At 44.1% G+C, this 144,179-nt stretch overlaps 1 protein-coding gene across 1 annotated transcript; it reads right to left on the bottom strand.

The window, feature by feature from the left end:
* Positions 1–89,783: 89,783 nt before the first annotated feature.
* ufm1 (ubiquitin-fold modifier 1) lies at positions 89,784–137,219 on the bottom strand. Its single transcript, XM_070892377.1, has 6 exons — positions 137,007–137,219; positions 135,148–135,204; positions 127,109–127,166; positions 100,762–100,801; positions 99,200–99,232; positions 89,784–91,081 (listed from the first exon to the last, which is right to left on the bottom strand). Coding segments are annotated over exons 1-6 (258 nt in total). The 5' UTR covers positions 137,009–137,219; the 3' UTR covers positions 89,784–91,013.
* Between the last annotated feature and the right edge of the window lie 6,960 nt (positions 137,220–144,179).

Raw genomic sequence — 144,179 nt, 5'->3', positions numbered from 1 at the left:
AAGAGTGGGAGAGCGATAGTGATAGGGGATTCAATTGTAAGGGGAATAGATAGGCGTTTCTGTGGCCGCAACCGAGACTCCAGGATGGAATGTTGCCTCTCTGGTGCAAGGGTCAAAAATGTCTCGGAGCGGGTGCAGGACATTCTGAGAAGGGAGGGTGAACAGCCAATTGTCATGGTGCACATTGGTACCAATGATGTAGCTAAAAAAAGGGATGAGGTCCTACGAAACGAATTTAAGGAGCTAGGAGTTAAATTAAAAAGTAGGACCTCAAAAGTAGTAATCTCGGGATTGCTACCAGTGCCACGTGCTAGTCAGAGTAGGAATCGCAGGATAGCTTGAGAATGCATACTGGAAATGTATATTGAATGTATACAGACATTGAAGTTGAGAACGTGGGAAATGTATAGGGACAGTAAAAAGTTAACAAAGGATTCATGGAGGAATAGCCATAAAAATCTCAGACTGGAGACTGCAAATGTTACAATATTGACACAGCTTACAAACTAACTTCAAGGTCTTAATAGATCACACTACTAACATGAAACATTAACAGAGGAATAATGGCTCTTTGTGTAAAAACAGACCATACCGAACCACCCCACCATAGATGTCTATGTGCCTTGGAAACCGAACAAAATTATGTTCATTCTGGCCACTATGCCAGATCGAAAGAGAGAACCTGTCAAGTTTATAGATCATCTTCGAATTACCATTGCAGTTTATAATGCAGAATCAAGGGACCTGTGGGCCCTGGTACAGCAAACCCTGAGCCCAACTGAGCATGCCCGATTTCTAACTCACCCAGGACGTGCAACCCATGATGCATTGGTGGCTGCTCACCCTAACAATGCCCAGGACTGCCTAAAAGCTGTCTTTAATGCCCTCGGCACGACCCTTCAGAAGCCCATCAGTATGGCAGCAGTATTAGAAACTAAACCCAAACAAAACGAAACTGCTGACGAATTCATGGAAAGATTCATTGAAATATACGGAGGTCAATCAGGAGATAATGCCTTCAGGGCGGGAGAGGATTCACCTCAATGCTGTGCTATCCTGCTTCAGTGCCTGCCCTATTCAGTTGCTCACGCTATCCGGACAAATAATATGAATTGGGCAGATAACAGTAAAGCCCAGGTGGAAAGGGCGGTTAAATATTATTGGCAGGAAAAGAAAGGAGAGGGGGGAGGTGCACCCCCAACCCGGGTTAAGACTGAATACGTGACTAGAAAGGAAGAGCCGCCTCGGGTGGAAGGACCAAAACCCGACCCAAGGGGATACCAGATGGAACCGCAGTATTGCGTGCAGGGTTGGGTGGATAAACAGGGATACGGTTATACCAAACACCCAAATGGCCCGGGCCCTGCTAATTACGGACCGCCCTACTGTCCCCGACCTGGTATGGGAAGAGGTCAGGGCTGGGGAAGACGAGATGGATGCTTTAATTGTGGGCAAGAAGGACATTGGAGTAGAGAGTGTCCCTCCCGTCGGCACGAAAGAAGAAGAGGAGGAAGAGGAGGGGGGCAAGGGGGGAGAGGACAGGGATCTTACACTAACTTCTCCCAGAACAACCCCTTTAGCCAACCGTCCCCCGATTATTCGTATTGACTACGTAGCTTGATTGTACAGAGAACCTCCCCGGATGATGAACCGATTTGACAGTTTCCAGTCCCTAGCATGGCTAAACAAATGCGGCAGTGGTTGGGGATGATCAATTACTGCAGATCCTGGATCCCTAATGTTGCCCTGATGACTAAGCACCTCACCCCGTATACAAACAAGGAAGGCAGCTTTAAAATAAAAACCGCAGACATCCAAGCCTTTAAGGAACTAAAGACAGCCCTGCTGCAAGCTCCGGCTTTGGGCCGGCCCCTCTATGACCGGCCCTTTCAACTGTATTGTACAATCCTGAAAGACTGTGCTACCGTTGTCTTAACTCAGAAACACGGGGATAAGTATAGGCCTGTTGCCTACTACTCTTCCAAAATAGACCCCGTTGCCTTGGGGCACCCTGTACGTACTCAAATATTAACCGCCATCTACAATAGCCTTCAATCTGCTGCCAACCTTACCCTCCAGCAGGATTTTGTTGTATACACCTCTCACTCCATAGCTGCCCTCCTGGGTCAACTGCAGACTCAACACCTTACCATGGCCAGGCAAAGCAGATATGAGATCTACGTACTAAATAATCCTAAGCTGATCTTTCGGCACTGTATTGCCATTAATCCGGCCTGTTTTCTTACTGAGCCACCCCAAGATGAGGAAGAACCCAGTCATGACTGTTTATCTTTAATTCAAGAGGCCACATCGGACAGGGAAGATTTAGTTGATGTACCAATGGAGGACCCAGACTGTATTATGTATGTTGACGGAAGCTCTTCTATTGATCCAGAAGGTGCACAAATTTCAGGATACGCCATAGTAAACCAGGAGAATCAGGTCTTGGAATCTGCCGCCTTTGAAACCGCCTATTCCGCCCAACAAGCTGAACTATTCCCACAGGGGAATGAGATATCCCATAGGCAACTAGTATCTGACTTGTTGCAAGCCCTCATGCTCCCCAAGCGCATTGCCATTGTTAAATGTACCGCCCACACCACCGGAAAATCCCCGGTTGATATAGGGAACCACTGTGCTGACAAAGAGGCCAAACAGGCCTCTCGTGGACAACAAATGGTAGTGCCCAGAATGATGAGTCAGACTAAAAGTCCTGCAAAGGATAAGTTAGCCTCGGAAAAACCAATGCCAACCATCCAAGATGTCATTAAAGTACAGGAGGACGCTCCTGAAAAAGATAAATTGTTGTGGAAAAATTATGGATGTACTTATGCCAATGTTTCTAAACTCTGGACCACTCCCGCGGAACAGACTTGCATGTCTGACGAGTTGGCTCTATGGGTTATTGAATGTATACATTTTGCTACTCATTGTGGAGCAAGGACAACAAGTGACACACTTTTGGCTACTTGGTGGCACCCTAGACTCCAGGCGCTCGCCCAGAACATCAGTAGTCGTTGCCTGGTTTGCCAACAGCATAATCCAGGGAAGGGAGTCCCCTGTGATTGAGGTAAGACACCCCTACCCAAAGGTCCCTTTGAGACATTGCAGTTGGACTACATTGAGTTGCAAAGAGTTCAGTGTTACAAATATGTGTTAGTAATAGTAGATGTGTTTAGCAGATGGATTGAAGCCTACCCTACCCTGGACAATAAGGCTCAAACTGTTATTAAGGTGTTAATGAGGGAAATTGTTCCTAGATATGGTATCCCAGCTTGACTGATGACCACCTATATTCTTTCTCTGACTCAGGCTCTGTGAATAGCCCACAACCAGTTTCGAGAGGCTCACCTCGACCTCCCAGTTTTACCCGAATCGTCTCTCATGGCACCAGGGAAGTATGTCCTGATTAAGAAATGGATTCGGAAGGGATTAGAGCCACGATGGAAGGGGCCTTTTCAGGTGTTACTTACTACCCCCACTGCAGCTAAGGTTGAGGGGAAAAGTGCCTGGGATCACCTGCACCACTGCAAGCTCACCACCCTCTAACGAACCTATTTTACTGGTTATTCTAACTCCTGTTTCTGTTCCAGACTTCCTCTTCTCCATAGCTGAACAAGGCCATCGACGTCCTGATTAAAAAGTGGATCCCGAGGAGACCAGTTTGAACTTCTACCCGTAGTGATAGACAACCAGCTACACCGACGGTGACCTGAGAAGAGAGACGAGAAAACCGAACTCTTTTAATCAGCAAAATATTCGGACTATTTATCCTTGTCCATAGAGACGCTACAAGAAACATTTGGTTCCCGAGTAATAAGATGAAACTGTGTCTGTGTGCCACAGTCTGTATAATAGTGTTGATGTACAACAGGTGCGGCGCATGGGAGGGGAGACTGAGGCGAGAGCTCCATGTAAACACCTTTTTGTACATGTCTTATGTTTATGCGCAAAATGGGAACTTCTCTAGATGCTGGGTGTGTTCACATATCCCTATACATTCCAAAGGGGAAACGTGTGCCCTGATAGGATCTGAATGTTGCACTTACATTCCCGATAGTTAAGAAAACATAACCAATCTCGCTGATCACATAAGAAGGGAGGTGAAGAAGTTATCCACACCAGCAGGAGGATCTAGCTGGTTTGATTGGCTATTAGGTGGATCTTGGAGATCCTATCTAATGCATGGGGCAATTATTCTCATCATAGTAATAATTACCTGTTGCTTAATTGTTGGTTGCTTTAACCTTTGTTGTAAAGTAATGATGGCAAGCTTAGCAAACCCTCTTGTGGTCACAGGCTCCCGGGTTATGAACAAGCGAACTAAAGACCTACTCGACAATAAGGTTCAGGAAAGAGAGTGCGAACGGCTGAATGCGATACTCCTAGAATAATCCTAAGGGTTATCATGGAATGATAAAAGGGGGGAATGAGAATGCATACTGGAAATGTATATTGAATGTATACAGACATTGAAGTTGAGAACGTGGGAAATGTATAGGGACAGTAAAAAGTTAACAAAGGATTCATGGAGGAATAGCCATAAAAATCTCAGACTGGAGACTGCAAATGTTACAATATTGACACAGCTTACAAACTAACTTCAAGGTCTTAATAGATCACACAACTAACAAGAAAAATTAACAGAGGAATAATGGCTCTTTGTGTAAAAACAGACCATACCGAAGTCGGCTCATGACTGGACAAAGGGAAGGAGGGATCAAAGGGGATAGGCTGAACCAGGATGTCACTCTAGTTGTATCTTGTTATCTTGTACCGAAAATGTATAACCGTTGTGCCTTTACAATGTAACGTAATTTTGTCCGTAGGAAGTGGGTGCGCTCTATCAAGAAAGCATTCCTTCTGTCTGATAAAGTCCCAGCCGGTGTTTAAAAATAAAGCCTGCTTTGTTATAAGCAGTAACGGTATTCGACTCAGTGAATTCGCTGAACCAGATTGAGGGAAAAAAATCCACATTTAACAAGCTCAGATGAATACGTGGCTTGAGCAATGGTGCAGCAGGGAGGGATTCAAATTCCTGGGGCATTGGAAGCGGTTCTGGGGGAGGTGGGACCAGTACAAACCGGACGGTCTGCACCTAGGCAGGACCGGAACCAATGTCCTTGGGGGAGTGTTTGTTAGTACTGTTGGGAGGAATTAAACTAATATGGCAGGAGGATGGGAACCAATGCAGGGTGACAGAGGGAAACAAAATGGAGACAGGAGCAAAAGACAGAAAGGAGATGAGTAAAAGTGGAGAGCAGAGAAACTCAAGGCAAAAAACAAAAAGGGCCACTGTACAGCAAAATTCTAAAGCATCAAAGTGTAATAAATAGGCAAGCCTGAAAGCTCGGTGCCTCAATGCGAGGAGTATTCGGAACCCAGGAGAGGGCTCTGAGCTAGTTAGAGTGGGTGAGAGCTCAGATGAACAGGACGCCAAGAAAGAATGCAAAAGGCAGGAGGCAACAGAGCAGAGTAGCACTGGGGTAAGTGTAAACCACAAGGTGATAGGAAGGGACAATATGTATGAATATAAAGGGGCTGCAGGAGGGGTCAAAACTAAAAATCATGGTTTAAAAACTAGTATGAAAATACTCTACCTAAACGCACGCAGCATTCAAAATAAAGTAAATGAGTTGACGGCACAAATCATTACAAATGGGTATGATTTGGTGGCCATAACTGAAACGTGTTTGCAGGGTGGCCAAGACTGGGAATTAAACATACAGGGCTATCTGACAATTCAGAAAGATAGACAAGAAGGGAAAGGAGGTGGGGTAGCTCTGTTAATAAAGGATGATATCAGGGCAGTTGCGAGAGATGATATTGGCTCTAATGAACAAAATGTTGAATCATTGTGGGTGGAGATTAGAGATAGTAAGGGGAAAAAGTCACTGGTGGGCGTAGTTTAAAGGCCCCCAAATAATAACTTCACAGTGGGGCGGACAATAATCAAGGGAATAATGGTGAAAAAGGAACAGCAGGTAATCATGGGGGATTTTAACCTACATATCGATTGGTCAAATTCAATCGCATGGGGTAGCCTTGAGGAGGAATTCATAGAATGCATACAGGATTGTTTCTGAGAACAGAATGTTACAGAACCTATAAGGGAGCAAGCTATCTTAGATCAGGTTCTGTGTAATGAGATAGGAATAATAAACGACCTCCAAGTAAAAGATCCTCTCGGAATGAGTGATCACAGTATGGTTGAATTTGTAATACAGATTGAGGGTGAGGAAGTAGTGTCTCAAATGAGCGTACTATGGTTAAACAAAGGGGACTACAGTGGGATGAGGGCAGAGTTAGCTAAAGTAGACTGGGAACACAGACTAAACGGTGGCACAATTGAGGAACAGTGGAGGACTTTTAAGAATCTCTTTCATAGTGCTCAACAAAAATATATTCCAGTGAAAAAGAAAGGCAGTAAGAAAAGGGATAACCAGCCGTGGATAACCAAGAAAATAAAGGAGAGTATCAAATTAAAAACCAATGCGTATAAGGTGGCCAAGGTTAGTGGGAAACTAGAAGATTGGGAAAATTTTAAACAACAGCAAAGAATGACTAAGAAAGCAATAAAGAAAGGAAAGATAGATTACGAAAGTAAACTTGCGCAAAACATAAAAACAGATAGTAAAAGCTTTTACCGACATATAAAACGGAAAAGCGTGACTAAAGTAAATGTTGGTCCCTTAGAAGATGAGAAGGGGGATTTAATAATGGGAAATGTGGAAATGGCTGAGACCTTATACAATTATTTTGCTTCGGTCTTCACAGTAGAAGACACAAAAACCATGCCAAAAATTGCTGGTCATGGGAATGTGGGAAGGGAGGACCTTGAGATAATTACTATCACTAGGGGGGTCGTGCTCGACAAGCTAATGGGACTCAAGGTCGACAAGTCCCATGGTCCTGATGAAATGCATCCCAGGGTATTAAAAGAGATGGCGGAAGTTATAGCAGATGCATTCGTTATAATCTACCAAAATTCTCTGGACTCTGGGGAGGTACCAGCGGATTGGAAAGCAGCTAATGTAACGCCTCTGTTTAAAAAAGGGGGCAGACAAAAGGCAGGTAACTATAGGCCGGTTAGTTTAACATCTGTAGTGGGGAAAATGCTTGAAGCTATCAGTAAGGAAGAAATAGCGGGACATCTAGTTAGGAATAGTGCAATCAAGCAGACGCAACATGGAGTCATGAAGGGGAAATCATGTTTAACTAATTTACTGGAATTGTTTGAGGATATAACGAGCATGGTGGATTGAGGTGTACCGATGGATGTGGTGTATTTAGATTTCCAAAAGGCATTCGATAAGGTGCCACACAAAAGATTACTGCAGAAGATAAAGGTGCGCGGAGTCAGAGGAAATGTATTAGCATGGATCGAGAATTGGCTGGCTAACAGAAAGCAGAGAGTCGGGATAAATGGGTTCTTTTCGGGTTGGAAATCGGTAGTTAGTGGAGAGCCACAGGGATCGGTGCTGGGACCACAACTGTTTACAATATACATAGATGACCTGGAAGAGGAGACAGAGTGTAGTGTAACAAAATTTGCAGATGGCACAAAGATTAGTGGGAAAGCGGATCGTGTAGAGGACACAGAAGGGCTGCAAAGTGATTTAGATAGGTAAGCGAATGGGCTAAGATTTAGTAGATGGAATACAATGTCGGAAAATGTGAGGTCATCCACCTTGGAAAAAAAAACAGTAAAAGGGAATGGGGAGAAATTACAACATGCTGCAGTGCAGAGGGACCTGGGGGTCCTTGTGCATGAATCCCAAAAAGTTAGTTTGCAGGTGCAGCAGGTAATCAGGAAGGCGAATGGAATGTTGGCCTTCATTGTGAGGGATGGAGTACAAAAGCAGGGAGGTCCTGCTGCAACTGTACAGGGTATTGGTGAGGCCGCACCTGGAGTACTGCATGCAATTTTGGTCATCTTACTTAAGGAAGGATATACTAGCTTTGAAGGGTGTGCAGAGGCGATTCACTAGGCGGATTCCGGAGATGAGGGGATTACCTTATGATGATAGATTGAGTAGACTGGGTCTTTATTCGTTGGTGTTCAGAAGGATATGGGGTGATCTGAAAGAAACCTTTAAAATAATGAAAGGGATATACAAGATCGAGGCAGAGAGGTTGTTTCCACTGGTCGGGGAGACTAGAACAAGGGGGCACAGCCTCAAAATACGGGGGAGCCAATTTAAAACTGCATTGAGAAGGAATTTCTTCTCCCAGAGGGTTGTGAATCTGTGGAATGCCCTGTCCAAGGAAGCAGTTGAGGCTAGCTCATTGAATGTATTCAAATCACAGATCGATAGATTTTTAACCAATAAGGGAATGTAGGGTTATGGGGAGTGGGCGGGTAACTGGAGCTGAGTCCACGGCCAGATCAGCCATGATCTTGTTGAATGGCGGAGCAGGCTCGAGGGGCTAGATGGCCTACTCCTGTTCCTAATTCTTATGTTCTTATGTAACATACTATTTGCCTTCTTCACCGCCTGCTGTACCTGCATGCCAACTATGACACCCAGGTCTCATTGCACCTCCCCCTTTCCTAATCTGCCGCCATTCAGATAATATTCTGCCTTCATGCTTTTGCCCTGAAAGTGGATAACCTCACATTTATCCACATTATACTGCATCTGCCATGCATTTTCCCACTCACCTAACTTGTCAAAGTCACCCTGCAGCCTTTTAGCGTCCTCCTCACAGCTCACACCGCCACCCAGTTTAGTGTCATCTGCAAACTTGGAGATATTACACTCAATTCCTTCATCTAAATCATTAATGTATATTGTAAAGAGCTGGGGTCCCAGCACTGAGCCCTGCGGCATCCCACTAATCACTGCCTGCCATTCTGAAATAGACCCGTTTATCCCGACTCTCTGCTTCCTGTCTGCCAACCAGTTCTCGATCCACGTCAGTACATTACCCCCAATACCATGTGAATTGATTTTGTACACCAATCTCTTGTGCGGGATCTTGTCAAAAGCCTTTTGAAAGTCGAAATATACCACATCCACTGGTTCTCCCTTGTCCACTCTACTAGCCACATCCTCAAAAAATTGTAGAAGATTTGTCAAGCATGATTTCCCTTTCATAAATCTATGCTGATTTGAACTGATCCTGTCACTGCTTTCCAAATGCGCTGCTATTCCATCTTTAATAATTGATTCCAACATTTTCTCCACTACTGATGTCAGGCTAACCGATCTATAATTTCCCGTTTTCTCTCTCCCTCCTTTTTTAAAAAGTGGTGTTACATTAGCTACCCTCCAATCCATAGGAACTGATCCAGAGTTGATAGACTGTTGGAAAATGATCACCAATGCATCCAATATTTCTAGGGCCACTTCCTTAAGTACTCTGGGATGCAGACTATCAGATCCCAGGGATTTATCGGCCTTCAATCCCATCAATTTCCCAAACACAATTTCCTGACAAATAAGGATTTCCTTCACTTCCTCCTTCTCGCTAGACCCTCGGTCTTCTAGTATTTCCGCAAGGTTATTTGTGTCTTCCTTCGTGAAGACAGAACCAAAGTATTTGTTCAATTGTTCTGCCATTTCTTTGTTCCCCATTATAAATTCACCTGATTCTGACTGCAAGTGATCTACATTTGTCTTCACTAATCTTTTTCTCTTCACATATCTGTAGAAACTTTTGCAGTCAGTTTTTATGTTCCCAGCAAACTTCCTCTCATACTCTATTTTCCCCCTCTTAATTAAATCCTTTGTCCTCCCATGCTGAATTCTAAATTTCTCCCAGTCCTCAAGTTTGCTGCTTTTTCTGGCCAATTTATATGCCTTTTCCTTGGATTTAACACGATCCCTAATTTCCCTTGTTAGCCATGGTTGAGCCACCTTCCCGATTTTTGTTTTTACTCCAGACAGGGATGTTCAATTGCTGAAGTTCATCCATGTGATCTTTAAATGTTTGCCATTGCCTATCCACCGTCAACCCTTTAAGTATCATTCGCCAGTCTATTCTAGCCAATTCACGTCTCATATCATCGAAGTTGCCTTTCCCCAAGTTCAGGACCCTACTCTCTGAATTAACTGTGTCACTCTCCATCTTAATAAAGAATTCTACCATATTATGGTCACTCTTCCCCAAGGGGCCTCGCACAACAAGATTGCTAATTCGTCCTTTCTCATTACACATCACCCAGTCTAGGATGGGCAGCCCTCTAGTTGGTTCCTCGACATATTGATCTCGAAAACCATCCCTAATACACTCCAGGAAATCCTCCTCCATCGCATTGCTACCAGTTTGGTTAGTCCAATCTATATGTAGACTAAAGTCGTCCATGATAACTGCTGTACCTTTATTGCATGCATCCCTAATTTCTTGTTTGATGCTGTCCCCAACCTCACTACTACTGTTTGGTGGTCTCTACACAACTCTCACCAGCGTTTTCTGCCCTTTGGTATTCTGCAGCTCTACCCTTACAGATTCCACATCATCCAAGTTAATGTCCTTCCTTACTCTTTAACCAGCAACGCTACCCCACCTCCTTTTCCTTTCTGTCCATCCTTCCTGAATGTTGAATACCCCTGGATGTTGAGTTCCCAGCCTTGGTCAACCTGGAGCCATGTCTTCGTAATCGCAATTATATTATATTCGTTAATAGCTGCCTGCGCAGTTAATTCGTCCACCTTATTACGAATACTCCTTGCATTGAGGCACAGAGCCTTCAGGCTTGTCTTTGTAAGACACTTTGTCCCTTTAAAATTTTGCTGTAATGTGGCCCTTTTTGATTTTTGCCTTGCGTTTCTCTGCCCTCCACTTTTACTTTTCTTCTTTCTATCTTTTGCTTCTGCCCCCATTTTACTTCCCTCTGTCTCCCTGCATCGGTTCCCATCCCCCTGCCATGTTAGTTTAACTTCTGCCCAACAGCACTAGCAAACACTCCCCCTTGGACATTGGTTCCGGTCCTGCCCAGGTGCAGACCGTCCGGTTTGTACAGGTCCCACCTCCCCAAGAACCATTTCCAATGTCCCAGAAATTTGAATCCCTCCCTCCTGCACCACTCCTCAAGCCACGTAATCATCTTAGCTATCCTGCCATTCCTACTCTGACTCGCACGTGGCACTGGTCACAATCCTGAGATTACTACCTTTCAGGTACTACTTTTAAATTTAACTCCTAGCTCACTAAACTCAGCTTGTAGGACCTCATCCCATTTTTTGCCTACATCGTTGCTACCTATATGTAGCACAACAGCTGGCTGTTTACCCTCCCCCTCCAGAATGTGCTGCAGCCGCTCCGAGACATCCTTGACCCTTGCACCAGGGAGGCAACATACCATCCTGGAGTCTCGTTTGCGGCCGCAGAAACGCCTATCTATTCCCCTTACAGTAGAATCCCCTATCACTATAGCTCTCCCGCTCTTTTTCCTGACCTCTTGTGCAGCAGAGCTACCCTGGTGCCATGGACCTGGCTGCTGCTGTCTTCCCCTGATGAGCCATCTACCCCATCAATACCCAAGGTGGTGTATCTGTTTTGGAGGGAGTTGCCCTCCAAAACAGATATGCCCTGCACTACCTTCCTTCCACTGCTCTTCCTAATGGTCACCCATTCCCTATCTGCCTGAGTAACCTTTACGTGCAGTGTGACCAACTCACTGAATGTGCTATTCACAACATCCTCAGCATCACGGATGCTTCAGAGTGAATCCATGTGCAACTGCAGTGCTGCAATGCAGTCTGTCAGGAGCTGCAGCTGGATGCACTTCCTGCACATGTAGTTGTCAGGGACGCTTGCAGCATCCCTGTCTTCCCACATAGCACAGGAGGAGCATCACACGGGATTGCTTAATTTGGCAACAATGTCAAGGTTTCTTACTGCTAAGAACAAAAAGAAAGATAAATAAAAAGAAAACTACTCGCCACTCAACCAGCCAATCACTTACCCTCTTGGCTGTGACATCATCCTTTGATTACTTTTTACTTCTTCCTTACTTTTGACCCTGTTACATCTCCGGCTGCTCGACTGCCGCTGATCCCCAGACTCCCGCTGCGCCTTTATAGGCCGCTCTTCACTCCACCTCCAGCTGCTCGACTGCCGCTGATCCCTGAACTCCCGCTGGGCCTTTATAGGCTGCTCCTCGCTCCACCTCCGGCTGCTTGATTGTAGCTACATTGTAGCTTTAGAAAAAGCTATTCATTCACTGTCATTTCGGAAACTTTGAGGACCGAGCATTGCGTGACCGCTTTGTTTATGGGATGAAAAATGAAGCAATCAAAAGAGAGTTGTTGACTACCCCTAATTTGACTTTTGATCTAGCTTGTCAGACAGCTATGTCGATGAATATGGCTGACCAATACTCCCGAGAATTTCACACCATTTCTAGTCATCAGACAACCGAGGAGAATCGCCTGCAGGTTAAAAGTAAAAGGCAGTTGGGCCCCAAGGCCTCAGCAACTGGCCAAGGTAACAGCACATTGAAGTCGTGCTATCAGTGCCTGGGACAACACATTGCTCAAAGCTGTCCATATATGAAGGCAGAGTGTTTCTTCTGCAAGAAAACTGGGCATCTTGCGAAGTCATGCCGATTGAAGAGTAAACCAATGTTCAAGGCTAGAAGTAGAAATCACCAGAGACTGCATAGCATTGAAGAGAAGCTACAGGACGAGGAGATTCTGGAGATACACGTCATCAAGAGCATGGGGGTATCTAACAACAATTCGCGATGCATTGTCATCCAAGTAGACGTTGCAGGAACCAGGATACCCATGCAAATCAACATTGGTGCATCTGTGAGCGTAATACCAGAATCACTATATCTCGACATGTTGTGTGATTTTCCAATAGAAAAATCGAAGGTAGAGCTGCGAGGCTACTCAGGAGAGCAAATCCCTGTGGTAGGACGTATCACCGTACTAGTGAAATACAAAGATCCATTTCAGAGCTTACCTCTTTTCGTAGTGTCAGGAAACAAGCCTACCTTGGTAAGTAGAAATTGGTTGGGATCACTGAAGCTGGATTGGAATAAAATGTTTCATGTTGAAACGAGATTTGCATCAAAGGATGATATCATCAAGCAATATCCAAAAGTGTTCTGCGAAACAGGCAGTCCGGTCCAAGACTTCAAGATGAGTATCAGGGTACAGAAGAACGCTAGACCAATTTACTGCAAGCCAAATCCCGTACCAAACGCACTTAAGGAGAAAGTTGAGCAAGAGCTCAAAAGACTAGAAACTAAGAACATTATTTCTAAGATAGATCTAAGTAATTGGGCTACACCCATTGTTGTTGTACTTAAGTCAGGTGGTAAGGTAAGGTTTTGTGGTGATTATAAAGTAACCGTAAACCAGGTTCTCAAGGGTAATCTACCCAATACATTGCCAAATGTAGATGACTTGTTCACAACACTGACAGGTGGTCAGATCTTCTCAAAGTTAGATCTCACAGATGCCGACTTACAACTTGAACTAGATGAGGAGTCCAAGTCATGCTTGATTATAAATACTTATCTGGGCATATATCAATTTAATAGGCTACCATTTGGAGTATCTTCCAACCCTAAGGGGTGATGAACCAGATTTTGCAAGGCATTGAAGGGGTAGTCTGTTATTTAGATGACATACTCACTTCAGCACCAAACAGGCAAATCCATGATTACGTACTGAATGAACTGCTCAAACGGTTAGAGAAGTACAGAGTACGAGTGACTGCTCCCGTGTGAGTTATTTCAAAACTCAGTGGAGTATTTAGGCACAGAGTAGACAAAGATGGTTTACATCCAACCAAGGGAAAGCTGGAAGCAATCAGAAATGCACCCACTCCCAAGAATGTCACTGAACGTTGATCATTTTGGGGTCCATTGAACTATTATGGGAAGTTCCGTTCAAATTTGACTGCAGTATTACATCCACTAAATGAACTGTTGAAAAAACAGCTTTATTGGAAGTGGTCAGAAGAATGAGATGCAGCATTCAAAGAGTGTAAAAGCCAGTTGGTAGAGATACCATGTTAGTTCACTATGACGTATCTAAGGAGATCAAGCTAGCATGTGATGCTTTGTGTATGGAGTTGGGGCAGTAATTTCTCATGTACTACATAATGGGGAGGAAAGACCAATTGCTTTTGTTTCACGCACTCTCAGTGCCAGTGAGCGTAATTATGCGCAGATTGAAAGAAAAGCTTTGGCATTGATTTTTTGGGTCAAGAATTTCTACAAATTCTTGTATGGTTGTAAGTTTACCATCAGTATAGATCATAAGCCCCTGACAGCAATCCTCCAGTTCCAACCTTAGCTGCAGCCCGAATTCAGAAATGGGCTTTGATTTTGTCAGCATATATATATGACATGGAGTACAAATGATCAGATGATCACAGTAATGCTGATGCTGTGTCTAGGTTGCCAACCCCATCACAAGTTGCACCCAATAGGGAAGAAGTGTTCCATTTTTCATATATTGAGGAACTGCCAGTCACAGCTGAAGAGATCAGTAGAGCAACCAAACGTGACCCAGTTATGTCAAAGGCGTATGATTACACAGCAAATGGCTGGCCAAACCAGGTATCAGAGAAAGATATTCATCCATACTTTGTTCGAGGAATGAATTAACAGTGAACAAAGATTGTATCATGTGGGGTGCAAGACTAGTTATCCCAAATAAATTCAGATCCAAATTATTACGAGATATTTATGACCAGAACCTGGGCCTGTACTTGACCAAGAGTTTTGCATGCAGTTACTTATGGTGGCCAGATTTAGATAAAGATATATAGTACATCATTAGTCAGTGTACAACATGTCAATTGGTAAGCAGTACCATTACAGCCATGCAACTGGCCTCGGAGGGTGTAGCAAAGGTTAGATTTTGCTGAGCTAGAAGGACAGCAATTATTCATTGTAAGTGATAAGCATTCAAAGTGGATAGAGGTGCTTCCATTGCAGAAAATAACAAGTAAAAGGCTAGACAATTTGCAAAGATTATTTTCTTCATATGGCCTCCAGATGAGATTGCATCTGATAATGGGCCACAATTTTGTTCAGAAGAATTTACAGTTTATGAGCAGAAATGGTGTGAAACATACCAAAGTTCTACCTTACCACCCTGCTTCAAATGGTGCAGCAGAGCGCACAGTGCAGATTGTAAAACATGCCCTCATCAAGTAAATGTTGGATTCAACTCCAAAGAAATGGCAGTTGTTGGTGGACCACAAACTAGAACATTTTCTGATTACTTGTTGTAATACTCCTCATACAACTATTGATAGAACACCAGCAGAAATGTTTCTCAAACGACAGCTACGAACCAGGTTCTTGTTGTTAAAGCCAAACTTGGCACAGTCAGTAGAAGATAAACAATGAAGACAGAAAGAGAACCATGATAGAGGTAGAGTAAGAGAGAGACATGCAAAATTGAATCAGAAGGTTAGACTGAAGAACCATCACCATAAATGCTTAAAGTGGTTACCGGGAAGAGTAGTGAAGATATGTGGCCCTCGCACATATTTGGTCAAAATGTTTGATCATGGAAAGGTTAAGTTTGTTCACTCTACACTACAGCCTTTAATTAACATTTCGAGGGAATTAAAGGCTAATGCAATCACCAACGATCAAATTCATATTTGATATAAAATTAAATAAAATACCCACCTCCGAAATGTAGCTGTACAGGTCTCTCATTGCGATGAGGAATGGTGGATTGGAGAATTGTTTTCCTTTGTGTTTTTTCTACTGCAATTTTGATTCAATCCCTATCTGCCAGGACAAATTGTCTTGGAGCATGGAGATCAAATCAAATATCTCAAACAGCTGCAAATCAGAGTCAGGTTGAGGGTGGGGTGATTCGATTATTTCTGACTCAACAGATAGTCTTGTTACAAATAGAGTACAAGTAGCAAATCCTGCATCAGATGTACTAGAAACAAGTCCAAGAGAAAGTCAGAATTTAAGTCTGAGTCATAGTCAGGCAGTCAAACAGTCTGAAGTTGTAGAGAGTTCAAATGTAGATCAAGGGCATCCCTTGGAGGAAAACTCTCCTCAGGCTCAACCTAGAATGAGTCCAAGTTCGACATCAAGTTTGGAAGGTTCTGTTCAAGAGCAAAGGTATCCTCTTTTAAACCGAAAACCAGTGGTTAAGTTTGATTTGGAAATATGGCAAATTAAGTCCATATATTTTGTTATGTATAACCATGCAAGTTATGTATAATGATTATTTGTTATGATTACTTCTTCATTAAGGAGGGAGAAGTGTAATCTAGAACTCCACCTGGTGGACTAGTGCTCCACCTGTGGACTACTGTAGTAATGCAACTGCTGATGTTACAAATAAAGGATTGGAGCCATCTTGAGTGTGTGTGCTTTAGTGATGGCGTAAAGAATATATTACATAAAGGGTACAATTTTATAATTTTCAGATGACACAAAACTTGGAAGTATAGCGAACAGTGAGGGAGATAGTGATAGACCAAGAGGGCATAGACAGTCTGGTGAAGTGGATAGATTGGAGAAGCTGGGGTTGTTCTCCTTAGAGCAGATAAGATTGAGAGGAGATTTGGCAGAGATGTTCAAAATCATGAGGTTTCTGGACAGAGTAGATAGAGAGAAACTGCTCCCATTGGCCAAATGGTCGAGAACCAGAGGACACAGATTTAAGGTGATTGGCAAAAGGGCGGGAGAGTGGGATTAGCTGAGATGCTCTTGCAGAGAGCCGGCACAGGCTCGAAGGATCTTCTGTGCTGTAACCATTCTATGATTCTACGATTCTATGAAATTGTGGGAAATAATTGCCTTTATGGCCCTGAAATTCCATGGGAGTTCTCCTCGTCCTTCAACAAAATGCCAAAAGGGAGACCAGCGCAACACCCGGGGAAAAGACGTATAAGGAATTTTTAAACAATTAACACAGGTGGTTTTGCTAGTCTCTTGCCAGAGTTACAGGAAGGGAGACCATGGGAGCCCCCCGTGCAATTTCAAGGATTTGTGCGGAAATGCTCTAAACATGCGCATGATGATTTCCTCTGGTTGGCAATTCCGCAAAATTTTAATCGCATTCATAAGGAAATTTACCTGAACACATTTACAATGTCACTGATGATATTTTCCAGTGGAAAGTTTTTAATTTAAAATACTGTTGATTATCCAAATATTTCCCAAATTACACATCACAACATGCAACTTGAGTACATTTAAAGAAGTAATTCATTGTTATATTAACAGAAATAAGTTTTGAAAGTGATTTTTTTTAATACTTAAAGGTCCATCATAAAATATTTTGATGGACTTTAACACTGCATGATAGAAGGTTGAACATTTGGGTTTATAATAACTGAGGAATTTTACAAGAGAGATATGAACTAGGATTATGAAGTTACATTATTCAGTATTTACTTGTTAAATATACATAGCATGTGGTTGCATAATAAAAGTCACAACGGGATTTGTCAGGCCTGTGTGTAAAATCTCTGTTTACACCACAGCCTTTAATTAACATTTAGAGGGAATTAAAGGATAATGCAATCACTGACGATCAAATTCATATTTGATATAAAATAAAATAAAAAACCCACCTCTGCAACATAGCTGCACAGGTCTCTCACCACATTGAGGAATGGCAGATTGGAGAACTGTTTTCCTTTGCACTTTTCTGCTGCAATTTTGATTCAATCTCTATCTGCTAGGGCAGATTGTCTTGGAGCATGGAGATCAAATCAAATATCTCAAGTAGCTGTAAAACAGAGTCAGGCTGAGGGTGGGGTGACGAGATATGTACATTGAACCAAATTACTGACAACAGCTGGGAGTTTGTAAATGATCCTTGGTTGTATTTTTCTAGACATTAAACAGGTATATGACTCAATGTAAAAAGATGGAATCTGAGCTTGCTGGAACGCTATTAAATAGCTAGAAAGGTTACTGGAATGTTAAGGTAAATGTATTGGGAAAGGTTTATGTGAAGTTTGAAGGGAAAATGTTAGAATGGTTGGAAGTGAAAACAGGAGACTGTCAGGGCTGCATCTTGTTCCCTATCTTGTTTGATATTGTCTTGAGCATGTCACTGAAGACAGTGAGCCTAAAGAATATGCCATGTCTCGGTAAAAGACAATTGCGGCTATTGTGATGACTAAGGAGCTGCAGGCTGAAACAAGGGATGAGTTGAACATCAGCTTCCCAAAGACTGATTATAACTGTAGTATGAAGAAGAGTACAGAAGATGAAGGAATAATGAAGAAAATAGATATTGATTGTGAGATTGGAAATGGTGACCCAGGAGGTTTCAGGGCCGAAATTGTCCACCACCCGAAAAGAGGCGAACCTATTGTTTTCGAAGTGTTCCGGCCATCACAATGCATGGGGCGGCCAAACCGGAGAAATTCAGCAATTCAGGCGTTTTTTTGGAGTGGGGCGTAAGTGGCCTCACATGGGGGCTGAAGTGGGGGCGGACAGAGTGACCAACACTGCAAGGCATCAGCGCCGCGCTGATTTTAGTGGCAAACACTGCGCCACCAGGGAGGGTTTCGGCCGGGCCAGCGGTCTGGCACCCAAGAGGGGTTTCCAGACTGCCTGTTGGCTGCCCGGCCGAACCTACAGTCGGCCGACAAAAACAAATATCATGCCGTTGCCGGCAGCGCCACCTCCCCATTAAGGACGGCCGCACTGCCAAGTCACAGAGAGTGTACTGACAGCAAAAGCTGTTTTGGGCACAGACCGGTGGCAGCGCCACCACTGCGGGGCAATGCTGAGAAAGGGGCAATTTCTCGAGGGACAATTTTGGGAAGGGGTCAGAGTGTGCATGCTGCAGCGGGAAAATGGGTGGAGCGGTTCCCTACACCGCTCCAAACCTGAAGAAGGGCAATTTTCAAAATGGCTGCCCCTCCGCGAGACTTGACAGCCATTCCACATCGACACGTGGCTGCCGCTTTCAGACCTTATAGAAAGGTGCAATTTCGGCCCTTTCATGGCTAATAAGCGAGAAACACGGACTCGGAAGGCATCGGAAAAGTCGGTTTTCAGCGCGCAATGCGCATGTGCTAAAAATCGGCTTTTCCGATCTGTCAAATTTCTGGCTTGACAGATCCTCCATATCTTGGGAGCAAGGACATTTGCATGGGCAAGATTGCGGGATTTACGCATATGTCCTCAAAACTCTTGCATCTGATAAAAGCAGGCGCATAGCCTACTTTTACAGGCGTAAGAGTTTAAAAACATACAAAGATATAAATAAATTAAAGTATTTATGCCCAATATGTTACATTTATTTTTAACCATAATTAAAACTTTTTTAAAAAACAGCTAATTTTTTTTCTCTAAAAAACATTTCTAACAACTTTAATTTCTATTAGTGTATTTATGTGAAGTGATTTTTTTAATGTTTTATGTAGTGTTTGTGTGCTTTGGGGTGTTTCTTATTCATAGTAATAGGAGTTTCACATTTAAAAACTCCTGTTACCATGAATGAGAAAATACTTACCTGTGATGTGGTGTATTTAGATTTCCAAAAGGCATTCGATAAGGTGCCACACAAAAGGTTACTGCAGAAGATAAAGGTACGCGGAGTCAGTGGAAATGTATTAGCATGGATAGGGAATTGGCTGGCTAACAGAAAGCAGAGAGTCGGGATAAATGGGTCCTTTTCCGGTTGGAAATCAGTGGTTAGTGGTGTGCCACAGGGTTCAGTGCTGGGACCACAACTGTTTACAATATACATAGATAACCTAGAAGAGGGGACAGAGTGTAATGCAACAAAATTTGCAGATGACACTAAGATTAGTGGGAAAGCGGGTTGTGTAGAGGACTCAGAGAGGCTGCAGGGAGATTTGGATAGGTTAAGCGAATGGGCTAAGGTTTGGCAGATGGAATACAATGTCGGAAAGTGTGAGGTCATCCACCTTGGGAAAAAAAACAGTAAAAGGGAATATTATTTGAATGGGGAGAAATTACAACATGCTGTGGTGCAGAGGGACCTGGGGGTCCTTGTACATGAATCCCAAAAGGTTAGTTTGCAGGTGCAGCAGGTAATCAGGAAGGCGAATGGAATGTTGGCCTTCATTGCGAGAGGGATGGAGTACAAAAGCAGGGAGGTCTTGCTGCAACTGTATAAGGTATTGGTAAGGCCGCACCTGGAGTACTGCGTGCAGTTTTGGTCACCTTACTTAAGGAAGGATATACTAGCTTTGGAAGGGATACAGAGACGATTCACTAGGCTGATTCCAGAAATGAGGGGGTTACCTTATGATGATAGATTGAGTAGACTGGGTCTTTACTCGTTGGAGTTCAGAAGGATGAGGGGTGATCTTATAGAAACATTTAAAATCATGAAAGGGATAGACAAGATAGAGGCAGAGAGGTTGTTTCCACTGGTAGGGGAGTCTAGAACTAGGGGGCACAGCCTCAAAATACGGAGGAGCCAATTTAAAACCGAGTTGAGAAAGAATTTCTTCTCCCAGAGGGTTGTGAATCTGTGGAATTCTCTGCCCAAGGAAGCAGTTGAGGCTAGCTCATTGAATGTTTTCAAGTCAAAGATAGATAGATTTTTAACCAATAAGGGAATTAAGGGTTACGGGGAGAAGGCGGGTAAGTGGAGCTGAGTCCACGACCAGATCAGCCATGATCTTATTGAATGGCGGAGCAGGCTCGAGGGGCTAGATGGCCTACTCCTGTTCCTAATTCTTATGTTCTTATGTGATTGGGTGTCCAGGCCCACGTGACTCCTGTGGACATCCCAACATGAACGCGCTCCATTGCGCAAGAAGAGGAAGCCTCGAGTCCGGGATCTCTGGTGGGCATTCGACTAAAAGGTAGGTGCGCATCTTTTCTCTTATTTTTAGTTGAACGCCCGTGGGAAGAGGAAACAGGGATTTCTGCCCCATTATAGCGCTGATGGGGTAACTAAAAACAGGACACTGCCGCTGGAAGACATTGGTTCAGAATTTGTGGTCAGTGATGAAGCTCACTGCTGACCTCGAAGAAAGCTGCTCACAAAGATCTAGCAACCTCTGTGGCGTGAATTTCACCTCTCCCGATGTTAGTTTGAAACCTCCTAAACCCACGACCTCTACCAGCTAGAAGGACAAGATCAGCAGCCATGTGGGAGCACCATCACCTGCAAGTTCCCCATCAAGTCACACACTATTCTGACTTGGAAGTATATCAGCGTTCCTCATCGTTGCTGGGTCAAAATTCTGGGACTCACTCCCAACAGCACTGTGGGAGTACCTTCACCACAAGGACTGCAGAGTTTCAAGAAGGTGGCTTACCACCACCTTCTCCAGGGCAATTAGGGATGGGCACATCCCCAGAATGAATATTTAAAAAACAGGATGGTACAAGGTATCAAGGTGGGCCATGGTTTTTATTCTTCTAGCAATTCCGTTCTGACATAATTTGTAGCATCTTATTGCAAATATAAAAGTTTGCCAAACATTTTTTTATAAAAGTGGCATTCTCTTTAACAAACTGAGTACTTCTCTTTGTAATTCGAAAGATCATTCACCCACCTCACCTGTTCCAGTGTTTTTCTCTCACAATTTCCTCAAATGATCCTCTTGTAATGAAATTGAATGAGAAATAATTCAAGTAGTAGAGGTTTAACTCTCAGCTGGAAACATTAGTTTGATTTCCCCATTAGGTTACACTTATATTCACCTGCTACCCAAAAGAGGATTGGGCTGATTTGCTCTTTCTGTTTTTTAATTTTTATGTAATCTATATAATTCTATGTAAGGGTTCCATTTTTTAAAAACTGAATGGTATTAGTCTTATAAATTTAGGGGACGAAATTGCCCCTTTTTATAGCCTCGTTAGTGTCTCCGGGGGTGGGGGGGCTAACGGGGCACAAGACGGTTTTCACCCGGGGGAGGGGGGCGCTACCGCCTCCTGGGAAATTGCCTGGGAGGCTGCGGAGGCGCTGCCATGTCAGCTCTGCACCCCGCGGTTAACACCCCAGGCCAATGTGCAACCGGTGATGACATCATCGTCGTGTGCAGTGACCCCTCACCGCCCTGTTCCAACCCCTTAATGCCACACGGGGAAAATTGCCCCCGAGCTGTGAGGCTGGTGTGGGCGGATGTCAACGCAAGCTACACACGTCGTGAAGCTGGAGGAGATCAGCTCTCAGTGCAGTGATTAAAGGGGAGGGCGCCAGCGCCCCGGGCCGCCGTCTTTTTTTGTCGGCCAACTCTCGGGTCGGCTCGATCCTAGCGTTATTTGGGCCGCCAACATGCAGCCCGGCACTCCGTCATGGGTGCCAGGCTGCTGGCCCAGTCGCATGCTGCCTTGGTAGCTCAGCGGCCCTCCCCTTTAATCGAAGGGAAGGGACGTTGAAGCGCGTCAGTGCTGTCCGCGTAGTGCTGAATCTTTCGCCTCAGTAGCGTCCCAGGACCCATCCCCAAAGGAAGTGGAGCGCCAGCGATAGCACTCCACTTCATTTGAGGGGTGGTAAGCCCAATTCAACGGCGGGGACGGGACTTCCACACTGGGCACTAAAAGTCCCAGTCCCAGAAGATTGCTGCCCCAGTTGGGGCACGGAGCAATTTTGCACCATTAGTGTTAAACTTGCTGAACATTAAGTAACATCACATTAAAAGATAAGTAATGTATTGTTGTTTGCAGATGGAAGAACAATTTTTGAACAGTAGAGGACATTTTTAATCTTCAAATTTATTATCATTTTTTCTGAGATGCAGGTATTCTATCCAGTAATAATCAGCTGCATGTTAAAATGAATGTCAATCTGACACACTTTAAATAAGAACACACACTTTCCAGGCTTACATTGGTAACTGTGATATATTCACAGAGCACAGCACACACAGCTTCTAACATGGCAAGCAGCTCTCTCGGAAGTCTCCGGAACCTGCTGCTTCTGTTTAATTATTAACTCTGTAGTTGCAATACACAATATGTCCCCATCCACAGTGTGGCGCTACAAACATTACAAGCTTACAGACATTACACTTCTCCCTCCTTAATGAAGAAGTTATTATAACAAACATCATACATAATTTGCATGTTTATACATAACACAGGATATAGACTTTCTTTTTAACATATTTACAAATTTAACTTAACCACTTGTTTCCTGTTTCGAAGAGGATACCTTTGCTCTCGAACAAAACCTTCCAAACATGGTGTCGAATTTAAACTCATTCGAGCCTCCTCCTGAGGAACGTTTTCCTCCACGGAATTTCCTTGATTTTCATTTGAACTCACTGTAATTTCAGGCTCTTTGTTTTCCTGACTCGGACTCAGACTTACATTCTGACTTTCTCTTGGATTTGTTTCCAGTACATTAGATGTAGGATTTGCTACTGGTACATCAAAACTATCTGATGAGTCAGAAATAATTGAATCATTCCTACCTTCAACTCCTTCCATGTCTGTGGTAAAATATGATCAATATGAACAAACCTAATCTGTCCATTATCAAACATCTTTAACAAATATGTGCGAGGACCACATATCTTCACTACCCTTCCTAGTAACCACTTTAACCATTTATGGTGATGGTTCTTCACTCTCACCTTCTGGTTTAATTTCACACTTCTTTCTTTTACTCTACCTCTATCATGATTCTCTTTCTGTCTTAATTGTGTCTCTTCTACAGACTGTGCCAAATTTGGTTTTAACAACGAGAATCTGGTTCGTGGCTGTCGTTTGAGAAACAACTCTGCTGATGTTCTACCAGTTGTTGTGTGAGGAATATTATGATACATAATCAAAAAATTAGCCAATTTGTGATCCATTGACAACTGTCATTTCTTTGGATTTGGATCTAACATTTGTTTTATGAGGGCACGCTTTACAATTTGTACAGTGCGCTCTGCTGCACCATTCGAAGCAGGGTGGTACGGTAGAACCTTGGTATGTTTCACACCATTTTTGCTCATGAACTGTGCAAATTCTTTGGAACAAAATTGTGATCCATTATCCGAAACAATTTCTTCTGGGAGGCCAAATGAAGAAAATAAACTTCGCAAAATGCCTAATGTTTTACTTATTGTTATTATCCACTTGGAAACACCTCAACACACTTCGAATGGCTATCAATCACAATGAACAATTATTGTTCTTTTAACTCAGCAAAATCAATATGCAGCCTTTGCCACACCCTGAGAGGCCATTTCCATGGCTGTAATGGTACTGATGGTGATTGCTTGCTTACTGATTGACATGTCGTACACTGACTCACGATGTACTCTATATCTTTATCAAGACCTGGCTAGCATAAATAACTGTGTGCAAAATTCTTGGTCAAGCACATTCCCAGGTGCTGGTCATGGAGATCTCCTAATAATTTGGACCTGAATTTATTTGGTATAACCACTCTTGCATCCCACATGATACAATTTTTATCGACCGATAATTCATTCCTTCGAATGAAGAATGGATTAATATCTTTGTCTGTTACATGGTTTGGCCATCTATTTGCAATATAATCATACACCTTTGATATTACTGGGTCACGTTTGGTTGCTCTACGAATCTCTTCAGCTGTAACTGGCAGTTCATCAATGTATGAAAAATAAAACACTTCTTCCCTATCGGGTGTAACTTGTGGTGGAGAAGGCAAGTTAGACATTGCATCAGCATTACTGTGATCAGCTGATCATCTGTACTCAATATCATATGTATATGCTGACAAAATCAAAGCCCATCTCTGCATTTGGCTGCAGCTAATGTTGGAACTGGGGACTTTGGATGGAGGATTGCTGTTCGAGGCTTATAGTCGGTAACTATGATAAACTTATGACCATACAAGTATTTGTGAAACTTCTTGACCCCAAAAATTAATGCCAAAGCTTCCCTTTCAATCTGCGCATAATTACTCTCACTGGCACTGAGAGTGCGTGAAGCAGAAGCAATTGATCTCTCCTCCCCACTACTTGATACATGAGAGATTACTGCCCCAACTCCATACAGAGAGGCATCACATGCTAGCTTACTCTCCTTAGATATGTCATAGTGAACTAACATGGTACTCTCTACCAATTTGCTTTTACACTCCTTGAATGCTGTATTGCATTCTTTTGACCACTTCCAATGGACCTGTTTTTTCAATAGTTCATTCAGTGGATGTAATACTGTAGCCAAATTTGGTAGGAACTTCCCATAATAGTTCAAAAGACCCAAGAATGAAGTTCCGTGACATTCCTGGGAGTAGGTGCATTTCTGAATGCATCCAGCTTTCCCATGGTTGGATGTAAACCATCTTTGTCTACTCTGTACCCTAAGTACTCCACTGAGTTTTTAAATAACTCACACTTATGAGCATACACTCGTACTCTGTGCTTCTCTAGCCGTTTGAGGATTTCATTCAATATGTTATTATGAATTTGCTATTTGGTGCTGAAATTATTATGTTATGGATTGAGAACTGGTTGTCAGACAGGAAGCAAAGAGTAGGAGTAAATGGGGACTTTTCAGAATGGCAGGCAGTGACTAGTGGGGTACCGCAAGGTTCTGTGCTGGGGCCCCAGCTGTTTACACTGTACATTAATGATTTAGATGAGAGGATTAAATGTAGTATCTCCAAATTTGCGGATGACACTAAGTTGGGTGTCAGTGTGAGCGGCGAGGAGGATGCTATGAGGCTGCAGAGTGACTTGGATAGGTTAGGTGAGTGGGCAAATGCATGGCAGATGAAGTATAATGTGGATAAATGTGAAGTTATCCACTTTGGTGATAAAAACAGAGAGACAGACTATTATCTGAACGGTGACAGATTAGGAAAAGGGGAGGTGCAAAGAGACCTGGGTGTCATGGTGCATCAGTCATTGAAGGTTAGGCATGCAGGTACAGCAGGCGGTTAAGAACGCAAATGGCATGTTGGCCTTCATAGCGAGGGGATTTGAGTACAGGGGCAGGGAGGTGTTGCTACAGTTGTACAGGGCCTTGGTGAGGCCACACCTAGAGTATTGTGTACAGTTTTGGTCTCCTAACCTGAGGAAGGACATTCTTGCTATTGAGGGAGTGCAGCGAAGGTTCACCAGACTGATTCCCGGGATGGCGGGACTGACCTATCAAGAAAGACTGGATCAACTGGGCTTGTATTCACTGGAGTTCAGAAGAATGAGAGGGGACCTCATAGAAACGTTTAAAATTCTGACGGGGTTAGACAGGTTAGATGCAGGAAGAATGTTCCCAATGTTGGGGAAGTCCAGAACCAGGGGATACAGTCTAAGGATAAGGGGTAAGCCATTTAGGACCGAGATGAGGAGGAACTTCTTCACCCAGAGAGTGGTGAACCTGTGGAATTCTCTACCACAGAAAGTTGTTGAGGCCAATTCACTAAATATATTCAAAAAGGAGTTAGATGAAGTCCTTACTACTAGGGGGATCAAGGGGTATGGCGAGAAAGCAGGAATGGGGTACTGAAGTTGCATGTTCAGCCATGAACTCATTGAATGGCGGTGCAGGCTAGAAGGGCCCAATGGCCTACTCCTGCACCTATTTTCTATGTTTCTATTTCTATGTTTCTATCTAAATAACATACTACCCCTTCAATACCTTGCAAAATCTGATTCATCACCCCTTGGAATATGGCAGGGGCAGAAGACACTCCAAAAGGTAGCCTATGTTTCTATTAAATTGATATAGGCCTAGATGAGTATTTATAGTCAAACATGACTTGGACTCCTCATCTAGTTCAAGCTGTAAGTAGGCATTCGTAAGATCCAGTTTTGAGAAGATCTGACCACTTGTCAGTGTTGTGAACAAATCTTCTATATTTGGCAATGTATTGGGGACATTACCCTCTAGAACTTGGTTTACGGTTACTTTATAATCAGGACTGGAACATCGGGTCCTTCATTGAAACATCTGTGAACTCTTGTGGAAGCAAGTCATTCTCGTTCGAGTGACCGCCTATGATAATGATGCTCCTGTTGACGTGCAATTCTAACATCTCCACATCCTGTTGTTATTCTTCCATGCTATGTAGTCTCTGGGGATTTCTACTCATAGCTTTGAACGCTGAACTCATAGCTTTAAAAGCTGATTTACTCTTCAGTCGGCATGCCTTCGCAAGATGCCCAATCTTTCTGCAGAAGAAACACTCTGCCTTCACATATGGACAACTTTGAGCAATGTGTTGTCCCAGGCACCTATAGCAGGACTTCGACGCTCTGTTAGAATTTCCAGTTTCTGAGACTTTGGGCCCCCAGCGCCTTTTACTTTGAACCTGCAGGCGATTCATCTCGGTTGATTGACGACCGTAATTATTATTTAATTCTCAGGAATATTGATCAGCCATGCCCATTGACCTTGCTGTCTGACAAGCAATCTCAAAAGTCAAGTCATCCGTCGTCAATAACTTTCTTCTGATCGCATCATTTTTCACCCCACAAACAAAACAATCCTGCAATGCTCGGTTTTGAAAGTTTCCGAAATTACAGTGAATAGAAAGCTTTTTTAAAGCTACAATGTAATCACTGATACTTACATCAGTCTTTTGATTTTGTATACCGAAACGATAGCTTTGAGCAATTTCCAATGGTTTGGGGTTGTAGTGCTGCTCCAGATTCGTTAAAATTTCTTTAAGCTTTGTGTCCTTTGGCTGAGCAGGCACAAGCAGATTTACCAGAGTTTCAAACAATTCTGGTCCAGTTTCCATTAAGAAAATCGCTCTCTTACATTCCAATATTGCCTGATTCTGGACTGCATTCTCTGGAACTTCGATTATGTTATTTGCAGTGAAATACATTTCTAGCCGATCCACATACACTTTAAAACGTTCCCGATCGTTGTCTATATTCACCCAAATGTCCCATTACACCTGCGGGTGCTGCCATTTTAAATTCTGCAGTATCTAGTGTGCTGTATTTTACCTCGGATTTTGTAGCTTTTTCCAAAGACAGAGAAGCTTTCAAAGTCTCTCTGTCAGCTGGCTGAATCCTTCACCAACAAAATTTCAGCTTTAAATCATCCGAAAAATCCCATCTCGCCACCAAATGTGATATATTCACAGAGCATAAGCACACACAGCTTTCTAACATGGCAGGCAACTCTCTCGGAAGTCTTCGGAACCTGCTGCTTTTGTTTAATTATTAACTCTGTAGTTGCAGTACACAATACGTCCACATCCACAGTGTGGCGCTACAAACATTACAAGCTTACAGACATTACAGTAACAACGATCATCTCAATTAAAAACCCAATAGTGAAGGACTAAGTTACAAAATATTGCACAACAAATAGGCCATTTCAATTCCCATTTTTTTATAAAGCTTAAAAACATTATCCAAAGTTGATTTAATAATTTAGGTTATGATTGAACTGGCCATAAGTATACTATTCATTTCTTCCTTCACATATTGTGCCACAGAAAGATAGATATTTGGATGTATGTATGAAAAAAGTAATTATATTCTCCAAAGATTAAAGACAGGGAGAGAATGACAATTATGTCGATGACTACTGACTTAAGATTCTTCTATAGATAACAGGAATGGCACAATGACAGAAATTGCATCATCTTATGATTGGTGCCTGCAACAAACACCAAGGAGAAGTTTATTCCAGAGAGGCCCAAAGACCAATATAGGATGATCCTCGGCCTCCCTCTTTTGGTGCAAGAGCGCACTCATCATTTCACGCCGTTATTGGGCATCACCAAATTTAGGGCCCAGTATAACTGGCAGGTCGATTGAATTGATTGAGTCAGAGTCTATAGCCAGTCCAATATCCTCCTACCTGCCTGACGGGCTCTAGGTCCTGGTTTTGGTACACTTTGCAATAGCAGGACTTTATTGGTATAGAATGGACTAAGTTTTTTAAAAAGTACTAAAAATAACTTAGACTGCATACACAGTAACACAAAAGATTCTATGAAAAATACTCTTCTTCCTGTTTGGTTGGCCTTGCAAAAAAGCCATAATGGCTTTTTAATTAAATTATTATAGACTCGCATTGTCTTCTTTGTCACAAAATAGATATGCATTTTGAAAAATTACTTTCCAGAGACAAACATTGCATGAAGGAGTTCTGCTCTCCAGCTATAATGAATTCTGCCATTTAGATGGAAATAATTATTCTGCCTCAGCATAAAAAGCTATGAATAACTACAAAATGGTACTTCAAAATTAGATCCAATATCGTATTGTTGTTTTTGTCATATTGTTGTTCCTCATATGCTTCATTGCCTTGTTCACATCAATAAATATTTTTGGCATAAATCCTATTAATGGTAGATGTTTGTGTGGATGAATGATTCCAAGGAGCCACTGCAGAATATTAGTGCTGGGTTTTCAATGTATCCATTAATTTACAAAGAAGTTCCTTGAACGACTGTTAGAAGTTTAGGTCTGCCACAGATAACTTCCCGGGTAGAGTGACAATAATCACTCCCATGAATGGTTTGAGCATCTCATCTCATGAGCTGACTCACGCTATCGTTTATCTGCTTGTATAGTAGCAATATTTACCTGGTATGTAACAGCAGTATCCCCGTATGACCTGAACCTGGGGGCGAAATTGTTCCTTTTTGCGACGTTCCGGGGGCGCTACCGGCTCCCAGGAAATTGCCCGAGAGTTTGTGGAGGCGCTGTCACGGCCACCGCTCAAACGGGGATGATGTCATTGGTGTGTGTGGCGACCCCTTTCCGTCCCACAGAGGATATTGCTCCACGGCCCACGAGGCTGGCGTGAGCGGGTATGAGCACCAGCTTCGCGGGCCGCTGACATCCGCTCGCGGGGTGGAAGTTAAAGGGGAGGACGCCACCTTTGCCATTTTTCCGACTCTCGGGTCGGTTCAAATACTTGCTCACGAGTGTGATCCGAGCTGCCATTGTGCAGCCCATCACTCTGTTACATTGAGCATCCGGGCAGTGCTTCCGATCGCACCCCGTTAGAGCTGTTGGCTCCGCCCCATCAGGAAGTGGAGCCCGCGAGATTGCCCTCCACTTCCTTTGAGGGGCTGTAAGCCCAATACAGTGGCCGCACTGGGATTTCCACACCAGGGGCAGGAAGTCACGACTTCAAGCTGGTTACTGGCCAATCAGGGCGCAGGGCAATTTGATCACCACTGTCTTTTGCACATGTACTTCTCCAATCGCTCCAGAGGCCAGATATGAATTGTTAAGCTGCTTTATTTCACGGCAAAGTGAACAGACAGAACAAATATTAAAACTGGATTCACTTAATTCAACCTGTACAATTTATTTACATGCAATAATACAAAATAGGAAACATGCCAAAGGAGCCCAATTAAGTGACTCACCTTACTTGACTTGAATAAGCTGGTCTCTAACTCTCTTCCAGCATTTCTATCATGTTCACCTCAGCATAAGCCCTCGCAACTTTCTCTTTATCAAACCTGATTGGTCTCACAGCGTTCCTGTTTCTAAAGGCCTCTCTCTCTTTATCACTCTCTGCCCACGGACAAGGATCAAATAATTTTCCAGAACTGGGTGTGAGGTGTTTTTCATTGCCTAGACAAACTAATTAATTGCTCATTGTTTCTTCTCAGGGGAAAAACAATTTCTAGGTACCTTTTGAAAAAACGTTGAGGGAGTGCAGCGAAGGTTCACCAGATTGATTCCCGGGATGGCAGGACTGATATATGAGGAGAGACTGGATCAACTGGGCTTGTATCCACTGGAGTTTAGAAGAATGAGAGGGGATCTCATAGAAATATATAACATTCTGACAGGATTGGACAGGTTAAAGGCAGGAAGAATGTTCCCATTGCTGGGGAGTTCCAGAACCAGGGGTCACAGTCTAAGAATAAGGGGTAAGCCATTTAGGACCGAGATGAGGAGAAACTTCTTCACTCAGAGAGTGGTTAACATGTGGAATTCTCTACTGCAGAAAGTTGTTAAGGCCAGTTCGGTAGATATATTCAAGAGGGAGTTAGATATGGCCCTTATGGCCAAAAGGATCAAGGAGTATGGAGAGAAAGCAGGAAAGGGGTACCGAGGGAATGATCAGTCATGATCATATTGAATAGTGGTGCAGGCTCAAAGGGCCGAATGGCCTACTCCTGCACCTAATTTCTATGTTTCTATGTTTCTATGTTGTGAGACTACATTTTTCTTAAAAAAAGTTTAAAGTTGGTTGTTTTTTTCAAATCCTTCCTGAGGAAAAATGGCCAAAATAATCATGATGGGTCAATGGTATTTTAAGCATCTGAATAAAAGCCTGCTAAAAATCACATCCTACCGCTTCTGCAAAAATCAATTCTTTGACTCAGTAGGTTGGACATTCACCTTTACGGTCTGCGTGGTAATCTGGTGGGACACACTGCACTCTTTCTCGAACCTGCCTAATTTTAATTCAGCAACAACAACTTGCATTTATATGGTGCCTTTAACCTAGTAAAATGTCCCAAAGCACTTCACAGAAGAGTTGTCAAACAAAATTTGACACTGAGCCACAAGATAGAAATATTAGGACATGTGACCAAAAGCTTGGTCAAAGAGGTAGGTTTTAAGGACACACATAAGGAGGAGTGAGAGGTAGGGAGGCGGAGAGGTTTAGGAAAGAAATTCCAGAGCTGAGGGCCAAGGCAGCTGAAGGCACGGTCGCCAATAGTGGAGCAAAGATAATCGGGGATGCATAAGAGGCCAGAATTTGAGGAGCGCAGACATCTCAGAGGGTTGTAGAGCTGGAGGAGGCTACTCAAATAAGGAGGTGTGAAATCATCGATGGATTTGAACAAATGGATGAGAATTTTAAAATCAAGGCATTTCCGGACTGGGATCCTGTTATATATGCAAGCATTCTCTAGTAATGACTCCACGAGGTAAGGTTGTAGCACTTGAGCTGTAGTGACTTTAGTCCTTTATTACAGCTCCTAGAGTGAGAACACCATGAGGTGAGCTCCATTTTATACTTGGTTATCTGCAGTGTACAGGTGACCCTTAGGTCACCAGCAGCAGTACCCTCTGGTGTAAAGGTATGGTGTATACAGGGTGAAGGTACATTCAGTGGTCTAGTGTTACAGTACATATATTAACATGCATACATAACAACACTCCCCCCTAAGCCTTTCCCAAGTCCTTATTGCCATGACATGGGGAGGTCAGTAGTGGGCTGTGGGAGTTTGTGGTGAGGGTTATGTGGGTGCCAGATGTGATCCCTATGCTCGTGGCTGCACTCATCCATTTCCCCCCCCCCATACAAAGAACATGTGGGTGTCACTGTTGGAGGATTCCGCAGTGGTGGAGTAGGTGCTATGGGTGAGATACATACATTGTAGAATGGGTAGGTGGTAGCGTTTGGTGGTGAGCAGGGCCACAGGTTGGTGTGGGCTCCTTGTCCTCCATTGGTGATGGAAGTCTGGTCATCCCAGGTTCCACCGGGAAAACTGGAGGGTAATGGCCTCTTGCTCCCGGTGCTGGCCCTGGTGGCCGGGGGGGGGGGGGGGGGTAGGGCCGATCTGGGGCAGGTTGCCAGTGATGTTGGCTGTGCTGCCCATTGACCGCTGTTCCTACAGTGGGTATGCTCCCACTGGGTGTGTGTGAGCCCTTCCTGGGGCATCACATTGGTCCCGAAAGCACAGGCTACATGATCAGGTAGCTCGCTGGACCTAGCTGTTTCCCACAGCGGGTTTTCTTTGGCATTGACATTATACATGTAGAACCCGGTATCATTTATCATTCTATCATTAGCATACGTGACACATTGGCTCCGATCGCAACTAGCCGACTCGACATTGTTATATCTCTTTACACTTTCATATTTTGCACTGACAACACTTTCTTGTGTATCGTTATCTCTGTACAATGTTACATTTATCATGTTAGCATTACTGGCATCACTGTTCAACAGTACAAACTTGTTACTTTCATTACTTTTTGAAGCATTCGTTACATTTCTCTCATTAGCATTGCCGGCATCACTATTTAACATTACATTTGTATACCTGCATTAATTTACTACACTTATATCTTTAATATCACTGGCATCGCTGTGCCTAGAGTGGAACTGTCCCTTTAATTGTTTTGGGTTACCGGTCTCCTTTAAGAGGGCCTTGCAATCTTTACCCCAATCCGGTTCGCCGCTTGGTAACTCATGTTGCTCCCTCAACGCTGCCCCTCGTGGTCTGGTTGTGGCCATCTTGATTCCAGGTGCTTTGCCTCGTGGTGCAGGCGCCATCTTCTCTCTCTCCGCGAGGTAGGCTGCGGTGACCCTTTTCTCCTCAGGTTCTGCCACGGATGCCGGGAATCTACCTTCTGCACCGATCTTCTTCCCTTGGAGTCCTGCCACGGCCCAGAAGGTGAGGTCTGGTCATTCAGGTTGGATCATCTCGCTGCAGAGTTGTGCAGTCTGTGGCGTCGCCACGCAGTCGAGCTGGACGGTAGGATTTCCAGGTACTGTGATGGATCCAAGTTTGGGGCCGCGTGGGATGTCGATTGCCGGGGCCCAGAGGCCTTCGTCGCTCCGACAGATTTGGACTTGCTTCATCCATCTTCTACCCAGCAGCGTTGGACCATCACCGGTAACGATCCACAAGGGGAGCTTGTGCATCGCGCAGCCATGGTGCACCTGGACGTCCACGTGGCCAACGACTAGGATGGTGCCTTTTGTGTAGGTGAGCAGCTTTGCCTGGATTGGGGACATCTTTGGTCGTTCGGCGGGATTGTCCCAGAGTTTCTCAAAGGCCGTCTGATTCATCAACGACTGGCTCGCCCCTGTGTCGATCTCCATCGAGACTGGAACACCATTGATTTCCACTTCCATTTTCCACGGGGAACTCTAGGTGGAGCAGGAATATATTCCAAACTCTTCTTCCAGGGGCTGAACAGCTTCGTCTTCATCAGTGTCGGAGCCCGGGTGATCGGCCAACTCTTCAGCGACTCGGTGAGTAAAACAATTTCTACACATTCGCTGAAGGTGACTTTTAGTGTTGCAGCCTTTGCAGGTACAGTCTTTGTATCGGCACTGGTGGGCCCTGTGGTTTCCTCCACAGCGCCAGCATGGGGCTAGCCGGTTGGCCCCATGTGGTGGACTCAGGGTTGCGGGACTCGGGGCAGCATTCTTGCCTCTGAAAATCGCCATTCTGTGCACTGTACTCGTTGGGTTAGAGTCCTGGGTGTGGGTCATCATCCGTTTGGAGTCACAGCCTGAAATCATGGAGGCCTGGCTCACTTTGATTGCCTTCTGCAGGGTGACCGTAGTGTCCGCAGAGAGCAATTTATGGAGGAGGCCCTCGTGACCGATTCCAATAACGAAGATGTCCCTTAGTGCTTTGGTGAGGTGGTCGCCAAAATCACATGGTGCAGCCGATCTTCTTAGATCTGCAGCATATTTAGCAATTTCTTGGCCTTCGGGCCGCTGGTGGGTGTAAAACCAGTGCCTGGCTGTGAGGATGCTCTCTTTAGGTTTAAGTTGTTCTTGAATTAAAGTTATGAGCTCCGCATAGGTCTTGGTTGTCGTCTTCACTGGGGCTAGCAGGTCCCGGATGAGGCCATGGATAGTGGGCCCACAACTGCTGAGCAGGATGGCCCTGCGCTTGTTCGCCAGGGAGATCGGTGAGTCCCCAGCCAGGTCGTTTGCGATGAAAAAGTGTTCTAGCTTTTCCATAAAGGCATCCCAATCTTCCCCATCAGTGAATTGTTGGAAGTTGCTTAGGTTAGACATATTGTGCATGGAAATTCATAACCTCATCGCCAATTGTTGTATATGCAAGCACTCTCTAGTAATGACTCCACGAGGTAAGCTTGTAGCACTTGAACTGTAGTGACCTTAGTCCTTTATTGCAGCTCCTAGAGTGAGGACACCAAGAGGTGAGCTCCCTTTTATACTTGGTTATCTATACAGGTGACCCTTAGGTCTCCAGCAGCAGCACCCTCTGGTGTACAGGTATGGTGTATACAGGGTGAAGGTACATTCAGTGGTCTAGTGTTACAGTACATATCTTAACATGCATACATAACAGATCTAATGTAGTAGGACTTGGTGCAAGTTAGGATATGGGCAGCAGTGTTTTGGATGAGCTTGGAGGGTGAGAGATGGGAGGTCAGCCAGGAGAGCATAGGAATAATTGAGTCTGAAGGTAATGGGTCATGGATGTGAGTGTGATGGGCTGAGGCAGGGGCAGAGCTGGGCAATGTTACAGAGGTGGAAGTAGGCGGTCTTTCTGTTGAAGAGATCAGGGTTAAATAGGATGCCAAGGTTGTGAACAGTCAATAGAGTCAATGGCTAGGGAACAGAGTTTGTGGCGGGGACCGAAGACAATAGCTTTGATCTTCCCAATATTTAATTAGAGGACATTTCTGCTCATGTAATGCTGGGTATTGGACATGCAGCATGACAAATCAGAGGCAGTGGAGGGGTCGAGAGAGGTGATGGTGAGGTAGAATTCGGTTTCATCAGTGTACATGTGGAATCTGTGTTTTGGGATGATGTCGCCAAGGGGTAGCCACTCCCGAGGTTAGGTGCGGGAGCAGAAATTGTCTGGCTACGACTGGATAAATAGGAATGACAGCAGGCAAGGGCTGTCCCACCTCACTGGATGACAGAGGAAAGGTATTGCAGGAGGATGGTGTGGTCAACCAGGTAAAAGGCAGCAGACAGGTCGAAAAGGAAGAGGAGGGATAGTTCACTAAGGTGACAGTTACATAGGATTCCACTGAAATCGGGTGGGATCTATAGGGCGGGCAGTCTGTTCCACCAGCTGGCTGCCCAGGCGATGAAGACAAAAATCAATACTAGATCGGAGATTGTTTCATGTGCAAAACAAAACAATGACCCTTGCTCTCTTGAAAGCATAAGGTTGGCATTCTGTGTCACTTTCCATCCTATATTAAACTTGAATAAAAATGAACAGCTGTGTTGTAACATAATCTTGTATCTACTTTCATACACAAAGCAAATGAGACAATGTGGCTCAGTCAATATATCAATTTGATTTTTCTTTGTCACAACTTGTATACTTTATTTGGTGATATCTATTGCCAATGTAGAGAATATGCTGCTGTTATAACTGTGATTATATTATATTATAGTCATCTATTCTATGTGGCTGCAGAATGTAAATGCTGAGTCAAAGAGATTAGCAATAGTGCACCAAGGAATTAATGTACAGTTTGCCAACATGTTTCATTAATTATGATGCGTTTCATTAAAAATTAGCACAAACCTATCTGGTATAGAGAAAAGCTGTTTTTAAATTGTTCTATTGGTTAAAATAAAAGGTTACTGCACAAGATAAAAGTTCACGGGGTTGGGGGCAATATATTAGCATGGATATAGGATTGGCTAACTAACAGAAAACAGAGAGTCCGGATAAATGGTTCATTCTCTGGTTGGCAATCAGTAACTAGTGGGGTGCCGCAGGAATCAGTGCTGGGACCCCAACTATTTACAATCTATATTAACGACTTGGAAGAAGGGACCGAGTGTAACGTAGCCAAGTTTGCTGATGATACAAAGATGGGAGGAAAAGCAGTGTGTCAGAAGGACACAAAAAATCTGCAAAAGGACATAGACAGGCTAAATGAGTGGATAAAAATTTGGCAGATGGAATATAATGTTGGAAAGTGTGAGGTCATGCACTTTGGCAGAAAAAAATCAAAGAGCAAGTTATTATTTAAATGGAGAAAGATTGCAAAGTGCTGCAGTACAGCGGGACCTGGGGGTACTTGTGCATGAAACATAAAAGGATAGTATGTAGGTACAGCAAGTGATCAGGAAGGCCAATGGAATCTTGGCCTTTATTGCAAAGGGGATGGAGTATAAAAGCAGGGAAGTCTTGCTACAGCTATACAGGGTATTGGTGAGGCCACACCTGGAATACTGCGTGCAGTTTTGGTTTCCATATTTACAAAAGGATATACATGCTTTGGAAACAGTTCAGAGAAGGTTCACTAGGTTGATTCCGGGGATAAGGGGGTTGACTTATGAGGAATGATTGAGTAGGTTGGGTCTCTACTCATTGGAATACAGAAGAATGAGAGGTGATCTTATCGAAACGTGTAAGATTATGAGGGGGCTTGACAAGGTGGATGCGGAGAGCATGTTTCCACTGATGGGGGAGACTAGAACTAGAGGGCATGATCTTAGAATAAGAGGCCGCCCATTTAAAACTGAGCTGAGGAGGAATTTCTTCTCTCAGAGGGTTGTGAATCTGTGGAATTCGCTGCCTCAGAGAGCTGTGGAAGCTGGAACATTGACTAAATTTATGTCAGAAATAGACAGTTTCTTAAACGATAAGGGAATAAGGGGTTATGGGGAGCGAGCAGGGAAGTGGAGCTGAGTCCATGACAAGATCAGCCATGATCTTAGTGAATGGCAGAGCAGGCTCGAGGGGCCATGTAAGGGGTGGTTTGCAGGGGGTCAGCTCTCCCTTCTGACCTTATATGAGCGGTTCCGAATCGCTCCCACACCCTTGGTTCTAGACACTGGAATTATGAAGGGACTGACTAGGACAGACAATCGGTTTCAAGGTAGGAAGCAGGTATGGCTTTATTGTGTTTAAAAAGAAGTAAAAGGCACACCTTTAATAACACACACAGACCAATACACACTGAAGGGTACAACACATTGAATAAATTGTCAAATTACAGCCTGTGGGGAAAAGAATACAGCTTAAACTCTAAATGGGGTAAAGAGAAGAATGCAGATACATTTACACAAGTTATCCCAGCCTCCCCCCTCCCAATTCCCCTAACTAACTAAGTTATAGCTCTGAGGGTTCAGGGGTTATGCTCACCAATCCCTTTAGCCAGTTGCCGATGAATCACGGTTTCAGGGTTCACTGCACTTGGCCTTCTAGGCGAGCCGTACCCTGGACAGAGAAGAGGACTTCGGACTGCGTAGTCTTCAGTTGGGGTGCGTCCGTTGATGCGGTAAGTTGCATTTTGGATGTTCGGGGTAAGTACCCACTTTCTTTGGTTAGGAATAGTTTTAGCTAGTCCCTTTTGGTAATTTCTCACCCGTTGGGTCATTCAGAAGTAGATTGTAGAGTGGAAGTAAAGGTTGATTCTTTGGTTTTTGCTGAGTTGGTTTCGGTTGGTCGTTTCGCTAGTTGTGGTGGCCCGGGTTGCTGAAAACCTTCCGTTTCATGGACCTCGTGCTCGGTCGGTTCCTGATGAGTTCTGGTAGTTTCCTTCATTATTCCATTTCTTCACTGTAGAGCAAGCAGGCTGCTTGTGTCTGTCTGTGTTCCTTTCGGGTCTGTGCGAGTTCCAGTCTCTGTGTTCTGCTAGCTTTGAGTTCTGCTAGTTTTCCTGTGTTCTGCTAGTCTTTCCTTGTAAAACTGGGGGATAGACATATCCCCAAAAAAAAGGCTCCGTTATCTCCCATCAAATCTCTTGGGCTCTGTTTAAACTGTCTGTCCATTGATTTTCAAATGTCTCCTTTGTCAGCAGTAACTCGATTAGGGTGTGAGAATGTGCTATCACTGGGTTTGCATTGTTTTAGGATTGTCCAGTTTTTCTGACCATGATTTCCATTGTGCTTGATTGGGTAATTCGATTATCTCTTAGGGGGTGAATAGTTCCCCCAGACAGTCTGGGGTCCCTAATACACGAATTTGGCCCCACCTCCTGTATTTGGTAACTCTTTTTCGCAGCCAAAATGTTGTAGAATCTTAAAATTGAAATGCTCCTTCCCATAGATGTTTAGGGGATCTCAAGCTTCTGTAATTTAGGTCAATTTTGAATTCCCTTTCTTATGAGTCCAAACACTGGGGGGGGGAGGGTCTCCATGAATGCATCCCTTTTTATCCCCCGCAGGCTTCGTCTGCCCCTTTAAACTCATTTTAAGAGCCCAGAAAGGGATTCTTCTCCTCTGTAGGGGAAAGGTACCTGGAATCTTTGCGAGATATTGGTAAATTCTGCAGCCATATGGCCTACTCCTGCTCCTATTTCTTATGTTCTTATAAGATTGATGGAGATCGATGGTCATAAGCTGGCCCCGATATCTAAGCTGTTAATAAAAGTTCTGTAACTTGGTGGGGGACCTGTAGATCCAGATAAAAGAACATTAGAAAACTGGTAAGCTGATTTCACTGCAAGAACTTGGTGAGAATTTTCCTTTCCCTTCAGAGCAGAGAAGATTGAGAGGAGATTTGATAGAGGAGTTCAAAACCATTAGGGGTCTAGACAGAGTGAATAGAAACTGTTCCCATTGGCAGAAGGGTCGAGAATCAGAGGACACAAATTTAAGGTGATTGGCAGAAGAACTTTAGGCGACGTGAGGAAAAACATTTTTACACAGTGGGCAAGATCTGGAATGCACTGCCTGAAAGGGTGGTGGAGGCAGACTCAATCGTGGCTTTCAAAAGGGAATTGGATAAGTACCTGAAGGAAAAATCATTGCAGGACTACAGGGAAAGGGCGGGGGAGTGGGACTTGCTGAAGTGCTCTTGCAGACTGTATGATTCCAAAATTCGTGGAAACCCCCCAGTGTTTGGACTCATTGAAAAGGAAATTCGATTTGGGACTATTAGCAGAAAGTTTGGGATCCTAAAATGCATATGGAAGAAATCTACAAGTTTTAACCAAGTTTGGGATTTTAAAAGGTGCATGTTGGGTCTGTGAGAAAAAGGCTGCAAGACCAGGGGTGGGTTCAATTTCTGAAAAGCCAGTTTGGATATTGGAGATAATCAAATTGCCTGGGGAACTGTTTACCCTCAAACCTGGCCCTGAGAAGACATTTACATTTCAACAATCGACCCAAGGAAGTACAGTTTTAGTGCAAGCACAGAACCCATTCAACACGTGCATAATTCTAATCACCTTTCCAACCTGCATAGAAATCTCAGACCCAGACAGGCAACTCGAAACCAGAGTATAACTTTAACAATAGCTGGGAGTTCATCAACTCAGAAAAGTCTATCAACATCAGATTAAAACACTTAATCAAGTTTCAGTTAGCTGGGCAGCAAAACTTAAACAAAAGAATTGTTAGATTTGGCACAAAGATTAAGCAGCCTCTCAGAGTATAATTGAGGCCCTATCGTACCAAGAGAACTACTCTATTCTGACCATCACAGGAAGAACTGTTCTGACCATCACAGAAAGAACTATTCTGACCATCACTTCGGAACAACAAAATCAAGATCGAGAAAACGCAGGAAGAAACATCGCGACCTCGGAGAAAAGAACTTCAAAATCAGGAACATCAATATCAACTGGCTTCAATACACAGCAGAGGAGAAACTTCTTCACCCAGAGAGTGGTGAACCTGTGGAATTCTCTACCACAGAAAGTTGTTGAGGCCAATTCACTAAATATATTCCGGGGTAAGGCAAGCAAACCGGCCATGACCAAAGAACCCTGAAACTACGAAACAGCTCCAGCTGTCAAAGGAAAGGACAGTGAGCATGAATCCCTGGAGCCCTAGAGTTTGACCTAATTAGAGAGTAAGTGGGAGGTGGGAGGTATTTCTGTTGTGTTTATTACCTGTAATAAAGTATTCTCCATTGTTTACATAGAAATATAGAAGCATAGAAAATAGGTGCAGGAGTAGGCCATTCGGCCCTTCTAGCCTGCACCGCCATTCAATGAGTTCATGGCTGAACTCATTCCTGCTTTCTCACCATACCCCTTGATCCCCCTAGGAGTAAGGACTTCATCGAACTCATTTTTGAATATATTTAGTGAATTGGCTTCAACTACTTTCTGTGGTAGAGAATTCCACAGGTTCACCACTCTCTGGGTGAAGAAGTTTCTCCTCATCTCGGTCCTAAATGGCTTACCCCTTATCCTTAGACTGTGACCCCTGGTTCTGGACTTCCCCAACATTGGGAACATTCTTCCTGCATCTAACCTGTCTGAACCCATCAGAATTTTAAATGTTTCTATGAGGTCCCCTCTCATTCTTCTGAACTCCAGTGAATACAAGCCCAGTTGATCCAGTCTTTCTTGATAGGTCAGTCCCGCCATCCCGGGAATCAGTCTGGTGAACTTTCGCTGCACTCCCTCAATAGCAAGAATGTCCTTCCTCAAGTTAGGAGACCAAAACTGTACACAATACTCCAGGTGTGGCCTCACCAAGGCCCTGTACAACTGTAGCAACACCTCCCTGCCCCTGTACTCAAATCCCCTCGCTATGAAGGCCAACATGCCATTTGCTTTCTTAACCGCCTGCTGTACCTGCATGCCAACCTTCAATGACTGATGTACCATGACATCCAGGTCTCGTTGCACCTCCCCTTTTCCTAATCTGTCATCATTCAGATAATAGTCTGTCTTTCTGTTTTTACCACCAAAGTGGATAACCTCACATTTATCCACATTATACTTCATCTGCCATGCATTTGCCCACTCACCTAACCTATCCAAGTCACTCTGCAGCCTCATAGCATCCTCCTCGCAGCTCACACTGCCACCCAAATCCGCAAATTTGGAGATACTACATTTAATACCCTCGTCTAAATCATTAATGTACAATGTAAACAGCTGGGGCCCCAGCACAGAACCTTGCAGTACCCCACTAGTCACTGCCTGCCATTCTGAGAAGTACCCATTTACTCCTACTCTTTGCTTCCTGTCCGACAACCAGTTCTCAATCCATGTCAGCACACTACCCCCAATCCCATGTGCTTTAACTTTGCACATTAATCTCTTGTGTGGGACCTTTTTGTAAGATTTTACAGTTTTATTGGAGTGTATTTGTGTTGTTTGCTTTCTTGAATAAAATCCATACCTTCTGTGTACAAAACAGTTGTTTGCTGCACTTTATCACACCCTGATTTAAATCCAAGCTCGAGAACCAGGTAGTGGGAGCAACTCTCAACTGCTCTGGGCAGGAAGGTAAGCTGACAGACACACCACCCACTACAAGACCAGCCGACATGGACTTGACGGAACGAATAGCCTCCTTCTGTGCAGTAAACACTCTACGATTCTAAAAGTTACAAATACATGAATATTTAAATAAATAATATTTGAAAAATAAACAGGTCACAAGTAAATCTTGCACTGCTTAGAGTAATTACATTTTATCTTCTGCCTGGAGTCAAAACACAAACATAAAAAGTCGACTAGGTGTCAGAATGGGTTTGACACATCTGGGTCCGAGATCCAATCCAGCCTAGACCAAGCAGACAAAAGATTGCTCTCACTAAGAGCTCTAGGAAGTTTACATGAAATTAGTTTGGGTAATTTTAAACCTAACTAATCATTTATCTTATTGCTGTTTGTGGGCCCTTGCTGTGCCTACAATCATCATCATCATAGGCTGACCCTCGGAGTCGAGGATGACTTGCTTCCACACTAAAAATGGGTTCTCAAGTGACTGAAGAGTCCAATGCGGGACCTACAGTCTCTGTCACAGGTGGGGCAGATGGTGGTTGAAGGAAAGGGTGGTTAAAGGGCCTGGGTTGTTGCGCGCTCCTTCCGCTGTCGATTCTTGCCTTCAGCTTGCTCTCGGTGAAGAGGTTCGAGGTGTTCAGCGCCTTCTTGGATGCTTTTCCTCCACTTTGGGAGGTTTTGGGCCAGCGATTCCCAGGTGTCGGTGGGGATGTTACATTTTTTCAAAGAGGCTTTGAGGGTGTCCTTGAAGCATTTTCTCTGCCCACCTGGGGCTTGCTTGCCGTGTCGGAGCTCCGAGTAGAGCGCTTGTTTTGGGAGTCTCGTGTCAGGCATGCGAAAGATGTGGCCCGTCCAACAGAGCTGATCGAGTGTGGTCAGTGCGTCGATGCTGGGGATGTTGGCCTGAGTGAGGACACTGACGTTGGTGTGCCTATCCTACCAGTGGATTTGCAAGATCTTGTGGAGGCAGCATTGGTGGTATTTCTTCAGTGTTTTGAGGTGCCTGCTGTACGTAGCCCATGTCTCTGAGCCATATAAGAGGGCGGGTATCACCACTGCTCTGTAGACCATGTGCTTGGTGCCAGATTTGAGGTCCTGGTCATCAAACACTCTCTTCCTCAGGCCTACAATACAACCATTACAACACCTCAAAAGCACTTCACTGGCTGTGAACCATTTTGGGACACCCTGACACAATGGGGCCGAAATTGTTGAAGGGCAAGGGTCGCTCAAGTCCCGTCCAAAGGTCTGCCAATGGCCGCTGAGATACCTGACGGTACTCTGGGCGGGGTTTTTGGCAAAAAGATCCTTGAAAGGGCGGCCAGCGGCAAAAGACGGATTTATGCTGTCAATCTGGATGGCAACATTCTCGGCAGCAAAGGCGCTTGCCATTCAAGTGCCGCAGAGGATGGAATCAGGTCCAAGAAGGGTCAAAGAGCTGCAAATGAAAAGCATTAAAAAAAAATCATTGGAAGACCTTCAGGGGATCCAATCAAGGTAAGTCGCTGTAAAGAAAATGTTTTAAAATTGTTTACTAACCTTTTTTTTCAACTCTTCATACTCACCATCGGGGATAGACCAGCCAGCTCACAGCGGTCCACCCGTCTGGCGCCGGTCCCGCCAATTCCCGCCCACACCAATCTGGCATCTCGGCAGGCGGGAGTCCACTTACGCCACTTGGCTGTCCGCTGACATCAGCGAGCGGCTCCCGGCAGTTCTCCCCTCCTGCCCGCTCCAGACCAAATCAAAACTGGCACTGGGTGCAACTCGAGAGGAATGTCGGCGGCAGTGGGTGGTAAGGCCATCAATTTCGGCCCCATAGAAAGGTATCAAATAAATGCAACATCTTTCTTTCCTTATTACAGTAGGGTATTCGTATGTGGTTGGAGATCAAAGTTCCCTTTCCTCGGGGGGCAGGGCAAAGGGAACAGAATTACTCTGTATCTGGTCCATACTAAATCTAACCTGGAATGCTGGATGGTGAGATTGGATCCCAAAATGAAGTATGTCCCATTTCTTAACATTAATGTCCCTTACATTGATTAACTTAAAAACTAACTACAGGTTGAATCTTCCTTATCCGGCACCCTCGGGACCTGGCCTGTGTTGGATGAGGGATTTTGCCGGATGAGGGGAGGTCATTGGCCCGAGGTTGGTGGGGGTGGGTAGAAGAGAAGAGGTCAGCGGGCCCAGTGGGCCCCGAAGAGTTGGTGCGGCCCTAGCGGGCCTTAAGAGTCGGCGGACCAGCGGGCCCCGAAGTGTCGGTGGGCCACAAAGAGTCAGCAGTCCGGTGGGCTCCAAAGTGTTGGCGCGGCCCGAGTAGGCCCCGAAGTGTTGGCGCAGCCCAAGAGGGCCCTAAAAGTGGCGGTCCAGTGGCCGGACTCCCCGGAGGGAGCGCTGAGCAGAGTAGCGGCCGGCCCGAGGACTGTGGCTGCAGGAGTTCCAGCAGGGCGACGAGGCAGAAACAGCTGATAACCCTGACATCGAGGAGAAAGATTATATTGGTGAGTACCCTGCATGAATTTTTTGTTAATGTATGTTCTGAGACCGGGGAAGGAAGGATTTTGACTGGCTGAGTTCTGCGCATGCGCCACCCAGTGGCCAGGGATGGTGCCAGACGAGGGGTGCTGCCGGATAAGGGAGTCTCGGATAAGAGAGGTTCAACCTGTAACTTAAAAATGATAGGCCTCAGATTTCCTCAATAATTTTATATTCTGAGCAGGCAGACATGGAATTTAGGGTGGGACCGACTTATACTGGGTCCGCATCTCTTTCTCACCAGTCAAAATCTTTTGCCCATTTGTGAACATGATATGGCTGCCCACAAATGAGTAGGTGTAGGCAAATGCGAGAATTATGTCATAGAATATAATTATCGCCTTTGTATCCATAGTAACACTGGGTGCAAGAAACGCCTGTGCACCCAGCGTTGCTAGGGCTTTGGGGGCAGCTAAAGTGTAACAGGATTTCCTTATTTCAAGTTAGTCTTTACAATGAGATCACAGAGCAATCGATTGCAGCACAGAAATCGGCCTATTCACCAAACCAAGCAATTTCTGTTTCTTTAAACCTACAGGCCAGCCCACTTATGTTACAGCCAGGGAGACTAGTGATTCTTCTCCCTGCCTCCACCATCACCTGAGGTCTCCAATTACACTCCAATTGCATTGTAAGTGGCCTGGGTGTCCACCAACAGCAAATGCCCCAGACTCTGGAATTTGGGATGGGGTCAGGGCTGTATTCATGGGGTAAGTGTAGATTGCACCCCACTCCAGAACTCTTCCAAAAGGCTTCCCCTTGTGAATTAAGCCCCTGTTTCTTTCTTATTCATTACCTTATGTCCATCTTAAAAGTCCATTTTTATATGGAGGATATGATTTAAACTGATGAAAACAAAGCCTGCATAATGCAGTTGCCCTTTCTATAATACAGCTTATTTGCTAAAAAAAATGCCATTGTATCAGGATTTGGTGAATTAAGCATTGCTGACTTGTAGTTTGATAGAACAAAGAAAGCAACATCAGCATGTTACTTTTATCCAGACTGGAATACAGAGTAACAGTATACTCAGTTGCAATGGGTATGGTATCCTGCATCCTGACTTAGTTTAAGGGTTATTGGTAGCACAGGAGTTAAGAAACAAGCTCCTGTCTCCCGAGTGCACCAAAGGGTCACAGGGATTGCCTGGTCTGTACTATTACAAGGGTCCGGAAAGTGGGACCGTGTCTCGAGTCTGCAACTCATGGATCAAAAATACAGGACGTGTGTATCCACGACAGCACAACACGCACAGATAGAAGCTTTTCTTTATATGGTCTCACAAAAACCCAGGAGTCACAGGTACAGATCCCAGTGATCATTCATCAGCATAGGCGATACCTCGAATGAAGATGACTTGCTTCCACACCAAAAAGGATGATGTTTCATAGAAAATAGGTGTAGGAGTAGGCCATTCGGCCTTTCGAGCCTGCACCACCATTCAATAAGATTATGGCTGATCATTCACCTCAGTACCCCTTTCCTGCTTTCTCTCCATATCCCTTGATCCCTTTAGCCGGAAGGGCCACATCTTACTTCCGTTTGAATCTATGTAACGAACTGGCCTCAACAACTTTCTGTGGTAAAGAATTCCACAGGTTCACAATTCTCTGAGTGAAGAAGTTTCTCCTCATCTCGCTCCGAAATGGCTTACCCTTTATCCTTAGACTGTGACCCCTGGTTCTGGACTTTCCTAACATCGGGAACATTCTAACTGCATCTAACCTGTCCAATCCCATCAGAATTGTATATGTTTCTATGAGATCACCTCTCATTCTTCTAAATTCCAGTGAATATAAGCCTAGTCGATCCAGTCTTTCTTCATATGCCAGTCCTGCCATCCCGGGTCTGGTGAACCTTCGCTGCACTCCCACAATAGCAAGATTGTCCTTCCTCAGATTATGAGACCAAAACTGTGCACAATATTCAAGGTGTGGCCTCACCAAAGCCCTGTACGACTGCAATAAGACCTCCCTGCTTCTATACTCAAATCCTCTCACTATGAAGGCCAACATGCCATTTGCCATCTTCACCACCTGTTGTACCCGCATGCCAACTTTCAATGACTGATGTACCATGACACCCAGGTCTCATTGCACCTCCCCTTTTCCTAATCTGTCACCATTCAGATAATATTCTGCCTTCCTGTTTTTGCCACCGAAGTTCATAACCTTACATTTATCTACATTATACTGCATCTGCCATGCATTTGTCTACTCACCTAACCTGTCCAAGTCATCCTGCAGCCTCTTAGCATCCTCCTCCCAGCTCACACCGCCACCCAGCCTAGTGTCATCTGCAAACTTGGAGATATTACATTCAATTCCTTTGTCTAAATCATTAATGTATATTTTAAATAGCTGGGGTCCCAGCACTGAGCCCTGCGGCACCCCACTAGTCACTGCTTGCCATTCTGAAAAGGACCTGTTTATTCCTACTCTTTGCTTCCTGTCTGCCAACCAGTTCTCTATCCACGTCAATACACTACCCCCAATACCATGTGCTTTAATTTTGCACACTAATCTCTTGTGTGGGACCTTGTCAAAAGCCTTTTGAAAGTCCAAATATACCACATCCACTGGCTCTCCCTTGTCCACTCTATTAGTTACATCCTCAAAAAATTCTAGAAGATTTGTCAAGCATGATTTCCCTTTCATAAATCCATGCTGACTTGGACTGATCCTGTCACTGCTTTCCAAATGCGCTGCTATTACATCTTTAATAATTGATTCCAATATTTTCCCCATTACCGATGTCAGGCTAACCAGTGTATAATACCCTGTTTTCTCTCTCCCTTCTTTTTTAAAAAGTGTGGTTACATTAGCTACCCTCCAATCCATAGGAATTGATCCAGAGTCTATAGAATGTTGGAAAATGACCACCAATGCATCCACTATTTCTAGCACCACTTCCTTAAGTACTCTGGGATGCAGACTATCAGGCCCTGGCGATTTATCGACCTTTAATCCCATCAATTTCCCTAACACAATTTCCTGACTAATAAAGATTTCTTCAGTTCCTCCTTCTCACTAGACCCTCGGTCCTCCAATATTTCTGGAAGGCTATTTGTGTCTTCCTTAGTGAAGACAGAACCAAAGTATTTGTTCAATTGGTCTGCCATTTCTTTGTTCCCCATTATAAATTCACCTGATTCTGACTGCAAGGGATCTACCTTCAATAGAGGACCCGATATTCCAGTCCTGAACTCCAGGAGTGGAAAATGCCTGTGCGTGGTTTGTGCATTATGTGCTGAAAACTGGCTTTTGCGATGCCTTCCCAGGTCCAAACACACTCCGTACGGTCCTGGGGAGACTGGGGTTTCTAGGCCCATTGTAATTAGATTTCTGCTGAGATGTATGCATTGCCAGGAATGCAGTTGTCATAATGCTCACAAATCCTGGTACCAGTGACAAAACCTTGAACTTAATTGTAAGAAAATTAATTTACTGAAAACAATTAAAGTTCTCTTCATTATTCTACATGTCAGAATCCTTGTTGAAAATTGAATTGCATTTGGCTGCTTGCTTGTTAAGTACTCTGTGCAGTGCATCTAATATATTATTAATTTGATTGATGCCTAGAATAGTTCCGTAAAACTTTAAATAAACGGCAATACATTTATTAAACTTATTAAATAACACAATCATTCTTCTGCAGTGAACTGCATTCTACTGTGAGTTGGCAATACCTTCCAATGTAACATCGGGTACGGTAGTATGGTGGTTATGTTACTGGACTAGTAATCCAGAGGTCTGGACTAATGATTTGGGGATAAATCCTATCATGGCAGCTGTGGAATTTAACTGTGGTTAATTAGTTATTGAAAAATCTGGAATATAAAGCTCATATCAGTAATGGTGACCATGAAACTACCAGATTTATTCACTAATATCCTTTAGGAAAGGAAATCTGCTGCCCTTTCCCGGTCTGGCCTATATGTGACTCCAGACCAACAGCAATGTGATTGACTCTTAACTGCCCTCTGAAATGGCTTAGCAAGCTGCTCAGTTGTATAAGGTGGCTCACCACCACCTTCTCAAGGGCAATTAGGGATGGGCAATAAATGCTGGACTTACCAGCGACGCCTACATCCAGTGAATAAATAACAAAATATATATAAATAGATACTCTCCTTCATGGTGAATGAGCATCTTGTTGAGGTTTGATGTATAGAAATTATATTGAAATGTTCCAAGGGCAAAATCTGTCATGGGCAACATATACAAACTGGAAATAAGTGGATTATAAAATAACAAACCGGATTGTTAAGCTGCATAAACCATGAGCAGGGCTAATACAAATTGTGGGGATTTATTTTTAAATAGGTTCCACCGAGTGAAATGACTCAGGATCATTCCTTGGGGATTCTGTTTTGCTAGATTCCTTCAAGATGATACCGCCTCCGTAAAATGAAGTAATTTTCAAAAGTTGAAGACTCAATTCCACAGACTTGATGCAACCCTAAGCGCGTGTATTATATATGCTTCATTGGCATAAACTGTGAGCATCTAATAATGATAGTCAATAGAAAGCCAGGCTACTCATCAATTTGCATTATGTTGCTCAAGTTCCTGTAACTATGCATGTGTTTCTTCACAGCGTATATACAATATAGAAAACCTTTTGTTTCTTGTATTTTTTATTGTTAATATATTAGTGATACGATTCTCAATTTTGCTACTTCCTATACCTCTTATTTGTTGTCAAGCCTTATTCAAAATTCTTAAATACCTAATTCAAAAAGTAACAGGCTGTTATATCTATTACCAAACCAATCACTAATTTTTGAATTTGTGTCTATGCGAGTGTAAGCCTTGGCTCAGTGGGTAGCACTCTCGCGTCTGAGACAGAGGATTATGGATTCAAGTCCGACTCCAGAGACGAGCACATAAGCTGGCAGTTCAGTACAGTGCTGCGGGAGTGCTGCACTGATGGAAGTGCTGTCTTTTGGATGAGATGTTACACTGAGACCCCATCTGCTCTCTCAGGTGGACAGAAAAGATCCCGTGGCACTATTGCAAAGAAGAGCAGGGCATCTTTCCCCGGTGTCCTGGCCAACATTGATCCTTCAACCAACATTATTAAAACAGATTATCTGGTCATTGTCACATTGCTGTTTCTGGGATCTTTCTGTGCTCAAATTGGATGCCATGTTTCCCTGCACCACACATCAAAAGTACTTCATTGGCTGTAAAGTTGCAGCTCAAATAACTGCCATCCAGACCTTTGCCTACACTATTGGCAAAATGAGGCATGAGATGGAGATGGGTTTTCACAATTTCATTGAAGACGTTAGGGAGGCAAAATTACCCCTTTTTTTTTTAAAGAGGCCCATAAATGCCTCCGGGGGGCGCTAACAGGGCAGAAGAGATTTTTTGCTAGGGTCGGCCCTCCCTTCAAGCGAACGGAAGGGGCGTTGAAGCGCGTCAGCCTACGCTCGAGATTATGCTCCACTTCCTTTGAGGGGCGATAAGTCCAATTCAGCGGGGGCAGGACTTCTGTGCCAGGTGCTAAAAGTCCCAGCCCCAACTGGTTACCGCCCCCAATCGGGGCATAGGGCCATTTCGCCCCGAGATCTGTGCATTCAAGAATAAGAAGGCACAGTGTCATGGAGGCTCCAAGTAGGATCAGGACAGATATGGCCATGGAAGATGAGGATGGCAGAACTTCCACACGATTCCTCCGCTCACAACTCCGGTCTATCTAAGAGCCTGAAAGCTGGCTGATTCTAGCTGCCCCGTAGCTGAGTTGAGTTCACAGCCTGCAGCTGTACCATCTGGAGTCCATGCTTCAGGAGATCGAGGGCCACCTCATTCCCAGCACCATGCTCCAGAAACATAGTTTATCTTCATCCCCCATGCTCCTATTAATTGGAGTTTACACTGAAGGAGCAGCAAGCTAGACAGCCATGCACCCAGACGAGCACTGTGGATAAAATAAGTGAGAGGAAAGCACCACAATGATAAACAGTACAAAACATTGTATTACAATAAATCGCTGATGAAAATCAATCACTATTGTATTTGTGTCTAGTTACAGGAAAAACAAGTGAGTGTGTACACTTAAGATGGGAAATGGAAGAGAGAGCAGGTTTGACTGTGAGGATTCTTTTTGTGCTGGGGGGTTGTGTTATTGTGCAGAAAGATGGAATGAGGAATGCTGCCCCATGCCAGTGAAGCAGATGATGATGGCTCTGGAGAGGACCAGGATAATGGCCCAGAATTTACGGTCCCCGTGACAGCGTATGCCGCCATAAGCCTTCTGAAAGGTCCCGCAGTTCCGGGTCTCCGCATGAGCTGCGCATGCGCGAAAACCCGGAACTTGCGATCTGTCAAGATATGTACCAACTAGAAATTCACTTTTGCCCAACTACTGCCTAGCAATTGCCCACAAAATTCTTAAGCTAGGTAAAAGCAGAGTCTGCTTTCACCAGCACAGGGGTTATTATAAATCTTATAATGTCTTCATGAAATATTAAATTAAACATTTATAAAAATGATGCACAAACATTTTAAATTAGTTTATACAAATATTGGCCCAGATTAAAATGTTTGAAATTATTTTTCAAAAAATTAAATTGTTATTGCATTTTCTGTAATGAAGGGACTTTTAATTACATTTGAAAATCAGAACATTTATATTTATGTCTAAAGTGTTTAATTATTTAGGGATTCTAGTAGGGTTTATGAGGGATCCACTCATAAATGGAATCCTCCTTTCTCATTGGAGGACCTGGCCCACATGATCCAGGGGCGCTTGCGAACTGCCTGCAGGCCCAGGACCCGAACTCTCTGTAGCTATGGAGCCAGGAGGTAAATTAGTAGATCTTTCACGGGTCAGAGGCGTACTCTGGAGGTATGCCTCCGACCGCAAATTCAGGGCCAATATCCTCCACAGCTGTCTAAGGGGCTTCTGGCTGTTGTTCCTAGTCTGCCTCTAAATAAGCCATCTTGCAAAATGGGTGCATGGGAAACCAATGTACCAAAATGGCATTCGTCAAAGAGCGAAAAGGAGTTAGTGTTCTGAACTGAAGAAAAGTTATTTTATTTAAATGCCCCAAATTAAAGACTTTTCTTGACAAGAGCAGCCTGCTTTTTAAAGACACCATATAAATGGCAGATCTCAGGCTGTAGTACCTGTTTTTTTCTTTGGAGGGCACTTACCATTGAACTGCACCCAGCAGTAAAGCAGGAAATCTGAGTGCATTCATTTGCATGCAATTTGCATTGCCGCACCCACTTCAGATACAGTGAGGTGCAATTCAGGAAATTCAGCACAAGTGCGGTTTAGTTGTAGAATTGGGGCAAGACATTAACATCTATTTTCCTGTGTATAGCACTCGTTTTACAGTGCTATTTGGGGGTTAAACCCAGGAACAATTTCCCCAATACAACAATATGAGTTATAATTCCTTTCAACGTTTAAGAATAAGGAAGATTGAATTAAGCAGGCTTCAGCTACACATATTAAGTAAGCAGACCATTCAATCATCTTATGGCTGGGTTTTTATAGTAAGAGCAAAAATTTATAAAACTTAAAGGGCCCAAGTTTCCACATGATTTGCGTCTGATTTTTAGGAGCAACTGGTGGAGAACGGACTATCTTAGAAATTGCAATTCTCCACATTTTTTTTTCTGCAGTTCTCGTCAGTTAGAACAGTTCCACTTTGGAACAGAATTTTTTCTTCAAAATGGGGCGTGTCTGGCCACTGACGCCTGATTTCAAAGTTTCCACAGTGAAAACGTACTCCAAACTAACTTAGAATGGAGCAAGTGAAGATTTTTGTAGAACTGAAAAAACCTGTTCTACACATTAAAAAATCAGACGCAGGTTACAAATCAGGCGTCCAGAACGAGGTGGGGGGGGGAGGGAAGTCATTAAATTCTATAATAAATCCTTATTTATACTTCTACAAATATTATACAAATAAATCCAATCTGAATAAACATTTATAAGCAAAGAAAAGATTAAATAAACCATCTTCCTACCTGTGTGAAAGTGCTTCAGCCATCGTTCGTTCCCGCGGGGGGGGAGGGGGGGGGGAGCCGTTCCATTCGTTCCCGCGGGGGGGGAGAGGGGGGGGAGCCGTTCCGTTCGTTCCCGCGGGGGGGGAGAGGGGGGGGGAGCCGTTCCGTTCGTTCCCGCGGGGGGGGGGGGAGCCGTTCCATTCGTTCCCGCGGGGGGGGAGGGGGGGGGGAGCCGTTCCATTCGTTCCCGCGGGGGGGGAGGGGGGGGGGAGCCGTTCCATTCGTTCCCGCGGGGGGGGAGGGGGGGGGGAGCCGTTCCATTCGTTCCCGCGGGGGGGGAGAGGGGGGGGGGAGCCGTTCCGTTCGTTCCCGCGGGGGGGGAGAGTGGGGGGGAGCCGTTCCGTTCGTTCCCGCGGGGGGGGAGAGTGGGGGGGAGGGGGGGGGGAGCCGTTCCATTCGTTCCCGCGGGGGGGGAGAGGGGGGGGGGAGCCGTTCCGTTCGTTCCCGCGGGGGGGGAGAGTGGGGGGGAGAGGGGGGGGGAGCCGTTCCGTTCATTCCCGGGGGTGGGGGGCCGTTCCGTTCGTTCCCGCGGGGGGGGGAGGGGGCGAGGGAAACGGCTGCCTCAACTTTCTGAGGTTTTCTGCACCTTCTCACTGCTGCAAGAAGCCTCAGTGCTGATCATGGAAGGGCAATGTGCTTTTATTAAAAAATTTTCAAAAATTAAACAGCTACAAAGAACTACAAAAATGGCCGAGTGCCAATGTTTCCTTCACACTGAGCATGCGCGAACGCGCCAACACGCACGCGCAGCGTTGCCGGCAGGAAAAAAACTAATTTAAATAGTACCCGCCCCCTCCCACTTACAAAATCGGCGCGAGTGTAGGCTCCGCCCCCTGGGTACCGCGCCAGGCAGACAAGGAGCCGCAGAACGCTCCAGAATCGCGCGGTTTTTTTTAGGCGCCGTTTTAGGCGCGAAAAACAGGCGCCCAGCTCGGAAGGGCGCTTGTTTTTTATCGTGTGGAAACTTGGGCCCAAAAAGCTTAAATTAATTTGCATTTTTTCTTCTTTAAGTTTTGTAATGTTATTAAAGGACTCTCTTTATATATTCAGGACTTTTGTTCAAACCTCCACATATAAATAATGGTACAGTCCTTTCACAATTTCCCTTATTTTCCCGAGGATTTTTTTTACTGCTCCTGTTTTGTGTTCCCTCTCAGACACACACAAATACACATAAAGCGATGAGGATGCCCCAAACACCCAGAACACTTCACAAAATAAACAAACAAGGACAATACGTCACATGCAAAGTTTAATTTGCCACATTTATCCACAATCCATTCTCAGTACCATGTGGACTCTACTAAAGATCCTTAATGTATACCCCTTTATATAAGATAACCTGTGCCATATCTCCGGAAAGCATATTATTAACTTTGCTGCATAAAATAATAAAACAACTAACGCAAATTGATTGAACATATCACATCAATTTTAATAGTCAAGTCATGAGACTTTTAATAATTTTTGAAATGAATATGGAGACACATTGAGGCCATTATTGCGCACCAGCAGTTATTGTAGATAAGGTTACTGTACTATAGCAAGAATTACAAGGGTCACACATTGTGTGCCCAAGAGGAACAGCTCAACTCATAAAAAAGAAGCTGTTGACGTTTCCCCTTCCCACAGATTGGGCCTTGCACCAAAAAAATCTGGGAGGAAATGTGAACATGGCTCTTGGCCTCTCAGGCCCACAGTTGCATTCTGGGCTGCCAGGAACAGAGGGCAGCAGCTAGAAGGCCTTCACTGTTTTAATTTGTCTTGCGGGGCCGTAATAAAAAAGTTAGCAACTTGTCCGCATACTCCAGTCTGCCCCCAAGACCCCTGTGGATCCTCCAGTTCATATGGGTCCAAAAGCAGGCCAGTGTAGCAGTTTATTGCAGGCACCCAACTGCTGAGCATTGGATAATAAGAATCCCCACATAATAAGGCAAGAATACCCCCTTCATCACCACAGAAGAGGTATTTTGGACCTACACCTACTACAGGCACAAGCTTAAAAACATAGAAACATAGAAAATAGGTGCAGGAGTAGGCCATTCAGCTCTTCGAGCCTGCACTGCCATTCAATAAAATCATGGCTGATCATTCCGCAGTACCCATTTCCTGCTTTCTCTCCATACCCCTTGATCCTCTTAGTAATAAGGGCCATATCTAACTCCCTCTTGAATATATCCAATGAGCTGGCATCAACAACTCTCTGCGGCAGGGAATTCCACAGGTTAACAACTCTCTGAATGCAGAAGTTTCTCCTCATCTCAGTCCTAAATGGCCTACCCTTATCCTAAGACTATGTCCCCTGGTTCTGGACTTCCCCAACATCGGGAACGTTCTTCCCATCAGAATCTTATATGTTTCTATGAGATCCCCTCTCATCCTTCTAAACTCCAGTGAATAAAGGCCCAGTTGATCCAGTCTCTCCTCATATGACGGTCCAGCCATCCCAGGAATCAGTCTGGTGAACCTTCGCTGCACTCCCTCAATAGCAAGAACGTCCTTCCTCAGATTGGGAGACCAAAACTGAACACAATATTCCAGGTGAGGCCTCACTAAGGCGCTGTACAACTGTAGTAAGACCTCCCTGCTCCTATACTCAAATCCCCTAGCTATGAAGGCCAACATAGCATTTACCTTCTTCACCGCCTGATGTACCTGCATGCCAACCTTCAATGACTGATGAACCATGACACCCAGGTCTCATTGCACCTCCCCTTTTCCTAATCTGCCGCCATTCAGATAATATTCTGCCTTCGTGTTTTTGCCCCCAAAATGGATAACCTCACATTTATCCACATTATACTGCATCTGCCATGCGTTTGCCCACTCACCTAACCTGTCCAAGTCACCCTGCAGCCTCTTAAGGTCCCCCTCACAGCTCACACTGCCACCCAGTTTAGTGTCATCTGCAAACTTGGAGATATTATACTCAATTCCTTCATCCAAATCGTTAATGTATATTGTAAAGAGCTGGGGTCCCAGCACTGAGCCCTGCGACACTTCACTAGTCACTGTCTGCCATTCTGAAAAGGACCCGTTTATCCTGACTCTCTGCTTCCTGTCTGCCAACCAGTTCTCTATCCACATCAGTACATTACTCCCAATACCATGCGCTTTGATTTTGCACACCAATCTCTTGTGCGGGACCTTGTCAAAAGCCTTTTGAAAGTCCAAATACACCACATCCACTGGTTCTCCCTTGTCCACTCCACCAGTTACATCCTCAAAAAATTCCAGAAGATTCGTCAAGCATGACTTCCCTTTCATAAATCCATGCTGACTTGGACCTATCCTGTCACTGCTTTCCAAATGCGCAGCTATTTCATCCTTAATGATTGATTCCAACATTTACAGCTATTTACAATATACATCAATGATTTAGATGAAGGAATTGAGAGTAATATCTCCAAGTTTGCAGATGACACTAAGCTGGGTGGCGTTGTGAGCTGTGAGGAGGATGCTAAGAGGCTGCAGGGAGACTTAGACAGGTTAGGTGAGTGGGCAAATGCATGGCAGATGCAGTATAATGTGGATAAATGTGAGATTATCCATCTTGGTGGCAAAAACATGAAGACAGAATATTATCTGAATGGCGGCAGATTAGGAAAAGGGGAGGTGCAACGAGACCTGGGTGTCATGGTACATCAGTCATTGAAGATTGGCATGCAGCTGCAGCAGGTGGTGAAGAAGGCAAATGGTATGTTGGCCTTCATAGCGAGGAGATTTGAGTATAGGAACAGGGAGGTCTTACTGCAGTTGTACAGGGCCTTGGTGAGGCCTCACCTGGAATATTGTGTTCAACTTTGGTCTCCTAATCTGAGGAAGGACATTCTTGCTATTGAGGGAGTGCGGCGAAGGTTCACCAGACTGATTCCCGGGATGGCTGTACTGTCATTTGAGGAGAGACTGGATCAACTGGGCCTGTATTCATTGGTGTTTAGAAGGATGAGAGGGGATCTCATAGAAACATATAAAATTCTGACGGGACTGGACAGGTTAGATGCAGGAAGAATGTTCCCGATGTTGGGGGGAGTCCAGAACCAGGGGTCACAGTCTAAGGATAAGGGGTAGGCCATTTAGGACCGAGATGAGGAGAAACATCTTCACTCAGAGAGTTGTTAACCTGTGGAATTCTCTACCACAGAGAGTTGTTGATACCAGTTCATTAGATATATTCAAGAGGGAGTTGGATATGGCCCTTACGGCTAAGGGGATCAAGGGGTATGGAGAGGAAGCAGGAAAGGGGTACTGAGGTGAATGATCAGCCATGATCTTACTGAATGGTGGTGCAGGCTGGAAGGGCCGAATGGTCTACTCCTGCACCTATTTTCTATGTTTCTATGTTTGTATGTAAACTTATTCAATGTCCCAGCTTCCACAGCTCGCTGAGGCAGTGAATTCCACAGATTTACAACCCTCTGAGAGAAGAAATTTCTCCTCATCTCTGTTTTAAATGGGTGGCCCTCAAGTTCTAGTCGCCCCCATCAGTGCAAACAGCCTCTCTGCATCTACTTTGTCAAGCCCCCTCTTAATTGTTGTGTATGGAGAAAAAGTCAGACTGAATACTCAAAGTAGCTCAAAGTAACGTGTGACCTTAGTCTTTTATTGCAGGTCTCCAGAGTGCCTCTCCAACATGTGAAGCCTTCTTAAATACCTGTGCTCCCAAGGGATTATGGGATCACTTGGGACTCCGGGGAATGAGCCCTCTGGTGGCTGTACAGAGTAAATACAAGTCCACATATATAACATCATTCCCCCTCAAAATCAATAGTGTAGCTATTTACAATGTGAGTCGACCTGGAGCCCTTCTTGCCCTGGTTGATCGTCTCGGTGTGAAAGCTAGTGTTGTTGATTCATTTGTTGGGCCCTTGCTGGGCTGCTGTGCAGCTGGCCTTGCTGGGCTGCCTGGTGTGTTGGGTCCTGCTAGGCTGCTGTGGATGATGGTTCTGCTTCGTGGTCAACCGCGGTGTCGGTTGCCACTGGTGTGTGTGTTGGGGGATCGAAAAAGGTAGGGTCCAAGGTGGGTTGCTCAGGGTAGTCCGTGAATCTGAGTTTGATTTGGTCCAAGTGTTTCCGGTAAATGAGTCCATTTGAAAGCTTGACCCGAAACACCCTGCTCCTCTCTTTGGCCACGACAGTGCCGGGAAGCCACTTGGGACCTTGTCCATAATTTAAAACAAATACAGGATCATTGATTTCAATCTTGCGCGACACATTTGCGTTATCATGGTATGCCCATTGTTGAAGTCACCTGCTCTCTACCTGTTCATGTAGATCAGGGTGCTCTTTTCATGAGCAGTTCAGCAGGTGGGATCCCAGTGAGTGAGTGGGGTCTCGTGCGGTAGCTAAGCAGGACTCGGGATTGGCGAGTCTGCAGTGAGCCTTCAGTTACCCTCTTCAATCCTTGCTTGATGGTTTGCACTGCTCTCTCTGCCTGACCATTGGACGATGGTTTAAACGGGGCAGATGTGACATGTTTGATCCCGTTACGGGTCATGAATTCTTTGAACTCAGCACTGGTAAAACATGGCCCGTTGTCGCTCACCAGGACATCGGGTAAGCCATGTGTGGCAAACATGGCCCGCCAGCTTTGAGTAGTGGCAGTGGATGTGCTAGCCAACATTATCTCACCTTCAACCCACTTGGAGTATGCGTCTACAACCACAAGGAACATTTTACCCAAGAACGGGCCTGCATAGTCGACGTGTATCCTAGACTATGATTTGGAGGGCCAAGAGCATAAACTTAGCAGCGCCTTTCTGGGTACATTGCTTAACTGCAAGCATGTATTACATCTGTGAATGCAGGTCTCTAAGTCCGTATCGATACCGGGCCACCACACGTGGGATCTGGCTATCGCTTTCATCATTACGATGCCTGGGTGGGTACTGTAGAGGTCATTGATGAAGATGTCTCTGCCCTTCTTGGGGACCACTACTCAATTGTCCCACAGAAGGCAGTCTGCCTGTATCGACATTTCATCTTTGCACTGCTGGAACGGCTTTATCTCTTCCTGCCTTTCCACTGGGACACTGGACCAGCTCCCATGAAGCACACAGCTTTTGACTAGAGATAATAAGGGGTCCTGGCTTGTCCAGGTTTTGATCTGCCGGGCAGTGACGGGTGATTGCTCACTCTCAAATGCTTCCATAACCATGGCTAGATCTGCGGGTTGCACCATTTCCACCCCCGTGGTGGGCAATGACAGCCTACTGAGAGCATCAGCGCAGTTTTCTGTGCCTGGCCTGTGGCGGATGGCATAGTTGTATGCGGACAACATGAGCGCCCATCTCTGGATGCGGGCCGATGCACTGGTATTTATCCCTTTACTCTCGGAAAACAGGGATATAAGTGGCTTATGGTCAGTTTCCAATTCGAATTTTAACCCAAACAGTAATTGATGCATTTTCTTTACCCCATAGATACACGCTAACACTTCTTTTTCAATCATGCTGTTGACACTCTCAGCCTTAGATAGACTTCTGGATGCTTAAGCAACCGGTTGCAGTTTCCCGAAATCATTAGCTAGTTGCAATACATACCCGATGCCATATTACAACGCATCACATGCTAGTACCAAACGCTTACATGGATCATACAACACAAGCAATTTGTTGGAGCATAACAATTTTCTCACTTTTACAAAGGCATTTTCTTGGCTTTTGCCCCAAACCAATTCACCCCCTTTCCATAGTAAGACATGTAGTGGTTCTAGCAGGGTGCTGAGACCCGGTAAGAAGTTACCAAAGGAGTTCAAGAGTCCCAGAAATGACCACAGCTCCGTCACGTTCTGTGGCCTCGGTGCATTCTCGATTTCCTCCGTCTTCACGTTGGTGAGCCTGATGCCGTCCGCCGCAATCCTCCTTCCCAGGAACTCCACTTCAGGCGCCAGGAAAACGCACTTCGAGCATTTTAACCTGAGTCCCATGCGGTTGAGTCGACTAAGAACCTCCTCCAGGTTCTGTAGATGCTTGACTGTGTTCCGACCTGTGACCAAGATGTCATCCTGGAAGACCACGGTGTGCGGGACCGACTTCAGTAAACTTTCCATGTTTCTCTGGAATAAAGCTGCCGCTGATCGGATTCCAAATGGCACCTGTTATAAACAAAAAGACCTTTGTGCGTGTTGATGCAGGTGAGGGCCTTCGATGATTCCTCCAGTTCCTGTGTCATGTACGCTGAAGTCAGATCCAGCGTCGTGAACATCTTTCAGCCCGCCAGTGTGGCAAAGAGGTCATCAGCTTTTGGTAGTGGGTATTGGTCCTGCAGGGAGAAACGATTGATAGTTACATTGTAATCGCCACAGATTCTGACGGTGCTGTCTCCCTTGAGGACTGGGACAATAGGACTGGCCCACTTGCTGAACTCGATGGGTGAAATGATGCCCTCTCGTTGCAGCCGGTCTAGCTCGATCTCTACCCTTTCTCTCATCATGTAAAATACTGCTCTCACCTTGTGATGGATGGGTCGTGCCTCTGGAATTAGATGGATCTGCACTTTTGCTCCTTGGAATTTCCCGATGCCTGGTTCGAACAGCGAAGGAAATTTGTTTAAGACCTGGGCACACGAAGTGTCATCACTGGGCTCGGATGTCTTCCCGGTTCCAGCATAGCTTTCCCAATCAGCTCCTGCCGAGCAGCGTGGGACCATCGCCCGGTACCACCCAGAGTGGTAGCTTGTGCACCGGTCCATCGTAGGAGATCTTTATGGTAGCACTGCCGATTACAGAAATCAGTTCTTTTGTGTAAGTTCTTAGTTTCGTGCGAATTGGAGTTAAGACTGGCCTTGAGGCCTTGTTGTACCACAACCTTTTGAAAGTCTTTTTGCCCATGATGGACTGGCTTGCGCCCGTGTCCAGCTCCATTGACACCGGGAGTCCTTTTAGTTCAACATTCAGCATTATCGGGGGATAATTCGTGGTGAATGTGTGTACCCCATGTACTTCTGCCTCCTCGATCTGAGGCTCTGTTTCGTCGTGATCCTCCTCTGCAACATGGTGGTTTGCAGGTTTAGCAGGCTTAGTAGCTAGCCTGTACACTTGTTGGAGGTGTCCCATTGTTCCACAGCCCTTGCAAACGTATCCTTTGAATCAGCATGAATGGAAACGATGATCACCCCCACAGCGCCAACAAGGTGTTGATGGCCTTGCATTCATCACCCTTGATGGTGGACTCCGAGACATCTGTGGACGTGTAGCTGCAGGTATGTGTGACTTGCCCTGTACGTTACGATTCAATAACAATATCACTTTGTTCACAATACTTGTAGCAGCACTTGTGTGCTGAGAGATTTGCTTCGTACTGTCACTGGTGGCAATGAACGCCTGGGCTCTCGCTATGGCCTTACTCAAGGTTGGGGTCTCTACAGTCAAAAGTTTGCGAAGTATGGTTTCGTGGCCAATGGCAAGTACGAAAAAGTCTCTGAGCATGTGCTCCAAATGTCCTTCAAATTCGCAATGTCCTGCAAGGCGTCTTAGCTCGGCGACATAACTCACCACTTCCTGGCCTTCAGACCTTTTGTAAGTGTAGAACCGGTACCTCGACATCAGAACGCTTTCCTTCGGGTTCAAATGCTCTCAGATCAGTGTGCACAAATCATCATACAATTTCTCTGTGGGTTTCACTGGAGTGAGCAGATTCTTCATGAGGCCAAACGTTGGTGCCCCACAGATGGTGAGGAGCATCACCCTTCGTTTGGCTGCGGTCTCTTCCCCATCTAGCTCGTTGGCCACGAAGTTTTGGTCGAGTCGCTCCACAAAGTTTCCCAATCATCTCTCTCTGAAAATTTCTCCAGGATGCCCAATGTTCTCTGCATCTTTGGGTTCACTTTCTGTGTCTCATCGCCAGTTGTTGTGTATGGAGAAAGAGTCAGACTGAATACTGTGAGCTCAAAGTAACGTGTGACCTTATTCTTTTAGTGCAGGTCTCCAGAGTGCCTCTCCAAGCTGTGAAGCCTTCTTAAATACCTGAGCTCCCAAGGGATTATGATTAGAGGCCCAATCTACTCAACCTTTCCTCATAAGTCAACCCCCTCATCCCTGGAATCAACTTAGTGAACCTTCTCTGAACTGCCTCCAAAGCAAGTATATCCTTTTGTAAATATGGAAAACAAAATTGCACGCAGTATTCCAGGTGTGGCCTCACCAATACTTTATACAGCTGTAGCAAGACTTCCCTGCTTTTATACTCCATCCCCTTTGCAATAAACGCCAAGATATCATTGCCCTCCCTGATCACTTGCTGCACCTGCATACTATCCTTTTGTGTTTCATGCACAAGTACCCCCAGGTCCCGCTGTACTGCGGCACTTTGCAGTCTTTCTCCATTTAAATAATAACTTGCTCTTTGATTTTTTCTACCAAAGTGCATGACCTCACACTTTCCGACATTATACTCCATCTGCCAAATTTTTGCCCACTCACTTAGCCTGTCTATGTCCTTTTGCAGATTTTTTGTGTCCTCCTCACACATTGCTTTTCCTCCCATCTTTGTATCATCAACAAACTTGGCTACGTTATACGCAGTTCCTTCTTCCAAGTCGTTAATATAGATTGTAAATAGTTGGGGTCCCAGCACTGATCCCTGCGGCACCCCACTAGTTACTGGTTGCCAACCCCAAAGAATGAACCATTTATCCCGACTCTCTGTTCTCTGTTAGTTAGCCAATCCGCTATCCATGCTAATATATTATCCCCAACCCCGTGAACTTTTATCTCGTGCAGTAACCTTTTATGTGACACCTTGTCAAATGCCTTGTCAATCTCACCTCTGGTTCCTCAGCCAGTGACCAGTGTTAATCTCTCCTCTGGAGGTTTTGCCAGTCACCAGTGTTCATCTTACCCCCTGGTTTTTTTTGCCAGTCACCAGTGTTCATCTTCCCTCTGGTTCCTTAGCCAGTGACCAGTGTATATCTCCCACTAGTTCTTTTGCCAGTGACCAGTGTTCAGCTCCCACTAGTTCTTTTGTCAGTGACTAGTGTTCATCTTCCCTCTGGTTATTTTGCCAGTGATCTATTTCATTGTTTTTATTTACAGGAAACAGTAGGACAAGATTGCAGGAATGCTGACTGCCTTCAGAACAAGTAACACTGTGAAGAGATTTTTTGCAGGGGGCAAAATTTATTTGTAACTATCGCTGCTTTGAGATTGGTTTCTCAATGCTGGCATTTTGATTACAGAAATACTTTTACACAGAAATTAAGAGCAAAGCTGGTGATGAGCCACCTGATTTATTTCATGTACTGTAGCGAATCATCAACTTTAGCGTTGGAGAAAATGTGCAGATGCCAAAAATCTGAACTAAAAACAGAAACTGATAGAATTGAGCAATAGATCAGTCAGCATCTTTTTTACAGATGCAGCCCGGCCCACTTTGAATTTCCACCATTTTTTTCATTAACTTTTTAATCAGTTTTAAGAGGAACATTGAGAAGCATTGAGGGCATAATTGCACATCAGAGGCTACAAATGTGACTAAATTTGGGCTGTGCTTTTTCATAAACATCAAATGATGTTACACTAAATAGGTTACAGGGACCACTAAATAATAGTATTACTTATTAAAATCAGTATGATAAAGTAAATATTCAATAATTTTAATAGCTAACATCTGAAATGTATATCTCAAGAAAGAGCAGGCACAAAGCTGTGATTTTCCCTGTGAGTGCCGCTCTCCACAGGGAGTGCCGGATTATGGATTCCCTTAAATATCACGCGTACCTGTGAAATAATGATTGATATGTTCACTTGTGAGGCTAATCGCAACCCACTCATTAATTTCTTGGTTGTCAGCTAACTGATCAATGTGGAAATGTTAATTAATTGCTGGCTAGCAATATCTGAACTATTATAGGGTTTGTAATGTAATGATTTAATACTTTTGTTGTATCAGCCATCACTCCATGGTAGCACTCTCCTGTCTGAGTCAGAAGATCGTAGGTTCAAGACCCACTTCTGAGAATTGAGGACAAAATCTAGGTTGACACTACAGTGCAGTACTGAGAGAATCTTACACTGTCGGAGGTGGCGTCTTTCAAATGAGATGTTAGTCCTAGCCCTCATCTGCCTTCTCAGGTGGACATAAACAATTCCATGGCACTATTTTGGAGAAAAGCAGGGAGTTCGCCCCGATGTCCTGGCCAATACATATCCCTCAACCAACATCACTAAAACAGATTATCTGGTCATTTTCTCATTGCTGTGTGTGGGAGCTTGCTGTGCGCAAATTGGTTGCCATGTTTCCTACATTACAACAGTGACTACATTTCAAAAGTACTTCATTTGGGACGTCATGAGTTCATGCAAGGTGCTATATAAATGCACGTCTTTTTTGCTACATAAATATATCCTTGCATCAAATCCAATCTCAAGACTTTTAAATATCAGGAGTGACATTTATGATCAGTAAGAGTGAGATAATTTGGCAACCTATTCTTATTTTTCTTGTATGCTCATTTTTAAGACTGGCATATTAATACAAATCACATTTTTAAACCAAAATGAATGACTGCGACACTTGCCAGATCTGTTGAAATGGGGACAACAACGTCATGATGAAAATGTCAGCTTGAAAGAATGCCAATGTATCCTCGTCGCATTAAGTACATAAAAATAAATTGCCACAGCTTTGGGACTACAATTGATAGTGCCCTGAGTAGAAACATTTAAAAAGGTCACACGTTCACCTCTGTGAACACAAGGGCAATATAATTACTGTTTTAGCCCTCTTCTATTGTAGAAATCTGAACAATTGCTAGAAAATAGTTTTGTTCATTTGAACAATGCAAAATAATTTACGGTGGTGTGAAGAATTACTCCAATTACCTAAATTATTCTCCTGTTCCACATGACATTTTGAAGTAGAGAAGAAAGGAACATAAAACAGCATGCAATGAGAAAAGGCTGTTCCTTCTCCAGGCCATTGATTTACATGATTGATAATCATTGCAACCCTGTAATATAGTGTAAAGTACAGTGAACATGTGTGCACAATAGATGGGTCCTATTTTGTATTCGGCTGGTGGAAGCAGGAATACATTAAGTGTTTCCCCTTAATGGGAGGACTGCATTCAGGGAGGATGGCTCACCCAAACTCATTTTGAAATCAAACTAACCAATAAAAAGTAACTAAAGTATAAAAATTAAACCACAACAGTAAGGTAGGGAGATCTAACAAAATATCCTGGGCCGTGCCCACCGGTCACAGAAGGTATCCAACTGACAGGTCCTATGTTATACCAGACTGCTGGAATTAGGCAAAGCCCAATTCCATAGGGTTACATCTAGTATTTGTTTTCATTTAACTTTGTTACTTTTGTTTGTTTAAAAATCAATTTGGGAGGCCCACTGTTGCCTTAATCTTGAGTGTTGTCTTCCCTATCTGCCAACCTACTCATTCTTAAAAGTCTTTTATAGTCCTCCCATTTGCCAAGCCACCTAGTTTTGTGTCATTGGTGAATTTTGACGTTGTGGCCCCTGTGCTCAAGTCCAATTCATCTCTACATATACCGAGAACAAAGGTGGACAAAGCACTGATCTTTGGGTACTCTTCCCACCCTTCTCCAGTCCAAGAAACATGCATTTACCCTAAAACAAAACAGAAAACACTGAGGAGGTCAGGCAACATATGTGGAGAGAACAGACAAGGCAATTTAGGCATCAACCCTTCCTCAAAACCATAACCAAAACCGAATATATGATTCACTTCAGATATTGCCTGATCTGCTGTATGTTTCCAGCATTTTGTTTTTGTTTCATTATCTGCAGTGTCTTGGGTTTTATGACCCGGACCGCTGACAAGTCTTAAATACTGCCAAACAACCTCTCTGACACTGAAAATAATTATTCCTTCAGATTTTAATTATTGTTGGAGATTTAAATAAAGAAAATAATTTAGATTTTATTTTTACCTCTCTCTTAATTCTATCTTTCTTTCCCTCTCTCTGTACATGATTTGGCATTGAATTAAATATTCCTGGTTCAGACACTGTGTGCCTCATTAACAATTCTTCAATCTGATTGATTAAGGAGATACACAGTTGCTTGCACTGTTCACACATGTCCCAGATGCCCTGTACAGTGCTGCACCTGAATGGCTTTCTATTCACAGTAAGTTCCAGTGGAAAACCCCATAGAAAGTCTGTGGGCAAGTATAAGTGTACTGAACAGCTGAACACAAAATCCGGCCAATTATATTTAGCCTAACTCTGCTTCCTGTCCAAATATCAACTTTCCATCAATGCTCCTAAATTTCCTCTTATGCCATATAGCTACATTTTTCTAATGGGTCCCTTTTGCGACACCTTATCAATCATCTCTGAAAATCCATACATGTGGTACATCTACTGCATTCAATTTATCTATCCAGTCACCTCTTCAAAAAACTGTTAAATTTGTCAAACATGACTTGCCTTTAACAAATCTATGCTGTTCATCCTTAATTAGCTTGTGCATTTCTAAATGCTCACTAATTTTATACAAAGTTTTGAATTCTAGAGTTTACCCATAACTGATGTTAGGCTAACTGATTTGTAGTTATCCAATTTATTCTTCTTGAACAAAATTGTTAGCATGTTCATTCTCCAGTCCCATGGCACAATCTGTATATTGAAAGAAGATTGAGGAATTTAAGAATTGTGACTTGAGCCTCTAGCTCCTCTCTGAATTCTATCAACAGTCTACGGTGCATGCCATTAGTCCTGCTATGTTTATTGAGCCAATTATTCTTTTAGTTATTTCTAAACATTGTTTCATATCCTCCTCCATTCTCATTTCTACCATCATTTTCGAAAGCCAATGCAACATAGTTATACAACATCTCCATTATATGATCACATTCCATAATTGGGTTTCATTCTTGATTCCTGAATAATCCTACTCTCACTTTAAATACTCTCTTGCTCTTTATTCATTTACTTTTATTTTTATATTATCTGCTGACATTTTTTCATATTCCCCATTAACACTTTTAATTTCCCTTTTCACCTCCTCACTGTGCTTTCTTTGGGCTCAATTTTCCCTGGTCATTTGCGCCGTTTTTTTGGCGCACGCCGTTTTTTCTGGCATATTTTTTTTTCAAGTTTCTCCCTGCGATCTGTGCCGGCGTAACTGACTGAGTTATGATTTTTCTAGGCCAGTTTTTTTTGACGTCATAAGGGGCATTTCTTCATGTCTGCGCCAGTTTTTTCAATTGTTTGAAGTTCGGCCAACATTTTTTTCTCTTAGGTCGGTGTATCTGGCCACTCCTTAGAAACTTTCTGGTGGGTTAAGAAAACCAGTGCACAGTCACAAATCTGTGTCAAAAGACGCCGTTGTTTTTAAATTGAAGATTTTGGAGGGAATCAAGGACACTGTCAAAATCAATAATAAAGTTCAACTTTTTTTTACCTGTCAACGTCGAAGTGTAAATTTGTTGGATTTCAGAAGTTCTCTCATTTTTTTACTCACACATGCCACCAGCGAACATCTTGAAGCAGGGCTGGAGGGTCGTAGGTTTGGCCGGCAGAATCGGCCTCGCACCTGGATACAGCGGCTTGGGGTTCGTCTACAAAAGAAGCCATTGGGGGGGAGGGAAAGGAGAGTGGGAGAGAGAGAATGAGGTGCCAATCAGAAGGCTTGGAGCCCGGGGAGAGGGAGGGAGAGAGAAAAGTCACAAGATTACAATTAGTAAAAGCTGGGGTGGCGGGAGAGGAGAGGAGAGCGAGAGAGCGAGAGAGAGAGAGCGAGGAGAAGTCACAAGACATTTGGGTGTGGTCAATCCATACAGACCTGGAGAGATACAACGGTGAACCTGTGCTGCCTGCTTTCCAGCCATTTTGAGTGTCTTTTAAAGGTTAAATTTAAGTATGGGGACAATACTGACAATGTCATACCTTGTGCGAGCCTTCTGCATCATGGTGCTACGTAGGAGACAACTGATTCGACTTCATCGTATCAGGAACATCAGAGCCCGTAGGGTGCTGGGCAGGAGGCCTTACACACCTTGGGTAAATCGAGACAGGTGTTCGTACCTCCACCTGAGTGATGCAGACTGTGTCAGAGGCCTGCGTTTCCACACAGAAGTTGTAAGTGAGATCTGTGAGTTGGTCAAAGCAGACCTGCAACCTAGAAGCGTCAGGAGGACTGCTTTGTCAGTTGAAGTGAAGGTTACAGCTGCACTTTCATTCTATGCCTCCGGATCATTTCAAGCTACAACTGGGGATGTGTGCGCCATCGCTCAACATGCAACACATGTCTGCATTCGCCAGGTCACCGCTGCACTGCGCATAGGAATGACTACATAAAGTTCCCCATGACCGCCCAAGCAATCCATCACAGGGCTGTGGGCTCCTCCAGGATTGCTGGCTTCCCAAAGGTACAGGGCTGCATTGATTGTACCCACATCGCCTTGTGAGCACCTTTGAAGGATTCCGAGATATACAGGAACAGAAAAGGCTTCCACTCCATTAATGTGCAGCTCATGTGTGACGACATGCATCATATCATGTCAATCGATGCAAGATACCCTGGCAGCACCCATGATGCGTTCATCCTACACGACAGCTTTATATCTGTCATGTTTCAGCAGCAACCAGAAGGGCACAGCTGGATACTGGGAGACAAAGGGTACGGCCTCACCACCTAGCTCATGACACCCCAACACATAACCCGGACAGAAGCTGACCGTCCATACAACATGTCGCATATTGCGACGTGTAGCATCATTGAGAGGACCATTGGTATCTTGAAATAGCGTTTCCGATGTTTGGACCATTCCAGAGGCTACTTGCTGTACTCCCGTGAGATTGTCGGTCAGTTCACTGTTGTGTGCTGCATGCTGCATAACTTAGCCATCATGAGGCAGCAGCAGCAGGTAGTGGAAGACCCACCTGTAGTGAGAGTGGCTGATGATAATGAGATGGAAGATGCAGGTGATGAGCAGGAGGAGGAGGAGGACAACGAGGATGAGGAAGCCATACAAGTGCCTGAGGCTGGGCACGACGGCGGAGGAGGGCGGGTCATCATGCTCCTTTAACGATTGCTCTAGCCTTGCGCCAGCAGCTGATCCATGAACGCTTTATTGATGCCTGAGGGCTCAGCGACAACTATTCCACATGGACATGTTTACTGTTTGGAGCTGTTCCGTAATGTTGTGTTGTGTTACTGGAACATGGTTCAGTTTTAATGTAAAATATATTTTATTCAAAAGTTTACAATGTACTTAAACTTAACTTTAATAGCATTATTATTGTATCATACTTTACTTTAATATCACTCTTTAAGATCACTTAAAAACTTTAAGATCACTTATAAACTTGTAAATTTACATAACTTACAAAAATCTTTTAATTTGAGAACAGTTACAACAGTAACAATAATAACAACAACAACAACAATGGCAGCAGCAAAGAAAGGCTGCACCCATTGCTCCTCCTTCTTATTCTAAGACCGCCCGCTGCGCTTGTTCTTGGACATGGCCACCCCTGCCTGTAGGCGGTGGCGCAGTGTTTCTAGGCTTGATACCAAGCTTATTCTTTCTAACATCTTGGGTACTGTGCACCTCTTGAGGGTGGGGAACGTTGGCATCAGGCGGCAAGTCGGAGGGTTTAGGCAGCAAGTTGGAGGGCCCGGCTTTGGGTTCTTTAGAGGCTGGTGAGGGGATTGGAGTGGGAGTGACAGTTGATTCTGTCAATGGATGCGGGGTCTGGGCATGTTCCCTTATTGCAGCAGCTAACTCCAACATGCTGTCCCTCATGCACCCTGACAGTGTCTCAACTACCTGCAACATTCCCTCCCTCATGTTGAGCAAAACTGTCTAAACTACCTGTGACATTCCTTCCCTCATGGTCAGTGACGTGGTTTGGACTACCTCTGACATTCCCTCCCTAATGGCTACTATTCCCACCCAGATATCGTTTCCATTTCTCGTGTCATTGCTGTTACTTCTCACGACAGTCTCGCTACTTCATCACTCACCACACTGATGGTGTCCAGGAATGATCGAGTAAGGTCAATGACATTATCTGAACCACATCTGTTAGATCCTGCACCTCAGGAGAGCGCGGTCGAGCTCTTTTTCCCCTCCTCCCCATGGGTGTGGCTCGCACCCCAACACTGGGACCCACAGCCTGGGACGGTGGGGCCTGGGTATGCCTCGCTGCACCCCACCACTGGGACCCGCAACCTCGGAAGGTGTGAAACCATGGAATGTCTCACCAACACTCAAACCACTAGTCACGGAAGGGGCTATCACCTCCATGAGCAACACCTCCTCCAAAGTCAGTACAACAGTGGGAGCTTCATTCAGCTCCATCCCCTCCCCCTCACCCCCATGTTCTTGGTTTGGAGGGTAGGATTGGAAGATGTTCTCCTCTTCAGGCTCATCCCCATCTGAATCTTCTTCTGCATTGTCAGGGTTGGCTTCAAGATCTGCAAAAGGTAACAGAACAGTCAAATGGTTAACAGCAGAGGAGGGGGCAGGGTGGCTGGCATGAGTAGGCTCACACATCACAGGTCAGGCAGCGGGCTGATTTGAAGGGCGACGATGAATTTGCAGGACTTACCCTCTCCCTCGAGTGTGGGCCCAGCTTGTGCAGTACTAATTGCTTTTTTCCAGGCAGCACCCATCAACGCAGCGACCCTCTCTTCCAAGGGTGTCAGTGGGTTCAGATTTGCCGGGCCTCCTCCTGTTCGAGTTCTTTCCCTTTTATTAAGTGCTACCTTCCATTGCAAAGAATGAAAATGCAACTTTTTAGAGAGGGTGTCTTTCTGCTGGGTGGAAGATATACAACTGATCACATTTACAATTGTAATTGCAATTCCATTGAATAAATGAAAATATTACTTACACTAACTACTTGACGAAGGTCCTACTATTTCTTTTTACACTGGCCTCCAGATCTCGTGGTGGTTATCACTGTGCAGTAGTCTTGTGCAACTTGGTTCCAGTGTTTCTTCATTTCTTTGGGTGGAACTTTTATGTGACCTCTGCCGGTGTCCAGCTCCTGCCATCTGTTCTCAATCACAGTAACTAGTGCCTCCACTTCATCCTGTAAGAAATTCTTGGTCCTTGCACTGCGTTGTATCTTGTACTGCTGCAGCTGTGAGTTTTCCAATGCTCTCACACAGCACTCCTTCTCACACTCTTTAAAAATGACCGGTTGCCAAATCCGAGCTGTACTGAGCAAGCACGTCCATTGGAACGACATCAAAAACAGAACTTGTTTTTTCCGCGCATGCACAGATGTTGCGGCTTCATTTTTCGGCACAGACGGCAGGCTCCACCCACTGCGGTGACTGGACACACTGCGCGGTGCCAAATTCAAATTATACATCGGGGAAACTTTGGCAAAATATTTCTGATGCATTTCTGGCCTAGAAAAACGGGCTTGGGGAAAATTGAGCCCTATATACTTCATTGCTTTCTTTAGTATTGTTAATCCTAATTTTATCAGATTTTTAATTTTAATTTAGCTTTTAAGTTTCCGTTTAATTTTAATCTATTAATAAATTGAATATTAATGGAAATTTATTCTTTGATGCACCTCTTTTCATCCTATAGAAATGTATTTATTTTGTACTCTATGGGGCCGAAATTGCCCTCCGCCTGAAACGGGGAGCACCTACGGCTTTTTGGCATGCATTACCGCCCCAATGGATGGGGCGGCCATTAGAGCAAAATTCAGCAATTTGGGGGAAAAAAAGGAGCGGTACGGTGTGGGTGCGGACTGTCCAATTAGGCCGAGAAATTCAGCTGATTTCGATTGACTGATGACGAGGCAACTGCTCCCTGGTTTTGCAGCTAGGCCCTGAGTAGTGAGTTTGTCTCTGGTGCTTCTGACAGAATGGCTAATGTAAGCGCTTTAAGGAGGGCCAGCCGCTTCTCCAATGTTGAACTTGAGACCCTGGTCCAAGCTGTGGAGGGAAGGAGGCGTGTACTGTATTGGACACAGGAAGACCCAGTCAATGCGTGGAGAGAGATAGCTGTGGAGGTGTCGGGAACATCCGTTCAGGACTACGCCGCCACCCAATGCTGCAAAAGTTTGAACGACATAATTTAACTGATGAAAGTGAGTACATATTCCCCCAACTCCTGACCTTCCATCTCTGAGCCTCTCCTTCACCTACTTTTATTTCCCACCTTCACTATGTTGTGCATGCAATAACTCAAAAGACTGAATACTGTAAACTTCGAATAGGTACAAACCTGGCTCTACTTTATTAGGACCCAAAGTGATTACATTACAAGATGGCTGGCCTTTTATACCTGGGCCGCACACATGTGCGCACAGCTCAATGACCTCTGACAGTGGCGCCACCTGGTGGCAAGTATATCCAAGCATACATACATGACACACTATATAGTCAGTGAAACACCATTTGATTGCTGAGGCATCTATATCTATGTGCATACTCACAATGGAGGGTCCCTTTCAAGTGAGAGTTATGCCTGCATGTAATGGACTCACACTTGCACTATTTGCCGAGGTCTCATGACACGCATCACCCTTCTTTGCTGTGCAGGCCAAGGACTCCCACAAACATTTGGAGCAACAGAGGACTGGTGGGGGCTAGGCCGATATCCAGCAGTTCAGTGACATAGAAGAGAGGGTGCAGTGGCTAGTGGGCCCACATGTTGCCTTCCTTGTGGCTGCTGGTCGTGTGGATCCCGCTGGGGGCAGCATCAGTAAGTGAAGACCTTCCTTTAATGTCATCTCACCCTGGAAGTCCAAGCGCCGACCAGTGAATTGGTTATGAGTGTGTGCAAGTTGCTTGCTGGATGGTGTAATGCCCTACCTCACCCTCACGGAACCCTTGTGCCATTCATCATTTCAGATGATACCCCGAGTGTGAGCCAGAGTGAGTCTGAGACCCTTGAGCCGAGTGCAGATGTTGGCAGCATGTCCAATGAGGGCAAGGAAGAGGGAGACACTGCTGTGATCACCGCGTCATTGCTTCCTACACTCGGATGCACCAGCTCAGATACTGGGAATACCCGGTCGGGTCAGTTAGATTTAGGAGAGGGGTCTCCACTGGGTGATGCATCGGGCCTAGTGGTCTGCAACATGGTGAAGGGCAAAGGGAATCTCGGATGCCATCTCTCGGGGGGGGGGGGGGCAGTTTGCACGCGGGTTCTGCTGCAGAGGTCACAGATGAGCCCCTTGATGTGGCGGCATTTGAAACAAGGGTGCAGGCCATACATCTGCAGATACTGGGGCAAATGACATGGGTGCCCGAGAGCCTGTCGCAAGTGGCCAGGAGCGTGGAGGAGTCTGCCTCCCGCATTGTGGACAGCTCTGCACACACCATGGAGCCCATCAATGTCAGTGTACAGACAATGCTGGACTCCCAGAGTGACCGTGCTGATCAAGATGTGATGAAGCATGTCGTGGCCGATGTGGCAGCTGCCATTACAGCACAAGCAGAAGGGAACCAACGTGTCAGTGCTGTATTGGAGAGGATGGCCGCTGGCCTGGAAGCGCAGAATGCTCTCATGCACTCTGAGCAACAGACCATGGAGCATCTTACTGCTGTCATGTCTGGTGGCATCGAGACTGTAGCTGCTCCCATGCAGTCTCAGCTGGATGCGACATGAGATCTGACTGCTGCCATCATGGCTGGGTCCACCACGGCCCACCGGGGACCTTCCGGTGTCGCGCCATCCCACCGACCTGTGCTCCAGCAGATTGGTGGTAATGGTAATGTGTTGCCCTGGGGGAGTGGCGCAGGCTCATTGGACCAGGATCCTGATGTAGTCTCTCAGGATCACAGCAGTCCTGAGCCGAGACCTCCCACTCTGCCATTGCTGCCAACCATGGAATTGCACCAGCCAATTCCGACTGAAAGCGCTTCGGAGGATGCGGCTTAGTCTGCAGCTGGCCCTTCCAGAGTGCAAGTTGGTCGAGGTCGTCCTAGAGGGACATCTGTAGCTTCTACACCTGAAACACAGCAGCCTTCCCAGAGCCATGATGCAGCCACAGGGAAGACACTGAGGCCGAGTTCCAAATAGGTATACATAAGAGGGGTTATAAGGAAATGCACAAAGGTGAGAAGTGATAATCTGTATGTTTTTTGCATCATTACTTCTTGTGCAATTAATCTTTATTTTGGGTTTGAATATCTGTGCAAGTCTCTTATTTCATTGTGGGGAATGATGTGTGAAAGGGCTCATTGGTTTGCCCATGGAGATGCACAGATGAAGGCTAAAGTGCGGTTGAACTCAGCGGAAACGAGCAGCAATGAGACGGTCATGTAGCCAACTCACAGATGCCGCATTGCCTTCTCCCTCCTGCTGTTATTGGTCCTCAGCCTCTGCAGCCCGGTGCTGGCAAGCATCTGCCTCCTGTCCATCTGTGCCATTATGTTATGCGGGGGGTCTGCGTATCTGACCCTTCTCCTGACAGCAGGCCCTTCCTGAGGTCCTTCCTGGTACACCTCTCTAGGTTCAGCTCTGTCCCCATCTCCATGGCCGTTTGCATCTTCCTTAGCCATGTGCATTGTGTCCCTTGCCCACTGCCTCTCCAACTGTTGGAACTGGCACCGCCTTCTCCTGCGTGCCTCCCTGCCATGCACAATGTGCAGGAAGCGTTCCGCTGCCAGTATTGACCCCATTTAGTAATCCTCCTCAATCAGAGCTCTCTGTTGCAGAGTCTGAAGAGGCTGGCCCAATACTCCTCAAATCCAGTGGCAAGAACGCAACTCTCAATTGTTTAAACGGTCTGAAATGATGTGACCAACAAGAATGTTGGGAGACGCACCGCGCCTTTAAATGCAGCTTGCGGTCTTCAGTGTGCTGTGTATACCGACCCAAAAACCCGTTGTTGGCATCGACACACAGCCAGAAGAGGATTTAAGGGCAATTTAGCTTCCGGGTCGGGTCCGAGGCGGTGCGCATGCTAATGACGTCGTTACCAACGCATACACAGGAGCAGGGCGGAAGTGGGTGAGCGGGGCGCATACCTACACCACCGGAAATATCCATCAGGGAAATGCCGCGAGTGTCGGTCAATCCGCCATGACTCAGCGGCCAGTCCACTCCGGCCATGGCCGCCGCTTTCAGTTGGCCACAGGCCTTATAGAAAGGGGCAATTTTGCCCCTTATGCTTCCCAATTGAAGTTTTCCTACTGCTGATCTGTCAGCCTGTTTGATACTTTCTCTATTCAATTAATTTGGGCCAGATCCCCTTATCTTGCTGAATGTCTTTTGGCAGTCCAGAGCCCATTTTTTGACTCGTCATTATTCTTTTCTACATTTACAGCGAACATTACTTTGTTATGATTACAATTGTTTTCCAACTCTTACATCAGTTAATTGCCGAACTTCATTTCCCAGAACTAAATTAAGCAATGCTTCTTACATTGTAGACTAACCTTATCGATCTTGGAAGGGTTCCCTATGCATGCAGTACCAGCATTCCAATCTGCTTTGACAATAGTTAAAATCATTGCACTGTTGTTCTTACATCTCTCCAAACTGTCTGCAGATTTGCCCCTCTATCGCATCTCTACTTTTTGGTGACCTGCAATGCATTCAGAATTTTGCCATTTCTCTTCCTATTTCTTAAGTCTATCCATAAGGATTCTATATGAACACAGCTCAAGAACACAAGAACATAAGAACATAACATAAGGAAATAGGAGCAGGAGTAGGCCATTTGGTACCTCGAGCCTGCTCCGCCATTCAATAAGATCATGGCTGATCTGATCTTGGCCTCAACTCCACTTCCCTGCCCGCTCCCCTTCACCCTTGACTCCCTTATCATTCAAAAATCTGTCTTTCTCCACCTTAAATATATTCAATGACCCAGCCTTCACAGCTCTCTGGGGAAGAGAATTCCAAAGATTCACAACCCTCTGAGAGAAGAAATTCCTCCTCATTTCCATTTTAAATGGGCGACCCCTTATTCTGAAACTATGCCTCCCAGTTCTAGAAACATCCTCTCTGCATCTACTCTGTCAAGCCCCGTCAGAATCTTATACTCTTCAATACGATCACCTCTCATTCTTGTAAACTGCAATGAGTATAAGCCCAACCTGCTCAACCTTTCTTCATAAGACATCCCCTTCATCTCAGGTATCAACCTTGAGAACCTTTTCTGAACTGCCTCCAATGCAAGTATATCCCTCCTTAAATAAGGAGACCAAAACTGTGCACAGTACTCCAGGTGTGGTCTCACCAACACCCTATACAGTTGGAGCAGGATTTACCTACTTTTATACTCCATCCACTTTGCAATAAAGGCCAACATTCCATTTGCCTTCCTAATTACTTGCTGTACCTGCATACTAACTTTTTGTGTTGCATGTACAAGGACCCCCAGATCTCTCTGTACTGCAGCATTTTGTAATCTCTCCAATTTTAATAATAATTTGTGATTTTATTTTTCCTACCAAAGTGGATAACCTCACATTTTCCCACATTATACTCCATCAGCCAAATTTTTGCCCACTCACTTAGCATATCTATATCCCTTTGCAGATTCTTTGCGTCCACCACACAACTTGCTTTTCCACCTATCTTTGCATCATCAGCAAATTTGGCTGCATTATACTCGGTCCCTTCATCTAATTCATTAATATAGATTTTAAATAGTTGAGGCCCCAGCACTGATCCCTGTGGCATCCCGCTAGTTATAGTTTACCAACCTGAAAATGACCCATTTATCCCGACTCTTTCTTTTCTGTTAGTTAGCCAATCCTCTATCCATGCTAATATATTACCCCCAACCCCATGAGCTCTTATCTTGTGCAGTAACCTTTTATGTGGCACCTTATCGAATGCCTTCTGGAAATCCAAATACACAACATCTACTTGTTCCCCTTTATCCACCCTGATCGTTACATCCTCAAAGAACTCCAACAAATTTGTCAAACATGATTTCTCTTTCATAAAACCATGCTGACTCTGCTTGACTATTATGATTTTCTAAATGGTCTGCTTCTACTTCTTTAATAATGGAATCCAGAATTTTCCCAATGACAGATGTTAGGCTAACTGGTCTATAGTTTCCTGTTTCTGTCTCCCTCCTTTCTTAAATAGGTATGTTACATTTGCGGTTTTCCAATCTGCTGGAGCCCTTCCAGAATCCAGGGAATTTTGTTAGATTACAACCAATGCATCCACTATCTCTGCAGTCACTTCTTTTAAGACTCTAGGATGCAGGCCATCAGGTCCAGGGGATTTGTCCACCTTTAGTCCCATTAGTTTGCCTAGTACTTCTTCTCTTGTGATAGTGATTGTTTTAAGTTCCCCCTCCCGATAGCTCCTTGATTATCAATTATTGGGATGCTTTTAGTGTCTTCTATTGTGAAGACCGATACAAAATATTTGTTCAGAGTTTCTGCCATCTCCATGTTCCCCATTACTAATTCCCCGGTCACGTCCTCCAAGGGACCAACATTTACTTTAGCCATGCTTTTCCTTTTTATATACCTATAGAAACTCTTGCTATCTGTTTTTATATTTTGTGCTAGTTTACTTTCATAGTCTATCTTCCCTTTCTTAATTATTTATTTAGTCGTTCTTTGCTGGCTTTTAAAAGCTTCCCAATCTTTTGTCCTCTCACTAGTTTTGGCCATTTTATATGCCCCTGTTTTTAATTGGATACCATCCTTTATTTCTTTAGCTGGCCACGGATGGCTATCTTTTCTTTTACACCCTTTCTTCCTCACTGGAATATATTTTTCTTGAGAGTTAAGAAATATCTCCTTAAATGTACACCACTGTTCATCAACCGTCCGACACTTTAATCTATTTTCCCAGTCCACTTTAGCCAACTCTGCCCTCAATACTTTGTAGTCTCCTTTATTTAAGCTTAGTATGCTGGTTTGAGATCCAACTTTCTCACCCTCCATCTGAATTTGAAATTCAACCATGCTATGATCATCTATCTTGTTACGAATGCTGCATGCATTCAGATAAAGAGCTTTTAATTTTGTCTTTTTACCATTTTTCCCTACTCTGACCCCACTTTCTGTTGCACTCTTATGTTTATATGCTCTGTCCCTTCCTGTCACACTCTGGTTATCATTACCCCTATCGCCATCCTGCACTATTGCCTTCTCCTTTTTTTTTTACTTTTTAAATTTCCGCTCACCTGATCTGTCTTCCCCCCCAATTTAGTTAAAAGCCCTATCTACAGCCCTAGATATTCGATTCGCCAGGACACTGGTCCCAGCCTAGTTCAAGTGAAGCCCGTCCCGAACAGCTCCCTCTTATCCTAGTACTGGTGCCAGTGCCCCATGAATCAAAACGCATTTCTCCCACACCAATCTTTGAGCCACGCGTTCATCTCTCTTATCTGATATACCCTATGCAAATTTGCTCATGGCTCAGGTAGTAATCCAGAGATTATTACCTTTATGTTTCTGCTTTTTAATTTAACCCCTAGCTGCTCATATTCTGTCAGCAGAACCTCTTTCTTTGCCCTACCTATGTACGTATGTGGACCACGACAACTGGATCTTTCCCGTCCCACTCCAAGTTCCTCTCCAGCCCAGAGATGTCCTTAACCCTGGCACCGGGCAGGCAACACAGACTTCGGGACTCATGCTCTCAGCTGCAAAGAACAGTATCTATCCTCTTAACTATACTGTCTCCTACCACTACAATGTTTCTTTTTACTCCCCCCACTTGAATGGCCCCCTGTACCACGGTGTGATGGTCAGTTTGCTTGTCCTCCCTGCAGTCCCTGCTGTAGTATCCTTACATCTTACTACAGAATCACACGAGACATGTACTGCAGACAAGGTTACTACGTGACCTGAACCTTTATTCCCAGGAGCAAGAAGTGCTGACCCTGCGTGGGACCTCCCTTTATATACCTGGATGACCAGGTGAGGAGCGTCTCCCACAAGTTCACCCCCTGTGGTCAAGGTGTGCATTACTCAGGTGTATACAGTGTACAATGTTGTTACATAAAGGTTACAGTTATGTAAAGGTTACAAACATGATACCTGCCCTCGTCCACACAGGGAGTAAGAGCCTCATACCTGTTGGACAAGAGCAAGGGCTGAAGCTCCTCCCTCATTACATCCTGGGTCCCCATATTTAAGTTCTAGCATTATGATAGAATCCTTTATGAACACTGCCAGCTTCTCCCCCTTTCCCCTCCCTATCTCTCTTGAAAATATTATAACCAGAAAGATTAAGGGCTGGACTTTCCACTCAGATTGCTAGGGCCCAAAAAATGGGTGATGTTCCAGTCTTAGCGATGTTTCAGCCTTCAGGATCACTGGAAGATCGCCCATTTTTCGTGTAAAATCCTTACTCTACAGTAGGAAACCACCCTAGGCACATTATGGGAACAAGGTCACTCTGTGACCTTAACTCTTTAATCACAGGACTCCGAGTGATGACCCTGCATGGGACCTCCATTTTTATACCTGTGTGATCAGGTAAGGAGTGTCTCCCACAAGTTCACCCCTTCTGGTCAAGGTGTGCATCTAGGTTGAGTGTATACAGTAATACAGTAGTGTTACATTGTGGTTACATACATGACATCACCTTCCACCCTCAAAGTCTTATTGGGATCATAGGTTTAGTCTTTCAGGTGCTCTACGCTCCCTCGTGGAGCGCCGCAATTGGGGCTCTGGTTGTTGGACACTGATGTGAGTGTCTTTCACCTGTGGTGATTCCGGCCTGTCCGGGCTGACCGCAGGGACTGTGCATTCTTCTGATTGCTCTTGTTGCTCGTTCACTGGCGGTGTTGTGAGCTCCATCTCATGGTCTTCTTCAGGTTCCTCTGTGTCGATGCTTTTTTTTTACTTGGTCCAGATGCTTACAGCATTTCTGAACATTGTTGAGTTTTACCACCATGACCCTATTCCCCTCTTTGTCAATTACAGCACCCTCAAGCCATTTGGGCCCCATGGCGTGATTGAGGACGAATACAGGATCATTTATTTCTATACATCTCCCCCTTGCATTACGGTCATGGTACTCATTTTGTGACTTGCGCTTGCCCTCAACTATGTCAGTCAGGACTGGGTGAATGAGGGACAACCGAGTTTTGAGTGTTCATTTCATTAGTAGCTCTGCGGGCGGGACCCCTGTGAGCAAGTGCAGTCGGGATCTATAGGCCAGCAGGAGGCGCGATAGGCGGCATTGTAGGGAGAGTCCTTGAATCCTGAGCGTGCCTTGCTTTATGATTTTGACCGCATGTTCCGCCTGGCCATTGGAGGCCGGCTTGAACGGCGCAGTCCTGACGTGGTTAATGCCATTACCCGTCATAAACTCTCGGAATTCGTAGCTTATGAAACATGGGCCATTATCACTAACCAGGATGTCCGGCAAGCCATGGGTTGCAAAGATCGCACGTAGGCTTTCCACGGTGGTGGATGACGTGCATGAATTCAGAATGATGCACTCGATCCATTTCGAGTACGCATCTACCACAATAAGGAACATCTTACCCATGAACGGGCCCGCGTAGTCAACATGAATGCGTGACCATGGCCTGGTGGGCCAGGGCCACGGGCTGAGCGGGGCCTCCCTGGGGGCATTACTCAGCTGGGCACACGTCGTGCGCCTGCGAACACAGTGTTCCAGGTTTGAATCAATTCCAGGCCACCAAACGTGTGACCGGGCAATGGCCTTCATCAGCACAATGCCTCGGTGCTCGCTGTGGAGTTCCCTGATGAATGCCTCCCTGCCCTTCTGGGGCATAACTACCCGGTTGCCCCATAGTAGGCAGTCGGCTTGGATGGAGAGCTCATCCATCTGTCTGTGGAACGGTCTGACCTCCTCAGGGCATGCTCCGTGTGCGAGCAACCAATCCCCAGTCATTACACATTTCTTAATCAGGGATAGGAGGGGATTTCTGTTTGTCTAGATTTTGATCTGGCGGGCTGTGATGGGGGAGCCTGCGCTGTCAAAGGTATCGACAGCCATGACCATCTCGGCGCTTTGCTCTGCTGCCCCCTCGGTGGTGGCCACTGGAAGCCTGCTGAGCATGTCAGTGCAATTTTCAGTGCCGGGCCGGTGTCGGATGGAGTAGTCATAAGCAGGCAGCATGAAAGCCCATCGCTGTATGCGAGCTGATGCGTTGGGACATTAATGGCTTGTGGTCTGTCTCTAATTCAAACTTCCTGCCAAAGAGGCACTGATGCATTTTTTTTACACCATAGACACATGTAAGCACTTCCTTCTCGACCATCCCATATCCCCATTCTGCTTGAGAGAGCGACCTGGAGGCATAAGCCACAGGTTATAGCTGACCCTCAGCATTGCCCTGCTGCAACACGCACCCAACCCCATAGGATGATGCATCACATGTAAGAACCAATTTTTTACAGGGGTTGTACAGGGTCAACAACTTGTTTGAACAAAGTAGGTTTCACACCGGATCAAAAGCCCGTTCCTGACAGTCCCCCCAAAACCAATCACAACCCTTATGCAGGAACACATGTAGCAGCTCCAACAACGTGCTCAAGTTCGGCAGAAAGTTCCCGAAATAGTTCAACAGTCCCAGGAATGAATTCAACTCCGATGTGTTGCAGGGCCTGGGTGCTCGTCGAATCGCCTGTTTTGGATTCGGTGGGCCGAATCCCATCTGCAGCAACCATCCTGCCCAGAAACTCAACCTCAGGAGCTAAGAACACACATTTAGACTTCTTGAGTCACAGGCCTACCCAGTCCAGTTGGCGTAGCACCTCCTCCAGGTTGTGGAGGTGTTCCTCGGTGTCTCGACCCATGATGAGGATGTCGTCCTGGAATACGATCGTTCCAGGAATGGATTTAAGCAGGCTTTCCACGTTTCATAGAAACATAGAAACATAGAAAATAGGTGCAGGAGTAGGCCATTCGGCCCTTCAAGCCTGCACCGCCATTCAATGAGTTCATGGCTGAACATGCAACTTCAGTACCCCATTCCTGCTTTCCTGTCATACCCCTTGATCCCCTGAGTAGTGAGGGCTACATCTAACTCCTTTTTGAAATCATTTAGTGAATTGGCCTCAACAACTTTCTGTGGTAGAGAATTCAACAGGTTCAACACTCTCTGGGTGAAGAAGTTTCTCCTCATCTCGGTCCTAAATGGCTTACCCCTTATCCTTAGACTGTGACCCCTGGTTCTGGACTTCCCCAACATTGGAAACATTCTTCCTGCATCTAACCTGTCTAAACCCGTCAGAATTTTAAACGTTTCTATGAGATCCCCTCTCATTCTTCTGGACTCCAGTGAATGCAAGCCCAGTTGATCCAGTCTTTCTTGATATGTCAGTCCCGCCATCCCAGGTGAACCTTCTGGTGAACCTTCGCTGCACTCCCTCAATAGCAAGAATGTTCTTCCTCAAGTTAGGAGACCAAAACTGTACACAATACTCCAGGTGTAGCCTCACCAGGGCCCTGTACAACTGTAGTAACACCTACCTGCCCTTGTACTCAAATCCCCTCGCTATGAAGGCCAACATGCCATTTGCTTCTTAACCGCCTGCTGTACCTGCATGCCAACATTCAATGACTGATGTACCATGACACCCAGGTCTCGTTGCACCTCCCCTTTTCCTAATCTGTCAGCATTCAGATAATAGTCTGTCTCTCTGTTTTTACCACCAAAGTGGACAACCTCACATTTATCCACATTATACTTCATCTGCCATACATTTGCCCACTCACCTAACCTATCCAAGTCACTCTGCAGCCTCATAGCATCCTCCTCGCAGCTCACACTGCCAGCCAACTTAGTGTCATCCACAAATTTGGAGATACTACATTTAATCCCCTTGCGTAAATCACTAATGTACAATGTAAACAGCTGGGGTCCCAGCACAGAACCTTGCGGTACCCCACTAGTCACTGCCTGCCATTCTGAAAAGTACCCATTTACTTCTACTCTTTGCTTCCTGTCTGCCAACCAGTTCTCAATCCACATCAGCACCCTACCCCCAATCCCATGTGCTTTAACTTTGCACATTAATCTCTTGCGTGGGACCTTGTCGAAAGCCTTCTGAAAGTCCAAATACACATCAACTGGTTCTCCCTTGTTCACTCTACTGGAAATATCCTCAAAAAATTCCAGAAGATTTGTCATGCATGATTTCCCTTTCACAAATTCATGCTGACTTGGACCTATCATGTCCCCTCTTTCCAAATGCGCTGCTATGACATCCTTAATAATTGATTCCATCATTTTACCCACTACCGATGTCAGGCTGACCGGTCTATAATTCCCTGTTTTCTCTCTCCCTCCTTTTTTAAAAAGTGGGATTACATTGGCTACCCTCCACTCCATAGGAACTGATCCAGAGTCTATGGAATGTTGGAAAATGGCTGTCAATGCATTCGCTATTTCCAAGGCCAACTCCTTAAGTTGAAAAATCGCGGTCGCTGATCGAATGCCAAACGGGCACCTGTTATAAACGAACAGTCCCTTGTGTGTAGTTTAGATTCGTCGGCCAGTTCCTGGGTCATATCGGCTGAAGTGAGGTCCAACTTGGTGAACAGCTTGCCGGCTGCCAGCATGGCAAAAAGGTCCTCCGCTCTCGGGAGCGGGTATTGATCTTGTAGGGACACCCGATTGATGGTGGCCTTGTAGTCGCCACAGACCCTGACAGAGCCATCCGCTTTTAGGACGGGAACGATGGGGTTCACCCAGCCGCTGAATTCAACAGGCGAGATGATGCCCTCTCTCAACAGCCGGTCCAATTCGATCTTTTCCCACATCACATAAGGCACTGCTCTGGCTTTGTGGTGCATTGGCCTGGCATCCGGGGTGATGTGTATCACTACTTTAGTGCCTTTGAAAGTCCCGACGCCAGGTTGGAATAGTGAATCGAATTGTTGCAGAACTTGTGAGCACGAACTTTGCTCCACAGATGACATTGCATGAACATCCCCCCATTTCCAGTTCATCTCGGCTAACCAGCTCCTCTCCAACTGTGCGGGACCATTGCCCGGGACAATCCAGAGCGGCAGCAGATTCACTACCCCGTTGTGTGTGACAGCCAAATTGCACTGCCTAGCACCGGAATGATTTCTTTAGTGTAAGTCTCTAATTGTGTCTCAACACATACTAGTTTTGGTCTACCGGCTTTAAATGGCTGTAGCTTCTCAAATTGCTGAACGCCCATGAGTGATTGGCTGGCCCCAGTGTCGAGCTCCATGCGTACAGGGATACCATTTAACAAAACCCTCATTATCATGGATGCTGTTTTGGTGTATGAACTGTGAATATTCGCCACATGGACCCACTGAACCTTGGCGTCCGTCGATTCGCCCCAAAAGTCATCCTGCCTCAAAGAACCCTCTTCTGGTCCATCTGCCTCATATATTAGTCTGGTTGCAGACTTCCTGCACATTCGAGTTAAGTGGCCACTGAGATTGCAGTTCCTGCAGACAAACTGTTGAAATCTGCAAGATGTGGCTGAGTGTTTACCCCCACATCTCCAGCATGAGTTAAAGTTTCCATTGTTGGGAACAAAGGGACTATGGCTCGGCATTCCGCGCTGACTGTCCCTTGGACTGCTCTTCAGTACCCTATTAGTGGGTGTCAATGGCCCCATCCCGGGCCGCATTGTCCGCTGTGATGGCGTGAATGTCTGCTCAGCCTGCCATTGTCTCTGTTGAAGTCCTACTCTGGGGCCTATTGCTGCCTGAGAGGTGTCGAACTGCTCCTGCCTGCCTGTGGGGCTCTGAGTCGCATTGATGATGTTGGCTCTCTGATCCCTCGCCGCGTTAGAGACAGAATTGCGCGCGTATATTATTTCTGTGTCTTCCTCCCCCGCCATGAAAGTTTGAGCTGGCAACACCGCCGCTTCCAAGGTCAAATCCGTGGTCTCAATTAATTTGCAAAACATCCCCGCATGACTGATGCCCTCGATAAAGAAGTCCCTTAGCATCTCCCCCCTGCAGGCATCTGTGAACTTTCAGAGGATGGCCAAATGCCGGAGGTCCACTACGAAGTCCGGTATGTTCTGTCCTTCCTGACGTCGGTGGGTGTCGAATCTGTGTCGGGTCATATATATGCATCTCGCCAGTTTGAGATACTCCCCAACCAATTTGCTAAGTTCTTCAAAGGTTTTGTCCGCCGGCTTTTCGGGTGCTAATAAGTCCTTCATGAGCGCGTAAGTCTTTGGTCTGCAGCTGGTCAAAAGATGAGCCCTTCGCTTGTCGGCCGCTGCATCCCCCAGTCATTCTTTCGTAACAAAACTTTGCTGAAGCCTCTCGACAAAATCGTCCCAGTCTTCCCCAATACAGTACCGTTCCTCTGTGCTACCAGTGGCCATCTCATGGGTCATGAATTCCCGTTTCTTGTCGCCAATGTAAAGTCCTTACTCTACAGTATGAAACCACACGAGGCACATTCTGGAAACAAGGTCACTCTGTGACCTTAACTCTTTATTCACAGGACTCCAAGTGATGATCCTGCGTGGGACCTCCCTTTTTATACCTGTGTGATCTCCCACAAGTTCACCCCTTGTGGTCAAGGTGTGCATCTAGGTTGAGTGTATACAGTAATACAGTGGTGTTACATTGTGGTTACATACATGACATTTCGGATCGCTACTTTCGGCTTTTTGGGGGGGGGGGGGCGGTATCCCAGCTATGTGAAATGGGCCTCAGCGATGTGGAAGGCAAGCTTCCCTAGCAACGGCCTTCTGTGCATGTGTTTTTTTTTGCAAACAAGTTTTCCTGTGATTCGAGAGGTCAGCGGTCATCCATACATGCGCAGAAAGTAAGGGGAGAGAGAGGGAGAGAAAGGCATTGGGGAGAGAGAGAGTCTAGAGTTTGGCAATTTGTTATTATATGTTATTTGTTATTTGTGGCCATGTGTCTGACAGTGGGCATGAAGTGGAGGGGAGGAGGAGGGTGAATACTTTTTACGATGAGGCGAATGAGGCCCTCGTTAGTGAGGTCCATAGCCGGTGGGGCCAACTAACACGAGGTGGGTGTGGGAAACCTCCACCCCGTGCATACCAGAGGATTTGGGGCAAGATCGCCGATATGATCTCATCGGTGTCCCATGAGGCGAGGGGATCGGACCAGTGTCACAAGCGCTGGAACAGCCTGGTTGCTTCAGCAAAAGTATTAAATATATTTTACATTGTAATGATCCACATAATATGTAAAGCTCCCTAATTGAAATTAAGCTGGTTATTCTTACATATAATCCCTGCTAAAATCTGGACAAGGTTCGGAACATGAGCCCTTTTTAAGTCTTTTAAGTCTAAATTTGGCACCATCTCCTTTTAGATTATATTGGTGCTGACCTTTACCCAGATTGTGTTAGTCTCTCCTGCTGCTGTCACTTACACAGTGAGCCAGCCTGGACTGGGACATTTTCGGACAATAGCTCGTCATTCTCAAACGGTTCTGATGACCTCCTCACCCCGCCCCTCCCCACCCCCCAACTTGGGAGCCCTCATGGAGATTGTAGTAGAGATGTTTTGTGTCCAGCATTAGATCCTAAACACGATCTTATGAAATATTTTATCTGATCATAGATGCATCAATTGTGGTTACAAACCGTATGAGCATATAACATTGGAACCTGTTGTCTTTCCATGACAATATCTTAGCTCATGCCATGCTCTTGTCACGTTTGCAGAGGAAGATATCTAATAACCGTAGTGAGCAGAGGTGCACCGAAGAAGGCCCCGCTCAGCTGCAGCAGCTCACCGACCTTGAGAAATATGCGGTGGCAGTAATGACAACCCACAGTCGCTCGGCCACCATCCGTGGTGTTGCAGAACCCTCCCTTGCGTCACATGAGTAATGTGTAAAGCAGTGTTAAAGTAATGTAATGTCATTTAATTATAATATACAAATTATGTCATGTTATGTATGCAGCTTCTGTGCTACTTCAGGTTAACAATATAAGAAATAGGAGCAGGAACAGGCCATCTGGCCCCTCGAGCCTGCTCCGCCATTTGATAAGATCATTGCTGATCTGATGTAGGGCTCAGCTCCACTTCCCTGTCTGCTCCCCATAAACCTTCACTCCCTTATCATTCTGTCTATCTCCGACTGATCCCGCCTCCACAGCTCTCTGGGGCAGTGAATTTCACATAGATGTACTATCATATGATGCATTAATATGTAACGTCTCTCGGTCACATTTATTGTAGTAGTGCTGCTCCTCCTACATATGCCAGTGCAGCGCAAGAATCATGCGTACCCTTTTGTTCTAATGAGCTCAATTGTGTTTTGCAGGTCCCACAACTCCGATGGCGCAAAGCGAGGCCACACCTGTACCTTTATCTGTAACTCGTAGGTTGTCATCACCACAGGTGAGGAGGAGACCACATCACCAAAGGAGGGAGTTATAGAAATGGAGGAGGATGCCCCTTGCATCCATCTGGACCTTGTACCTGCGGCCACTTATGCATCGTCATCTTCGACAGAAGCAGTAGCGGGACCAAGCGGCTTGCAGCCAGCGATGCCGAGGCGCTTAGTGCTCACGCCGACCCCACGGAGGTCGAGTCAGCAAGGTCAGCAGACACCTCCACTGGCAGATCGCATTAAAGACGACCAGACTGTGCACGGAGACTGTCGCGATAAGTCGCAACCTCCTCCAGGCATTTGGTGTCCTCAATAAATACAAATATAAATGTGAGCAGATCAGTCAGTTATTAAAGCCCTTAAATAACTCACAAATTACAATTATCCTGATAAGCCCCTTCTTTAAGCAGCCTCTCACTTCCTCAGACATTCAAAATGGCGTCCGTAGTGGCAAGTCCTGTGATGAGTGCCAGGTAGGAGCTATTTTTCTCCAGCGAGCGATCAGCCCGGCGATGTGGCGAAAGTTGTGGTGGGCGATCACCTCAGAGATGTAAAATTCTTGTGTGCCGAAAGTTGGGCCGGCAATCTTTGGGCGACATCCCAGCCCAACTTTACACTTTTCAAGTAAAATGAGCGCTGGCCGACAGATGGGTGGTCTTCAGTGGAAAGTCCAACCCGAAGTGCCCAGTGCTGTCAAAAGCTAAGCATGTCTGTTAGATCATATCCTTCCATAGTGATGAAGGATTCCAACTCTCCAAGTTTGTTTTGAATGTTTTGTGCATTCACTTCCGTAAGTCTCTACGCTAACTCTATTTTTGGGAAAGTCGACCCATATCCTTTTTTAGTTTTATCATTTAATTTTTTGATATCCTTTCCTCCACTACAAATGTTATTTTGTTTTATCTCTCACTATCTCAAAACCTCATTTCTTCTATTTTTGCTTTGATAACTCTCATAAAACCATCCTTCGCTATTGCCCTTATCCCACGCTCTGGAGAAATCAACACAGGTGATTTATTTTTTAATCCAAATCCAGAGTGCATACCTTGTATGTACTTCCTTGTAGGAACATACCACACACACCTAAATCCAGAGCTTGGGTGCAGATTGGCACGAGTCAACACTTAAGGATCACAAAATGTGTGCTGGGATTTAACCAGTTAAAAGCATTTACCTTACTCACTCTGCTCTTCCATACAGAACCATTGTACCTGTTATGCGATTGGCTTGCAGGGCCATCTGGATTCGAATAGAAAAAATCTCAGCGTCCACGTGACAGTCTATCCTTCAGGTTCTGTTAATGAGCTAGGCTGCCTGGTCAATGCCCTGGCTTACTGCAGTCCTGGATTACCAAGACTGCCACAGAGGGGTGGTTCAATTCCAATATTCCATCATATTACCTTGGAGCCAACGCAGCAAGGGACAGATCATGCTTACCTCCTTAGGATGGGAGACTCATTAAGGAGATAGCAGGTACCAGGAACTCATGAGCATGGCAAGCAGCACAAATCACTATCCTTCTGAAACTGCATGGATACACACGATATTGAATCCAACAGTGGTTCTACAAATTTGGGATAGAGAACTTTGGCAGCAGCTCTTGTGTTTTTGAAACCCAGAGTAGAAACTGAAGCCTGGAAATACAAGTTCATATTCATACACATGTAATATCTTTCAACAGCTGTTCTCCCAATTCTCAGTTTCATTATCAGCTATGGAATGGGCATCCACCTTCAGCTTGCTGGAAGGATCCACCTAGGACAGAATACAATTTGCCAGCTACGCTGATGCTGTACATGTTATCAGCCTTGATATGGGCCTCATTGGCAAGGCCAACATTTATTTTCCATCCCTGCCCTCTTGAACTGCTGCAATCCATGTGATGAAGGTACTGTTAGATAGGTCAAAATCTTGGAACTCCCTATCAACGATGAAAGTCCAAGTTTGAATGGTGCAAAACTTGGAGGCGACATGTTTCCACTCCATGCTGTAGGTAGTACACACTGCAACCACGGTGTCGGGGGGTGGGGGGGGGGGGGTGGGCAGGTGGAGTAGATGTTTAAGGTAGTGGATAGGTCACCGACTGCATAATCCCTGTCCTCATGGTTTGTCAGATTTTCCCATTGGAGATCTTCTCCAAGGTGCTAAACTACAGCTCATTCCAGGCCAGAGCCCACCTACTCTCCATTTCACATCATAGTTTGGTGCTGGATCTTACACATGGGCTGAAGGGAAACTTATCATTGGGGGGGTTGGAGTTCTGAACTATAAAGGGCAACTGTTTGGTCACATCTTAAGTGGCACAAACTTAACCAATAACTGAAGAGAATTGCACTGAAGACGCATCTTTTGTATTTCTCAGCATAGTCCTGAATGGCTAATCCAGGCTGAAACTAGAAATCCTTTGCACAGAGGATCCAGAACTGAAGACAAGGTACAAACCTAACCTCCAGCTCTTTACCAATGCCAGACACCGCAACATACACTTCCTACCATAATTGTAAAAAGCAATTAATTTAAAATTAATGGGTTACCGTTGGCATTATAATCAGATATTCAATGCCCTAAAGAGTGGGCTGGGATGAATGGCCTGCCAAATTAACTTTCCTCCAGATGAGGAAGAATATTTTAGCTGGTTAATGTCCCTCCACAAAGGCATGGTTAAAATCATGAAATGACAATTGAAGCATGTGCCCACTATATGTTACCATACTGGACTAAAATCTGCATCCTGTTTATATCAGTATTAATTTGTTGATCATTAAAAACATCCAAGTTTTAAATATATCTCGATGTATAGAAATTAACAGTAGTCATGTTGATTAAATTTCTGACATTCATGGGCATTGTTTAATGAGTGAACTAATTTAAGAGATAAATCCTTTTCTAAGTCAATGAGCTTTTACCCTACCGGATGTTGAACAACAGGTTGGATAAATTGTAGCACAAATGCAAAGTTGGTTTTCCCTTTGCCACATGGAATTCAGAAATCTTTGGTAAATATCTGGGGCTGTTTCCTCCTTGTGACCAAATGTTGAAAAGACAGTTGGGTATATGAGCTTGCAGCTGCCGACTCTTCTGGCCAAGACTAAATCAAGGGAAATACATTAGGCTGTAGTTGGTCACAGACTCAAAATTAGAAATGTATGAAATTATGACAAATGCATGGTGTTCTGATGAAGGGTCCCACCTGAAATATCAATCTGTCTTTCTCTTTCAACTGCTGACTCTGCTTCTTGTATATTTAAAATTGTATTTCAGATTTATTGCATTCGTTACTCTTTAACACAAGGTTAGTGGTTTTCAACTTGTTCAGGAAGAAAACAAGTACATATATCACTGAAATTTCTGAAGGATAAAATAATCTCAATGGTAGTTTTTAATACAGTGGAACACCAGGATAAAAAATATGGCTGATATATTGTGGCTTTGGTCCAGTTTATTAACTGAACATATGCCCAAAGAATAAATCTTTAAATCAAGACATATTACTCTAAAGCAGTGTTGCATAAAGACCTTCATAACTCACGTGTGCCTGTCATTTCTCCAACTCACACCAACGTGCTTTTGTCTTTCTTTATTTTTTGGGGAGAACCAAATTTAACTTCCAAGTTACAATCCTACACTTTGAGGAAGACTGATCTTTTAAGCTTTAAAAGGACGGCATTGCCCCAACCCTATTAACTTTGTGGGTAAACTTGCCATCTGGTGGGGTGGGGAGCTATACAGGAGTCAAGTTTGATCTTTTGTCGTGCAGAGCAATTGGCCTCAAGCTAGAGGAAAAAAATCAACTGGGGTATAACTCGCTAGTGGAAAATGTGAGTCAAGTCGGATACACAAACACACTATTCAGTCAATTAATTCATTTTCATAACCTCCATCAGAATTGTAACAAGTTAAATGAAAGGATTCCTTATGCCACAAAAAGATACCTTATTAATTACTCGAACATCTAGTTCAGAACATTCTGTCCAGAAGAGATACACCAAAACACAATATCAAAATAAGTTCTTACACAATGTACAACAGTAAAATATAATTTGAAAACCTATAATTCTACTGTAGGTTGTCATGTCAGAGATGAAGTACCTTCTGCAGTTTACTTTTATTTTAATGAATTTCAGGATTCATTTTTTCTGAATACAGAAAGCATGGATGGTACAACGTTAAAATACTTCAAAATCTGAGCATCAAGAACTTAATGCCAAGCATTTTACAACAGGCGATGTACAAGAATACCTTCTGATAAATCCCTTGTGTAGGTATAATGCTTATACACTACAAAAAGTCCACACTCCAAGGATATTAGCACTTTCTGCTGAAGGATTATATTTCTTTTGAACTGGGTCTTTAAAATAAAAATTGCATTATAGTACACCTCATTTTAAGCAGTACTATTGTGAGAATTTGCAATATGCATCATGTAGATTTTCTCTGTTTAAAGACCTGCCTTTTCATTAAACCCCTGGAGTCCTACTAGACGTTTTAAAGGAATGCATAATAAAAGCAGCAAGGACACATGGGTAAAAAAAAAATTCCCAAATAAATATTGTTTTCTTCAGCAGGTGGTGGTGCTCTGGGCGACAAATGGTTAATGACTTCCAACTCGGTCCCTGGGAATAAGTCGCAGTTCAGACCCATGCTTCAGGAAAATATTTCCTGCAATAAAAAAGCCATTAGAACAAAACTGGTTAGTAAAAGCATACTGAATAATCAAAGTGTTCAACTGACATGACTGTCGAAACTGTTTATGCTTCCTACATTTATTTAATATTGTGTGTCCTAAAAAAAAAACATAAATAAAGCAGCTAGTCACTTCAGAGATGCTCTCCTATTCTCAATGTGCTAAATAACCTGATTGTACTATGATTTTGAAACTATACTGTGATACAAGCACACAAATTCACTTGTACATTCTTTCTTCCGCAATTTTAAAAGGAGACATTATCCAGTTTGTAAATCCGTATCCAGTAGTGTAATTTCAAGGCACATGTAACTATTTTCCAACATATGCACAAAATGTCCCAACACACTGTGCATTAACTGTGAATGTTTTCCCTCCTTACTACTTGTCGAAGAAAATGTATGATCATATCTCGAATTCTAATAAAGGTACCACCTTCAAAACTTGGTAGTACTCCGTAGTAGAAAGAAAGACTTGGATTTATATAGCGCCTTTCACAGCCACTGGACGTCTCAAAGTGCTTTACAGCCAATGAAGTACTTTTGGAGTGTAGTCATTGTTGTAATGTAGGAAATGCGGCAGCCAATTTGCGCACAAGCAAGCTCCCACAAACAGCAATGTGATAACGACCAGATAATGTTTTTTTTGTTATGTTGATTGAGTGATAAATATTGGCCAGGACACCGGGGATAACTCCCCTGCTCTTCTTCGAAATAGTGCCATGGGATCCTTTACGACCACTTGAGGGAGCAGAGACTAATCATTGAATGCAAGCTGTAGAATTCTGTTGAATAACCATTTTATTCAGTTCAAAACTAGAGGCATCAAAACTTCCCCTAGATTCCAATTACTATGATTAATCTAGATAATGAAGATTGAAGACTATGATCCAGTCATTTTCATTACATTTGCTGCTGAAACCCTCATCCGTGTCTTTGTTACCCCTAGACTTGACTATTCCAACATGCTTCAGGCCGGCCTCCCATCTTCCATCCTACATAAACTTAAGCTCATCCAAAACTCTGCTACCCATACCCTAACTCGCACAAAGTCCCGTCCACCCATCACCGCTGTGCCCGCTGACCTACACTAGTTCTTGATTAAGCAACGCTTCAATTTTACAATTCTCATCCTGGTTTTCAAATCCCTCCAAGGCCTCAGAGATATCAGCGCTCCTCCAATTCTGGCTTACACATCCACAATTTTAATCGCTCCACCATGGTCAGCCATGCCTTCAGTTACCGAGGCCCTCAGCTCTGGAATGCTTCTTAAAACCTACCTCTTTGGCCAAGCCCTGCTCTAATATCCCCTATGTGGCTTGATGTCAAATTCATAACACTCGTGAAGTGTCTTGGGATGTTGTACAGGTTGGACCTCTCTGGTCTGGCACAGTATTGTCCACTCACTTAACCCAAGTCCCTGTGAAACTTCTTTCTTCCATCTATACAATTTAGTGTGCATCCTAACTTATATAAACCAATATTTTTGCACTACGAGCTGGTCTGCTGTGGCCTTGCTCACATACTTTTTTATTAAAAAGCATATTTACTTATAAATATATATTGTACTAAGAACGCTGAAATATTTCCTTCTATTATATTGATGACTGGTCTGCACTACATGCATCAAGTTGTATTCTCTTAGGGTCACATAGCCAGAGAGTACTGGAAGGGAGAAAAAAACAGTAACAAATAATGCATGATAAAAAGGAAAATACAACTGATTGAAATGGGGATTGATCACAAATCATGTCGCATGCTGCAAATTTGTGATTGAGCCCCATTTTAAACCGAAAAAACCCTCACCATATTTTAAAAGTGCCGTAACCTACAGGGCTACGATCCAAGAGCTGGAAAGTGGAATTAAGCTGGAAATGGCCTCCTTCGGTACTGTAAATTTCTGATTCTATTCTATTAAAAATAATGAAAAGCTATGAAGAACTACTCTTCTCAACTGTTTTGCGATCAAAATCAACAGTTCTCAGCAAGTTTGGGCCTGATCACAAGTTGCTGGGACTCTCTTTAAAACCAAAAAGAGAAACTAAAAAAAAAAATCTATGAATAAATAATAGTTACTAATCATCCAAAGTGCTGTGTTTTCAAAAATAACAGCTCCCAAGAAAATGGGTGGAAAATCAGGTCCATAAGAGTGCTGAGTCAAGAGCACCATTTTAAGCAAGAGATCCAAGAATTAAAACTCAACATTTCAAACTGTTTTTCAAATGGCAAAAGAAAACAAGTTCCAAGAAAGCAAGGGAGAAGTCTATGTGTGAGGACAACCAAGTCAGAGGCTGTGTATGCGCGATCAGGCCCAATTTTAAGACACAAAACAAGCAGTGAAACAGCGAAGAATGTATTGAACAGAAAACAGCAACATTCCTTATGCTTGGACTTCCAATGTAAAGATAGGCCTTTGTACCAAAACACTGAGCAAATTTCAACACTAACAGAGTTCATTACATGGACATATTGTTTCAGTTTTCTGGCCCCAGTGAAGGAGTCATCCTAAAATATCTCCAATCACTGGATCGTTTAAGAAAATAGAATCTGATCCAGGTTTGTCGAGGGAGGCTTGTAAAAATTGAAGATCGGATTAAAACAGTCCAAATTCCACTTGTAAGTACAGACTTAACCTCCCTTATCTGGAACCCTCAGGACCTGGCCTCTTCTGGATAAGAGATTTTTCCGGACAAGGGGTGGTCACGTGAAATTGGATGGTACAGGGCCAGCTGGCTTGGGGCTGGGTGTGCGGCAGATAGATCATAAGGGGGAAGTGGATCTCGGGGTCAGGCCAACGATTGCGGGAGTCGGCAGCGAGGAAGGACTTCAATTTGTTCATGTCGGAGTTCTGCGCATGCGCCACCCGGTGGTCGAGAATGGTTCTGGATGAGGGAGGTTCAACCTGTATCATTTATAACCGAATTAAATTTTTAAATTACATTAAGATTAATTTGCTGGACACTGAAAATTTTACTCATGGAAATATTTTAAATGTGAAAAATTTTAACTCTCATTTTCAGGAGCTGCAGCTTTCTACAGGTATTTCATGAACTACAAACCCATGTGTGAAACTTAAACACCTGCCCTGGTAAAATCACAACGTTTTTTAGAAAAAATATATGCTTGTTTGGCAACACTTGCATTCAGGTTTGTATATAATCTTAAAACAACTGCTACTTGTATGGATCATAATCTATATATTAAAATCTTGCATATGGTTCATATTTTTTGTACACAATAACTTCCTGTATCATACTTTTACAATGGAAAACCAGTGTGTCAACATGCAACGATGGAAAAACCCTACATCAACATTTTATAATGGGAAAACCCATGTCAACAGGCACTGTCAGTTTGTTACTGAATTCAGAATGCTTTTTGAAAAAAAAAATCACTCATTATTTTCTCAGTCACTGAAAGTTCTAATGCTCAAAATAAGGTCTAAAATAAAATTTTAAATAAAAAAATATATTTTACATTAATACGATTACATTTATTTACTTACTGACTGTGTCCAGGGCTACTAAAACCCAGGAAAATTCTCCACTGCACTAAATCCTACTCCTCCGACCCAGTAATGTTAAATATCAGATATCTGATGCTAAATAGATCAAATAAATGCCACTCATTTACAGTTTTCACACAGTGTTGTAGAATTCAATCACTGAAATATCAGTAACAATTCCAGAATACCATTTAGTAAACACAGAATTTGATGTATTTTGTCTTGTACATTAGTAGCCCTGATATTTTACCCTGTATGGCATAAATACACCTATGATTATAAAACAATTCAACCTCTGACTCATTGAGAGCATTTAACTGGCCCCGATATTGTAGTCAGAGGCTTCCTGGAACGGATGCCTTTGACCAAAATTTATTTTACGAAAGTATCTGGCAGTCCCGGAAGAACTTGCACTCCGAGGTCTCCATTCGCAGTCCATGTACAGGCCGACCAATTCCAGGAGTGTATGTCCAACCAATGAAAATGGCGTATCCCCATTCACCGTAATGGTGATCTCCTTTTTATCCGTATATAACCATTTCAGTGAATGGGGATACCACCAAAAAACACAAACATTTTTTAAAAAAGAAGAAAAACGCTTCACATGTTTCAAATTAATTGAAATTGAATGAAATGTTTGACAATTAATTTTTTGAATCAAAAAAATGTTTTAATAGGGGTAAAAATAAACTTACTCTAATGGACAGGGTTTTTAATATTAAAATTATTGATAACATTTTATTTTTCTATCTTTTAAAACTCTCATGCTGGTAAAAGCAGGCCTTACGCTTGCTTTTACCAGGCGTAAGAGTTTGAAGGACATTCGCTGGGCAAGACTTGGCTAAATAGCACAAATCTCTGCCTGCGAAGTCCCTTCTCCCGGGGATGCGTTGCAACTGTCAAAAAACATTTTGACAGTTCGCATGTGCCGGATTTCGGTGCATGCGCATTGTGCGCCGAGAACCGCCACTTGCGGGGCCTCTAAGGGTGCGTGCGCATATTGTATGCGCCCTTAGAGGCTGCGATTTTTGGCCCATTATATCTGCATAAGATATAAAAAAGGTATACTTAACAGGAGAAAGATATTAATACAGCAAGGAGCTGGAAGACTGAAGAATGAGAAGCTGCTACTGCAAGCTTTAGTATTAACTTAGTTAATCCTTAGTTGATAAATTGTCTTCTGGAGCAAACCAATAATTTACCGCCTTTAATTTGTTGCAGTCCGTGAAACATATTAGTATACTTAAAGATACATGTATTAAAATGATTAATGCTAAGCATATTAATTATGGGGAGAAAATTGTAGTGGTTGAATTGCATTTGGGGAATATTCTCGTTTGTTCCATCTTATTTATTTGCCGATAAAAACTATAGTAAAATTTATACAGAACAACTGTAAAAAGCATCAACCCTCATATACCTTGATTATTTGCAAGATTGTTATGCTAAAGCAGTGAGCATAATCTTAAGTGAGCTGAAATGCCTTACTTTAAAAAAAAATACAAATCATGAGACAGTGAATAGTATAATACTAATGACAAAAAAATTAAGAGCACAATATTATAGCTGTATGAAAAACTAATGAGATAAAATCCAACAGTTAATGTAACACTAGTCTCAGTTGCTCTATAAATTATTAAAACAAAATGTAAAAATATGCATTCCAAATTTGCTGCTGACTTTAGCTAATTGAATGATGTGGCACAATTTTTAATTGGACTCTCAATATTCTGATTTCTGTTATTCATGAACCATCAACTTAGTCCATCCCTAGAATTACTGTCACATGTCAACTATCCTCAGGCAATCCCCAAGTTAGTTGTTTATTTAAATTATGTGCTGCCTTATCAAGACAGTTACACAGACACATTTCTAAAATGTTTTTTCTTTGGAGTTTGGGCTGTTAACTATTTTTTAAACCATTGCCTCAGACAGTTGTGCTTATCACTGCTTGATGACAGCCTGCAGTAGAATATGGAAATTTAAATCAATCCGACATCTATCCCCATTTGCAAGTCCCCACACCCACACATTCTCATCCTCCCAATTTACACTAATGCACAATCAAAGGCACATTAAAATTTCATGAAAAAAGATTACACTTCTGACATTTTAGTCTTCATATATTAACCAGCTGGGCTTTTATCTGTGCGTCAAGTGTTGCATAACCTATTTTTTCATTCCTTTAACAAACATGAATCGTCTGCACATTTATCTTTCTTACAGCTGACTTGCATGCAGATGTGTTAATATTGCATATTAAACCCAGAGCCTTATGCATGCAACCACCAGATAAACTTGTCTCACACATTGAATACATACTGGTTATAAATATTAAAGGATGTGAGTGCGCATAAAGCAACACAGACCTTTGCAAAATGCAGATGTGTCAACTGCTAAGGCTGCAAAGCAAGCTAAGCAGTCAGAGGAAGATCAAGATTAAATTGTTATAGGTTATTTGTAGCTGAGTTGCATTTCTATGCTGCTACTCAATAAATTTGAATTCTGAGAACAGTTCCTTTCTAAACAAAATGAATCCCTTTCGTTTTAACAGCACACATGTAGGGGAAGCTGTTTAATAAATGCTACAAACAAATTTAAATTAAAATGTTACATGAATAAGTGACAGTTCATTCCTTATTATTTTTTTATCATCTTAAGCAGTTCCTCGGAGTCGAGGATGACTTATTTATAGGTTGTGTTATGCCCACTTAAGTTCTTCTCACTTTAAATTTGAATACAAAAATCTATTGTATTCTTCCCTTGTACTTTTACACAAAATCAAGTGTATTACCATTGATAAAATATGTTACCTTTAATAAAATGTTCTCAGAATTTCAAATACTGCAGAACATAAAATATAAAATCACACTTGCTTCATGTGACTAAAGGTGTTGTCAATCTGAAAGGAAGATTGCCAAGGGAAAATTATTTGTGCCGATATGGTGGACATTCCCCTAAAAATGTAATTGGGTGGGTTTATAACTTAGTGTTACTGCTGCATAAACTCTAGGGAATTCTGTGGAAATCCAAATGACATCACCTGGATTTCATTTAAATGGTCTAACTGGGAAATTCGCATGCACTTCTCGTACCACTTGAAAACCTCACCAGGCAAAACTGTGGATCGCTAAATGGGCAGAAGCAATTTCTGCCAACATTTCCAAATCAGATACAGACACTTATCAGCTGTAATCAATTGGAAAATTGACCTTAATGTCTCTTATGGCATGGGCAGAAATTGGGCAAGTTGCAGGTAACAAATGTGACATCCAAGATTGTGCACAAGTGAAATCTGGAAGAGTTATGAAGTGTCCTGAGCATATAGTAGAGGACCACTCATCCTGTTTTATCTACTCCAAATATTTGTCAGACAAAACTTATGTTCCTTCTCACTGATTAGTTCTCCAATGTCAAACAATACCTACAGCATGACTACTGCACTTAATTCTATCTTGTGTTGAGACAGTTCAGTTCACAATTTAGCTCTGCTGAGGTGATTTTAAAGATATGGGAGAAAAAATGGTGCCATGAATTTCAGACACAACCAGTCGACTCATGTATGCAATATGCATTTTATACATCAAGTTTACTTCAAATTTTAATTGGTCAAATAGAATACATAAAACTAAAGATTCTAAAGCTCACTAATCTCTTATTGCGTAATGATTCTGAAAGTTCAACTGTCATGCACAATACAGTCAGGAAATTATTGTAAATAAGGTCCTTAGGAGTGTCTTCAGGAGCTGGACCATTCTCGGTGTTGAATACAATCTCATGGTCCTACTCTATTAATTTTATAAATATAGCACAAATAGTTACATTACTAATACAAAACTCAATTTTCCCCAAAGCATTTTTTTGGCGTACTTGAAGAGTTACGGCTGATTTTTTAGGGGCCTCAAGTACGCCAAAAAAATGTTGTAAGTTTCCCCGTTGGATCTCTTCATTTTGGTATGGTCTAACCCGGCAATTAGTTTTGGGGTGCAGCCTTGATCTGGGCCAAAAAGATCAGGCTGCCATGGTAACCAGGGCTACAATATCTCTCTCTCTTCCTGCGTGAATGAGACCAGACTGTGTGTGTGAACCGGGGACCGAGAATGGGACCGGACAGCCTTCGGGCAGGGTTGGAGCTAAGTTGCTGCTATGTGTTTTTCAATTCTTTCAATGTGTCCGGGCATCTGCTGCGCCAATTTCCTTACCTGCGCCAATTTCCTTAACACTAGGGAAGGTTTTTCAGGACCGGCCACATACGCTAAGCTTAATCAGAACTGGAGTAACTCTGAGCTGGCCAAACTTCCCTAAATGGCCAGAAGTGCCATAGGTGGCTGGTTACGCCCCCTTTGGCCAAAAAAAAAAACGGCTTAAAAAATTCATAACTAACTGAGTTACACTGGTGCAAATTGACTGGGGATTTTTACATTAGGCCAGAAAAAGCAGCCTGCTCAAAAAAACGGCGGAAATACTGGGGAAAATTGAGCCCATAGTGTTTTGGAAACTACGTAAGAAATCGTAACATGAATTCAGTTATAAAACAGGTGGAATCAATAATGCCCCAAAGGATTATCAATTTAAATAATTCTACTCACCTGCAGTTTGAGCAGGGTTGATTCCTATCCCATCTGCAATGAAACAAATTCACGTTTAACTACCGTAACTCCAAAAGTAAGACAACAAAGAGAGAACATTTGCAACCTGCCTTCTGAAACAACAGTACATGGTAATGTAACTGAATTACACAGAAAGTGATTAGTTTGAGTGAACATATTGAAATGCTACAACATCTGTAAAATTAGCATACCTGTCTTTGATAAAACTATTACAGGCAACTCTCGATTATCCACACACGGATGCAACGGAAAACCGTTGTAACGGCATTTAAAATTCCATGCGTGTGCGCTGCTGCAGCCGCTGTCTCTCGCGGCCGTCACTGACTTCGGAGTCCTTTCGGCCTGGGAAGGAATTGGGCCGGTGTGTTCGGAGTCCATTTGGCCCGGGAACCCCGGAGCTAGACAATCTTCTCCTCGAGGCCACCTGCATGCATGCTGGTAATGTCCATACTTAACTGCCTTGTTATTGTTTGTAGCTTATTGCACAGTATTTATTCATTGAAGTTTTAATTTTATGTCAACCCGCTCTAATGGAGAATAGCCCAATTCCCGAGGGACCTGGATAATCGAGAGTTGCCTGTACTACATTTAATAATAACTTTTATTTATATAGCGCATTAAATGTAGTAAAATGACCCAAGGCACTTCATAACAGTGTTACAGACAAACAGATAAATTTGACACCGAGCCACAGAAGAAATTAAGGCAGATGATCAAAGGCTTGTTTAAAAAGGTAGGTTTTAACGAGTGTCTTAAAGGAGGAAAGAGAGGGAGAGAGGCATAGAGGTTTAGGGAGGGAGTTCCAGAGCTTAGGGCCCAGGCAGCTGAAGGTACGTCCACCGGTGGTTGAGCAGTTATAATGAGGAATGTTCAAGAGGCTAGAATTTGAGGAGCGCAGACATCTTGTGAGATTGTGAGGCTGAAAAAGATTAGAGATAGGAAGGGGCAAGTCAGTGGAGTGATTTGTAAACAAGGAAGAGAACTTTGAAATCGGAAAATTGTTTAACTGGGAGCCAATGTAGGTGGGTAATTGTGATTTGATGCTAGTTAGGTCATGGGCTGCTGAGTTTTGGATGACTTCAAGTTAACGTAGTGTGGAATGTGGAAGGCCGGCCAGGAGTGAGTTGGAGTAGTCAAGTCTAGAGATAACAAAGGTATGAATAGCTTTAATGTCTATATTAACATTCAGTGCATTTCAAAGGAATGTCACACACTATCAATTTGCAAAAAAAAATCATGTCTATGTAAAAAAAATTCTCATGCATTAAAGCCATCTTCCTCAGGGCACTCACACTACTATAATGCATATTGAGCACCTAATGAAATACTACAGTAACCAAAATAATGTTAGTTTGCTACCTGAATTTTAAAATGCTGCACAATCCCATTTAAATGTTAAACATTCATTGAATTGTAATTATTCTGGGTTTAGGAACAGCCAGTGTCTGGCTATAAAAAAAACGAATCTAAAGAAGAGCAAAGTGGCAAATTAACAGCCATCTTTAAGGGTACTGTAATAAAATGCTGAATTATTTTCTTACCATTTGTTATGATAGCACTGCTTGCTGCGGGTACTTTAAACTGAAAAGAAAGGAAGGCATTGAAAATATTTAAAAATTTGAACTTCAAAAATAATTTTTTTAAACACTGAAGTAGTGAATTACTCAAATGTGGTTGCTGGTGATCATGCAAAATGAGATAAGAGTAAGGTGTTACTATCAGTATGGTTTACATATCTTGACTTGTGTGCAGGAGCCAAAATATTGCATCAGTGTTACTGTTACTGACGCCAAGGGCCTTTTGTATTAACAATAAGCTTGTTAACTACTTTTTTCTCTCCAATATATTGCATTTACTTTAAAATACTTAAAATGACAAGCAAAACGCATTCAAACCGTGAAAATAGTTGGAGGTTATCTAATATCATTTCTTTTTTCCAAGTTTCTCTCATTTTATTTCCTCTCCCCTGCATTCAGTGGGTAGCACTTTCGCCTTTGAGTCAGAAGGTTGTGGGTTCAAGTCCCACTCCAGAGACTTGAGGACATAATTCTAGGCTGACACTCCAGTGCAGTTCTGAGGGAGTGCTGCTCTGTCAGATGTGCTGTTAAAACTGAGGCCCCATCTGCTCTCTCAGGTGGATGTAAAAGATCCTGTGGTACTATTTCAAAAAAGAGCAGGGGAGTTATCCCCGATGTCCTGATCAATATTTATCCCTACATCAACATTACAAAAACAGATTATCTGGTCATTATCACATTGCAGTGTGTGGGAGCTTGCTGTATGCAATTGGCTGCCGCATTTCCTACTTTACAACAGTGACTACACTCCAAAAGTACTTCATTGGCTGTAAAGTGCTTTAGGACATCCTGAGGTTGTGAAATGCGCTATATAAATGGAAGTCTTTCTTTTTTCCCCTCTCACTACCACTCTCAATCTCCAGACAGGGATAAGAACTGTCGACAGGGAGGATCTCTGACAATACCTGTACACCCGTTAGGTTAAATATCTAAAAAAAATCAGAATGGTCACTCTGAGCAAATGTTTAACTGATGCAAAAATAAGCTGTAAATGTCATTTCATATTTCATAGAATCATAGAAATTTACAGCACGGAAGGAGGCCATTTTGACCCATCGTGTCCGTGCCGGCTGACAAAGAGCTATCTATCCTAATCTCACTTTTCAGCTTTTGGTCCGTAGCCTTGTTGGTTACGGCACTTCAAGTGCTCATTGAAGTATTTTTTTAAAATGTGGTGAAGGTTTCTGCCTCTACCATCCTTTCAGGCAGTGAGTTCCAGACCACCACCACCCTCTGGGTGAAAAAATGTCCTCTCAAATCCCCTCTAAACCACCGATCAATTACTTTAAATCTATGCCCCCTGGTTGTTGATCCATCCTATCCACTCTATCTAGGCCCATCATAATTTTATACACCTTAAGGTCTCCCCTCAGCCTCCTATGTTCCAAAGAAAACAAACCCAGCCTACCCAATCTTTCCTCATAGCTAAAATTCTCCAGTCCAGGCAACATCCTCATAAATCTCCTCTGTACCCTCTCCAGTGCAAGCACATCTTTCCTGTAATATGGTGACCAGAACTGCACGCAGTACTCTAAGCTGTGGCCTAACTAGTGTTTTGTACAGTTCAAGCATGACCTCCCTGCTCTTGTATTCTATGCCTCGGTTAATAAAGGCAAGTATTCCGTATGCTTCTTAACCACCTTATCTATCTGGCCTGCTACATTCAGGGATCTGTGGACATGCACTCCAAGGTCCCTTTGTTCCTCTAAATTTCTCAATGCGCATTTAATGTGCAATCCCTTGCCTTATTAGCCCTCCCCAAATGCATTACTTGCAGTCTACAGCTTTCTTCTTCATCACCAACCACACAGCCGATTTTAGTATCATCTGCAAACTTCTTAATCATACCCCTACATTCAAGTCTAAATCATTGATATTTATGACAAAAAGCAAGGGACCTAGTACTGAGCCCTGCGGGACCATATTGGAAACAGCCTTCCAGTCATAAAAACACCCATCAACCATTACCCTTTGCTTCCTGCCTGAGCCAATTTTGGTTTCAACTTGCCACTTTGCCTTGGATCCCATGGGCTTTTACTTTCGTGACCAGTCTGCCATGTGGTACCATTTCAAAAGTCTTGCTAAAATCCATATACACGACATCAAACGCACTACCCTCATCGACCCTCCTTGTTACCTCCTCAAAGAATTTATTTGCTTCTTTTTCTTCCACCTACTGCAAACCATAAGGGCGATTCCCCCAAAACTAATTTGCCACAAAACATATCCAAGCAAAATTAATTTTGAAGCCTCAATACCCCAATGAGAAATATTTTACACATACTCAAAGCAAACTCTTTAACCATAGTTGAATGCAAGTATTGAGAAAGGGCCAGCGCCAGTAACAGCATGATATGAAAGAGACTGACATCTGTGTCACATAGTTGAAGATTAGTAACCCAAGAAGGCAATGTGTGTCGAAACGGGAAAAGACCTCATGAAATGCCAACGCCGAGACGATAACCCTACGTACAGGACAAAGACAGACATCCACAGAAGAGGGGAGAGTATGATGGCACACTGATTAGATAGCACTTTTAATGTAGAAACATACCCAAGATAAATCACAGGAGAGTAAAGTGACAAAAATTGATGCCGAACCAAAGAAACGTGATATTAGGAGGGGAGACCAGAAGCTGGTCAAAAAAGATGGGTTTTAAGAAAAGCATCTTAAAGGAAGCGAGAGAAGTGGAGCGGCGGAGAGGTTTAGGAAGGGAATTCCACTGCGTAGGCCAAGCCGGCTGAAGGAATGACAACCAATGGTGGGGCAAAGAGTGGAGGATGCACAAGAGCCCAGAGTTGGAGGAACACCAAGTTCTCGAAAGGTTGTAGGGCTGGATGTTAGAGAAATAGGTAGGGGTACGGACATGAAGGCATTTAAACACAACGATAAGAATTTTAAATTTGAGGTGTTGTGGGGATGAGTACAGCAGTAGGTCAGCGAGCATAAGGGAGATGGGTGAGCGTGACTTGATGCAGGATAAGATACAGGCAGGAAAATTTTAGGTGAGCTGAAGTTTATGGAGGATAGGAGGCTGGACAGGACAGCTTTAGTCAAGTCTGGCGGTGACAAAGGCATGGAGAGTGTCAGCAGCTGATGGGCTGAGGCAGGGGCGAAAGCAGGCGATGTTAGAGGTGGAAGCAGGCAGTCTTAGTAACGGGGAGGAAATGGAGCGAAAAGTTCAGCTTGAGGTCAAATAATACATTGAGATTGTGAACAGTTAGGCGGATGAACTTGGTGGTGAGTGTATGAAGTTAGTGGCATGGACCAAAGGTCATGCCTTCAATCTACCCAATGTTTACCTAGAGAATAATCCAGTTCATCCAGGACTGGATGTCGGACAAGCAGATTGGATAACACAGAGGCAATGGAAGTGTTAAGAGAAGTGGTGGAGGGATAGAGCTGAGCCGAGTACATGTGGAATCTGACCCCATGTCTTTAGACCCCATGGACTTTCAGAAGGCTTTCGACAAGGTCCCACACAAGAGATTAATGGGCAAAGTTAAAGCAGATGGGATTGGGGGTAGTGTGCTGACGTGGATTGAGAACTGGTTTGCAGACAGGAAGCAAAGAGTAGGAGTAAATGGATACTTTTCAGAATGGAAGGCAGTGACTAGTGGGGCACCGCAAGGTTCTGTGCTGGGGCCCCAGCAGTTTACATTGTACATTAATGATTTAGACGAGGGGATTAAATGTAGTATCTCCAAATTTGCGGATGACACTAAGTTGGGTGGCAGTGTGAGCTGCGAGGAGGATGCTATGAGGCTGCAGAGTGACTTGGATAGGTTAGGTGAGTGGGCAAATGCATGGCAGATGAAGTATAATGTGGATAAATGTGAGGTTATCCACTTTGGTGGTAAAAACAGAGAGACAGACTATTATTTGAATGGTGACAGATTCGGAAAAGGGGAGGTGCAATGAGACCTGGGTGTCATGGTACTTCAGTTATTGAAGGTTGGCATGCAGGTACAGCAGACGGTTAAGAAAGCAAATGGCATGTTGGCCTTCATAGCGAGGGGATTTGAGTACAGGGGCAGGGAGGTGTTACTACAGTTGTACAGGGCCTTGGTGAGGCCACACCTGGAGTATTGTGTACAGTTTTGGTCTCCTAACTTGAGGAAGGACATTTCTTGCTATTGAGGGAGTGCAGCGAAGGTTCACCAGACTGATTCCTGGGATGGCGGGACTGACATATCAAGAAAGACTGGATCAACTGGGCTTGTATTCACTGGAGTTCAGAAGAATGAGAGGGGATCTCATAGAAACATTTAAAATTCTGACTGGTTTAGACAGGTTAGATGTAGGAAGAATGTTCTCAATGTTGGGGAAGTCCAGAACCAGGGGTCACAGTCTAAGGATAAGGGGTAAGCCATTTAGGACCGAGATGAGGAGAAACTTCTTCACCCAGAGATTGGTGAACCTGTGGAATTCTCTACCACAGAAAGTTGTTGAGGCCAATTCACTAAATATATTCAAAAAGGAGTTAGATGTAGCCCTTACTACTAAGGGGATCAAGGGGTATGGCGAGAAAGCAGGAATGGGGTACTGAAGTTGCATGTTCAGCCGTGAACTCATTGAATGGCGGTGCAGGCTCGAAGGGCCGAATGGCTTACTCCTACACCTATTTTCTATGTATGTTTCTATGTATGTTTCAGATGTTATTGTCAAGGGACAAAAGTGCAAATCTCACCATGGCAGTTGCAGAATTGGAATTCAGTTAAAAAAACATGGAAATAAAAAGCTGGTATCATTTCATACATGTAAAACAACGAATTGGAGATTTTCAATTATCCAGCAATTTTCATTGTCTCAGAACATAAGCCATTCAGCATCTCAAGCCTGTTCTGCCATTCAATTACATCAAGACTGATCTTTACCTCAACTCCATTTACCTGCCTTTGACCCATATCCCTTGAAACCCTTAAGCAAATAAAAATCTTGATCTCATGTCTTGAAAATGTTAAATGGCAAAGCATGCACAGCCTTTTGGGGAGGGAATTTCAGATTTCCGTTATCCTGAGAGAGAAAACATGCTTCCTGATTCCACTCCTGAATAGTCTGGCTCTAACTATTCTGGATGCCCCCACCAGGGGAAATAGCATCTCTGTAACGACCCTATTGATTCCATTTTATAATTTTAAAACACCTCAATTAGATCAAAAGCAAAATACTGCAGATGCTGGAATCTGGAACAACAGGTCAGGCAGCATCTGTGGAGAGGAAGCAAGAGTTAACGTTTTCAGTCGATGACCTGAAACGTTAACTCTTGCTTCCACTCCACAGATGCTGCCTGACCTGCTGAGATTTCCAGCATTTTCTGTTTTTAGAAACATAGAAAATAGCAGTAGTAGGCCATTCGGCCCTTCAAGTCCGCACCGCCATTCAATATGATCATGGCTGATCCTCTATCTCAACACCATGTTCCCGCTTTCTCCCCATAGCCCTTGATGCCTTTTGTATCTCAAAATCTATCTATCTCCTTCTGTGGTAGAGAATTCCACAGGTTCACCATCCTCAGTGAAAAACTGTGTTCACACCATACATCGACATTTCCCAAGCTATCACCATTTAAATAATACTTTGTCTTTTTCCTACCAAAGTGGATAACTTCATTTATCCACGTTATACTGCATCTGCCATGCGTTTGCCCACACACTAAACCTATCTAAATCGCCTTGGAGTGCCTTTGCATCCTCTGCGCAACTCACAATCCCACCTAGTTTTGTGTCGTCAACTGATGTTAAGCTAACTGGGAAAATGCTAGAGTCTATTATAAAGGATGTGATAATGGGACACTTAGATATTATCAACAAGATTCGACAAAATCAACATGGATTTATGAAAAGAAAATAATGTTTGACAAACCTACTGGAGCTTTTTGAGGATGTAACTGATAGAGTAGATAAAGGAGAACCAGTGGATGTAATGTATTTGGATTTTCACCTCAATTAGATCACCCCTCAACCATCTAAATTCAAGGGAATACAAACCAAGTTTATGCAACCTGCATCCTTCAATCTAGTGGGTTGGGAGATCTCAGAGATGCCTTAATTGTGACCATCTTCAAAAAAGGGGACAAGTCCGACTGCGGTAACTGCAGAGGAATCTCCCTGCTGTCGGCCACTGGGAAAGTCATTGCAAGAATCCTCCTCAATCGTCTTCTCCCTGTGGCTGAACAGCTCCTCCCAGAGTCGTAATGTTGATTCCGTCCACTAAGGGGTACATCAGACATGATCTTCACCGCGCGTTAACTACAAGAGAAATGCAGAGAACAGCATCAATCCTTGTACATGGCCTTCTTTGACACTGTTAACCGTGAGGGACTATGGAGCATCCTCCTCCGCTTTGGCTGCCTCCAAAAGTGTGTCACCATCCTCCGCCTGGTTCACAATGACATGCAAGCCATGATCCTGACCAAAAGATCCACCGCAGACCCAATCCACGTCCAGACTGGGGTCAAGCAGGGCTGCGTCATCGCACTAACGCTTTTCTCGATCTTCCTTGCTGCAATGCTCCATATCACTTAAGCTCCCCGCTGGAGTGGAACTAAGCTATAGAACCAAGGGGAATCTGTTAAACCTTCGCTGCCTCCAGGCTAGATCCCAAGGTCGTCTCATCCTGTCATCGAACTACTGTGCACGGACGATGCTTGTGTCTGCGCACACTCAGAGGCCGAACTCCAAGCCATCGTCAACACCTGCATCGAGGCGCACGAAAGCATGGGCCTTGCGCGAAACATCTGTAGGACAAAGGTTCTCTACCAATCTGACCCCACCACACAGCACTGCCCCCCAGTCATCAAAATCCACAGTGCGGCCTTGGACAACGTGGACCATTTTCCATATCTCAGGAGCCTACTATCAGCAAGGACAGACATCGATGACGAGGTCCAACACAGCCTCCGGTGTGCTATCGCAGCCTTCAGTCGCCTGAGGAAGAGTGTGTTTGAAAACTAGGACCACAAATCTGGCACCAAGCTTATGGTCTACAGGGCAGTAGTGATATCCGCCCTTCTGTATGGCTCAGAGACGTGGACCATATAGAGCAGACATCTCAAAGTGCTAGAGAAGTAACACCAACACTGCCTCTGGAAGATCCTGCAAATCCACTGGGAGGATAGATGTACCAACGTCAGTGTTCTCGCTCAGGCCAACATTCCCAGCATCGAAGCACAGACCACGTTCGACCAGTTCCGTTGGGCGGGCCACATCGTCCGCATGTCCGACACGAGACTCCCTAAGCAAGCGCTCTACTCAGAACTCCTGCAGGGCAAGCGAGCCCCAGATGGGCAGATGAAACGTTTCAAGGACACCCCCAAAGCCTCCTTGACTAGGTACAACATCCCCACCGGCACCTGGGAATTCCTGGCCCAAGACCGCCCAAAATGGAGGAAGAGCATCCGGGACGGTACTGAGCACCCTGAGTCTCGCTGCGGAAAACATGCAGAAATCAAGCGCAGACAGCGGAAGGAGCGTGCGGCAAACCAGGCTCCCCACCCACCTTTTCCTTCAACCACTGTCTCCGCACTGTGACAGAGACTGTAATTTCCGCATTGGACTGTACAGCCACCTGAGAACTCACTTTGAGTGGAAGCAAGTCTTCTTCGATTCCGAGGGACTGCCTATGATGATGATGGGCTGGGGAAAAAGAGTTAAGCCTCCGTTATGATGGATGGAGGTTCCACTGTGGTTAGTACTTCATTAGTTCTCTTGAAATTATTAGTGCCCAATACTAATATTAATAGCTCAACAATGGTTTTAATAAAAGGATGCATTGATACTATATAATTCTTTACTCCCAAATTAAAAGACAAACATACACCTGTTAAAAAAGATGTGGAAATTTGCCACAAAGATATAATCAATCCCAACTTTTACAAGAATGCAAACAACTTGTATTTATATAGCGCCTTTAATGTAGTACAACGTGCCAAGGCACTTCACGAGAGCGTTATTAAAATTTGACATGGAGCCACCTAAGGAGATATTAACACACCGAAGATGATATTAGGACAAATTACCAAAAACATGGTCAAAGAGGTAAGCTTTTAAGGAGTACCTTAAAGGAGGAGAGGGAGGTGGAGAGGTTTAGGCTGGGAATTCCAGAACTTAGGGCCTAGGCGGCTAAAGGCATGGCCGCCAATCATGGAGGATTAAAATTGGAGATGCTAAGAGTCCAGAATTGGAGGAGCAAAGATCTTAAAGGCTTGTGGGGCTGGAGGAGGTTACAGATATAGGTAGGGGCGAGGCCAGGGAGGGATTGGAAAACAAGGATAAGAATTTTAAAATTGAGGTCGTACAGCAGAAGCAGCTGAATGGTTGGTCTCAACTTTTGTGACAAAGAAGTCAGTGAGCTCTTCGTACACAACCTAGGCCAGCAACGAAGACAAAAATCAATAAAAAAATAGTGCAGACTTTGTATTAAAGCAGGAACATCTGCTGCTCAATACTTCTGATTCATGACACAAGCTGTGAGTGAACATAAAACCATTTTCAAAAGATAAAAAGGTTTACAACTTGCAGTGTTAGCATCAATATTAAAGTGGTCAGCAGTCATGACAGTCCCTGCAGATGCTGCTGAGCAACAAGATAACAATCAGAAGCAGAATGTTCTCACTGTAGGAGGCCTCCTCCGCATTTTGTGGAACTAAGCAGCAGAACAGCTTTTGGTGAGGTTTTGTGGGGGTAGAGGTAAGGGGAAATACATAGCAAAAAAAATAATAAATTCATACAGTATAAAAGCACCTGCCTTTAATCATTTTTTTTGGGGGGGGGGGGCAAGGGAACGAGAGCATCATTGAGCAAATGGCTCCAAAAGTTTGCTTTCTGGGATACTCCAAAGCAAAGTGAGTGTCACGTGACTATCACCAATCCCATAATGCATAAAGCTATGTTTATGAACCAGTCAACACTTATTTTGACATACACGGTCTGTAAAGTACGCAACAGCTATATAACCAAAGAAACACGCCATCAAACTAAAATCCAAACTCTCTAGATCAGAGAAAAGCGTGGAATGGGACTCTGCAGGGCACAAATGAGGTACTTACAGGATAAACTATGTTCGAACTTTACGGAATACCGTACCCTCAGATTTATTTTCCTCAGTTTATGCTCCTGAATGGGTGTGGAGGACCCCGCTTCTATTTATTGTGATACTTGGATTTGTGGAGATACCACTAGATTAAGCACATTCGGTACGAGGCCACCACTGCCCAAATTCAGAGAATCTGCTCCTTAAGGTGCAAGGCATGTCAGATTTACCAGTTTATAGATGTGTTTCATCCAGCAAGCCACCATCTCAGCTCAAGGTACACCATTTGGACACCACTCAAGGGCATAGATGTCACCACCAGATGGCGTACTAGGTGGTAAGAACAAGATTTTAATATAGTCAATGCCCATCTAGTGACAGATCCAACAGTGCAGCTCCCTGGTTTCAACATTCAACACCACCTGTGGGTAAAGATCAATCCCTCCAGATGTGGAATGATCAGATGTGCTGCAAATGGCTATAAGTGGGGCATTTGTGACTCCCTCCTTTAATGTTACAGCCAGTTACAAGATATAGGCCACATACTTGCAGGATCCCTCACTCAGCTATTTAATGATTCGAACACTTAGGGGGAGAAATTGGCTTCCTTTGTGCCTCCCGTTGGTGCCTCCGGAGGGAAAGAGAACGGGGCGCTACCGGCTCTGCGAACAGGGCCAGTGAGAGTACCGATGCCCGCGAATGTGCCTCGCAGGTTAGTAGTAGCGGTAAACCCCAACGTCACGATTTCCTGCGCCCCGGAGATCGTGAGATCATCCAATGCGCAATGTCCCGGTACTGTTCCGGATGCGAACTTCGGTTCTGCCTCCTGCAGCTTCGTCAGGCATCAACACCGGCAGCTGCGGGAGGCATGCAAGGTCGGCTGGCTGCTTGGGGAGCAGTAATTAAAGGGATCGCCAGGAAAGTTGGTGAAAAATCGTTTATGAACCCTCTATGCATCTTATTTTTACAACTTTTCTTCTACCGCGATTGATTAGAGTGCTTGAGACTGCTCGTCGCAGATCGGCTGCTGTCGGCGAGCAGGGGAGTTAGTTTATGGAAGAGTCTACAACAATGCCCCTTCCCTATAAGGGAATGAAGAAGCCTCCAATCCCAGCTACCACCCCTCTTGCCTGGTTCGTGAAGGCGGGAGTTCGTTGGTGAGGAGGGAGAGCGAGGAGCCAGAGGCCTATAAAGGCCCGTGAGCGGGGAGATCGTGGAGGCGGGAGTTCGTTGGTGAGGCCTACCGGTGCAGCTGCAGCAGGGAGGCAAATAAGTAGAAATAAATCGAAAGGTGACGTCACAGCCAAGGGGGTAAGTGATTGGTAAGTAGCTTTTCTTTTTCTTTATCAGTAAGTAACATTTTAACATTGTTGTTGCCCAATGAGATTAACCCAAGGGTTAAGTCATGGCAGGAGAGCTTGGACACATGTTATGGTATACTCCTGTACTATGTGGGAAGTCAGGGACGCTTCCGGTGTCCCTGACGACTACGTGTGCGGGAAGTGCATCCACCTGCAGATCCTGATGGACCGCATTGCGAAACTGGAGCTGCGGGTGGATTCTTGCTGAGAATGATGTGAATAGCACATTTAGTGAGTTGGTCTTACCACAAGTAAAGGGTCCACAGCCAGATAGGGAATGGAAGACCAACAGGATGGTAGTGCAGGGATCCCCTGAGGTCATCCCCCTGCAAAACAGATACACCGCTTTGAGTACTGTTGAGCGGGATGACTCATCAGGAGAGAGCAGCAGCAGCCAAGTTCATGGCACCGTGGCTGGCTCTGCTGCACAGGAGGGCAGGAAAAAGAGTGGAAGAGCGATAGTGATAGGGGATTCAATTGTAAGGGGAATAGATAGGTGTTTCTGCGGCCGCAACCGAGACGTCAGGATGGTATGTTGCTTCCCTGGTGCAAGGGTCAAGGATGTCTCAGAGCGGGTGCAGGACATTCTGAAAAGGGAGGGTGAACAGCCAGTTGTCGTGGTGCATATAGGTACCAACGATATAGGTAAAGAAATGGGAGGTCCTACGAGACGAATTTAGGGAGCTAGGAGTTAAATTTAAAAAGTAGGACCTCGAAAGTAGTAATCTCAGGATTGCTACCAGTGCCACGTGCGAGTCAGAGTAGGAATCGCAGGATAGCTCAGATGAATACATGGCTCGAGCAGTGGTGCAGAAGGGAGGGATTCAAATTCCTGGGGCATTGGAACCAGTTCTGGGGGAGGTGGGACCAGTACAAACCGGACGGTCTGCACCTGGGCAGAACCGGAACCAATGTCCAAGGGGGAGTGTTTGCTAGTGCTGTTGGGGAGGAGTTAAACTAATATAGCAGGGGAATGGGAACCTATGCAGGGAGACAGAGGGAAATAAAATTGAGTCAGAAGCAAGATAGAAAGGAGAATAGTAAAAGTGGAGGGCAGAGAAACCCAAGGCAAAAAACAAAAAGGGCCACATTACAGCAAAATTCTAAAGGGGCAAAGTGTGTTAAAAAGACAAGCCTGAAGGCTCTGTGCCTCAATGCGAGGAGTATTCGGAATATGGTGGACGAATTAACTGCGCAGATAGCAGTTAACGGGTATGATGTAATTGGCATCACGGAGACATGGCTCCAGGATGACCAAGACTGGGGTCTCAACATCCAGGGGTATTCAGCATTTAGGAAGGACAGACAGAAAGGAAAAGGAGGTGGGGTGGCGTTGCTGGTTGAAGAGGAAATTAATGCAATAGTAAGGAGGGACATTAGCCTGGATGATGCGGAATCGGTATGGGTGGAGCTGCGGAATACGAAAGGGCAGAAAACGTTAGTGGGAGTTTTGTACAGTCCACCAAACAGTGGTAGTGAGGTTGGGGACAACATCAAACAAGAAATAAGGGATGTGTGCAATAAAGATACAGCAGTTATCATGGACGACTTTAATCTACATATTGATTGGTCTAACCAAACTGGTAGCAATGCGGTGGAGGAGGATTTCCGGGAATGTATTAGGGATGGTTTTCGAGATCAATGTGTCAAGGAACCAACTAGGGAGCTGGCCATCCTAGACTGGGTGATGTGTAATTGAGAAGGGACTAATTAGCAATCTTGTTGTGCGAGGCCCCTTGGGGAAGAGTGACCATAATATGGTAGAATTCTTTATTAAGATGGAGTGTGACACAGTTAATTCGGAAACTAGGGTTCTGAACTTAAGGAACGGTAACTTCGACGGTATGAGACGTGAATTGGTTAGAATAGACTGGAAAAGGATACTTAAAGGGTTGACGGTGGATAAGCAATGGCAAACATTTAAAGATCACATGGATGGTCTTCAGCAATTGTATATCCCTGTCTGGAGTAAAAATAAAACAGGGAAAGTGGCTCAACCATGGCTAACAAGGGAAATTAAGGATAGTGTTAAAGCCAAGGTAGAGGCATATAATTTGGCTAGAAAAAGCAACAAACCTGAGGACTGGGAGAAATTTAGAAATTCAACAGAGGAAGACTAAGGATTTAATTAAGAGGGGGAAAACAGAGTACGAAAGGAAGCGTGCAGGGAACATAAAAACTGACTGCAAAAGCTTCTATAAATATGTGAAGAGAAAAAGATTAGTGAAGACAAACGTAGGTCCCTTGCAGTCAGATTCAGGTGAATTTATAATGGTGAACAAAGAAATGGCAGACCAATTGAACAAATACTTCGGTTCTTTCTTCATGAAGGAAGACACAAATAACCTTCCGATTGTATTAGGGGACAGTAGGTCTAGTGAGAAGGAGGAACTGAAGGATATTCTTATTAGGCGGGAAATTGTGTTAGGGAAATTGATGGGATTGAAGGCCGATAAATCCCCGGGGCCTGATAGTTTGCATCCCAGAGTACTTAAGGAAGTGGCACTAGAAATAGTGGATGCATTGATGATCATTTTCCAACAGTCTATTGACTCTGGATCAGTTCCTATGGACTGGAGGGTAGCTAATGTAACACCACTTTTTAAAAAAGGAGGAAGAGAGAAAACAGGTAATTATAGCCCTGTTAGTCTGATATCAGTCGTGGGGAAAATGTTGGAATCAATCATTAAGGATAAAATAGCAATGACAGGATCGGACCAAGTCAGCATGGATTTATGAAAGCGAAATCATGCTTGACGAATCTTCTGGAATTTTTTGAGGATGTAACTAGCAGAGTGGACAAGGGAGAACCAGTGGATGTGGTGCATTTGGACTTTCAAAAGGCTTTTGACAAGGTCCCGTACAAGAGATTGGTGTGCAAAATCAAAGCGCATGGTATTGGGGGTAATGTACGGACGTGGATAGATAACTGGTTGGCAGACAGAAAGCAGAGAGTCGGGATAAACAGGTCCTTTTCACAATGGCAGGCAGCGACTAGTGGAGTGCCGCAGGGCTCAGTGCTGGGACCCCAGCTCTATACAAAATACATTAACGATTTAGATGAAGGAATTGAGTGTAATATCTCCAAGTTTGCAGATGACACTAAACTGGGTGCCAGTGTGAGCTGTGAGGAGGACGCTAAGAGGCTTCAGGGTGAATTGGACAGGTTAGGTGAGTGGGCAAATGCATGGCAGATGCAGTATAATGTGGATAAATGTGAGGTTATCCATTTTGGGGGCAAAAACACGAAGGCAGAATATTATCTGAATGGCAGCAGATTAGAAAAAGGGGAGGTGCAACGAGACCTGGGTGTCATGGTTCATCAGTCACTGAAAGTGGGCATGCAGGTACAGCAGGCGGTGAAGGCGGCAAATGGTATGTTGGCCTTCATAGCTAGGGGATTTGAGTGTAGGAGCAGGGAGGTCTTACTGCAGTTGTATAGGGCCTTAGTGAGGCCTCACCTGGAATAGTGTGTTCAGTTTCTGGTCTCCTAATCTGAGGAAGGACGTTCTTGCTATTGAGGGAGTGCAGCAAAGGTTCACCAGACTGATTCCAGGGATGGCTGGGTTGTCATATGAGGAGAGACTGGATCAACTGGGCCTTTATTCCCTGGAGTTTAGAAGGATGAGAGGGGATCTCATAGAAACGTATAAGATTCTGACGGGACTGGACAGGTTAGATGCAGGTAGAATGTTCCCGATGTTGGGGAAGTCCAGAACCAGGGGACATAGTCTTCGGATAAGGGGTAGGCCATTTAAGACTGAGATGAGGAGAAACGTCTTCACTCAGAGTTGTTAACCTATGGAATTCGCTGCCGCAGAGAGTTGTTGATGCCAGTTCATTAGATATATTCAAGAGGGAATTAGATATGGCCCTTACGGCTAAGGGGATCATGGGGTATGGAGAGAAAGCAGGAAAGGAGTACTGAGGGAATGATCAGCCATGATCTTATTGAATGGCAGTGTAGGCTCGAAGGGCCGAATGGCCTACTCCTGCACCTATTTTCTATGTTTCTATGTTTCTATGTTTACTGCTCCAAGGGAAGTGGTAGTGCTTGATTTAGCGCTCCACTTCACTCCTGGAGCACTACACCGGAAGTTTGCATCTGCTAGAATTGGGTAGCGCTCGGTGATATCTTTGCACTCTCGCAAAAGTTTTTGCCCCAAACGGGGCGCTACGCAATTTCTAACCCTTAGACTAATACGCTTTACTTTACAATCTATGTAAATGCAATAAACTGTACAAATTAAGTAAACTGAACACTTAATTAAAAAAAAGTCTTGAAGCTCCGTAACGAATTGGAAAAGTTGTACAGTGGAGTCAATGTCACCAAATGAACAGGATGCTTTATAAATATTGATGGAAAAGTGACAAAGTTCAACCTTTTGCAATACTTACTGAAATTATGTTGTGAACACTGTTTTCTCATATTTGTCTCTTTATGGATTTCACATGTTACTCTTCTGAATTAAAATATGCCCCCGTTAAATTTTTTGCTTGAAATAATCCCTTCTGTGAGGAGCTTCAGAACTTGTGCTTGAGGTTTTCCTCTACAGCAGACTAGAGTTCAGTATAAACACGGCAACAAATCTTAAAATTTCAAAAATCTATTAACTTAATTCTCCGCAAGTTCAAAGGAAAAGTGAATCGAACATTTCACACCAACCTGAAAGATTATCCTTGTAAGAAAGCATTCCCTGATGGGTACATTTTGCGATTACAGCACAAACCTATTTTTTAATCTCAACATTTCTGCGGAGAAGCTTACTGCCTCTATACAAATACTGTACCCTACCGGCAAAAATGGAATATAATCCAGGTCTGATTACATTACTCTTTGATAAGGTCACTGCTGTCAGCTCCAAACAAGCCTGCGCCATCAGAGATAAGCAAGAGCTCAAATTAATCCAGAATCAGTCGTCAGGTTGACAAAATGCTCCACCTTTTTCTAGAGACTATTTAATCAGGTAGTGTGCACTCAAGAAAAAATAATTCCTCGGAACAAATTCAAGGCACCATTAACAAAAAATGAACCCTTATTATTGATCACTTGTTTTTCAAACGCACAAACAGAATATCTGAAATTAGATTATACCCATTAATAATAATTGAGAGCACATTAATGATGTACCCACCTTTTCAACTATGTTTACTGCATATGATTGATATATTTTGTTGATCTTTACATTCTGTATATTCTACTTAAATATATTTTGAAATCAGAAGAAACTTACTGCTCATTTTGATGTGAATTTAAACAAGATCTCAACTGCAGTATGTCACAGTAATTAGGAAAATATTAATGTGTAATCTAAGTGGGAAGGTTTTCGGTGAGAGATGAGACTATTACATGTCTGTGACAAGTACATCATTACAAATTCACAATTTGCAACTCTAAATGCAAAGAAGAATAATAGATATTCACCATACACAAATCCTACTTCTTGTTCCAAAGCTACCAGATCACATCATCGACCAGATCACATCAAGCTTTTCCAGAACTATCTGAACCACATACATACAATTTAGGCTAAAGCCACCTCAACAATTTTCAATTCAAAGTAACTCATAAAAGTTAAAAGATGAAAAATGTCCTCACAAATGATCGATTCTTTGAAATCTAAAAGGGCCATTAAGGTGCTCATGGACCATTTCTGACTCAATGTAGATACCAAATGATAAGGTTCGAGACCTATCAGGAATTATAATTTTGCATAGTCCTCCTCCTTAGCAGCAAGGGCTGTGCAATTCTGGGAATGATTATCTTTTTGGAACGGAAGACTCATTACTGTTAGAAGCAATGACGTATATTTTTGCATTCACTGGTGCAAAATTGGACTCAGAATGTTCTGTTAACTAAGTATTTTTAAGAAGTACTGCCTAAAAGAACCAGCAATGGTTTCTATACAGAAACACAAATTTCAAGATAATAAGATTCAGAGATGGACTGGCATATCTTGAAGTTAGCCATGCCTGCAAAGTTTTTCTCCATCTAGTAAGTAGTTGCTTTCCTGCACAATCTAAACAATATACATAATTTTTAGGGGTCATGGAGCAAAGGGAGATAATCTTTAATAATAGCTATTAATAGTTCTGGAAAAAATGTTCAGGGATAAGAAGGCTTCAATTAAGTTTATCCATAGCACTTATTGAAGCTAAAATTAGTGGCACGTCTGAAATCCGGAATCCTTGGGACCAAATCCGTGTCGGATTTCAGGTTTTGTCGGATTCCTGACCTTGCCGCGCGGCCCGAATCTGTGCCAGATTTCAGGTTTTGCCGGATTACGGACCTCGCCGCCCACCGATCCTCCAGTCCTCGCCAAAATGTCCAGTTTTCGGACAATTCCGGTTCTCAGAGTTCCAGATTCGGGACGTTGCACCTGTGTTTATAAACCAGAACCCTGCTCTACAACAGTCAACATTTCCAACCTTCTGTTGCCTCCCTCTCTAGTTCCATGCTATTTACTGCTACTTTCTATAAGGAATGAGCTGCTACCATCTGCCGTTCAAAATCTTAACACATTTTGCTTAAAATTAATATTGCTCAACCGAATTTCAATATATTTTGGAATTACACAGAATACAAGATTAATTTAAGTAGTTCTTCACTAAAGTGTGACAAGAATCTAGAGACTAAATGTGAAAGATCTTAAATGGTTACCATACAATGAGGCTATACCTGTATTAGAGATGAAAGAGCCACTTTCGATGTAAAATGGCTAAATTTAGAATTTTTTTCAAGTTGTCATTATTAATGACTTTTAGACTTTTCATACCTGCTTTTGAAAATACTGCTGTTGCTTTGTCCGTTGAAATTCTATGTAATATTTATATTTAATTTTCTTGATCAAAGCTTCTTAAAAATATTCCTTGATATAATGGAATTTTGAAGTAAGATACCATGTACATAATTCTAATCTATTGAATTTCCTCGGCAATCTGCCTGTATCTTAATGGATTTAGCATTTTTTTTTAATTGAGGACCCTGTGTGTTTATTTGTAAAATGGTCACTGGTCAGGCCATCCCTACTGATTTTGAAGTTAGCAGTTTGATTTTATTTAAGCCACACTTTAATTGACTTGCTTGGACTGCCTGTGGAATTTTCCACCTTTCAGCAGGGGATAGGAGAATGTAGTAGACAACCTGTATAATCTCCTCTGTTACTAGCCACAATTAGGGGGCAATTATTAATCCTGGACATGCTAACCCGTAACACAAGTTTTCGATTTGCTTGGACCAGGCAGTGAAGCAGAGAAAAGTAAAAGTAAAGATTCTTTTTGAAAAATGATCCAACATCTTTTTTTTAAAAAAAGAGAGAATCTTAACCCCTTCTCAACATTCTAATTAAGTACAAGGTTTTGAATTTCCAAATACATGCAAATGGGACAATCTTACTGGGGACCTTTTTCCTGTTTGCAGCAATTCTTACATAGGAACAGCAAGATTAAAAAAAATCAAAGTCCACCTAGTTTGTCTTTTACCATCGCATGTTACAACGATAATGGTGTTGTTGATTAACCATGGCAATCAATCTCTATCAATTAGAGCCAGACACGAGGTGAGAACATTCTAAAATAACTTTTTAATCTAAATCAACATGGCATCACAGTTGAACAGTAACTAATATTTTGTTTCACAGACTACTGGTGCTTATATACAGACTCTGCAGAATCCGAAAGTTTTTAAATAGAGCTTTCAACAGGAGGGTAATAGAGTCTTGTGTTATGATTTGGGCTTTTTCCAACACTTCTGCCTTGTGGGCATGGCAAAAAGACCATTGCCATAAGCAAACAAGAGATCCCCCTGATCGAAAACTTGTGTTACGGGTTAGCATGTCCAGGATTAATAATTGCCCCCTAATTGTGGCTAGTAACAGAGGAGATTATACAGGTTGTCTACTACATTCTCCTATCCCCTGCTGAAAGGTGGAAAATTCCACAGGCAGTCCAATGCAAAAGGCTAAAATTATTTGGTGGATGAATTTATACATAGAAGCTGTAAGACACAGCAAAATACTAAATCAGCACAATACTTACCAAAACTGAAGATAGTCCATAAGGATCCAAATATCCTTTTAAAGAATGTGTTTTAAATTTATAGATCAATTTATATATATGCCAAATTAAAGACTGTTGGGGAATTCCAACAGATCGAAAGTTTCTGAAGTCCAAGCAATGAGCCAAGATTAAATGCAATGATACGAATTATTGCATAGAATGCAGATGAGCAAGTGCTCATAAATGTTCTGGTTTCCAAGGCCCTGTTAATGCCTTGGCAATGCACAATTTAATCAACATCTAAAAATATCGGAAATGAATCTTCCTGGCCTGCTCCCACGCACAATGTGGCTCTAGGGCTTTATTTTGAAATTGGATAAAGGATTTTTTATTCTAGCTATTTCCAAACTGCATGAAATAAAATTTTTAAATCTAATTTATCACAGGTCCTAGATGTTCGAGTGCTATGGAAATTATTTTTGCACTTGCTATAGATGCAGGGACCATATATTTCCTCATACAAGTATAACCACCTATTATCTTACTATACTTTGGAATTGGTAATCTGCCTTTTGTAGTTTTGTATACTACAAACTTGATTATAATTATTAATAATAACTTGTATTTATATAGTGCTTTTAACATAGTAAAACAGATTAGGGTTAGCATAATTACGGTTATGCTCCCAGAAATATAAGCAGCTGCATCTACATTACAACAGTGACTACACTCCAAAAGTACTTAATTGGCTGTAAAGTGCTTTGAGATGTCCGGTGGTTGTGAAAGGCGCTATATAAATGCAAGTATTTTTTTCTCTCATTTTTGGCAGAACATTCACTATCCTGCACATTGATTTATTAGTTTGAACATGAAATTCTTCCCTCTTCTTTCCTTTTCCTCTCACTCTGGTATGGTTGCATATAAATATTTAAAAAACAGCGTCTCCCTGACAACGGAGGCAACACGAGCCTGGAGCAGCTGGAAGGAGATTTAAACATCGACATCTCCCTGACAACGGAGGCAGCTCGAGCCTGGAGCTATTACAGGTCCTATCAAGAGGACAAAATGAGAAATAAAGTAATAAAATTATGACATCACAAAATGATGACAGTGATTGGTTCTTCCAGATTAATTGAATCATTGGACAGGGAATGAATCTTAAAGACAGCTAATAACTGATTTAATTTGCTTCAATTGCTGATTTTCTAACTTAATTTATAATTATGGTATATATTATTTAATTTTAATTATAATTAATCTTTATTATACTGATTTTACTATTGTATACTCATTGTATTATTTACAATATAATTTGAATTTTTTAATTTATTTTTTTCGCCTGTGTCGACCTGCGTGCGCATTTTGGCTGCCGCTTCGGACCCGAGCCTTTAATCTCTTTTTACACTTCCTTCTCATGCCTTTTCTCTCTTTCCCTCAATGGTCAATATGTTGTAAAATTGTTGTGAAGCGCCTTGGGACGTTTTACTACTTTAAAGGCGCTATATAAATAAAAGTTATTATAAATACTAGCAGTCCTTTGATACCTCAAACAAATGGCTGAAATGCAATACTGGCAGCAGTGCAATCATTTCCGAACAACGTGACATTTAGAACACACAAAGTGATTTGAGATCTCAATAAGAGGCGAGAGTTCGGGGCCCAGAAGAGGCGAGGGCCCAGGGGCAGCACGGGCCAGACCACACTGCAATATGTGCGCGCACTAGGTCTGTACAGCAGAGCTGGTCTCCAGTCGTCTTGGTTAATCCTTGTCACTGGACCAAGACCTAGCTCTGCAAAGCCTGTGTGGTGGCTGGTGTGCAATGGCCACCCCACGTTAAAAAAATCCACGCACAGGCATCTTCCACCCTTCAGGATGTAGTTCTGGACCTGGAATATCAGGTCCTTCATTGAAACACCTGTGAACTCATCCCTTTTTGGTTTGGAAGGAAATCATCCTCGATATGAGGGACCGCCTAAGAAGACTGGTGTCTCAAGACTAACAAAATAACCCTTAATACAACATAGTTGGCAACCTCCGAACCCCAGTAGAACAGGTGTCCATACACCACAGTTCCCAGCATCTAAATGGCCTTAAATATACAGCTACTTGAACAGCAATAAAGGATCTCATCATTTTTTGGTATATTTAGTAGAAATATTTCACACCAACAGTGTATCAACAGGCAATACATTTCACACACTCTCAATGCAGGCTTTGGTACAGGTTGAATCTCCCTTATCCGGAACCCTCGGGACCTGGCCTGTTCTGAATGAGGGATATTTCAGGATAAGGGGAATGTCACGTGTTTTCAGTGTGTCTGTGTGTGCGCACATGCCGATTGGCTGGAACGACTGTCAGATAGTCAGTCAGTGCTCACATTGGAGACCAAACTATTCTACAGTTAGGATATTCTCAAAATCTACAAAATGGTTAGCTGATCCAAAATATTCAATAAAAAGTAGGGATCAGTGTCCCTTACACAAGCTGCTGGTAGTGTATTCAGCAATAACTATGATAAAGGAGCCCTAGATGGAGTCATGAGCAGATGTGATGACAGTTTACAAAACATGTAAAAAAACAAAAGCATCAGTATTAAGCAAAAAGATCCAAGCCCATCTGACTTTTTAACATTTTGCGATATTAAAAAAGGTAAGTACTTTGAAAACATTTGCTGAACAATTTTTATTGGAATTTCCATCAGTGTGGTGTTGGCGGGCGGGATTGGTTCCAAATGAGGGGTGGTTCCAGATAAGGGAGTTCCAGATAAGGGAGGTTCAACTTGTAATTGGTTCAGTGAGTAATGGTCAGGTCTATGTACAAATGACTATCCTATCTAGTAAAGAGCTCCACAAACAGGACATGTGTATACAACAAAATATTCTGCCGCTGGACATATAGAATGTACACACCAAAGATGTCAATTATAACAAGTAATGCTGAAGTTCCATGATGATTTCTACTCTTCAACTTATTTTGTAGTCACCGTTGCAACTTTTTTCTTCCAGCATAGATCACATACAATTACCAAGCTAAGGAACTGAATATTTGTAAATAGAAAATTTACAATACCTTACAGAGTAGAGCTCAATGAACAACAATGAAGTACAATCTCTCTCACTATAGCAATCTGCTTGACCCGCCAGCTCAAGAACTAAACAGTATTTTCAAAGTAGCCACATCATCAATCTGTAAAACAGCACAATTGCTGTGCAAGATATACTGCATTTCCCAGTAAATGTCAGTGCATATGATCTGCTATTTTTCCTGTACTCGCATTACACTGTATAGGTCTGCCTCAAAAGGAGAATTTTTTTTTTCTTTTTAATTGCTGTTTTCTGTATTGTAACCACAGTTTGTTCAATCTTTCCCAAATCTACAAGTTGTGCAATCTGATCTTGTTTATAACACAAGTTAAAATTTAGAGTGAAAATTGTATTTCTTATAAAACATTGCTTCTTAAGATCATGACTGCTTGTGTTAGGGATGAAGTAGTTCCACTTCCATTTTCACCTAGTCTTAATATAACATAGTTCCATGCTATAGTTCTTTAACCTCACCTCAGAAGAGTGTTAATTGTACCTGCTATTCTTGTAGCTTCAGAGACTGATTAATTGTTGAATTAAGTTTTGTGCTGTTCACTAATGTTTTATTTTGTTCAGAAAATACGTTGAAGGGCTACAACAACTGGAGAGTTCTATCATACATCAAATCAAAAGACCCTTAATATCTATGTATGGGATTTTGGTACTCCCTTTAGTGTTGCTTGCTAAAACCTTGGGATCTCAGGGTTGGTTGAGAGAGTAACTACATTTCGCATATGGCTGGAGGTACAATGTGGGGTCAGTCTGCTTTCTTTTTAGAAGTGTTCTGGTCTTGTTATTTAATCCCTTCAGGCATATTACAGCATGTTACAAGCCTGGATAACATACACGTCATCATTCCTAATGGCGGGGTTATCAAAGTTTACTTTGCTCTGATTAACGCTATTTTTTGATTGTTATTGACATACCCAACTGCATTTAGATCAAGTAACTTAGTTTTTATAGCAGGGTAAGTTCCTCATGGTGCTTCTGGAAGTAGGGGTTGATAGACAGCCCCGTGACGGAGCAGAGAAACATATTCAGCAGCCTTCTCCCAATTCAATAGCTCTTCCTCTTCTATTTTACCACATGCTTCACAGCCAACAAAGTACTTTTGAAGTGTAGTCACTGTTGTAATGTAGGGAAACTCAGCAACCAAATTGCACACAGCAAAGTCCCACAAACAGCAATAAGATAAATCATCAGATAATCTATTTTCGTGGTGCTGGTTAAGGGCTAAATGTTGGCCGGTACATCAGGAAAACTCTTTTGCTCGTCTTCAAATAGAGTCTTGTGATCTTTTATGTCTGCCTGAGTGGAGAAATGGGGCTTCGGTTTAAGGTTTCACCTGAAAGACGGCACTTCCAACAATTCAGCATTCTCTCAGTACTGCACGAATACCAGCCTAGATAATGCGCACGTTTTTTTTGGGGGGGGGGGGGGGTGTTGAACCCATGACCTTTGACTCAAGCAAGAGTGCTACGACTGAGCCAAGGCGAACACTGCAGGCAATTAATTTTGATTACTATTACACTAGGCATGTAAGGAACAGGAAGAGCTATAGAATGGCAGATTTGGAGAAGGAATTAGAGGAAAGTTCACAGAAACACTGGTATCGATACAAGAGCGAGCGAGCTTGTGATAGAGGTTGGAGGTGAGGGAGGAGTGCACAAGAGGTGCTTGAACCCTTTTCATGTTAGAACCTCACAACCATGGAAAAGCCCCAGCTCACCTATCGCATCATCTAGCTTTGCACTCATAGTCCTAAGTGTGAAAGGGTAACGTGGCAACTCATTACATTAATTAGGCTCACAAGGTCATTCTAAAACTTATTGTAACTACAAACTAACTTGCAAATGAGCGATGTTGCACAATCAAGGATATACTTTATAAAATGATATACTTGCATTGTACCCTGATTATATATTTATTAAATCATTTTTTCTAACACTCAACATTGCCAGATTGACCCAGATATTATAAATGGGGTCGAATTTCCGCATGGGTTGTCTCGATCATCCGCCATAACTTCAGCAGAAGATCCACAGAAACACCAGAGAACTGTCATAAACGCCACTTAACACCGTTTCTCAGGGCCTTCCTCCGATCTTCCGTCAAAGCTGCAGTGAACAATCAGGAGAACCCCAGCAGAAATTCAACCTCAAAATGTTTTAGTTCAACTAGGGACATAGATCAACAGCAGTCTAACAGAACAATGAGGACAACGCTAGCAAGACGGCATTCATTTCCCATCCCTCCTTGCCCGATGAAAAAGTAGTGAGACTTATTCTTGATAGTGATTGTTTGTACAACGGAATGGCTTGCTAGGTCACTTCAGAGTCAACCAGGTAGGCTGGATTAGTCATGTTTAGGACACAGCAGGTAGGATGGCAAGTTTTCTTCCCATCATCAGAGGCAGTCCCTCGGAGTCGAGGATGACTTGCTTCCACTCTGAGTTCTTGGGTGACTGAGGAGTCCAATGCAGGATCTACAGTCTCTGTCACAGGTGAGGCAGACAGTGGTTGAAGAAAAGGGTGGACGGGAAGCCTGGATTGACGCATGCTCCTTCTGCTGATGGCGCTTAGCTTCTACTTGCTCTCGGAGATAGAACTCAAGGTGCTCAGCGCTCTCCTGGATGCTCCTCTTCCATTTTGGGCGGTCGTAGGCCAGGGATTCCCAGGAGACGGTGGGGATGTTGCACTTCATCAAGGAGGCTTTGAGGGTGTCCTTGAAGCGTTTCCTCTGCCCACCTGGGTCTCGCTTGCCGTGACGAAGCACTGCGTAGTGCGCTTGCTTTGGGAGTCTCATGTCGGGCATGTGGACGATGTGGCCCACCCAACGAAGCTGATCGAGCGTGGTCAATGCTTCGATGCTGGCCTAAGCAAGAACACTGATGTTGGTGCATTTATCCTCCCAGGGGATTTGCAAGATCTTAAGGAGGTAGTGCTGGTGTTCCAGCGTTTTGAGGTGTCTGCTGTATATAGTCCACGTCTCTGAGTCATATAGGAGGGTGGGTATCACTACTGCTCTGTAGACCATAAGCTTGGTGCCGGATTTGAGGTCCTGTTCTTCAAACACTCTCTACTGTCTGCTCGTTGCCCAAGGCCTCGTCGTGGCGGAGAAGCACTGTTGGCATGAATACATGACCTAATTTCTCTTATCTGGAAGGAGGAGAGCATGCCAGATTTCAGGGACGCTGTAATTGTGACCATCTTCAAAAAAGGGGACAAGTCCAACTGCGGTAACTACAGAGGAATCTCCCTGCTGTCAGCCACAGGGAAAGTCATTGCAAGAATCCTCCTCAATCGTCTTCTCCATGGCTGAAGAGTTCCTCCCAGAATCGCAATGTGGATTCCGCCCACTAAAGGTTTCAATGGACAAGATCTTCACTGCGCGACAACTGCAAGAGAAATGCAGGGAACAGCACTAACCCTTGTACAAGGCCTTCTTTGACCTCACAAAGGCCTTTGATAGTCAACTGTGAGGGATTATGGAGCGTCCTCCTCCGTTTCGGTGCCTTCAAAAGTTTGTCACCATCCTCTGTCTGCTCCACGATGTTATGCAAACCGTGATCCTGACCAATAGATCCACCACAGACTCAATCCACGTCCGGATCAGGGTCAAGCAAGGCCGTGTCATCACACCAACGCTCTTTTCGATTTTCCTTGCTGCAATGCTTCATCTCACCCTCCGCAAGCTCCCCGCTGGAGCGGAGCTAAATTATAGAACAAATGGGAATCTGTTCAACCTCCACCGCCTCCAGGCCAGATCCAAGGTCGTCCCATCCTCTGTCATTGAAGTACAGTACGCAGACGACGTACTGTACTGTGCGTCTGCGCACAGAGGCCGAACTCCAAGCCATCGACAACACCTCCACCGAGGTGTACGAGAGTATGGGCCTTACACTAAACATCCGTAAGACAAAGGTCCTCTACCAACCTGACCCCGCCACACAGCACTGCCCCCGATTTCTTCCCAGGAGGACATTAGTCAACAGCTGGTGTGTTTTTTTGAAAAATAAACATCAGCTAGTGTTCTCGGTCGATTGCTCACCAGTGCTCCTTGCTGGATAGTGCGTGAGTGGATATTGGGTACAAACATAATTGGACTCTGCAGCGATGCCCTCCAATGTTCTCTTGGTTGCGCAGCTCTCCAGGGATCCGGCGCAGCCAGCTTTTCAATGCAAAAAATACGCATGCGCGGTATTTTGAATGGCACGCATGGCGCCATGAAAAATGACAAGGAACACTATTTAAATAGCCTGCCACTATTCACCACCAAGGCTCACACATGAAGAACAGTTACTTCAGTAAGTAAAGTACTGCTAACGAAGGCAGAACCATCCATCAGAAACAATTAATCCCTTCAGGGGAGGAGACAAGAAAACTGGGGTTGCGGGGGTGTGGAAGGTGAAGGGAAGGAATTCCTAAAGGTTATGCAATCAGTATTTAGATTGTTTAAAACGATACATCAGGAATGCAGGTATAATACTGTAGTGGCCCAGACAGCACATTTGCATTGAGAATTGGAACGTGATGGAAGTCTGTACTTTTTCCACATACAAAAATGAACAATGTACATAAGGACTGAGCAGTGCACTCTCTCCATAAAAGAACTACAATCCATAGTCAGCGTGCCTGAAATGGTAGTGGGAGCAGATTCAATAGTAGCTTTCAAAAAGGAGTGAAATATATACTTAAAAAGGAAAACATTGCGGTGCTACGAGGAAAGAGCAAGGGAGTGGGACTAATTACATAGCTCTTTCAAAGAGCCGGCATAATGCCAAATGGTCTCCTTCTGTGCTGTACGATTTTATCATGCATACTGATATGCTTACCTCTTCTGCTGCAAACTTCAAAACCGCTGTGAAAGGTGTGACTTCAGGTACACTCAATCTGAAACACGAACACACCAAAGGGCAAAAAACGTTAGTGGGAGTTGTGTACAGACCTCCAAACAGGAGTAGTGATGTTGGGGAGGGCATCAAACAGGAAATTAGGGGTGCATGCAATAAAAGTGCAGCAGTTATCATGGGTGACTTTAATATGCATATAGATTGGGATAACCAAACTGGAAGCAATACGGTGGAGGAGGATTTCCTAGAGTGCATAAGGGATGGTTTTGTAGACCAATATGTCGAGGAACCAACCGGGGGGAGGCCATCTTAGACTGGGTGTTGTATAATGAGAGAGGATTAATTAGCAATCTCGTTGTGCGAGGCCCCTTGGGTAAGAGTGACCATAATATGGTGGAATTCTACATTAGGATGGAGAATGAAATAGTTAATTCAGAGACCATGGTCCAGAACTTAAAGAAGGGTAACTTTGTAGGTATGAGACGTGAATTGGCTAGGATAGATTGGCGAATGATACTTAAGGGGTTGACAGTGGATGGACAATGGCAGGCATGGATGGACAATGGCAGACATGGATGGACAATGGCAGACATGGATGCACATAGATTGGGCTAGCCAAACTGAAAGCGTTGCAGAATTGGAGCTGAGGGTGGATTCACTCTGGAGCATCCACGATGCTGAGAACGACGTGAGTAGCACGTGTAGCGAGTTGGTCTTACCGCAGGAGAAGGCTCCACAGCCAGCTAGGGAATGGAAGACCAGCAGGAAGAGTAGTGCAAGGAAGGTAGTGCAGGGGTCCCCTGTGGACATCACTGTCTGGCGTAAAAATAAAAAAGGGAAGGTGGCTCAACCGTGGCTATCAAGGGAAATCAGGGATAGTATTAAAGCCAAGGAAGTGGCATACAAATTGGCCAGAAATAGCAGCGAACCCGGGGACTGAGAGAAATTTAGAACTCAGCAGAGGAGGACAAAGGGTTTGTTTAGGGCAGGGAAAATAGAGTACGAGAGGAAGCTTGCAGGGAACATTAAGACGGACTGCAAAAGCTTCTATAGATATGTAAAGACAAACGTCGTCAGAATCAGGGGAAGTCATAACGGGGAACAAAGAAATGGCAGACCAATTGAACAAGTACTTTGGTTCGGTATTCACTAAGGAGGGCAGAAACAACCTTCCGGATATAAAACGGGTCAGAGAGTCTAGTAAGAAGGAGGAACTGAGGGAAATCCTTATTAGTTGGGAAATTGCGTTGGGGTAATTGATGGGATTGAAGGCCGATAAATCCCCAGGGTCTGATGGTCTGTATCCCAGAGTACTTAAGGAGGTGGCCTTGGAAATAGCGGATGCATTGGCAGTCATTTTCCAACATGCCCCAAGGGGGTAAGTGATTGGCTGGTGATTGGTGAGTAGCTTTTCTTTTTCTTTCTTCTTTATATCAGTCAGTAACTTTTAACATTGTTGTTGCCAATTTAAGTGTATCTAAGGGTTAAGTCATGGCAAGGGAGCTCGCTCGCGTGATATGCTCCTCCTGTACCATGTGGGAACTCAGGGACACTTCCCGTGTCCCCGACGACTACGTGTGCGGGAAGTGTATCCGCCTCCAGCTTCTGACGGACCGCGTTGCGGAATTGGAGCTGAGGGTGGATTCACTCTGGAGCATCCACGATGCTAAGAACGTGAGTAGCACGTGTAGCGAGTTGGTCTTACCGCAGGAGAAGGATCCACAGCCAGCTAGGGAATGGAAGACCAGCAGGAAGAGTAGTGCAAGGAAGGTAGTGCAGGGGTCCCCTGTGGTCATCCCCCTGCAAAACAGATACACTGCTTTGAGTGCTGTTGAGGGGGATGACTCATCAGGGGAGGGCAGCAGCAGCCAAGTTCATGGCACCGTGGCTGGCTCTGTTGCACAGGAGGGCAGGAAAAAGAGTGGGAGAGCGATAGTGATAGGGGATTCAATTGTGAGGGGAATAGATAGGCATTTCTGTGGCCGCAACCGAGACTCCAGGATGGTATGTTGCCTCCCTGGTGCAAGGGTCAAGGATGTCTCGGAGCGGGTGCAGGACATTCTAAAAAGGGAGGGAGAACAGCCAGTTTTCGTGGTGCACATTGGTACCAACGACATAGGTAAAAAAAAGGGATGAGGTCCTACGAAACGAATTTAAGGAGCTAGGAGCTAAATTAAAAAGTAGGACCTCAAAAGTAGTAATCTCGGGATTGCTACCAGTGCCACGTGCTAGTCAGAGTAGGAATCGCAGGATAGCGCAGATGAATACGTGGCTTGAGCAGTGGTGCAGCAGGGAGGGATTCAAATTCCTGGGGCATTGGAACCAGTTCTGGGGGAGGTGGGACCAGTACAAATCGGACGGTCTGCACCTGGGCAGGACCGGAACCAATGTCCGAGGGGGAGTGTTTGCTAGTGCTGTTGGGGAGGAGTTAAACTAATATGACAGGGGGATGGGAACCAATGCAGGGAGACAGAGGGAAACAAAAAGGAGACAAAAGCAAAAGACAGAAAGGAGATGAGGAAAAGTGGAGGGCAAAGACACCCAAGAAAAAGAACAAAAAGGGCCACTGGACAGCAAAATTCTAAAAAGACAAAGGGTGTTAAAAAAACAAGCCTGAAGGCTTTGTGTCTTAATGCAAGGAGCATCCGTAATAAGGTGGATGAATTAACTGTGCAAATAGATGTTAACAAATATGATGTGATTGGGATTACGGAGACGTGGCTCCAGGATGATCAGGGCTGGGAACTCAACATCCAGGGGTATTCAACATTCAGGAAGGATAGAATAAAAGGAAAAGGAGGTGGGGTAGCATTGCTGGTTAAAGAGGAGATTAATGCAATAGTTAGGAAAGACATTAGCTTGGATGATGTGGAATCTATATGGGTAGAGCTGCAGAACACCAAAGGGCAAAAAACGTTAGTGGGAGTTGTGTACAGACCTCCAAACAGTAGTAGTGATGTTGGGGAGGGCATCAAACAGGAAATTAGGGGTGCATGCAATAAAGGTGCAGCAGTTATAATGGGTGACTTTAATATGCACATAGATTGGGCTAGCCAAACTGGAAGCAATACGGTGGAGGAGGATTTCTTAGAGTGCATACGGGATGGTTTTCTAGACCAATATGTCGAGGAAGCAACTAGGAGGGAGGCCATCTTAGACTGGGTGTTGTGTAATGAGAGAGGATTAATTAGCAATCTCGTTGTGCGAGGCCCCTTGGGGAAGAGTGACCATAATATGGTGGAATTCTGCATTAGGATGGAGAATGAAACAGTTAATTCAGAGACCATGGTCCAGAACTTAAAGAAGGGAAACTTTGAAGGTATGAGGCTTGAATTGGCTAGGATAGATTGGCAAATGATACTTAAGGGATTGACTGTGGATGGGCAATGGCAGACATTTAGAGACCACATGGATGAACTACAACAATTGTACATTCCTGTCTGGCGTAAAAATAAAAAAGGGAAGGTGGCTCAACCGTGACTATCAAGGGAAATCAGGGATAGTATTAAAGCCAAGGAAGTGGCATACAAATTGGCCAGAAATAGCAGCGAACCTGGGGACTGGGAGAAATTTAGAACTCAGCAGAGGAGGACAAGGGGTTGAATAGGGCAGGGAAAATGGAGTACGAGAAGAAGCTTGCAGGGAACATTAAGACGGATTGCAAAAGTTTCTATAGATATGTAAAGAGAAAAAGGTTAGTAAAGACAAACGTAGCTCCCCTGCAGTCAGAATCAGGGGAAGTCATAACGGGGAACAAAGAAATGGCAGACCAATTAAACAAGAACTTTGGTTCGGTATTCACTAAGGAGGACACAAACAACCTTCCGGATAGAAAAGGGGTCAGAGGGTCTAGTCAGGAGGAGGAACTGAGGGAAATCCTTATTAGTCGGGAAATTGTGTTGGGGAAATTGATGGGATTGAAGGCCGATAAATCCCCAGGGCCTGATGGACTGCATCCCAGAGTACTTAAGGAGGTGGCCTTGGAAATAGTGGATGCATTGACAGTCATTTTCCAACATTCCATTGACTCTGGATCAGTTCCTATAGAGTGGAGGGTAGCCAAAGTAACCCCACTTTTTAAAAAAGGAGGGAGAGAGAAAACAGGGAATTATAGACCGGTCAGCCTGACATCAGTAGTGGGTAAAATGATGGAATCAATTATTAAGGATGTCATAGCAGTGCATTTGGAAAGAGTTGACATGATAGGTCCAAGTCAGCATGGATTTGTGAAAGGGAAATCATGCTTGACAAATCTTCTGGAATTTTTTGAGGATGTTTCCAGTAGAGTGGACAAGGGAGAACCAGTTGATGTGGTATATTTGGACTTTCAGAAGGCTTTCGACAAGGTCCCAGACAAGAGATTAATGTGCAAAGTTAAAGCACATGGGATTGGGGGTAGTGTGCTGATGTGGATTGAGAACTGGTTGGCAGACAGGAAGCAAAGAGTAGGAGTAAATGGGTACTTTTCAGAATGGCAGGCAGTGACTAGTGGGGTACCGCAAGGTTCTGTGCTGGGGCCCCAGCTGTTTACACTGTACATTAATGATTTGGACGAGGGGATTAAATGTAGTATCTCCAAATTTGCGGATGACACTAAGTTGGGTGGCAGTGTGAGCTACGAGGAGGATGCTATGAGGCTGCAGAGTGACTTGGATAGGTTAGGTGAGTGGGCAAATGCATGGCAGATGAAGTATAATGTGGATAAATGTGAGGTTATCCACTTTGGTGATAAAAACAGAGAGACAGACTATTATCTGAATGGGGACAGATTAGGAAAAGGGGAGCTGCAACGAGACCTGGGTGTCGTGGTGCATCAGTCATTGAAGGTTAGGCATGCAGGTACAGCAGGCGGTTAAGAAAGCAAATGGCATGTTGGCCTTCATAGCGAGGGGATTTGAGTACAGGGGCAGGGAGGTGTTGCTACAGTTGTACAGGGCCTTGGTGAGGCCACACCTGGAGTATTGTGTACAGTTTTGGTCTCCTAACCTGAGGAAGGACATTCTTGCTGTTGAGGGAGTGCAGCGAAGGTTCACCAGACTGATTCCCGGGATGGCGGGACTGACCTATCAAGAAAGACTGGATCAACTTGGCTTGTATTCACTGGAGTTCAGAAGAATGAGAGGGGACCTCATAGAAACGTTTAAAATTCTGACGGGTTTAGACAGGTTAGATGTAGGAAGAATGTTCCCAATGTTGGGGAAGTCCAGAACCAGGGGTCACAGTCTAAGGAGAAGGGGTAAGCCATTTAGGACCGAGATGAGGAGAAACTTCTTCACCCAGAGAGTGGTGAACCTGTGGAATTCTCTACCACAGAAAGTTGTTGAGGCCAATTCACTAAATATATTCAAGAGGGAGTTAGATGAAGTCCTTACTACTAGGGGGATCAAGGGGTATGGCACGAAAGCAGGAAGGGGGTACTGAAGTTGCATGTTCAGCCATGAACTCATTGAATGGCGGTGCAGGCTAGAAGGCCGAATGGCCTACTCCTGCACCTATTTTCTATGTTATATTCCATAGACTCTGGATCAGTTCCTATGGAGTGGAGGGTAGCCAATGTAACCCACTTTTTAAAAGAGGGAGAGAAAACAGGAAATTATAGACCGGTCAGCCTGACATCGATAGTGGGTAAAATGATGGAATCAATTAAGGATGTCATAGTAGCACATTTGGAAAGAGGACATCATCGGTCCAAGTCAGCATGGATTTGTGAAAGGAAATCATGCTTGACAAATCTTCTGGAATTTTTTGAGGATGCTTCCAGTAGAGTGGACAAGGGAGAACCAGTTGATGTGGTGTATTTGGACTTTCTGAAGGCTTTCGACAAGGTCCCACACAAGAGATTAATGTGCAAAGTTAAAGCACATGGGATTGGGGGTAGTATGCTGACGTGGATTGAGAACTGGTTGGCAGACAGGAAGCAAAGAGTAGGAGTAAATGGGTACTTCTCAGAATGGCAGGCAGTGACTAGTGGGGTACCGCAAGGTTCTGTGCTGGGGCCCCAGCTGTTTACATTGTACATTAATGATTTAGACGCGGGTATTAAATGTAGTATCTCCAAATTTGCGGATGACACTAAGTTGGATGGCAGTGTGAGCTGCGAGAAGGATGCTATGAGGCTGCAGAGTGACTTGGATAGGTTCGGTGAGTGGGCAAATGCATGACAGATGAAGTATAATGTGGATAAATGTGAGGTTATCCACTTTGGTGGTAAAAACAGAGAGACAGACTATTATCTGAATGGTGACAGATTAGGAAAAGGGGAGGTGCAACGAGAGCTGGATGTCATAGTACATCAGTCATTGAAGGTTGGCATGCAGGTACAGCAGGCGGTTAAGAAAGCAAATGGCATGTTGGTCTTCATAGCGAGGGGATTTGAGTACAGGGGCAGGGAGGTGTTACTACAGTTGTACAGGGCCTTGGTGAGGCCACACCTGGAGTATTGTGTACAGTTTTGGTCTCCTAACTTGAGGAAGAACATTCTTGCTATTGAGAGAGTGCAGCGAAGGTTCACCAGACTGATTCCCGGGATGGCGGGACTGACATATCAAGAAAGACTGGATCAACTGGGCTTGTATTCACTGGAGTTCAGAAGAATGAGAGGGGATCTCATAGAAACATTTAAAATTCTGATGGGTTTAGACAGGTTAGAATAAGGAAGAATGCTCCCAATGTTGGGGAAGTCCAGAACCAGGGTTCACAGTCAAAGGATAAGGGGTAAGGGGTAAGCCATTTAGGACCGAGATGAGGAGAAACTTCTTCACCCAGAGAGTGGTGAACCTGTGGAATTCTCTACCACGGAAAGTTGTTGAGGCCAATTCACTAAATATATTCAAAAAGGAATTAGATGTAGTCCTTACTACTAGGGGGTCAAGGGGTATGGCGAGAAAGCAAGAATGGGGTACTGAAGTTGCATGTTCAGCCATGAACTCATTGAATGGCAGTGCAGGCTCGAAGGGCTGAATGGCCTACTCCTGCACCTATTTTCTATGTTTCTATGATTAATGTGGTCTCACTACCAGAAAGTGATTTAAATTCAATTTTTTATTCAAGTATCTGGACTAATACATTTTATCGATGGAAATGAAAAAGCAGGAAAAGATTACAATAATGGAGTTGTTGACCAATGATAACAATCAATGTCCATCAATTATGCTACAAAAGACCCAGACATGAGGCGAGAAAACCCCCCCAATGGTGGAAAGTTTTGGGAACCATAGATCCAAAGTCATCTGTTCCTCCCAAGCATGCTGCACTTACCATATGCCACATCTCAAATTACTCATACTGCATCATCTAGCTTTGCACTCATAATCTAAGCAACATAACCTGTTTACATCTACATTTTCCCCACCTCACAGCATTTTAAAGACTTGCTCCACATTCTTCTTAGCCGACTTAGAAAATCTCCTATGCGTTATAAAATCTTAAAATTGTCCCTTTATTTACAATTTCCAATTTTGTTATAAATAGTGCATAGAGGAAATTATACCAAACATGGCCTCACCAGGATCTATACAAGGTTTCAATATCCTTCAAATTAAAATTAAATGCTCTTGTTGCGTACATTACAACCTCATAACAGTTCCTACTGCTGGAAACTTAATCCAATACATGGACTACATAAAATAGGCACGACAAGCCTCCCAACACTGTTCGTAAATTCTAACAGTCTGATTGAAATACTTTAAAAATAAAAATTTGTCCTCCAAAGTAAACAAAAAAGTGATAACAATTTGCTCAAAATAAGCAAACAATGCTTACATCTTCAAAGCACACAATCATTTCCACAGCACAATTACAATATAAATATTTGGAGAGATCAAAGTTGCAAATAATGTTATATTTTATAAAAATGATAGCAACTGAAAAGATGAACCTCTCCCCTATATAATTGTCAGTGGAACTGCTTTTGAAAACAGCTCCAAAAGTCGTATCAATCAGTGAAGGCTTAACAAACATTCACGCAGATGACAACAAGTGTTTCAGGCTCCCATGGACTAATCTCAGCCGCGCTCACTTACACTTTGTATGGCAACTTTGGATCCGACGTCAGCGTGATTTTAAAGGTAACTTTTGACCTTAAAAAAAAGTAGAGAATTAGTCAGCCTCAACCTGCTGCTGTAAATCAGTGTTAATGGCATTAACCAGACTATTATTCATATTATTGTTAAAGTTGCTATTAACTAAAATTAATTAACATTTAAGCTGCTGTCACTGGTGCTTTACTAGAACTATCACTGTTTATACCCGTTCCCATTTTTTTCACACTATTAGTAATATTAATATTACTACTAGTATTAATAGTATTACCCCACTTTGTTATTATTCTTTGTTGCAAGCTTCCTTAACTTATTTCTATTATGAATATTACTAAAATTCAATTTTATTACATCTATATCTGTTGCTGGTTTTTAAATTACTATTACTATTACCATTATGGAAAAAATTGCTGCTTTTTACATTGTTAGAAAGTGGTTGCATTTATATTGTGCCCTATTAAGTCCTCAGAACATATTTAAGCACTTATCTGGACACAGATGGCAGTCAATTGTGAAAATGAGAAGTCCCTTCTTGATCAAAGAGGTGGGTGTTTAATTAAGGTATTTAAACACAAAAATGAAAATGTTAACGCATGGGGAACCAGAGGTCAGTGAGGAGAGGAGAGGAGAGGAGAGGAGAGGGAAGAGGGAAGAGGGAAGAGGGAGAGGGAGAGGGAGAGGGAGAGGGACCGTGTAGCAGAGTTTTGTATGACGTTTAGAGGATGCAGGATAGAACAGCCAGGAGAGCATGGAATAATTGAGCCTAGAGGTGACAGATCAGTTTCAGCAGATGAGCTCTTGTAAAAACAGAAGCAGGCAATATTAAAGAGAAGGAAATATGGAGACGAGTCAGTTGCAAGGAGGGGTAAAAAGGTTTTTTTTTGAGGGGGTGATGATGGCAAATTTGAAAGGGAGTGGGAACAGTACCAGAAGACAGGGAATCTTTAAAATATCAGCTGGCACGGAGAGCAGGAAGGGAGGATGGGTGGTCACTATGCAGAGCAAGGGCAGGCAGGATGATGAGAGCAGGTGAGAAAATAGAAGAATGAGACATAGGTTTAAGGACACAGAACTGAGCCACGCTAACACTTTATAACTCCAGAAACTGAAGCGTATAAATCTAGACTGCAGAACTCCGCTGCACTGTCGGGGGTGCCGTTTTCGGATGAGATGTTAAACCTCTCGGGTAGACAGAAAAGATCCCAAGGCACTATTGAAGAAGAGCAAGGGAGAGTTATCCATGGTGTTCTAGCCAGTATTTATCGCACAAACAGGATATCTGGTCATTATCGCATTGCTTTTTGTGGGAGCTTGCTCGTGCATAAATTGGCTGCTGTGTTTCCCACATTCCAACAATCACAACACTTCAATTTTTTTAAAGTACTTCATTGACTGAAAAGGGCTTTGAGACGTCCGGTGGCTGTGAAAGGAGCTATATAAATTCATCTCTTTCTGCAAATATCACTACTATTGGGCACAGACTTGTAAAGGCAATGCTGGTTGACACATTGTTACTGTTTAATATTAACACTGAACAATGTCAAGACCAGTAAAGCTCCATCTCCAGTCCCTGCTTGACATGATTTGCCAGGTCGGCTCCACATGGTTCCATTTCCCCAGGACCGAGCCCCATCATCTGAGGCCTTCCCCCCCATCCATCCCCATCGCTCCCGGGCCGGCTCTGCTCACACTGTCTCTCGCCCCACCAACCCCCCATGGCTGGCTCTACTCACACTGTCTCTGTCTCTCCCCCTCCCCCGGGCCCTACTCACACTCTCACTCTCACTCTCACTCGAGCCTCTCTCTCTCTCTCTCTCTCTCCCCCCCGCCCCCGGGCTCACATTGTTTATTCCCGAGCGGCTCCTCGGCGACCAGAAAGCCGAAATTGACGGCGCTGTACACGTCAACGATCACATCAAGGACCGCGCTTTGGCTGTCTGTTCGATGCCGTTACGGAAATACAGGGATTGCAAAATAATACTGCCAGTGAAATCAAAATACCCGGTTTGACAGTAACCGCTTTTGGGGAGTTTATTTTACGGCGCTTTCATATTCCTCTCCCATAATCAGCGGGCATACTTTTAGACAGCTGCAGCTCTGGGGGTGGGGCCTGTAAAAGTGAAGAGAACATGAAAGAGTCTGAATGATAATTAATTGTGGTATTTGCTCACTGGCCTTTTGGGTGTGTTTAACTGTTGTTTCTTTGAATACACTCTGCTCTGGCTTTTGAATTACTTGTTTGAAAGTGTACGAAGGATTGGAAGAAACAGCATTAGAATAAGATATAGCACGATATTAGGTGGGGTCAGACTAAGAGTGAATATAAGAACACTTCATAAAGTACTTAATTGGCTGTAAAGCGCTTTGAGATGTCTGGTGGTAGTGAAAGACGAGATATTAATGCAAGTCTTTTCTTTCTAAGGTAGGCTGACAATGCAGGTGTATAAACGCATGAAGCGTGGTAAATAAGGTTGGTCAGCTGCATATGATGTGGTGATAATGGAGACCTGGCTCAAAAAAGGGCGGCATTGGTTACTAAATATTCCTGGATGTAAAAGCAAAATGCTGTGGATGCTGGAAATTTGAAATAAAAACAAAATGCTGGAAATTTCATGTCGATGATCCTTCGTCAAAACTGGAAAAAGTTAGCGAGGTAACAGATTTTAAGCAAGTGCAGGGGCAAAGAAAGGGGGAGGGAAGAAAAAAAGGGAAGGTATGTGATAAGGTGGAAGGCAGGAGTCATTAAATGACAAAAGCTATGATAATACAAAGTGAAAGGAGATGGTAATGGGACATGTAAAACAAATGTTAAGTCTAGAAGAGGTGTAAATGAGAATGGCAGAATGATCAACAGCTGCTATGTGAAAAAATGGAGGCAGAGGTTATTTACACGTAAATGATTTCCGCCATCTCTACCACCAAACACATCTTCCTCTTCTCCCCTTTCAGCATATCGAAGGGACCGCTCCCTCTGCGACAACCCCTCCCCTTCCTACGGCACCTTCCCATGCATGCGCAGGAGATGCAACACCTGCCCTTTTAGCTCCTCTCTACTGTCCAGGGCCCCAAACACTCCTTCCAGGTGAAAGTGATTTAGTTGCACTTCTTTCAACTTAGCATACTGTATTCACCGATGCAGTCTCCTCTACATTGGGGGGACCAAATGCAGATTGCGTGACCGTTTTGCAGAACACCTCCATTCGGTCCGTAAGCATGACCCCGAGCTTCTGGTCGCCTGTCACTTTAATTCTCCGCGCCACTCCCACTCTGACTTCTTGGTCCATGGCCTCTGGCACTGGTCCAACGAAGCTCAGCATGAGCTCGCGGAACAGCACCTCATCTTTTGATTAGGCCTTCTGGACTCAACATTGAGTTCAACAATTTCAGGCCAAAACCTCTGCCCTTATTTTTTCACATGGCAGCTGTTGATGGTTCTGCCATTCCCATTTACACCTCTTCTAGACCTACCTTTTGTTTCTTTACTTGTCCCATTACAATCTCCTTTCACTTTGTACGATCATACCTTTTTTGAGAAAGAGGAGATCCTAGAAAGGCTGGCTGTATGTAAAGTAGATACATCACCAGGACCCGATGGGATGCATCCTAGTATGCTGAGGGAAGTAAAGTGGAAATTGCTGAGGTATTGGTTATAATCTTCCAATCCTCCTTAGATGCAGAAGTGGTGCCAGAGGATTGGAGAATTGCAAATGTTACACATTGTTCAAAAAATTAACAGTCACTTGCACAAGTGTGAATTAATTAAGGAAAGGATTTGTTGAGAGCAAATCGTGTTTAACTAACTTGATTGAGTTTTTTGATGAGATAACAGAGGGTTGATAAAGGTAGTGTGGTTGATGTGGTGTACATGGATTTCCAAAAGGTGTTTGGTAAAGTGCCATAAAATAGACTTGCCAGCAAAGTTGAAACCCATGGAATAAAAGGGGCAGTGGCAGCATGGATAGGAAATTGGCTAATGACAGGAAACAGAGAGTAGTGGTGAATGGTTGTTTTTCGGACTGGAGGAAGGTATACAGTGGCGTTCCCCAGGAGTCGGTACTAGGACTACTGCTTTTCTTGATGTAGATTAATGACTTGGGTGTACAGGGTGATACGTTCTTACTATACAGTATAAATGCACACGAGGCCCATACTTGAGAGAAAGTCAGTCTGTGACCTGTCCTTTATTTCTTAGCACTCAAGTGCAGGAAGTTGGTGGAGGTTCCCCTTTTATATCAGAAGGTCCAGGTTAGGAGTGTCTCCCACAAGTTCATCACCTAGTGGTCATTGTTCTCACAGTGCACAATTATACATGGGTTACATTGCTGGTTGAATACATGACATCACCTTCCCCCCTCCCCCCCCCCCCCCCCCAAGTCTTATTGGGATCACAGGTTGAGTCTCTGGTGCTTTACATAGAAACATAGAAAATAGGTGCAGGAGTAGGCCATTCGGCCCTTCTAGCCTGCACCGCCATTCAATGAGTTCATGGCTGAACATTCAACTTCAGTACCCCATTCCTGCTTTCTCGCCATACCCCTTGATCCCCCTAGTAGTAAGGACCTCATCTAACTCCTTTTTGAATATATTTAGTGAATTGGCCTCAACAACTTTCTGTGGTAGAGAATTCCACAGGTTCACCACTCTCTGGGTGAAGAAGTTCCTCCGCATCTCGGTCCTAAATGGCTTACCCCTTATCCTTAGACTGTGACCTCTGGTTCTGGACTTCCCCAACATTGGGAACATTCTTCCTGCATCTAACCTGTCTAACCCCGTCAGAATTTTAAATGTTTCTATGAGGTCCCCTCTCATTCTTCTCAACTCCAGTGAATACAAGCCCAGTTGATCCAGTCTTTCTTGATAGGTCAGCCCCGCCATCCCGGGAATCAGTCTGGTGAACCTTCGCTGCACTCCCTCAATAGCAAGAATGTCCTTCCTCAGGTTAGGAGACCAAAACTGTACACAATACTCCAGGTGTGGCCTCACCAATGCCCTGTACAACTGTAGCAACACCTCCCTGCCCCTGTACTCAAATCCCCTTGCTATGAAGGCCAACATGCCATTTGCTTTCTTAACCACCTGCTGCACCTGCATGCCAACCTTTAATGACTGATGTACCACGACACCCAGGTCTCTTTGCACCTCCCCTTTTCCTAATCTGTCACCATTCAGATAATAGTCTGTCTCTCTGTTTTTACCACCAAAGTGGATAACCTCACATTTATCCACATTATACTTCATCTGCCATGCATTTGCCCACTCACCTAACCTATCCAAGTCACTCTGCAGCCTCACAGCATCCTCCTCGCAGCTCACACTGCCAACTTAGTGTCATCCGCAAATTTGGAGATACTACATTTAATCCCCTCATCTAAATCATTAATGTACAGTGTAAACAGCTGGGGCCCCAGCACAGAACCTTGCGGTACCCCACTAGTCACTGCCTGCCATTCTGAAAAGTACCCATTTACTCCTACTCTTTGCTTCCTGTCTGACAACCAGTTCTCAATCCATGTCAGCACACTACCCCCAATCCCATGTGCTCTAACTTTGCACATCAATCTCTTGTGTGGGACCTTGTCAAACGCCTTCTGAAAGTCCAAATATACCACATCAACTGGTTCTCCCTTGTCCACTCTACTGGAAACATCCTCAAAAAATTCCAGAAGATTTGTCAAGCATGATTTCCCTTTCACAAATCCATGCTGACTTGGACCTATCATGTCAACTCTTTCCAAATGCACTGCTATGACATCCTTAATAATTGATTCCATCATTTTACTCACTACCGATGTCAGGCTGACCGGTCTATAATTCCCTGTTTTCTCTCTTCCCTCCTTTTTTAAAAAGTGGGGTTACATTGGCTACCCTCCACTCTATAGGAACTGATCCAGAGTCAATGGAATGTTGGAAAATGACTGTCAATGCATCCACTATTTCCAAGGCCACCTCCTTAAGTACTCTGGGATGCAGTCCATCAGGCCCTGGGGATTTATCGGCCTTCAATCCCATCAATTTCCCCAACACAATTTCCCGGCTAATAAGGATTTCCCTCAGTTCCTCCTCCTTACTAGACCCCCCGACCCCTTTTATAACGGGAAGGTTGTTTGTGTCCTCCTTCGTGAATACCGAACCAAAGTACTTGTTCAATTGGTCCGCCATTTCTTTGTTCCCCGTTATGACTTCCCCTGATTCTGACTGTCTTTACTAATCTTTTTCTCTTTACATATCTATAGAAAGTTTTGCAATCCGTCTTAATGTTCCCTGCAAGCTTCTTCTCATACTCCATTTTCCCTGCCCTAATCAAACCCTTTGTCCTCCTCTGCTGAGTTCTAAATTTCTCCCAGTCCCCAGGTTCGCTGCTATTTCTGGCCAATTTGTATGCCACTTCCTTGGCTTTAATACTATCCCTGATTTCCCTTGATAGCTCTCTTGTAGAGTGCCTGAGTTGGGGCTCCGGTTGTTGGGCGCTGGCATGAGTGTCTGCTGTTTGCGGTGCCTCAGGCCTATCCGGACTGCCCACAGTGACTGGGCTCGCCTCCCTTTGGTCCCTGTGTTCGGTCACCTGTGGAGGAGTGAACTCTATATTGTGTTCTTCCTCTGCTTCTTCTATGGGGTTGCTGAACTTCCTTTTTGTTTGATCCACATGTTTGCGGCAGATTTGTACATTGGTAAGTTTAACTACCAGAATCCTATTTCCCTCTTTGGCAATCACAGTGCCTGTGAGCCATTTAGGCCCTGCAGCGTAGTTGAGGACAAAAACAGGGTCATTTACATCAATACATCGCGCCTTCGCATTCCTGTCATGGTAGTCATATTGTGACTGGCGCCTGCTCTCGACAATTTCTTTCATGGTGGGGTGTATAAGGGATAACTGGGTTTTGAGCATCCTTTTCATTAGCAGCTCTGCGGGTGGAACCCCTGTGAGCGAGTGTGGTCGGGATCTGTAGGCCAACAGGAGGCGTGATTACCGGCTTTGTAGGGATCTCCCTGGAATTCTGAGCTTCCCCTGTTTGATTATCTGCACTGCTCGTTCTGCCTGGCCGTTTGAGGCCGGCTTGAACGGTGCCGTTCTGACATGGAGTCTGCCATGAAGTCCTGGAATTCAGTGCTTCTAAAGCACGGGCCATTGTCGCTGACCAAGATGTCTGGTAGACCATGGGCGGCGAACATTGCCCGTAGACTTTCTACCGTGGCAGAGGATGTGCTTGAATTTAAAATGTCACACTCGATCCATTTGGAGTAGGCATCTACTACAACCAAAAACATTTTTCCATGAAAGGACCTGCGTAGTCCACATGGATGCGTGACCAAGGCTTGGCGGGACATGGCCAGGGGCTAAAGGGGGCTTCCCTGGGCGCATGGCCCAGCTGGGCACACGTGTTGCACCTGCAAACACAAAGTTCCAGATCTGCATCTATCCCTGGCCACCAAACGTGTGACCTGGCAATTGCCTTCATTATGACAATGCCCGGGTGCCCATTGTGGAGTTCTCTGATGAACACCTCTCTGCCCATCTGGGGCATGACTATGCGGTTTCCCCACAGGAGGCAATCGGCCTGAATCGAGAGTTCATCCCTGCGCCTGTGAAATGGTTTAAATTCCTCAGGGCATGCCCTGTACGTGGCTGCCCAGTCCCCATTCAGGACACATTTCTTGACTAGATACAATAGCGGGTCTCTATTTGTCCAGACTTTAATCTGACGGGCTGTCACGGGTGAGCCTTCGCTTCCGAAAGCTTCAACAGCCATGACCATCTCAGCAGCATGCTCGGTAGCCCCCTCAGTGGTGGCTAGTGGGAGCCTGCTGAGTGCATTGGCGCAGTTTTCGGTGCCTGGTCTGTGCCGAATTGTGTAGTCATAGGCGGCTAACACGAGTGCCCACCTCTGTATGCGGGCCGATGTGTTTGCATTTATGGCCTTGTTGTCGGCCAAAAGGGACGTTAGGGGTTTGTGATCTGTCTCCAGTTCAAATCTCCTGCCAAACAGGTACTGGTGCATTTTTTTTTAACAGCATATACACATGCGAGCGCCTCCTTTTCTACCATCCCGTAGCCCTTTCTGCCTGGGACAGACTTCTGGAGGCATAAGCTACCGGCTGTAACTGACCCTTGGCATTGACATGCTGCAACACACACCCGACGCCATAGGACGATGCATCGCACGTTAACACAAGTTTCTTTCATCGGTCATATAGCATTAACAGATTGTTGGAACATAACAAATTGCGTGCTCTATTAAAAGCCCTTTCCTGGCTGTCCCCCCAGATCCATTTGCGACCTTTGCGTGGGAACACGTGTAGCGGCTCTAGCAGCGAGCTCAATTTGGGAAGAAAGTTACCAAAATCGATCAGGAGCCCCAGGAACGAACGCAGCTCCGTCGTGTTACGGGGTCTGGGTGCTCTCTGGATCGCTTCCGTCTTGGACGCAGTAGGGCTGATCCCGTCTGCTGCTACCCTCATCCCCAGGAATTCTACCTCTGGAGCTAGGAAGACGCACTTCGCCTTTTTCAGTCGCAGCCCTACCCGGTCCAGTCTGTGTAGCACCTCCTTCAGGTTGTGGAGGTGTCCTTCAGTATCATAACCCGTGATGAGGATGTCGTCCTGAAAAACTACCGTCCCTGGAATCAACTTGAGGAGGCGTTCCATATTTTGTTGGAAGATCGCGCCGGCCGATCGAATCCCGAACGGACATCTGTTGTACTCAAACAACCCCTTGTGTGTCGTGATGGTAGTCAGCTTCTTCGACTCACTCGCCAGCTCCTGGGTCATGTAAGCTGAGGTCAGGTCCAATTTTGAAAAAAGTCTGCCACCAATTAGCGTCGCAAAGAGGTCCTCCGCTCTCGGTAGCGGGTACTGGTCTTGGAGTGACAACCGATTGATGGTGGCCTTGTAATCACCACATATCCTGACTGACCCATCCCCCTTGAGCACCGGCACAATCAGGCTCGCCCAGTCACTGAATTCGACTGACGAGATGATGCCTTCCCTCAGCAGGCGGTCCAATTCGCCTTCTAGTT

This window comes from Pristiophorus japonicus, chromosome 10 (assembly GCF_044704955.1).
Source record: "Pristiophorus japonicus isolate sPriJap1 chromosome 10, sPriJap1.hap1, whole genome shotgun sequence".
Taxonomy (NCBI): domain Eukaryota; kingdom Metazoa; phylum Chordata; class Chondrichthyes; family Pristiophoridae; genus Pristiophorus; species Pristiophorus japonicus.
This window is presented reverse-complemented; position numbering and strand designations above follow the sequence as displayed.

Bases quoted from the DNA above. Each gene is read 5' to 3' on its own strand.
- ufm1 (XM_070892377.1), bottom strand. The intron at 100,802-127,108 runs GTAAGCATATCA...CTTTCTTTTCAG, and splicing joins TGAAGTTTGCAGCAGAAGAG to TTTAAAGTACCCGCAGCAAG. The intron at 99,233-100,761 runs GTAAGAAAATAA...GTTTCATTGCAG, and splicing joins CAGTGCTATCATAACAAATG to ATGGGATAGGAATCAACCCT.